Source organism: Misgurnus anguillicaudatus, chromosome 6 (genome assembly GCF_027580225.2).
Source record: "Misgurnus anguillicaudatus chromosome 6, ASM2758022v2, whole genome shotgun sequence".
Lineage (NCBI taxonomy): Eukaryota > Metazoa > Chordata > Actinopteri > Cypriniformes > Cobitidae > Misgurnus > Misgurnus anguillicaudatus.
In genome coordinates, this window is record NC_073342.2 from 16,404,502 (window position 1) to 16,546,825 (window position 142,324).

Genomic DNA, 142,324 nt, shown 5'->3' on the forward strand with positions numbered 1-142,324 from the left:
GAATTAAAACACGCAACAAATCTGTTTCTGTTCGGATGATAGGAAACAAAGCTGAAAAGATCTTTATGTGTCCTGAATGCTGGAACTCTTTCAGAGATATCTTCTATTTCACGACAGTGAGGACTTTTTCCTTCATATTAAAGGACTAGAGCTTGATGAACTTTTTTTCAGTATGGTCAAAGAGTTTTGTGTGCTTCTATCTATCTGTAATTAAACCAATGGAAAGTTTTCATCAGGGTGGAAATGTGACACAGCAATTTGTTTGTTTATTTATTCATCTGTTTCTTTGCTTCCGAGTGGGACTGGGGGCCGAAGGTTCCCTCTGTTTAAGAATAAGTGTGATGGAAACTAGCTAACGGTGTGCATTACCGTGCTGAAATTAAATCTACTACACAGCTTAAATGTGTCAACATTGTGAAGCTAATGAGTTCATATTTATCTTAATTGAGCAACGTTTCAATAATAAAACAGTTGTTATCTAAAGTATTGACTTGTAGGTAACAATGTAGGTAACTTGTGCAAAGGTTTTGAGAGCGCTTCAAATTTATTGCAGGTCTATAGGCTGTTTTATCTTTACTAAGCCTTGTGCAGATCATAACCGATAACAAAAGTCAATTAAAAAAAACAAACAAAGGGACCACAGATACTGTTTCCAAAAACAAACAATGTGTTAAATATAGCACTTCATAAACAGGGAATCAAACAGGGCCTATAAACTTTTTTAACATGATAAGTGAAAGGGATAGCTCACCCAAAAATGAAATGAAGAAACCATACATTTCTCTCTGTTGCTGAACACAAAGACATTTTGATAAATGTTTGTAACAAAGCAGATCTGGGGCACCATTGTCTTTCAAAGTAGGAAAAATAATATTATAAATAATCTCTGTCTCGGATGATGTCACGCCAACATCTGATGCATTGCGGCACACTTAACTGGAAACACTTCAGCAGATTCAAAGTTGTCCTATGATTGGTTGAATTATACAGGATTTCCGGGAGACGCGTGTGTGTGGCGTTCTTTAACCCTTATAGGTTGTTGGGGACGATTTCATTCATTAAGGGGGTTTTTTTAAAGTCTGAAAATCTGACTTTTTCCATGTTTATGTGCTATATTTAGGTCCCCAGTGCTTCTATCAACCTAAAAAATGTGAAAAAGATCTACCAGAAACGTAGTTTTGGTAAACCATCCTAAGCAGGCATGTGAAAATAATACGTAATTGAAATTTGGCTCCCCTTGTGATGTCAGAAGGGGATAATACCGCCCCTTAGTCTGCACTATCCAACCACGACAATGCTATTTAGTGCAGAGATTAACTCATTTGCATTTAAAAGGACACACCCAAAAACGGCACATTTTTGCTCACACCTACAAAGTGGCCATTTTAACAAGCTATAATAAATTATCTATATGATATTTTGAGCTAAAACGTCACGTATACGTACTTTGGGGACACCAAAGACTTATTTGACATCTTAAAAAGTCTTTTGAAATGTCCCCTTTAATTTGGCCACACCTTTCTCTGTGTTTCAGCAAATGGAATGATTTTTTGTGATAAATCTTATATTGACTCATATTTTGAGAAAATGCTTTGAAACTTTTCAAAAACCTCAACAATAAACCGTGGGCTAATTTACTACCCTTTCGAGTTGTTCGTAGATGGAAACATCCACCAAATTAAACTGCTGTAAAAATGTATCGGATGAATATTTAATTTTTTTTTGCATAAATCTGTTAATCATCCCCAGTACTGATGAAAACTACCAATTTTTTACAAAAATTCTAGGATTTTAATTCTTTAATTGCAAAGTTCATAAGTAATGTCACTGATTTCTGGGTAAAAACACACATTTTTTTTGTTTTTTTTTACCCTTATCACAGTCTTGGGCATGTCAAAGATTGGTTAAAACATTTGCTTAGTTTTTGTGCAGCATCAGATTTTTTGTCAATTAAAGAGTTAAAGGAACAGTATGTAAGAAATGTATATCAATTAATCATAAAATGGCCCTGATATGTCACATTAAGAAATCATTTTCATTTCAAAAACGTATATCACTCACAACAGTGGTCTGGCCAGGATATTGTCATTTAAAAAGTGGAGTTGCAGCCCTCAACTGCTGTTCATGTTGTCATTTTGTGTATTGGCCACCAGTTTTGTGATTGCAGTACCAGTTTTGACCACAATCCTACATACTGTTCCTTTAAAATCGTGGAATTTTTGTAAACATTTGGTAGTTTTGATCAGTACTGTGGTTGATTAACAGATTTATGCAGAAAAAAAATGCATCCGATAAAGTTTTACGGCGTTTAATTTGGTGGATGTTTAGTGAATTTGAACAATGCCCAAGGTTAAAGGTCCACTTGGAGGCAACACAAAGCCGCCTGATCGAAGAAAAAGTTGTCATGTTTACATCGGTCACAATGCTTCGTCATGATCGAAAATGTTCATGCGAGTTTCATGGCATCAAGTCTTTGAAAGACGTCCAAGAGTTTTCAGTCTGAATTCGTACATATTTTACGAGTTGGCTACGAAGTTAATCGTGCAAAAACTTACGATTATAAAAAAAAAAAAATAACGAAACCGCACCCCTAATCTCAGCATTACGGGGCAAAGGCAAGTCGTACAAAAAATTACGAAAGTGGTCGTACGCATTAATACAAATTAGCCATCTCGTAAAAAACGTACGAATTGCCATAAGATAGCGTTTGAGTTTTACTTGAAGCAATTTGTGGAATCTATAAATAGATATTTTAACGTGTTTGCCATTGTTGTTGTAAACCTTATAGACGTTTATGAATGATGGTTGAACTATATTGTAGAGACATTACCACACCTCGGCTCGAAACATGACGCGGCACAATGACAAACATGAACATTTCTTTATGTGTCAGTCATATGGCAATTAAAATCGATCATGGTTCCCAGACCTTCAGTAAGGTTAAAGAGTTCAAATGAAATATGTGAGCTGTTTTACTATCTAACAAGATAGAATCATCTGTAAAAAAAAAAAAATAAAGGACACCAATTTGGCTTTTTGAGCACAATTTCATGATTAGTATAATAATACCATACAATAATGACTTTTAACAAGTTATCATAGAAAAAAAGAATAAAATACTTGGATGTGGATGGAAGGAAGGAGTAGAATGAATGAAACATACAATAAAAGTGCTCTTCAAAAACATCAGGTGGTTTGATCCGATATCACTTCTCTTGTGGACTTGCAATTAATTGACAAAGGGCTGTAATCACTGTATGACCAAATAGTGCTGAAATTTTTATTGGGGATGATGTTTTGTGAGCGTGAGCTGCCCCAGAGCCATGTTGTTAAATAGGAAACCAGAGATCAGGTGTCCTCTTGGGCAGGAAGTTTATCTTGAAATCACACCTGATCGTACTCGCGTATCTGACTGACACTATAAATAGCACTCAAGCACAATAAGTCATCTCGTAAGAATGCGGCCACAATGTGGTGTGTTTGGGCAACTGAATGAGAACTCCCACCTCAGATGATGTGTCATCATCTGCTTTACAAAAATGACTTCATTTATCAAATGACTTCAACAAACCACATGAGGTTTGTTTGCAGTCACACATCAGAAACTGTCCAGGAAATGAACTCAGCATTTACAAGCCACTTTACAACTGAAACTAAATGTCATGCAAAAAGCCTCGTTTTCAACTCAAACAAAAATGCTATAGGGTATCCGTGCTATTAGAGGAATAATTGCCTCCGTTCCTTTGAATTACGGTTGGGTGTGCATTACTTTTAAATAATTAAACGGCCCGTGGTCGATAGAACACGCAATGACACAACTAATAAATCAAAACCGGTTTGACTATCCCAAATCCAGGCCTATTGCATTTTTTCCTACAGTTTCTTCAAAAGCAAATTCCACACATCATGTATCAGTGAAATAGTAAAATATGTTGGCATACAGCATTTTGAGAGACTGTGGTGGTGATGACGTCACCCGCTAATTAGCATATATTTGACATCATCATGTCGTGTTTGCGTTTGATCTAGTGTTGGCACCTGAAATATGTTTCACTTCTACTCTTTGATCTGTATCTGTATTTGATCTGTATTATATATCAAATTATATTTTAAGCTGTTTTAAATAGTGAAATAAAAATGTAAATGGGAATCATGAAAATTCTATTTGTGGGGGCCAGCGTTGATTCTGTGGTGGGCCACCACAAATAAATCAATGTATGGGAAACACTGTATATGGATATTATAATGAACACTTTCAATTCATTATGCCATATGGAAATTAATTTTTAACTGAATAAATTCAATAAAACATTTTGAAGCAACACAACACTGTTGACTCGTGACCCTATGGGGGCTATTTTTTAACTAAGAATTTTTTGGATTCGAACACTGTTGAAAGTATTTGGGATCACGTAAGTACATTGGTGAAAAATATATAACACTGTGCTAGTAATTTTAATGCAAAATCTTACACTCTGAAAAATGCTGGGTTATTTTTACACCAGTGTTGGGTCAAAAAGCGACATACCTATCCTACTAGGTTGTAGTTTAACCTATGTTGGGTTGTTTTAACCCATTGTTGGGTCAAAAATAAACTTTTTGTGGGTTTATTTAAACCAGCAATTGAGTTTGTCCATTTTTGACCTAACGCTGGGTTGAAAGTAACCCAGCATGTTTTACAGGGCGTACATAGTGACCCGGAGATCGACTGAATGGATTTCAAAACGGTAAAAATACTCTAGGAGAGCTGGAAAATGAGCATATTTTCAAAAAAAAGTGGAGTGTCCCTTTAATCAAAAATGCTAATCTCTTCCCCTCCTCAAAACAATCACTTCTGGTCACAAGGAACGGCAAGAGAGCAGGGCCTAGAAAAAGATTGCAGCGTTTAGCGATTAGCAACATGACCCAACTTCCAACGATCCAATCAATTCTCGATAGACAAATTCAAATCCTGCCCTACCATTTTTTTTCTCATTCAGAAGCCGTTTCACTCAGATATACGTCACGACAGAAAAAATAAGACAATCGCTATTTCTGTTTCATTGTGACTTTAAGGCCCTGTCCACACGTACACCGGTATTTTCAAAGCCGTACCTTTTTATATGCGGTTTGGCCGTTTGTCTAGGTGTCTGAAATCAAACATTTATAAAAAAAGATTTTTAGAAACTCCGGTTGCAGCGTTGTCGTGTAGCCGGTGAAATTAACGTGCTGAGGGGAAGTGCAATGGCTTCTGATTGGCCAACAGTACAGTTAGGGCTAAATCGGCATCTGTTGGTTTGGCATGCTCTTGGCAGCGCTTATACCAGGTTTTTGCATGGACGCAAATTGTTTTTAACGGAGGGAAAGATGCTCATTTCCATAATTTTAGGATATATATGGGTCAATGACATGACATTAATTATTTTGTGTCCGTATTGATGAATTAAATGTAAAACGGTTACAATTTCAAAATAAATTTCCAGATTTCTTGCATACATTCTCTTTTTTGAGGACCAAGTCTAAAATTTCTGGTTTTATTTCATTTTGAAAGAATATCTAATTGCAAAATGTTAATGTGGTGTAACCGTGTCAACTGGTGTAACTAGCATTTTTTTTTAGTTAAAATATATATATATTCATAAAAAAATGTGGAATAAAATATAATCATCTTTACATAAATTTTTACATCATTTGTAAAAGATTATTTAGAAAACAGAGCTGTTTTCAGCATATGTCAGGACAAATATTATAAAAATGCATTAAAATTTACATTTAGAAATAACTAATAAAATTATATTTTAAAATGTTTTTCTGTTTTTTGATGATTACACTTACATACCATCAAGGTGGATGAAATATTTTTTATTCTTTTGTGCAATTGGCGGTTACACCATTTGACATTTTCAGGTCCACTCAGTCTTAACTTTCATAAAAATGGTGCAAATGTAATTTTTTATTGCATAAAATTAACATAAATACACTGTGCATTGAAATAAACCTGATGCATGCCTTAAAAAGTTTTTCTTAAAAAAAAAATTCTCATCTTGCCAAACCGTTTTTGTCACTGACCCATATATTATTTGACTTAAAATAACATTAAATATTCATACAATAAATAAATATTTATTAAAGGTCACTAACAGGAAGATGTTGAGCAGAGAATCAAAGCCTCTGTAGGCAAAAGTAAGCAAACAAGCCTCGGACATGAATAATGATGAGTGTCTGTTTAACACTGTAATTGAGAACAGGTTAAAAAAAAAGAAGTAAACACAGGTGAACAATGACCTGTGGTGGTAGACCGGACCTATGCGGACCGCTGAGAGCAAGGAGGTTGTGGAGAAATCGCGTCATCCCTTAATCCTACATTAGACATCTGAGACGTGAGTGGCACAAAGGGCCGTTATTGAGTCTCCACTTGCAACGCTATAGGTTTTGTAGGGGTACTCACGTGGCCCAGAGCAAAAACAATCACATAAAAACCTTGCCTGGTAAATAAGATGCTCTTCTTCAATGTTTTGGTAACTTATGTTGTATGATTTAATAACACAAATGCTCTATTATAGTAAAAGGGGTATTTGTTATTTGTTAAGTAAATGCATTAGCTTACATGAACTAACAATCCCAATATAGTTTATTAGCATGATTTATTCATATTTGTTATAATATTAGTTAATGCCAATACAAGTAAACTAAAGTTAACAGTTAAAACTTAAAATGTTACAAATGTGAAAGTAAATCCTAAAATGAACATGAATTAGGATTAATAAATGTTAAAAAACTATTGTTAGTTCATGTTAGCTAATGCATTAACTAATGGTAAACCCTATTGTAAAGTGTGACAAAGAGCAGTGGAAACGTGCCAGGGCAAATTAATTAACCTGGAAATGCTGGATATCACGTAGCCAAAATATTGCAAATCATCAGCGATGAATGAGCGATCAAGTTTCTCACAACATAAGCACGCCAACCTGTTGTCACGTATGCCAATCCAACAATGAAGCGAAGGCGGTGCACCCTCAAAAATGTCAGGGTGTTGCTATGCCACTGCAAAGGTGTTCATTCTTATATTACTTATTGGTCTATCTTTATCAAACCAAAACGATCCTCATATCTCTCTATCAATGTAAATCTCTGGGATTATTTTCAAATCCCTAACCTAAGTGATGAGCAACAACAATAGAGACGTTCACCCTTGGCAGGCACTGTTAATGAGCACCCGTGTGATTTTCTAAACCCCAAATCACCAGACGACAACAAGGCACGTAGATCTAAATAAAAATCATTTATTTCATTAATATAGTAATCAATCTACCTAGAGCAAAGAAATAAAGGTCCACCATGCCACTTTAAAACTACAGTATGTGGAGGCTGCGCCAAGGTCTGAATACTGGACAGACAGACACACAGACCAATGAGGAGAGAGGGGCGGGGTTCATTCTGTTCTTCATTCTCCATGCCTAGCTTATAGTGGGAGGGGCCAGTGTACTCAGGGGTGGAGTCGAGGATATAGTCCCTTCATCTACAACTGGGACGAACAACTTTGACATCATCTAGGCCTGTTTTTGAGGGGCAGACCGAACCTTAATAAAACACGGAAAGTTTTGTGTGGTTGTGAGTGTATGAAGGTGTGTGTGTGTCTGAGATACAGAGGTGACAGGTGCTGCTTAGATCCAACTTTCACTGTACACTTCAAGAGGTTTCAGACACGAGGGATAAAAAATTGAGGTAACAAACATCTTCCTTTTTCTTTCACTGCCTGAAAGACAAAGCAGAAAAATGGCACGATTCAATTTTAGAAATGTATTTCGCACTTCAACACAAAAATACTTAAATGTGTGTTACCTGCTCTCATCGGGGTGTATTGGTTCCACTTGACACTATATTGCCATCTGAATTACTGTGAGACTGCTCCTTTACCACTGGATCTGAGCGCGCAACACAAAATTGTCGAGGGTTATTATGGGGTGCTTGTTGTCTTTAGTAGTACTTAAAGGATTAGTCAATTTTCTTTTAAAAAATCCAGATAATTTACTCACCAGCATGTCATCCAAAACCAAAATGTTGGTGTCTTTCTTTGTGCGGTCGAGAAGAATTTGTGTTTTTTGGGGAAAACATTCCAGGAATTTTTTTTTATTTTAATGGACTTTAATGGACCCCAACACTTGACAGTTTCAATGCAGTTTAAAATTGCAGTTTCAAAGGATTGTAAACGATCCCAAACGAGGCGTAAGGGTCTTATCTAGTGAAGCGATTGTCATTTTTGGCAAGATAAATAAAAAATATGCACTTTTAAACCACAACTTCTCAACTTCCTGCGGTCGTGTGACGCGCAAGCGCGACCTCACGTAATAAGTCATCACGTAAAGAGGTCACAGATGACGTATGCGAAAGTACGCCCCAGTGTTTACAAGTGTGAAGAAAGAGGACCGTTCCGACGTTGTTGTATGTCGAATGTTACTAATTAATGTCTTTGTGTCAGTGTATTGTTTAAAATGGTCCGCAAATGTGCGTTTCATATATGTAACATGTGACCTTTCGACGTCATTACGCAATTACGTGAGGTCGCGCTGTCTCGTCACAGAGAAGTTGTGGATTAAAAGTGCATTTTTTTCTTGCCAAAAATGACAATCGTTTTGCTATCGTTTGGGATCATTCAGAGTCCCTTGAAACTGCAATTTTAAACTGCACCAAAACTGCTACGCGTTGGGGTCCACTAAAGCCCATCAAAACGAGAAAAATCCTGGAATGTTCCCCCCAAAAAACACAATTTCTTCTCGACTGAACAAAGAAAGACATCAACATTTTGGATGACATGGTGGTGAGTAAATTATCTGGATTTTTTTAAGAAAATTGACTAATCCTTTAAGTAGTAATGTAATGTAAGTAATGTAAGCTACTCACAGAAATATGGGTGCTCCATAGCTTCAGTCGCTGTCAGTCTTTGCTGATGGTCATAGCGTAGCAGCTTGTCAAGAAGGTCCACAGCTTCTGGACTCACCAGATGCTGGTTCTCCGTCTGCACAAACTGTTCCCAGCGTTTACGTGTTTGTCTGTGGGATTGAAGTGGGATATTTTTACTAACCGGGACAAAGTCTGTATTAAAGGGATAGTTCACCCAAAAATGACAATTGGGTCATCATTTACTCACTTTTAAGTTGTTACAAGCCTGTATTAATTTCTTTTTTCTGCTGAACACAAAGGAAAATGTTTCGAGCAATGTTTGTAACCAGACAGGTTTGGAGCACCATTTTTTTGTCCTACTATGGAAGTCAAGGGTGCTCCTGTTTTCTGCTCGATTACAAATGTCTTCCTATGTGTTCAGCCAAAGACAAAAAATAACTTGAGGTTGAGTAAATGATGACAGACGTTTAATTTTTGGGTGAACTATCCCTTTAAAAATCACCCAACCAATCAATTTTGATAAATCTGTATTCATACTTCATTTGTTGTAATAAAGTTATATGTTATATCAAAAAATAAAGTGTTAAGAATTTTCAACGTAATAACATAATAGTGTATGCAAAGCTAACCCATATGAGCTAAAAACCTGAAAACATTTATGTCATCTCATGGGGTCTCTAGCTGCATCCCAGTTCACCTACTTATACTCTGCCCTATTAGTAGGTACCGTTTTTGTGTTTGGAAAGTACATACTGTTGAGCGTAGAGCAACACAGTAGTACGCAAACACTGGGACATACTAACACGAAACAAAAGTGACGCCTGTTTGCTGGACGACGTTGTGATCCAAACATCAGAATACTCTTCATTTATTCTTTTTCATGTGATGTTTACTCTGTAGTTTAATTTATTGATTCAGTGTCGCATCATTTATTTAATTTGTTAATTTTGTGTAGCACAACTATACCCGCCCTTTCGCGGTGAGATGTAATATGGTAATTTTGACTATCCATTGATCTACACTTTGCATTTTTTTAAACAGTAGACCATCCGGGAACTTTATGGATACATACTATGATTTGGGACATACTTATTCTAATTTCAAATACTACTCAGGATTGATAGTATGCAGATTGGGACGCAGGGTCTCAATGCTTGTGATGAAAAACTAAAATGCCTCCATGGTGACCTCTGTTGGTACTTACTGGCCCAGCAAGTCTTTGAATCGTGGATCCAGTTCAATGTGGTATTTGCGCAGGTAGCCGAACAGCTCATCTGTTCCGAGAACTTTGGCGATCCGCACCAACTAGATCCATAGGGAATGACAAAAATCTTCCTTAACCACATATTTAGCATCATCTACCTAATAAACTTTAGCTGCACTAGTATTTTAAAGATTATTTTATCAAGATATTACAAAAAACTAGAGCTGGGCATAAATTAATCTAGATTAATTTCATACAAAATAAAAGTAATTTTTTGAATAACATATGAGTTTGTGCTGTGTGTAATTATTATGTATATATAAATACACACACATTCATGTATGTATTTAAAAAACATTTACATGTGTATATATATATTTATTTATATATTCCAAATTATATACAAATAAAAAAACAATATTTAAAGGAATATTCCATTTTCTTAAAAGAAAAATCCAGATAATTTACTCACCACCATGTCATCCAAAATGTTGATGTCTTTCTTTGTTCAGTCGAGAAGAAATTAAGTTTTTTGAGGAAAACATTGCAGGATTTTTCTCATTTTAATGGACTTTAATGGACACCAACACTTAACACTTAACAGTTTTTTTCAACTGAGTTTCAAAGGACTATAAACGATCCCAAACGAGGCATTAGGGTCTTATCTAGCAAAACGTTTGTCATTTTTGACAAGAAAAATAAAAAATATGCTCTTTTAAACCACAACTTTTCGTCTAGGTCCGGTCCAGCGTGACCTAACGTAAATGCGTAGTGATGAGGGAGGTCACGTGTTACAAATATAAAACGCACATTTGCGGACCATTGTAAACAATAAATTGACACAAAGACATTAATTAGTATCAGTTAACATACAACAACGTAGAGTCCTCTTTCAACACATTTGTAAACACTGGGGCGGAGTTTCGCATTCGTCCTCTGTGACCTTTTGACGTCATGACGTATTGCGTGGGGTCACGCTGGCGCATCACGACCGGATCTAGACGAGAAGTTGTGGTTCAAAAGTGCATATTTTTTATTTTTCTTGTCAAAAATGACAATCGCTTCGCCAGACAAGACCCCCACGCCTCGCCCGGGACCGTCCATAGTCCCTCGAAACTCCGTTGAAAAAAACTGTTAAGTGTTGAGTATTAAATGTTGGGCTCTATTAAAGGCCATTAAAATGAGAAAAATCCTGCAATGTTCTCCTCAAAAAACACAATTTCTTCTCGACCGAAAAAAGAAAGACATCAACATTTTGGATGACATGGTGGCGAGCAAATTATCTGGATTTTTCTTTTAAGAAAATAGAATATTCCTTTAAATAAAACATTTCTTAAATGTATATATATGTATGTGAGTGTGTTTAAATATACATAATATTTACACACATCACAAACTCATATATTATGCAAAAAATTACTTTTATTTTGTATGAGATTAATCTAGATTAATTTATGCTCAGCCCTACCAAAACACATAAATTAGGCAAAGCTGATAAACAGATAAAAGCAGATATAGGCAATATAATACAGTTCACCCAAAAATGAAAATTCTGTCATCATTTCCACAAGCTCATGTTTTTACAAACTGGATACATTTCTTTGTTCTGCTAAGCATAAAGAAAAAATATTTGTAATCAAACAGGAAACAGAAGCACCATTGACTTCTATAGTAGGGAAAATATCTCTATGGAAGTCAATGGTGCCCAAAAATGGTTTGGTTAAAAACATTGTTCAAAATATCTTTCTTTATGTTCAGCAGAACAAATGTTTTTAACAACATGAGGGTGAGTAAATAATGACAGAATTTTTGGGTGTACTATCCCTTTAAGACATTATTTATTATTTCCTTAATACCTGATCATAGTTGTCTTGGCCATGAAAGAATGGCTCTTTCTGAAAAATCATACTAGCCAGCATGCAGCCGAGACTCCACATGTCCAAACTGTAATCATACATCTGTCCACACAATACAACATACATGTCAAACCCAACAAATATAGCCACATAGTGGCTCATAAATGAATAGTTCACCCAAATATGAACATTTTCACCCATCCCAGATACATATGACTTATCCTCTTCAGTTGAAAACACACACAAATGTATAATAATTTTATATTTAAATGTCGTCATGTTATTTTCTTATCTAAACAACACCAAAAAACATAAATCAATAAAGTAATCCAAATGACTACAAGGGGTTAATATACACCATGTCACTATGTTTGAATTGCCACGTGTGGCTTGTCATTTCAAAATATCTGTTTATTGCATCATTTGAACCATGTGCATCATGCGACTTGTCAAAATAAGTGCCTGCTGCGCACACATCAAAAGGTTTTTGTTTACATCATATATGTGTGTGTACTGTGTATAATAACTTTGTATAGTTAAATGCACACACATGCATGTATATATTTAACCAATGTTTACATGTGTATATACATTTGTATATTTATGTATAATTTATATTATATATAAATATAAATACTTAATATATAAATTATTTTTTTCTTAAAATCATGTGTGCATATTTATATATACATAATTATTATACACAGTTCACACACATATATGATGTAAACAAAAACTTTTATTCTGCTATAGATTAATCGCGATTAATTGATATGCATCCCTAATCAAAATTGTATTGTATTTACCATAATTTAATGCATTTGAAAATTAGAGATGGGTTCTGTTTTAATGTACCCAAGTGTACCTAATATAAAAAAGTGTAATATACAGGTTGGTGGCTCTTAATTTCTTTTTATTAATAACCCACTTGTAAACTTATGTTCACTTTTTTTTAATAAATACAGTATTTGTATTAATTCTATATCCATTGAGTTAAATTGAGAATAAAAATTGGTCCGAGAATCAGAATTGAATCGATAGCTTATGAATCGAAATCGAATCGATCCAGAACATCTGAATCGATACCCAGCCCTATTCTTTTTGCAATCGATTAATCCAGCACTTGAACGATCGATTAATCGAATACATTTTTTGTGTGCGTTTTTAAACAACCAATACAAATGATGCATAACGAAAATGATGTGGCTGTAAAATGATCATCAAGCATTTGGCTTTTATTTCTAAACATTTGTCTCCAAAACTTAGCCTATTTATTGCAAACTTTAGACATTCTCTGCGTTTATGGACATCTTTACTCTCCACCATCGCACCAAATAAATTTAAAATGTATCACGTGATATGGTGTGCTTCCTGAACATTGAACAACGGTCCGTGTGAACCTGATCCCTGCGCGTCATAGGAATTTAACGAGGCTTCGAGGCAAAATTTTTGCATCGAGGAATTTTGAATCGTTTCAGCCTTAATGCTTTCGAGGATAACATACTGTGTAGAGGATAACATGACAAACATTTTAATATAAAATTACTTGTGTTCAACTAAAGAATAGTAGTCACATGCATCTGGAATGGCATGATAAGGGTGAAGTATTTTTTTTATAAATATGTATTCTTGCAATTTTTCAATTCAAGTAGGGCTGCATAACGATTAATCGCGACAAATCGTTTGCAGAATAATTTTTTTTATTTACATTATATAAATGTGTGTACTGTGTATATTAATTATGTATATATAATACACACACATGCATGTATATATTTAAGAAATATTTACATGTGTATATATATTTTTATATTTATATATAATTCATATTAAATACCTAACATATAAATATTTTTTTAAAGTTATACATAAATGTGTGTGTATTTTTATATACATAATTATTATACACAGTACACACACGTATATAATGTAAACAAAAACTGTTATTCTGCAAACGATTAGTCGCGATTAATCGTTATGCAGCCCTAAATTCAAGTAAAAAGCATTAATGAACTATTAACACACAAAAAATATTCAAACATATTCATGAATGCTATAATGTTTATGCCAAAAGTTTTGTACTGTTGTTGTTTACATTACACTAATAAGATCAATAATGACATCTGATACTAACTATCAGATATGCGTTTTACATCTGTTTTAATGAAAAGGACATCTTTAAGACGTCTGATTTAAAGATAAGATAATAAGGTCAGAGGCTTGACACATATAAAGTCTTGTCAGAGGATTTGGATGACAGATAGAACTTGTTAAACTAGTTATTGACAAAGAAAAGTGTCAGCGCCTAATACAACCACAGGAATGTTGAATAATTATACAAGAGAGCGTGACTGGCTTCCAAAACCCGACTTTAAAAGTAACTCAATGATTTTTTGTTTAATGTAAAACCACCTTAGCATTTTTACCTGGTAGTCCACAAGCAGTTCTGGACCCTTGAAATACCGTGACGCCACTCTGACGTTGTACTCTTGGGCGGGGTGATAAAACTCAGCGAGACCCCAGTCTATCAACCTCAGCTACAAACACACACACAAAGCACACAACAAAAAAAATCTGTATTTGTATAACAATGCCTGCAACACTGCCGCCATCTGCTGGTGACATGACACACTTAATTATCTTTACCTTTCTTAACTGGTGGTCAATCATGACATTGTGAGGTTTGACATCACGGTGCATGATACCCATACTGTGGCAGTAGTCCAGAGCCTGTGGCAAACACGAAAACATTAAAATAACACATTATCTACTTGGAGGACCTCTAGATGTGCCACTTTGTTTCTTAAACTTACCTTTAGTAGTTCATACATGTAAAAACGTATATCATAATCTGTTAACTTTTGATACAGCTCCTTAACAAAAGAAAAAACAGAGCTATTAGATTTAAAGCAATGTATGAGGTACTGATCCCAACTAAAGTACATTAGGCTTTAGAATACTCGATTCTGATTGGTCAGTTGTAGCAATCTGACATTTGTTTTTAATAATGATGGTTAACTGTTAACTAACTTTACATGACATAATTAAAAATATTATTTACTAACACTTAGCCAAGCTTAATTAAAAAATTCACCCAGTTATTTATTTATTTATATTTCACTGTGCTAAGAATAATAAATTATTTCAATGATACTACAACAAAATAAACACATGCAGAATAATAACAGACCGGCATACTGTACATTTTAATGACCACCAATTAAACATTCATTCTCATGCCACAGACGTCATATCACATCAAACATGAACCTTATTCAGAATATACCTTAAAATCTGTGTTATTGATGCATTCAAAGACAAGCGCAGGTGTTCGAGACTGAAAAGAAATTGGGGGGAAGCAAGAGAAAGAGATGAACATGACAATCAAAAACAAAGCAAGTGCTTAAATCATCAATGCTACGCATTAATAGATCGGGCGTTCTCATTGAGATCACAATCAGGAGTAACGCATGAGGTGCAGGGAGCACAATAGCATCGTTGTGAACGACTGCGCAAGCATTATTCAGACTTAAAATCTAATTTGAGCACATCATCACTCTCTCAGTCATTCACATATGCAGGGCTCCAGACTAACTTTTTTCACTAGGAGCACAACTGAAAATTTTAGGGGCGTAACCAGAAAATTTAGGGGCACACACCGTAAATCAACATCCTAACCAAATATTCACATTTCTACTAATTTCCACTTTATTACTAATAAACACTTTAATGATAGATGCAGAAAGTACAATGTGCTGTTTTGAGATTCAGTGTCACATCACAAAAAAAGGTCAAATTTACTGGTCACACATGTGCGACTGGATGTAAAATTCAGTGGCACACTCTCAAATTTTGGTGGCAGTCTGGAGCCCTGATATGATCTCATAATCTCCCGAAATCATTTTCCACAGCTTACTTGCGGGTGTGTGTGAGCGACAGGGATGGATTTAATAGGGCAGAAGCATCTCTCATTGTTGAAAATTGTATGTTAGTGGATATTGAAGTATGTTATTGCTGATGTTTTGCTTAGTGGACGCGATTATTGGTTGCAGAAATTAAAAATTAATTATTTTAAAATTACATATTATTAATATTACAATGAATGTTATATTAATGTTTCAATCACTGATTGATTTCAATCTTCGACATGACGTTACTGAGTCAATATTAAAGATATCAAGAATATACGTTCTTTACATTATGTAGGAGGATTTTATAAAAAAAAAAACGATAAATACCAAAGAAATGACTTTACCCCTGTTTTCACAGACTGGGTCACACATTATATAATTAACTTAATCAGTCCATTTCAATTAATTTAATTTTTCTTATTACAATAACTGATGACATAAGGAACAAATTTATATTGAAAAATATAATCTCAACGGGCCGATGTGTGTTTTGTTATCATTTACATACAGTTTTGACTTGAAAATGACCATACCTCAAAATATCTGACATCACTTAAAACGTTTGACATTTTTGTGCACCGCCTAATCGATAATCATTTGTGAGATGCAACCACAATGAACTGGTTTCGGCGTAAAACAAATCGTCTGCACCTGTGAGCTCGAAAAAGCAATTTGTCTCAAACCCTGTCCACCCACTCCACAGATGAGAGAGAAAATCCAAGTTCTCCTGGGAAAAATTGCGTGCCCTGATAGGACAAGCATCTCCGACAACAGCAAATAGCAAAGGGGGGTGTGGCTAGTGGGAGGGGATATGGAGAACATACCACGGGATCCTTTACTGTGTCCATTAGCTGAATGATGTTGGTTCCTCCACGTAGGTTCTCCAAAATTTTGATCTCTCTCTTGATCTTTTTCTTCTTGACAGGCTATTTAAAAGAGCAACGATATAATAATCTCACAATATTTACATTTACAAATTTATATGAAATAATCTACAGTAAAAATGTACTCCTACCTTGAGGATTTTGACCACAACCTTCTCGTTGCTGTTGACGCTGATGGCTTCAAAAACCTCGCTGTATTTTCCTCTTCCGAGCTTCCGCACCAGCTGGTAATCCTCTTGGTTGCTCCAGGTGGTACATGGTCAAAAAGAGAATAACATACATCAGTAATCGACATCTCCCATCCAGCACACAAACACGCGCCTTCTGTGAGCACACAGATGGGGGCTGAAACACAGTCGATCATCTGGGAAAATGACCAAGCCCATCATTTTCCCTGTCAGCTGAAGGATGACTGACATCTCAATCGAGGGACGGATTCGACATTTTAAACATTAGTCTGCGGTCTTGAAATTGCTTTAACTATAGTAATAAGGAAAATGCCACTACTGTGATAGAGACTTGATCATTCAGGACCAGAAAGTGTGAAGTATCAGACTTTTTTTTTCATTTTTAATTAAACAGAAAGCTTGAATTTATTTAATGGAATATAAACTAGGAATGCAAAATTCTGTGCCGATACAGATATTCAGTAAGCGGTGCAGAGCATTATTACTGCAATTTTGTCACCAAATAATATTTTTTTAACACATGAAGTTCTGACCCATTTTTGGACACTTCTAATCGCTGTATATAATCGGCTTTGATCAATGGCTGTTTTTAAACAATCCATCTATGTCTGATAGTGGGATAACTGCTTTTATTTGCCAATACCGATTAGTGATAGACCGATATATCAGCCGGCCGATATATCGGGCCGATATTTGCGAGTTTTATGTGTATCGGCATCAGCCGATACATGGCTGCTGTGTTCGCCGATTTTTTTTCCGCCATTATTTACAGACAGAGTACTGGAAGCCGCAAGTGATTGCAGGTCATGTTACTAAAAACAACCAACCTTTTCATGTCAACATCGAACACTCAGCCTAACAGCTGGACAAAGCGGGTTTTTATTTCTCATCTTGATGTATATTTGTAGTCGTAAAGTGCTAGAAATCTATATCCTTTGCTGATAGTTCCTCGTCATTGTGGAGGGTGCTTCTCACGGTTCCATAGCACCCTCACCTGTTTTTACTATTTGTTAAATATAGTTTTTTAAGTTCAATAAATGTTACTTTTTTAAATTGAGACTTGTAACATTTGACATCATCGTGTCATTTTTATGATGTAAATTGAGTGAGCAAAAGCAGTATCTGCTTCAAATATTGGCTCAAGAAAATCGTCAGCCTGTATCGGTCATCGGCTAAGGCTGATGAAACAAAAATCGGTTTCGGCATCGCCACAAAAAAACCTCCATATCGGTCGATCGCTAATACTGATTATAAACCGATACATTGGTGCATGCCTAATATAAACACATTAAAATACGCAATAAACAATTTTTATACAGACATGAAAGAGTATTTAAGGTGTAATATATATTTACAAATTAATTAATATGTTTTGCTCATTTGAGGATTCTTTTACATTTCTTTCATTAAAAAACAACAACATATGTACCGATATATCGGCCAATAACCGAGGACCAAATTACAATTACCTATTTTTTCACATGCTTGCAGAGAATGGCTTACCAAAACTAAGTTACTGGGTTGTTCTTTTTCACATTTTCTAGGTTGATAGAAGCACTGGGGACCCAATTATAACACTTAAACATTGAAAAAGTCAGATTTTCATGATATGTCCCCTTTAATGCAAGTTAAACTATCGGTATCGGCAGATATGAATCTGAATAATCGGCTAACGGTGGAAAATGTAATATCAGGGCATTTCTACTATAAACCACATTAACTTCCCTTTAGGAATCTAACAATTAAAACCATGAAATGCTTTATGAGTGCATTAATATAAAATAGTAATGGGCATTGTACATTAGCATATCAATCTGTGGATGCTTTAGTACATGAGGATAATCACTGTGATCACACACACACACACTTTTCATGTTAAGCTCACATCATCAGATTTCAAACAGGGCCTGCTCAATCACGTACTGATGACTTTCCCAGCAGGGATCGATACCCACCCTACAATGTGAACCACTGCGTAAAGACCCAGAAAAGACCCAGAAACATGTCTCAACACAACATATGCATTTTAAATATCAGTGTGCACGCTTAGTTAACTGGTATTTTGGTAATCACAACAGCATTCCTAACATTTGGGAATCACTACAGCATTGCCATAGGCAAAGGTGCCTGTGGTGCCCAAAATGTTGTGAAGGTAGACAACTCACTGAGACACATAACAATCACAGCATCATCGCACATTTCCAACATTACGGTATAATTTCCCAAACCCTAGTAAGACAGCATTTTAGGACATTTCCAATTTATAAAGGTTCCCATGGTGCCCCAAATGCTATAAAGGTGGGCAACATGCTGAGATCTTACATGCAAAAGAATCATCAGCAACATTGCACACCTTCAACACAATGATTGTATCTCAAACAACACTGAGATACCTTGATAGCATTTTGGGCATCATAACAGCAATCAAAGATTCCTATGCTGTCAATGAAGGCAGCACACTGAGATTCGAGACGCAAACATGGTGATGACGATGGGCTTGGAATTTGATGGAGCATTTCTCACCTCCAGGTGGGCACATGGGCTTCATAGTCCCAGTATTCCCTGCTCTTCAATGTGTTGACATCGGCATAAACCCGAGATTTACTACCGGCCACTGGGCCGGGCATGGCGAGTGACGGAGCTCAGGGTGCGGGAGAAATCCGATCGCTAAATCCAAACAAGACCACACGCGCGGGCGAGGACCTAATGGTGTCCGATTCGGGTGCGTATGATATGGCTCCAAAGATGTTGCGACCGCCGAGCAGCCCTCGTCCTCCGCCTTGTCAGCTCGGTTTAAATCGCTTGAAGACTCGAGGTTGAAAATGAATGGTCGTGAGATGGTCTTCCGCTGCCGAGGTTGCATGCAAAGCTAAAGAAGGATAAAAATGGGGGTATAGGTCATCTATTTTGGACGTTTTAGTCCAAAGCGGAGGAGGGGGTGTTTAAATCTAATTATTGTGTGGTAAACCCCCCCACCAGCACCCCAGAGGGGCCTCAAATACCAAGATCCAAAACATAGACATCCGAGCAGAAAACGCCAGGATGGGCGTCTTCTCTGTTTGGAAGATGCAGCAAGTTAGAAAATAAAGTAACTAGCAGAAAATAACTAACCAGCCTCTTAGGATATTGACTAGTATAGCCGGTTAGAGAGTGGGGGCGGTGAGGCACAGATCGATATTACTCGCAAACTCTACCCGACCCCCGGGGAAAAACCGCGTCACTGTTATGCCTCTCGGATACAGTCGATACGCAGAAAACAAAATAAAAATAGTAAATATCCTAATGCAATAGTTTTAATATTACGGTTCGGTTTTAATCCCACCACCGGTCCGGACTTTCGTACTGTAGGAAAAACGGACTGCAACGATTTAACCCGGAAGTGCTAGATAGCGTTTATCAATTAGCATTGAAGAGCCGGAAGAAGATGTTGTCATGGCCACTGGGCATGTCCTGTCCGTTGCTATGCGACAATTTAAAAAATATATATTTAAAATATATTTGACATTTGTGACAAACATTTTGATTAAATAAATACTGTTTTTATTTAATGTATTCAAATAAAGAAGTTTAAGTGCACAAGCATTTAACAACACCAAAATAACTACAAATAAAAAAGAGGCCAATGAGCAAGAACTTAAAAAACCAAGGATAATTTTTGAGACTTGTAAACTGTAACTACGACTTTTCACACACTCACACAGAAATAGATTTAAAGAGGAAGTCTTACCATTGTATATATAGTAACATTATTAGTCACAATGTGTCTCATTAAAAAGTTTATTTACTTAACAATTTACTTTATGCTACTCGTGTCATTTTGATTTTATATTATAAAATGCTAATTTAAAAATATCAGAGTCATAAATAATACATTTATAAACATATATCACAATTTAAGGACAAAATCGAGCTCATAGCAACGTTTACCATAGCAACCATGGCGGAGACGCGAGAGGACCGTAAAACCAATGCGGAACTTGTGGAGGATTTAAAGTAAGGCACAAATACTTTATATACTATAGAAATAGACCCAGCTTATATCAAAAAGTACCTCTATTAATAGTTCGTGTATTTCTATTTTTAAAATGTTGAAGTTTATTTGACTAGCCATGGGCCACGTCAGTCATACATTTAAACCCACAGCAGTCAGTTCGTCTCGTATAAAATTACATTTACATAAATTAATATTTATTTCCTAATATTAGACGCCGTAATGCTGTCCTACAAGCAGAGATCGATATGTGTGAACGATACACTAGCTGGATGGAGGCTGAATCAGAGATGGCATCACAGATGGAAACGGTACTCATTTTTATACGTCATACCTTAAACACGTCTAACCTGTGTGTTTAACATAAACCTTATTTTGTGCTTAGTTTAACGAGGTTATGCTTATTATGGAATGATACGTTATCATACATTTTATTTATAAATAAAAGTATTTTCTTATTGCATATCTATCAAATTTAAGGTAAAATACTATCTGTACATGCACATTTGTAAAAAATTTTTCAATAAATTTTCATGGGTTGTACGTTATTCATTTTATTTCAGAGTGTAAGAAAAAAGACAAGAGCACCTACTCCAGAAAGTCGATTGCTCACAATGGAGCAGCAATGTGAGGTCGCCCAGAGTGTACATAAACAAATAAGTGAAGATCTGAAGAGACTTAAAAGCGATACAGAGAGATCACTGGACAATTACAAGGTTATTATGCAACAGTAAGAACCAACTCATTTGGCCCTGTTACAAACATCTCACAAGCATACTATACATACTTTTCTCCTAAGGCAACTCTTGAAGAAGCTGATATCCACTTGGCGGAGGTTAAAAAGGAAAGTGGCCAGTTTGATCGTGACATTGGTAAAGCACTGCGGGATAAAAAGAGTGTGACGATGAACGTTGAGAAGGTTATCAGATACATTGAGGATAGAAAGAAAGCCAAGGTAAAATAACATTTCCGTTCAGATTTCTGTTGTGAATATCTGTTCAGAATCTAATCAGATGCCCAAACCGTTTTTAGGACAACCTGATTGAGAAGTTGCATCAGCAGAATGCAGCCCTCCTAGCCCACAAACGAAAACTGCAGATCCAAATAAAACAGCAGGAAAAGATGGTTCAGGGCCTGACGGCGCTGGACTTTGAAAAGCTCAAGATTGATAACATCAAATCTCAGACGCAACTGGATAACCAAAACCACAAGCATCTAGAGCTCAAACTTCTCGCATGCAACACCTTGAAGGCTTTGAACTCTACCAAGGTGAGATGTTCAACAGACCATCAAAATAAAAATATTGGTGCAAATATTTTCAATGCAGCACTGTGCACCCAGTATTTGCAAAGCTATACACTACAATTTCAGGATAATTTTAAGCCTTGCAACACAGATATCCAGTCCTAAGGTTATTCTTAGTGACCTTAAAATACGACTTAAGCCACTGCCAGATTTGCACAGATATGCACATTCCCATAGCAACTGTTGGCCTGTACTACAGGTATGGTGGATGGATGTACCTGCAAAATTGCATTAATATCCGTGTCTTACAGGAAAAGCTTCAGACCTTGACACAAGAGTCAGACGCGCTAAGCAGTGACATTGCTTCACGTAGGAGATTAATGGTTAAGATGGAGGAGGAGACCAAGCAAGCAGAAGAGGTCTGGATGTCTTAACAACATTGATTTTACTAGTCACTAGCAGAAAGATCAGCATAGATTTAAAGGGATAGTTTACCCAAAAATGAAAATTCTGTCCCTATCTACTCGGCCTCATGCTGTACTAAACCTGCATGAATTTCTTTCTCTAACGAACCCAAAAGAAATTTGATAGATGATAAGCACACAGCTGGTAGAAACCATTGACTCCCATAGTAGGAAAACAAATCCTTTGGATGTCATTGGGAACAATCAACTGTGCGCTTACCATCATTTATCAAAATATGTTCATTTATCACAATACTTCCATAGTATTTGTTTATCCTACTATGGAAGTCAATGGTTTCACCAGCTGTGTGCTTATCATTATTTATCAGAAAATAGAAATATATACAGGTGTTAAACAACATGAGGGTGATTAAATAATGACAGAATTTAGATTTTTGGGTGAACTATCCCTTTAATGTTTAATGCCACTCTTCTAAAGATTTTAGTATCTAAACTAACCAGGATGGCACTGAATAACCACTGAGCTACTTTATAGAGACAATACTCTTGTAAAAAAAATAAAAAATTTCATGCTGCCAAAAGGTTTAAGTGTTATACTTCATTAGGCACACATCTTAACACGGATCCTTTTTCCTTACAGGAGCGGAGCAAAGCGGAGGCCCTGAACCGGAAGCTGAGGGGCCAGTTGGCCGACTTTCAAGTACCGCATGTTCTAGAATATATCAAAGTTGAAGACTCCCACAGCCAGTTGGTGAAGAGCGTCAAAGCCTGGGAACGCAAGGTGGAGATAGCAGAGGTAAGGATTTTTTTCCAGAGAAGAATTCCAGAGTTTATCTTCACGTGATCTGATGATTATAACATTTTCAGATGGCATTAAAAACATACACTAAAGCGTGGGACAAGCTTCGGATCTCTGCTGGAGTTGGATCGTCATGTCCATGAGGAACCACCGTAGATGCAGAACTGTGTGGGCTTTAAATAAACTTACTTTAAGTCAAAATCTTTTTTGCTCAAATGTAGCTCAATACCATGCGTTAACAAATGACACATACCTATACGTTATTAATGAAAAGGTTTATTAGTTAGTGCTGTGTATATTAAATGCTACATACAGATGTCACATCAACCGCCACATGAAGTTTTTCTTACTAGCTCATCCACAGTCTACAATTCGAAAAAAGCTAAAAAGTATGAGCGCGCAAAAGCGCAAATACTTGGAACGGGATACAGGAACTAACACAGCAGGCATGCACGGTGGAGAGGTCTCAAAACCATAGAGGAAGGTTAATCGCGTCCATACAAATGACAGACAGAGATCAAACTCCTTTAACCTTTCACTGTGGTCGTGACACTTCTGCCGAGAATAGATATTTATATAGATTTTAAATGATATTATTAATAAAAAAATTAATATACAAACATGAGAACAACAACAAAAACAACATGCTTTGTATTCAAATCCCAACTGCTCTTTGATACTTAATGCCCCTTGGTATTAATAAACAATGGAAAGATAGATATTATAAAGAGGATGTGAGAGGAATTCAGAGGCAAATGGGTCTGTAAAGCACCTAGATGCCCCAGGTTAAGGCTAAAGTGTTATTTTCACCCCTTTTACCCCACTGTGCAGGATTTGACAAAGAAAACTTGGAAGGAGATGTTTAAAGGCCGGCACCTTCGGTTATCACACATAATACTGCACAAGATGATGGGACATTGTGTTTTGGGTTAAGGGGGTAAAGAAAATTTTGATTTAAATGACTTTTTATCACTATGAGTGGATTCCTATTAAACAGTACTCTGTATCGAGAAGAATATGTACTGTAACTGTAGTAAGTGTAAATAAAAGGTTTACCAAAAACAGCTTATTTGTTATCTGATCCAACAAAGTCGTACAAGCCAAAACGAATACTTGGATCTTGGGTAACCAAAAATCCAAATTTCTTTGATCTTGCATTTCATATAAAAGAATAATAAAAAAAGCCCTTATGATAATGCACGGAGGGCAAATGACTGCTGGCAAGACACGATGTTGGCAGGTTAAGAGATAAAAAAAAGAATAAATCTGTACATAATGGAAGAAAATGACACTTTTCTTTAGGTAAGAGATGATCGTACTAGAGAAAAGCATACGGCAAAATAAAAAAACACAAGGGGCTAAAACTTTTGTATAAAACTTTCACACAACCTTCAACACACCAACTACAATCCAAACTACATCTACAAAGAGGCTGAGATTAATTTAAAAAAGGCAAATGGGAAACAAAACGTAAGAACGTGTGAATCAGAATGCACATAATGTAAAGCTACTTATAAAATAGTTTGCGGTTTAGGAAAGACAATGTAATATCTAATGACAGGACTAGTAAACAAGTTGCATACATACTAACTATGTACATACAGTAATACAGCCTTTTGAGGGTTGTAGGCAATTCAGGACAGTTGTACTGTAGTGACGCGAATCGTGAATTGTTCGTATACATGAGTGAAGTTTACATTTCTATATAGATTCTATATATTTATGTATAATTGTTGGGACCTTCGGAGGTCCTTAAACTTCTGCTGGTTAACAATCTGTCCCGTTAAGAGGTGCGGTACAGTACGTTGATGGTTTTTGGTACATACCATTAGTTACCACCACAAAGGGAACGCTCATATACATACAGCTCAAAGAGTTCATAACAGCACAATTTGTCCCCTTTGATATTCACATTTTCGGTTAGATGTGGGGCGAACTAAATGCAGGAGAATGATTTTCGATTATATGTACAATTGGTTTTTAAACTTTTTGCAATGTTGCGAGTGTAATACACTCGTTCTGGAGCATAGCTACAAATCAGAGTATAGTTTCTAATGTCTAGTTGTAAAAAAAATTTAAATGAGAGGCAACCTGAACAAGTGAAAGTGTAGCTGAATTATTTAATTTGTCAATGTAAGAGAAGAAATGGGGTGGTTTGTACTTGGATGCATCGAATGTTCGGCAACCGAAAATATTCGTCCAAAAACATTTTCATACATTTCGAATAAACGAATAGACCAAAACTGTTTACGTTTTTAACTTTTTAATGACGCAAACATATAGCAGCTAGCGTAGTGTAGTAAACATTTCGGCAGTATGGTACAATTTTATTTGCTATTGTCGGCCGAATAGTTTCGGATGCCGATCATTCGTGCATCACTACCACTTAGAAGTAAGCAAATGCCCTATAGGAGTGGAAAACCATTGCTTTTAGGAAAAATATTTGTTTTCCCTACAAGATCCAAATTTAAACACATTGTTCTTTAAAGGATTAGGGATTTTTTTTTAAAAAAATTCAGAATTTACTCAGCACCATGTCATCCAAAATGTTGATGTCGTTCCTTGTTCATTCGAGAAGAAATTATGTTTTTTGAGGAAAACATTCCAGGATCTCTCTAACTCTAATGGACCCCAATGGACACCAACACGCAACAGTTTTAATGGTCACGTGTTACATATATGAAACGCACATTTGCTGACAATTTTAAACAATAAACTGACACAAAGACATTAATTGGTATCATTCGGCATACAACAACGTCGGAACGGTCCTCTTTCTACACACTGGGGCGTAGTTTCGCATTCGTCATCAGTGACCTCTTGACATGATGATGTATTGCATGAGGTCGCGCTGGCACTTCACATGATCGGAGATAGACGAGAAGTTGTGGTTTAAAAGTGCATATTTTTTATATCTCTTGTAAAAAATGACAATCGTTTCACTAGACAAGACCCCCACGCCTCATCCGGGATCGTCCAGAGTCCTCCGAAACTGCGATTTTAAACTGCATCAAAACTGTTACGTGTTGGGGTCCACCAAAGTCCATCAAAATGAGAAAAATCCTGGAATGTTTTCTCCAAAAAACATAATTTCTTTCTCGACTGAACAAAGAAAGACACCAACACCCTGGATGACATGGTGGTAAGCAAATTATCTGGATTTTTTTTAAGAAAATGGACTAATCCTTTAACTGTTTACCTATTAACTATGTTGATTTTTCGCAACATGTTGTCTCTCTAAAAACCACAGCAAATCAAATTTAATAATTCAGTAATTATGGGAATAAAAAGGGCATAACTACTTGAATATATGAAACAGGTATGCATCAAAGAAAACAAGGTATAATTTACATGGAAAATTTTGACCGGGGAATACGTTTTGATGCTTTCTATAACCTTTACGATTGGGGAACAGATTACTGAATAAGAGAGGACACAGGGTAGCCTCCACTTTCGGCCGTGTGCTGAACCGTATGCTCCTGAAGAGCTCCCAAATCCGCGAAACGTTCTCCACACCACACACACTTAAACTGGGCATCTCTGGCATGCACGCTTTGATGCTTGGCCAGGTGCTCACGTTGCTTGAAGCCCTTGTCGCAGCTAGCACACTTATAAGGCTTCTCCCCGGTGTGGACGCGTCTATGCCTCTGCATCTCTGAGGAGTACTTGAAGCGTTTTTCGCAGTCGGGACACTTCAAAGGTTTTTCCCTCGACGGGTCGCATCGGTGCTGCACGAACTCCGAGGAGGACAGGAAGCGACGGTCACACAGCGAGCATTTGAGAGGCTTCTCGGTGCAGTGGGAATTCTGATGCCTCTGCAGCGTGGTTGCCTTTTTGTAAGCCTTTCCGCACACGTCGCACTTGTAGGGCTTGTCTGGATTCGTGGGCGTCGATGAGGCCTCGCCACATTTGTGACGCAGAAGCTCACCGGACTGACTGAAGCCCTTGCCGCAGGAGGCGCACTTGAAGAGGTTATCCATGCCGTGAACGTGCTGATGGTACAACAGGTGGGACGGCTGCAGGAAGCCCTTGTCGCACAGGTTGCATTTGAAGGGGCGGTCGGCGGAGGCCTTGTGCGTGCGCCGATGCCGCACCAGGGCGTACTGCTGTTTAAAGCTCATCTGGCAATCTTCGCAATGAAACGGGCGTTCTTCGGAGTGCGTACGCTCGTGCTGCCTCAGGTCGGACGGACGCTTGAAGCCCTTCCCGCACGTGGCGCAGCGAAACGGTCGGGCGCCCTGCGGCTGACACTGGTGGTGCAGAAGCTCGGAAGACTCTTTGAAATGCAACTCGCAGAGGTTGCACTTGAACAGGTGCTCGCCCGAGTGGGCGTACATGTGCCGCACGAGGTGAGAGCGATGCTTGAAGCTCTTCTCGCACACTGCGCACTTAAACGGCCGTTCGGAGCTGTGCGTGCGCTGATGGTGGGCCAGGTGAGAGGATTGGCTAAAGCTTTTGTCACACGTTTCACATTTAAACGGCTTCTCGCCTGTGTGGACGCGCTCGTGACGGGTCAGCTCGGACAAATGACGAAATCCTTTGGAACACACAGAACACTTGTAGGGCTTCTCAGGCTGTGAAGGTTCGAAAGTAGGTTGGCCGGACGTCCCAACGGCAGCGCTGCCGCTGGACGACGCTTCATCGTTCGCCGGCTGCCCTGCATTGCTGGTGGACGAAGTGGGCGTGGCATTTCCAGAGGAACCTGGTCGATAGGTTTTTTCACATATGGAGCACTTCATAGGGTTAGTGCTGTTATGGGCATTGTGGTGCTGTGCTAAAGAGGTCAGCAGGGAGAATCCCATCTTGCACACTCCACACACAAAAGGTTTCTGCTCCACCTGCACGCACTGGTGTTCCAACAAATCAGTGGCTTGGTGGAAGATCTTAAGGCACTGCGTGCACTGGAAAGACCGATCTTGGCTAACCATGCACTGGTGCTCGTGCGGATTAGCCAGATGAGAGATGTCATGGCCACACGCGCCACACTTGTGCCCGCCCTCGTTGCCTACGTGAAGCGAGGGCTGCTGCGCTTGCGCCGGATGCTGCTGTTGGTTGTGCTGCTGCTGACCATGATGCTGCTGTGGTTGTTGTTGCTGCTGCTGGGACTGTTGCTGTTGGAGGGCCGTGTCAAGGACGATGCCATAGACGGCGCATCCCAGAGCGTCCGCCCCTGGAGGTATGGTGTGCACCACTGGAGGCGGGGCAACAGAGTGCTGCTGCCACGCCTCCGTCATACGGGCTCTGGTGTACGGATTCAGCTTTGTGCCGTAGTTGGACCTCTTACCGTGTGAATCCAGGGGGAAGGGATTATTGGACTGCCCACGATGGGAGACGTGGGGAGGCAGAGAGGAACTTATTTTGACAGTTCTTGTGAAAACGACAGCTGAAGAAAAATCGAATTGTTCCTTCGGGAAAGCTCTTTGGTGCACAGGGATGCGAGTATCCGCCCAAGGTGCGTTTGTGTAGGATAGTGGACTTGGTTGACTTGGTGAAGAAGATTAACCTTTAGTTATCATCATCTGATTTAGCCCTATAAGGAACAAACAAGGACATGGTTAGGACGGGATGAAAAATTACAATGCAATGCTCCAAACATCTAGGGCACAGAGCGAATGCCCCTTAATCCACAATATTTAAATGTCCCTCTCACTGAATAAATGAGTGCTTTCCCAAATCATACATGGGTTATACATGAAATAACACACAAGGATGCATTTGTTTACACAAAACTTACCTATAATATATGCTATGTGCATATACCAATGACAGTTTTTAACATAGACCAGCTCAACATTAAATTATCCAAAATGTATGTGAAACATATATTAAACAGGCATGTTTTCAAACCACCGGAAAAACACACAGCTTCGCAAAATGGCTAACGAATACCGGCTAACATGCTAACTTTAGCTTTAGCACATTTTTATCCTGACATACACGTCTTATTCCATTATAATCACAAATGCATTTACCTTCTTTAGTACCGGGTACCATGCATGTTTATTCCCAAGAATAAAATAAGCACATAATCGTCTGTAAGGCCGCGAATGCTCCTCAGGTCCGCGGTGTCTCCTAGGCCGCACCCCCCGCTCCGTGCCTACAAAAACACGCGAAACCCCGCCAACTCTCCAGTCGCTCGGTAAAAACAAAAATTTCCAGGTTTTTCGGCGTTTGCATTGCATTTAATGGAGCAGGTTATTGGGGAGAGCCCAATACATAGTGTGTGTTTTATTTCGGTCTGAGCCCGCTGACCACCAAAACCCCGACAGCTGCACGGGAGCCTGTATAACACATAATTGGGCATCCTAACAAACCATACCGGAACTTCATTTATTTTACTCAAAAACGCATTTGGATGTACAGGTTCAAACCTCGAACAACATAAATACGCATTAAAGTGTGACTATTACTAGTTTAAAGAAATGTCCAGTTGATATTTTATTATAAATATCATTTTGGAGAATTTATCAAAGTTGATGGTTTCGGTAAGCATACATCTGCATTTGTAAATGCAGGCTCTTTATATTTGTCCCTCAATGTATTTTAAACATGCAAGGTTAGTTTATATATTTAACATTTGTGCACACAAGAACATTTGCTTTATAACATGTTAAGTGTTGTAGGATTGTGTTAGAGAGACGGAATCTTAAACAGGCGGAACCATTCAAATGTGCGCTTGTTGTAGTAGGGAACCATGATAAAGAAGCATCGTTTGTTTTCAACGGAAGCATTGTCATCACAGATTTGAGAGGGTCGTTTGCTAAAAATAGGTTTTGCTCGTTTGCTCTGGATTTTATGTTGTAGTATGATCGTCGGTTACAGCAGCAGCTCCGAAGATGAAACTGAAAATTCCTCCAAAGATGACGGCTCGCCTCCTCAAAAAAGAGCAAAACCTGACTCTGAAACCAGGTTTGGTGCGTTTCATCGTGTGTGTACTGTTTCAATCCACGCTTTATTTGCTAGCCCAGTCCATCAGATTAACAGATCTTATTTAGTACAGTAAAACCACAGTGACCAGAAGTTCATCATTGCCTCACTACAATAAGAATAATTCAACCATGATATTTGTAAATGGCCATCAATCTGCCAAAAACACGCTTACTTCACACATAATAAAATAGTTCATTTTGTAAGGGAGGAACCTTTGGATGGTGTATCTGATAAGAGGAAAGCCATCATGACACCTCGTCTGCCCCTGCCTGAGTCTGTTAAGGAGATGTTTAAGGAATCAGAAGAGCAGTGGATTGACAACAGTAAAGATCATGGAGGAAGACTGCGCTCCTTCCAGCACCAGCGGGGCAACTGGGCCACATATGTGTACTTGCCATGTAAGCACTTTGTCAGGGTGTATTATTGCCTACCATCCTAACATGAAAACACACAGAAAATTTCATTTAATGGTTATAATGAGAGTTGTATTAGTTTTAAATAGGAAATCTGACATTTTTCATGTTTAAGTGCTCTAATTGGGTCCCCAGTTCTTGTATCAACCTAGAATTTTGAAATTTGGCTCCCCCTGTGATGTCAGAAGGGGATAATACCACCCCTTAATCTGCACTATCCAACTATGGCACTGCAATTTAGTGCAGAAATCAGCTCATTTACATTTAAAAGGACACACCCAAAACAACACATTTTTGCTCACATTTACAAAGTAGAAATTTTGAGCTAGAACTTCACTTATGTACTCTGGGCACACCAAAGATTTCTTTGACATCTTAAAATGCCCCCTTTAATGACAACTAGAATAGTCTCTGTTTGTCAATACTTGTAATGTGTTGGATTCTGTTGGTGGGACACCAATAGACACCATCAAATCCTACTGGAATAAGACACAAAACACACTACATAAAGGAATCTTGTAATGGTTTTTATGGTAAACAGCTGACCTTTGACTTTTTTTTCAGATGACCCAGTAGAGGGGTTTGTGGAGCTCCTCGACAAAATAATAGAGGCTGCAGGTTCTCACAGCATATCTCTGACCTCGTGTGAAGAGTTTCACGTCAGCATCTCAAAGACGGTGGTTTTACGACATCACTGGATCCAGCCATTCATCCAGTCCATTCGGACCAGCTTGACGCAGTTTCGAAGGTCTGTTATCTTGTCGCTTTTTTTAATTATGCCCAAGCCATTTTTATATATGTGTGTGTTTGTGACCAAGATTGTTTCCCTAGGTTTTTCTGCTTGGCTGATACACTTAGGGTGTATTGTAATGCCGAGAAGACGAGGTATTTCATTACTGTTAATAACTAGTTTATCTTCATTTCTAGTAAACGGGCAGTGCAATGTTTTAATAACATGTTTGGAATGTCATTTAGGACTTTCCTTGGTATGGAAATCTCGACTGGGAAGCCTCAGTTGCTCGAGCTCATTAAAATTGTGGATCAAACCATGAATGAATTCAACCTCAGCACCTTTTATAAGGTTAATACTGTGAATTGTAACTGTAAACAAAGATTCAGTAAAATGTGTGTATAAAGACTCATGGCCACTCTTTCTTCACAGGATCCATCTTTCCATGTAAGTCTTGCATGGTGTGTGGGTGATCAAACAGAAAGACTGAAAAGGGAATGTTTATCAGAATTGCAGGTATCAATACCAACTCAAATTTGCATCATAGATTAAACAGGGACAAGACCGTTTTTTTTTTTTGTAGTATTGATTGAAAGCAAAGGTCATGGTGTGAGGGTTTAACCTATAGTAACCTATGCTTTACTCTTAACAGGGTCTTGTTGATAGGCATGAGGATGGTCCGTTTCACATCCCACTAAACTGCAAGGAGGTCCGTTGCAAATCAGGAAATAAAGTCTTTCTGTTTCCTCTCCAGTAAACGTACATTCTTGATTGTTCCAAAAATGTACATTGTTTTTAAAAATTGTATGTGTTAAATTTTCATATATTTATGCGAAATGTAATATTTTTTACAATGAAATACCTTGATATGAAAAAGATCTCATGTTTCACAATGTTTGTGATGATTTTGTTATACAGAGAACTGCATTGTGGTGAATCCATAGTATGTACTTGTTCCTTGTTTCAGCAAACCGTAAAGCACCTGACTGGTTTGCATTCCTCTTACGGGGTATCTGTTACGTCCAACCTGTCTGTTTGCAATTCACCACATCCTAAAAAGTGTAAAGATTTAGTTCCACTTTTCATTTTTCAGTAATGTTGCATCATAGAATACCAACAGAAATCAGGCCCCACTTTAAAGGGACACTCCCCTTTTCTGAAAATATGCTAATTTTTCAGCTCCCCTAGAGTTAAACATTTGATTCTTACCGTTTTGAAATCCATTCAGCCAATCTCAGGGTCTGGCGGTACCACTTTTAGCATAGCTTAGCATAATTCATTGAATCTGATTAGACCATTAGCATCGTGCTAAAAAAATACCAGTTTTGATATTTTCCTATTTTAAAATTTGAATCTTCTGTAGTGACATCGTGTACTAAGACTGACGGAAAATTAAAAGTTGCCATTTTCTGGGCATATATAGCTAGGAACTACACTCTCATTCTGGTGTAATAATTGAGGACTTTGCTGCTGTAACATGGCTACAGGAGGCGCAATGATATTACGCAGCGCCTGAAAATAGTCCCCTTGGAAACTTTCAATAGCAGGGGACTATTTCAGGCACTGCGTAATGTCATTGCGCTTCCTACAGTCATCGGTCATAGTACACGATAGAACTACAGAAGAGTCAAGTTTTAAATAGGAAAAATATTGAAACTCTTTATTTTTAGCGCAATGCTAATGGTCTAATCAGATTCCATGGATTGTGCTAAGATATGCTACAAGTGGTACCGCCAGACCCGGAGATCGGCTGAATGGATTTCAAAACGGTAAAACTCAAGTTTAACTCTAGGGGAGCTGGAAAATGAGCATATTGTCAAAAAAAGTGGAGTGTCCCTTTAATCATCTAGTACAGTGGTTCCCAACCTGGGGTCCGGTCCCCCAAGTATACAGGGGGAGTATACATGGGTTTACGATCTGATATGCTTAAAATGCATAAAATGTTCCACAATTTTTTTATCATCATTTGCTAACAATGCCATATTTAAAATACTCTCGTGTAATGGTTTAAATTTTGATTGCTCGATCTTAAAATGCTTGTCAACGTAACAGCAAATTCAAAGGGCCAGACAGATGTTGCGGGTTTGGGGCTCAGATTGTCATTCATGTACTTACATAGAAAAATGTTGGGAACCACTGATTTTGTACACATGGGCTTGGAAACCGAAAGTTGCCACTTCGAGTCTCTCAGCCAGCAGGTTGCCTCTGAGAAAGGCACGTTTGCCTCAATTGCTCCCCGGGTGCTCCAGTGATGGCTTCCCAATGTGTATGTGTGTTCATAGTTGATAATCATTTCTCGTTTACTTTAAAGGGGACATACCATGAAAATTTAACTTTTTCCATGTTTAAATGCCCTAATTGTGTACCCAGTGCTTTTACCAACCTAGAAAATGTAAATAAGATCAACCCAGTAACTTAGTTTTGGTAAACCATTCTCCACAAGCATGTAAAAAAATAGGTCATTGAAATTTGGCTCCCCTTGTGATGTCAGAAGGGAGTAATACCGCCCCTTAATCTGCGCTATCCAACCACGCACTGCCATTTAGTGCAGAGATCAGCTCATTTGCATTTTAAAAGACACACCCAAAACAGCACATTTTTGCTCACACCTACATTTTAACATGCTGTATTAAATAATCTTTATGGTATTTTGAGCTAAAACTTCACATACGTACTCTGGGGACACCAAAGATTTATTTGACATCTTAAAAAAAAAGTCTTGTGAAATGTCCCCTATAAACCCCCCCCCATTTGGTAACTCTTACAACAAGTGGAAGTTAATGGAATAACACAATGGAACTTGAACAATACAGCATTTATTAATCTATAGGTTCATTTCTGAATCTACAAAAACAAATGCAGATTTTGCAATGTATAAATTAACATTAGTTAATGCATCATTCATGCAAATTAACACTGAAAAGTAAATTTAAAAGTACCACAGATTAATAAAAATTCTGTAAAATTGCTAGTTTGATACACTATGATGCATTTACTATTGTTACCAAATACAACCGTATTGTAAAGTGTTACAGTTTACAATACTCTTTAAAAAGTAGAAATCGCTTGTCACATAATTGATCATATTTAAGAAGTCACGAAATAAAAATAAAACCGAGTGCACAATAGTGGTCACAGACGTTAGGCTGTGTTAAATTGAGCAATATAATGAGATGCCCATCGATGTTGAACATTCAAAACGGCAATGATAAAAATTTATAAATCAATACTAGTCAGACAGTCAACTGCACAAAAATACTGAAGTGTCAGTACAATTTGAATATAAAGGCCTTTGGAAAGATATTAAAAAAGCAATAGATTAAATCTGTAAATTTTACAAAAACTACAAAGATTAAAAATTTAGGTGACATTAAATGGCACGGTAAAGCTATTTTGCTTAAACAAATGGCAATTCATTTTTTTTAACATGTGCTTTAAAATCTATACAATAATTTCTATAAAACAATGATTGCACTGAACCACAGAAAGCGAATATATCCTGATGTCCTGATAAAACCGAATTCCACAACAAGGGAAGTGATCAACCAAAATGATTCACATCCATCCTAAAAGCAGAACCGTATCCCGTCTCTTTGGCAAACCAGAATCACCAGTTCAAAGTTAAGGGCTTAATGTTATCACGGTGAGAAGAGCACTGATTTAATGTAAGAAACTGTGGTCACATTTAACAGCATTGCAACATGCTCATTCCCAGGCAGCTCAATCATACTGACAGGATGCTTTTGCTGACCTATCCAACGCTTGCACACTGTCGCGCTCAAAAAATTAACCGTCCCGTCTCCTTCTCCATTGATGACGGTGGGCTCTCCATCTGGAAAATTTGTGTAATTGTAAGCCTGAGCTGTAGGGATGCCAGTCCCATACAGGCAGTGAACGGGAACCCCCGGAGGCTCCAACGCGTTGACCAAGGGTTCGGTGTCCTCCCTCATGGCCCAGCCATCTTCATAGTCAATGTCTTTAAAGAAGCGTTGATAGTCTTTGACGGTGTACGTGGTGTTAGGCGTAGTCACCAGGGCCATGTCTGAGGGCCAGGAGTGGGCATACGGGAAGAGCCAAGCGGTGGAGACGGCTGTTCGCTGCTGGGTCCGAATCTTCAATGGACTGATGACAGGAATGCGGTCGTTGTCACCTGCGATGGGACCACAATGTTCAAATTAGACATGCATACAGTACAACCAATGAGTAAACAATTAATCTGAGTCTCACCTGTTGCCATAACTCTAAGAGTTTTGGCCACTCCAGCCCACGGGGGTCCGAGACACACAAAAGCCTTAATGTACCGATCCTTCCACGCCTGCGGTTGGTGGTTAAGGAAATACAGGGTATACAGATTTCCCATACTGTGTGCGATCAGGACCACGGGACCTCCAGCCTTTTCAGCCATTTCCTCAATCATATGCTGCAGTTCCAAGAAGTACTCCTTGTTTTCATCTAAAAAGTACAATCCAGAAGAGAAACGAGTGTCAAATCGTACATCATCAGTGCAGTTAAATAGTACAGACACTTACTTGGGGCTTTACGCCAGTCGTAGGGGGCTCCTCGTACATCATCGTCCCTGGTATACCCCCAATCAACCAATGCCTGTACTATGGTGAAAAAGTACATTCCTGAAAGAAACAAGGTACTTGTCAAACAATGGAGGTACCAAGTAGACATTTACATTATGACAGAAATGCACCACTCACCCACACTTCGTTTGCTTGGATCCAGGAATTCTACACTAAATGTTTTGCCAAATCCAGGTACCCTAACTTCCACCCCTGGCGGAGACTCGGTGAGGTGAGTGGTCCGATTGTACAGCAACCTGGTACACAAAAATATGTACATTAAATTTATCCAGGTGATTGGTAAACAAGCTCTTAAATGTCAAGGCAGGCTGTCCCATTACTATTGGGTCATATATGTCGAGACATTTTTATGCATTTTGCTGTTTTATGTATGAGTTTATACATTAATTTTTCTCTGTGATGATAGCCAGTTTGTGAAGACTATTGGGGCATGTTGTCACAGAACTCAACAGGTGTCCAATCTTATTTACTTGGCAAAAATGTTGGATGTTTTCTTTAATTGTTGTTTTCAACCATAGAGACAGAACGCAGTTATGCAAATTTGAAAAACACGCCCACCGGGGGAAAACAATCTAACAGTCTCCATTGACTTTGTATTGCGAGAGGCGGCCTCCTTGTCATCTCCGGCTCAAAACAAAAACCAGAACAATGCCCAAAAGCCGCTGTGTGACAATATGCACAGCCAACAAGCCAAAGAACCCAGAAATAAGCCTTCACAAGCCGTCGAGCCGTAAAACCCAGCCCTTGAGGAGAAAAAAGTGGATCGCCGACTAGGTTTCCCTATAGTGGACGCAGTTCTACTAATATGAGTACTATGAAAAGTTGCCCGTTTCCACTTTTGTGTCTTTAAACGCTTGTTTTTTTAGCTCGACAGCTTATAAAAACTTATGTCTGTTTTTTTTTTAACTTGTTAGCTGTACACCTTGTCACACAGCAGCTTTTAGGTATTATTCTGTTTTTAAGTTTAATCTGTAAATAAGTTTTTATAAGCTGTCGACCTCAAAATACGAGCGTTTAAAGACACAAAAGTGGAAACAGGCAACTTTTCATAGTACTACCATTAACGAAACTGCGTCCACTAGGGGAAACGTAGTCGGCGATCCACTTTTTTCTCCTCAAAGGCTGAGTTTTACGGCTCGACAGCTTATAAAAACTTATTTCTGGGTTCTTTGGCTTGTTAGCTGTACATATTGTCACACAGCAGCTTTTAGGCATTATTCAGTTTTTTGTTATAAGCCAGAAATGACAAGGAGGCAGCCTCTCGCAATACAAAGTCAATGGAGACGGTTGGATTGTTTTCCCCCCGGTGGGCATTGTTTTCAGGTTATGACGTGCTGCGCTCTGTCTCTATGAGTGTAAGGTATGTGGTTATAAATGACTGAGCTTCTCAAAATGCAGTTTTGGTTTCAATACCTGTATTTCAAATAGCATAATGTACAAAACGCAGAGTAAGGTATAGTATTTTAGTGAAGTATTTTAACTCACTAAAACTACAGATACTTGAAAATGTAACTCCGCTACATTTCATATAATATTTCATTACATAAAAAATTAAGGAATTCTATCTTGAACTTGCTAACATCTCCGTTCACAATATGTAAAACACTGAATAAGTAGGGTATCCACGGCAGGAAACTACGAGGGAAGCCACTGCTTACCAAAAATAAGATTGCTGCACGCCTAAAGTTTGCAAAAAAGCACATGGACACTCCACAGCGGTATTGGCCAAATGTTTTGTAGACTAATATAATAAAATGTTACTATTTGTAAAAAACACACCGCTACATCTGCCGTAGAAAGGGCACGGCATATCATCATGAAAACATCATCTCAACTGTAAAGTATGGTGGAGGAAACAAAATGATTTGGGCCTGCTTTGCTGCATCAGGGCCTGGCCAGCTTGCAATCATCAAGGAAAAGATGAATTCCCAAGTATATCGGAAATTCTTCAGGATAACGCGAGAATGTCTGTACGTCAGCTGAAACTGTGTAGAAGGTGGGTGATGCAACAGGACCCAAGTTTAAGCGAACCAAAACACAGAAGCAAGTCCACAACAGAATGGCTTCAGAAAAACAAAATCCACCTTTTGGAGTGGCCAAGTCTGAGCTCAGACCTCAACCCAATAAAGATGCAACGGATTTACTTGATGCGGGCCATACATAAATATGACGGAGCTAACGCAGCCCTGCCAGGAAGAAGGGCCTTAAAGCCTCCTCAACGTGGTGCCGGTCTGAGCCACAGATACAGGAAACGACTGGTTGAGGTTATTGTTCAACCAGTTATTAATTCTAAGGGTTCACTTACTTTTTCCACTGCCATTTTTAATGTTGAATGAGTATGTTCAATAAAGACATGAAAGATCAGATTTTTTATGTAATAATTTTTAGACACATGTTTGTCAACACCCTTGACTATCTTAACGCTATCCTATAGCAATTTGTATGTATTTTACCAGGTGGCTATTTCGTATTAATCTGTACAACATTTGTACATTTTTGTATGACTTGCCTTGTCCCCTGTGATGTTAGGATTAGGGGTGGGTTTTCGTTGTTGTCGTTTTTTGATAATCATGTGTTTTTGCACAATTAACTTCGTCTAAATTCGTACAAATTAGCCAACTCGTAAAATATGTACGGATTTTCTTGAGATCATGCTGGAAATTTAGTGGAGTAAAAAGTACAATATTACACTTTCAGACAATTCTAGGTCACATCACATGATCCACGACATCACCCTCACACCATCAGCTTTACCTCATGTTATCAATCCAGCAGTCAATGGCCACCGGTACCAGCAGCTCCAAGTTAAGCCATAATGTAAAGTAATCGGTCTTCTTGTAGCAGATGTAGTGCACCACACTGGGCTTGTCAAGTTTAGCTTCCAGCTGATTCCCAAGGTCTCCTGGAACTACAGAGGAAAATATAATCAATGCCAATCAAACAACAGCACATTTAAACTAAAATGTTTTATAACTTATTAATAATAAAAATGAATAACACGAAAGTAATTCATCAAATATTAATCAGTTGTCACAAGAAGCTCAATATGCATCACTTTAGTTATAAAATATTCTTGATTAAAAAGCTTTGACACGATCAAAAGAAATACCCTAGTTAACACCTCATGATTAACCATCCAACACATCAATCATCTCTAGCAGTTTATTCTGGTTTGAACCATTTTAACACCCTCAAATATCACTAAATGTGGTTTCCTGCCAAGTCTTATGGGTTTTTTATATATCAGCCAGCACGGCTAGAATACGTTTCCAAATATTTAATAGCAAAACCTCAACATATCTTAAAACCACACTTGTAACAAAGTAAAAAATGGATTAAAATGTTCCTATCAGCTGACATGCAAACATTGGTTTGTTGAACACTATAAGTGTACTTGAGATAACACTTTTTTTGTTTAAACAATCTGTTTAAGATATCTATGTATTCATTTTAACAACATTAATACAATGGTTTGACATGCATGCACTACATATTGTTTTATAAACATATTATGGTAGCACCACAGTATCATTTGAAGTGCTGTCAAGTAGGCTACCATGTACTGTAGATACCACGTCAATGATATGATTTCTAATGAATTCAATGGTTTTAGTGGGAATTGTATTGGTTTTAATGAAAACTATAATCTGGTCTCTGTTTGTATTGTTACTTATCTGGTATTGTTTCATTGGTGGGATGTTATCTGGCCGTTTAGTTTGACACAAAAGGCTATGAAATTATTAGGTGAGTCACGAATTTTGCAATCGAGCAAAATCATGTTTTGGTCTCACTAAAACTGCTTGCGCACAGTCACAAAAATAAGGAGTCACGTTTTATTTATGTCATATGACCGTGTCATGAGAAACCGCCTGAGAGGAAAATAAGCAAACCGTCTTCGGCTCCACGTAGTGCTGCCAGGAACTATCTGCGCATGACATCAAAGTACCGCGAGAACAATTGGAAGGAAAGAAGTTTTTTAATCGCTCTCGCGGTACTTTGATGCAAGTCTGCGCAAATTAAGTCAAACAAACTGACACACTAATGGCCGAAAACAAGACAGGCAATTCAACTACAATCTAATGGATTCATGTCATTTTATAGATTTCGTACAGTTATTTACAGTTTCTTACAACGGATTTCAGTTGCTTCGAATGATCTCTTAATGAATAACCTGTTAGCCCTCATTCCATTTTCCGAACCCCCCCACAAAAACTGTCATTGCCAAACTAAAATAGATACAGTTTATGAAGTCTTTGCACTAAAAGCATAAGTTTGGTCTCATTTGAAAGCAGACACTTGGAAGTTTATTAAGAGGTGAACATTAGTTACTGTCATAATGAAAAAAGTTGTTATAGAGAGCTTAAATTATTCTTTTTTATAAACTCCACCAAACATGTATGAAATATTGTTATGAAAATCTCAATGAAATTGGCCTTGGAGCAATCTAGAAATGCTCTGTAGTTAAAGCCACAGGTCTGACCATGTTCTGTTTTAAATCTGAAGATGATACCTCTAAAACTCTGTATTTTATGAAATGTTTTTTAGACCCATGTCATGTAAATTTATTTAGAGAAAACAGCAAAAATGCTAAGCTAATGTTTGTTTATTTATATCTCACAACATCCTTTCAGTTTATTGTCCTATTGCTCCGTGTTTTAAACAGACTCATTAAATAAGCATCCGGATGAGTCATTAACAACTTTTAATCCTGGATATGGCTGTCTAAATGTTTATTTTATTATTATTATTATTATTATTAATAATTGCTCATAATTTCTATTTAGTGTTTTATTTCCTCCTTTTGTCTCAATTCACTTTCTTTTTATTAAAGTCCTTTCTTACAAAAAGAAACTTACCTTAAAGAAGCTTTACCAGTCAAAATTATTCCTAAAAACACATATCTCATATCTCCAGACAGCAGATGTTTACAGAACAGCTAGTACGTTAGATTAGCATACCATCAAAACACTACAAATAAAAGCATTTATAATAAAACTCATATTATAACATCAAAAGTCGAGTGCTTAAACAATCATGCGTGATCTGATGTGGCTTTGGATCATAAAATAAGACCGAAAATAAACAATTTTATGTTATTTATGCTGTTAGCTTAGCATAGCATTATAATATACAGTACTGTTATGAAAATAACAGACATAGCGTTAAAAATACAGACAAACCATATATAATCTTAATCGTGTTTATTGTCTCCATGGTTTTAAAACATCAAAACATCTTTATTTGCATGTTATTATAAAAACAGCGATCGCTCGTTGCAGGTGACAGTCACTGTTCAAGTTCACGTCTGACTGACAGCTGCTGCTGAGCTCTGACGTCTTATTTTTTTTTCCTGAAAGTTTCATATTGAGACTTTAGCGCCCTCCGGCTTCACGTATGAATGAAACAAACTGAGTGTAAATGACTGCAGACTCAAACTTGCTCATATCGCCATATTTCGAATAAAAATGGGTGAAATATTACCCCCACTGCAGAAATTTGAAGTAAACATATAAAATTGAAGTAATATTTCTCCAAATATGCATACTTTGAATTAAAAGCCCCGATAGATGTTGTTTTATCGAGTGCTTTCATGACGATCACGGAGGAGTATTTTTATCAATGAGTGCGGCTGAGGGTTATATTTCAAATTAAAGGTATGTACCGTTTTTCATTTTCATAACGCCTGACAAAAATGAAGAAATTACTGTTACTAGGATTCTCAGATTAAAATAAAGGTCAAAAACTAAATCTTAAATCAAAACACTTTTTAATGATGTATAGTTGTTTAATGTAAGTACATTTAAACTAACATTAATTTAAATTATGTAAATAAATAGCTCTTCAGTACATCCACGTCCTCGCGCAGGTTATCAAGATAAATAGGCTCAGCTGTCTGGTCACATGCATTACATTATGTTATAAACCTTTGATTAAAACACATCAGACCTGAATCAGATCCTATGAATGCGTTTAAATAAATGACAAAATACAAAAATAAAATGTTTGAATATCTGGCTTATCAAGACTACAGTACAGTGTAAACAGTAACAATTTCTAAACAGAGCGCATCCTGAGAGACGAGTAAACAACTGTGACTAGGAAGAACAGAAAAACCAAAGGAAATTACAACATTGAGAATAAGCTGCAATAACAGCAGCACTTACTGAGAACCACAGGCGGTCGATCCGAGCACGTTTTCCCCTGAGAACATTTCTTTAAACTTCTGCTGTCAACGAATGACAACAACAAGCACAGCTGGAGCGAGGCGATGATCACGCGACGGCAGCAAAGCATGTCTTTCAACGGCTCACAACCTCTGCTGTCTGACAAAATCAGTGATGCTTTTGTTTTTATCTGTCCATCTTGAGGTTTAGGAGTGACCCGAGAAGTGTCTGGACTGGATCTGAGCGACAGTGACAGCACGATGAACACAAATGTGGCGATCAAGTGATAGGTGTTTTTAAAGAGGCTAGACTCGTTAAACAATGACCGAAGTCATCGAGTTGATGGGCGGGGTCGTGAGTTGGTGGGCGGGGCCGGGAGATAACGCTGAAATGGCTAATTTGCTGTAATTTATGAATTACTGAGTTTTTATTTTAATAGATTTTCCGAATAATATTAACTACTAGACATAGCCACTCATTTTTTATTATTATTAATATTTTAAATAACTATTAAGTCAATGATAACATTGATCATGCAATATGCTGTGTCCCACGGTCCCACTACTGTGCCTTTTATTTTTTTTTTACAAATGCATGTACTTTATGTTGTGTGGTCTGTTTTTTAATAGCTTTTCAAATTATGCACCATTTTATTCATATCCATTTGGATATTCATAAACTCATTTGTGTAAATGTTTTTGTTGTAAACAAATTCATATATAAATAGGCACGGTTTGTGTCTGTTTACAAAACTACTTGCAATGTTTTAAGCATAAGTTCTTAGATGTTGAAACTTGTAAAATTTCCAAACGTCAATATTTCACCATCTGGTGTAAGAATGATGTTCAAAGCTCAAAAAGGTTTCTTAAGGAAAAAGAGATAATAAAGAAAATATTTTGAAAGTTTTACTGTCAAAATATCAATTTTTTATAAACAGCAAAGCATCTTTATGACATTTCTCCTGTCTTTTTTTGTTTTTGTGTGCACCAAGTTTAATCTATTCAAATTCGTTTGCCTATATACTGCTGCACACTTTGAACTCTTAAACTGGTTAAAAGGTCACAGAAATCAAAACAGTTTTGCTCTGTATTGTCTATAGACAAGTGTAACCATAAATGTGTACACCCCTATAATGGATGACATTTAGTAAATCTTTACTAAATCAAAACAATTGAACAATAAATTGTGAACTACGAAATGTTTTCCTTTTGTTATATTGGAAATATACAATTATCTTATTTCTGTATACACAAATCATGCTCTCTAATACATATACAAAACATAATTCTAATACATTTTATACTTTAGGAGCTATAGTATCTATCATTTTTAATGTACAGAATAAATACAATTTGATGAATTCTGTATAATACAAAACTATAACAAAGACAAAAAATAATATTTATGTTTTGACTTTTGTAAACTTATGTAATAGCAGTACAGTTCTGCATTGCTATATACAAACATCTACGAGGTAAAGTTTTAATTCAGGTTATCAGTACTGATGTTTTCATCCGCTGGGAATTTTCCTTCCAGAATTCTCTGGATGACTGTGAGCACCTTGTGATTAAAGATCATGTCCAGATGAGCAAATCCCCTGAGCTCCTTTACATGCACAGCCTGTTCCTGTTTCCCTATCCATCGCTTACAAAGACTCAAACTGCGACTGTCAACGGTGTCATCACCATCATCGTAAATAATATCTACAGGATCTGCGTTTGGAAACTGCTCGTCGTACACATACGACACAGGGGTCGGGAGTCCGATCCCGTATATGCAGTAGACCTCGACTCCAGGTGGGGGCAGACCGGCCGTGAGGTTTCTGGTATCTTCCCACATGTACAAGCCGTCCTCAAAGTCGATATCTTTGAAAAACTGACGGTAGTCCTGGTTGGTATAATTGAAATAAGGGGTGGAGATGAAGGCATGGTCTTTGGGCCAAACCTCTTCAGAAGGGATCATCCAGGGATTTGTGGTTGTCATTCGTTGCTCTTCACGAATCTTGATATTGGACACGAAGGGTATACCATCATTTTCACCTAAAATGGTATAACATATAGATAATAGCGCTGTAAAAAAAAATGTAACTGGAGGATAAAAGTATTTTAAGCACATGATCATCAATGTGAACCTTTTTGATGTTCACATGTACCTGATGCTAAGACTCTGAGAGGCTTAACAGCGCCACCCCAAGGTGCTCCAAGAGAGATGAAGCCCTTTACGTAGTGGTCCTTCCAGTCCTGAGTCTGCTGGTTGAGGAAGTACAAGATGTAATTGTTGCCCATGCTGTGGCCCAGAAGATAAACTGGTTGTTTGTACTCGTCATACATCTCCTCCACCAAACTTTTTAAACGTGAAAAATACTCCTCCTGTTCATCTATGAGGTGCAAAAAATAAATAAGTTTGCTCGGGTCACAAAACACAAAACTATTTGAATTTCTAAAAAATAGGAATGGTCCAAAACTAAGTGATGTGGGTTGCTATGCAGTTGGTATTGGCATTGGTAGGTGGTTGCTAGGGTTTTCTGGGTGATTGTTTAGGTGTTTCAAGTTGTTTGCTAGGGTCTAAGGGTTGCTAGGGTGTTCTGGTTGGTTACTTGGGCGTTGCTAGGGTTTTCTGGGTGATTGATTGGGCGTTGCTAGGTGGTTGCTAGGGTATTCTGAGAGAATACTTAAGTGTTGCTAGGATTTTCTTGGTGATTGTTTGGATGTTGCTAGAATGTTTTAGTTGGTTGCTTGGGCATTGCTAGGTGGGTACTGGGCTAGGGTTTTCTGGGTGATTGTTTTGGTGTTGCTAGGTGGTTGCTAGCGTTTTCTGGTTGCTTGCTTGGGCATTGGTGGGTCCTAGGCTAGGGTTTTCTTAGTGATTGTTTGGGTGTTGCTAGAATGTTTTAGTTGGTTGCTTGGGTATTGCTAGGTGGTTGCTAGGGTTTTCTAGGTGATTGTTTGTGTGTTGCTATGGTGTTCTGGTTGGTTGCTTGGGCTTTGCTAGGTTTTTCTGTGTGATTGTTTGGGTGTTGCTAGGGTATGGGTGTTGTTAAGGTGTTCTGGTTGGTTGCTTGGGTATTGCTAGGTGGTTGCTAGGGTTTTCTAGGTGAGTGTTTGGGTGTGCTATGGTGTTCTGGTTGGTTGCTTGGGCTTTGCTAGGGTTTTTCTGTGTGATTGTTTGGGTGTTGCTAGGTGGTAGCTAAGGTATAGGTGTTGCTAAGGTGTTCTGGTTGGTTGCTAGGGCATTGCTAGGTGGTTGTTAGGGTTTTCTAGGTGATTGTTTGGGTCTGCTATGGTGTTCTGGTTGGTTGTTTGGGTGTTGCTAGGGTTTTCTTCGCTATTGTTTGGGTGTTTCTAGGTGATTGCTAGGGTCTGAGCATTGGTAGGGTTTTCTGGTTGCTTGCTTGTGCATTGCTAGGTGGGTCCTAGGCTAGGGTTTTCTTGGTGATTGTTTGGATGTTCCTAGGTGGTTGCTATGGTATGGGTGTTGCTAAGGTGTTCTGGTTGGTTGCTAGGGCATTTCTAAGTGGTTGCTAGGGTTTCCTAGGTGATTGTTTGGGTCTGCTATGGTGTTCTGGTTGGTTGTTTGGGTGTTGCTAGGGTTTTCTGTGTGATTGTTGGGGTGTTTCTAGGTGATTGCTAGGGTCTGGGCGTTGCTCAGGTTTTCTGGTTGCTTGCTTGGGCATTGCTAGGTGGGTCCTAGGCTAATGTTTTCTGGGTGATTGTTTGGGTGTTGCTGGATGGTTGCTAGGGTATGGGTGTTGCTAGGGTATTCTGGTTGCTTGCTTGTGCATTGCTCGGTGGGTCCTAGGCTAGGGTTTTCTTTATGATTGTTTGGATGTTGCTAGGTGGTTGCTAGGGTATGGGTGTTGCTAAGGTGTTCTGATTGATTGATTGGGCATTGCTAGGTGGTTGCTAGGGTTTTCCAGGTGATTGTTTGTGTGTTGCTATGGTGTTCTGGGTGATTGTTTGGGTGTTGCTAGGTGGTTGCTAGGGTATGGGTGTTGCAAGGGGTTTCTGGTTGCTTGCTTAGGCATTGCTAGGTAGGTCCTAGGCTATCGTTTTCTGGGTGATTGTTTGGGTGTTGCTAGGTGGTTGCTAGGGTATGGGTGTTGCTAAGGTGTTCTGGTTGGTTGCTTGGGCATTGCTAGGTGGTTGCTAGGGTTTTCTAGGTGATTGTTTGGGTGTTGCCAGGGTGGTCTCGTTGGTTGCTTGGGCATTGCTAAGTGGTTGTTAGGGTTTCTGGGTGATTGTTTGGGTGCTGCCAGGGTCTGGGTGTTGCTAGGGTTTTCTGGGTGATTGTTTGGGTGTGCTATGGTGTTCTGGTTGGTTGCTTGGGGGTTGCTAGGGTTTTCTGTGTGATTGTTTGGGTGTTGCTAGGGTGTTCTGTTAGTTGCTTGGGAATTGCTAAGTGGTTGTTAGGGTTTCTGGGTGATTGTTTGGGTGTTGCCAGGGTCTGGGTGTTGCTAGGGTTTTCTGGGTGATTGTTTGGGGCTCAACCCGATTTTGCCAAGTAAAAGATGTCCTCTGGGCAACATATTGTGTTGACCCAAGGACAACATTTTTTTTAAATAAAACCTAAACCCACCCAAAACCCCAACCCTAACCATAACTAAACTCTAAAATAAGAGGGAAATGAAAAGTGAAAAACAATGGTCCAGAAGCACCTAATCCTGGTTGTAAGCTTAAACTTGAAACAAACAGTTAACTTCTGAAATCTGATTGGTTGATTGAAATGTTGTCCCAGGGTCAACAAAATGTTGCCCTGAGGACATCAACCACTTGGCAAAATCAGGAGAGCCTTGTTGCTCGGGCGTTACTAGTAACTTGCTAATGTTATCTGAGTGATTGCTTCTGTGTTGTTAGGTGGTTGCTAGGGCATTGCCATGATTGATTGAAACGGGTGTAATTTTGTTTGATCAAATTAACGTTTAATTCAACTTACTTGGAGCGATTCTCCAATCATATGGAGCGCCACGGACTGTCGCATTTCGAACATATCCAATGTTAACCAAATGTTCAACCATGGTATGAAAGTAACCTAAAAAAAGAGATTGGTAATGACAAAAAAATTTTATATTTTAAAGTACTGTAAACTGTTCATTACCGGTTGTGAGATGCCTACCTGTTAGCTTGTTTAAGTCAAGAAACTCCAAAGGATGGGTCTGTCCAAATCCAGGTACCCTGACCTCCACACCTGGTGCATTAGATGTCTTGCGAGTTGTTCTGTTGTAAACAATTCTACAGACCATAAAAGATACAGAAAGTATAACAGTTATATTAAAAATTATGTACTTAATGTATTTTTTTTCATCTGACTGCTCACTACACATATTTATTTAAAATCTTGCATGCTTTCTAGGGGACACAAGGAAAGTTTTAGGCTGGCTCTGTCATCAGAGTTGGATAATTCTCCAAACACAAGGGACAAAAGGTCAATGACCTGAAATAGAGGGGCAGACACAGAAAAGATCAGCTGAGGTTGATTAGGAAACACAAGTCAATAAATCAGAGCTTCATTATCTAGAAGGGGTATAGCTCTGCCGATTTGCTTACAGTACACATCTTGAAAAACAAGTGAGTTTAGATAGATGGATAGATAGATGGATAGATGGATAGATGGATAGATGGATAGATAGATAGATAGATAGATAGATAGATAGATTTTACCTTATATTATCAATCCAGCAGTCAATTCCAATTGGCACAAACATGTTTAAGTCAATCCACAGTGGGAACCAGTGTTCAGTTTTCTTGTAACACATCCAGTGCACAAGTGTAGGCTTGTCTAGTTTGGCCTCCAGGCGATTACCCAAGTTTCCAGGTACTGGGGTCAAAAATGCACAATTTGGGTTTTGTTATCAGGTACATATTTTGTTATCAAACTTGGACCTTGCAACAAGCCGTGCAGAAAATATGGATTTTTTTCTTTAGAAATCTTATATATCTGGTTTCAAAATGTCTAAAAGAAAGTGTATGCGAGTCCCATTTCATGATACCTGTCACCTGGTATTAGCTTATGTAATTGTTTAGCTAGCTTTATTAATTCACCATTAAACGATAAAATAAAACGTAATAAAATGAATAACAAAGCTTAAACAAACTACTTTGAATGTTTGTAACTTTAATATGTAACCTTATTGGATAGCCAAGCTAGCTATATATAAAACGATTGCTTACCTATGATAAGAGGTGGAGTGCTGTTAGTTACAAGTTGTTGTTTGGCTGTCGGTGGAAAGATAACGTTTAATAACCAGAATCCAGAGGTTTGGTGAAGTACAATGAGAAGAAAGGCAATGGATCTTAACAAGCGAGAATAATCCATAGTGTCTTCAGTGTGTGTGTCGGGCTCTGACTCTTCAGTACTGCTGATGTTTTAATGTGGCATCGCGAGGGGGCGGTCAGTGTTTATTGTGAGGTCAGCGGACAGTAAACATTGCAGCTATAAACATGCGAAAGGAGACTATTTTATCAATCCAGATTGATAAAAAGAGTGCAATTCTGAACAGTTTTGCAAGCTTGTAAACAGTTGTAATGCAATTAACGAATTTAATTAAATTAATGAAATTGATGGAAGCTCATCTCAATGTAAACATGATGTGATTAGATTAAAAAGATATTATCGGACCTTATTATTTAACAAAAAGATTGTTGATGTTGTTCATCATTTCCTCTCATTCATTAGTAAGTTCGAGTACTGCTGGCGTCCCGCCCCCCGCGCTGTGTCGTCAGCGCGCTCTGATGTTGCTACGGTAACGAGGTTGCGTGCTATAAACACTTTCATAAAAAAAATTCACGCTGCCTCCGTTATACAAAATTTCAATATTGAAAACTAAGTAGAGATTCGCTTTTTTGAAATGTTTCCTATCATTCATTAATAAGTTTCATCTTTTGAGTACATCTGGCGTCCCGCCCCCCGCGCTGTGTCGTCACTCAGCGCGCCCTGCTGTTGCTACGGTAACCAGGTTGCGTGACACTTTCATAAACACATTTTCACGCTGCGTCCGTTATACAAAAATATAATATTGAAAACTAAGGGAGATATTCGCTTTCTTGAAACGTAAGTTTAAAAATGTAGTTGCTATTAAAACAATATACGTAACGTTAATTTAAATGGTTTAATCGGCTAAGTTAGTTGCGTTCACTGACAGCTCTTAATGGTCTCGTGTTCATAGTTACTTTACGTTGAAATGCACAATCTTTGTTTATTAATGCATATAATAATATTGAATATGGTTAAATTTAGTCATTTGCAGACCAAACACGTGTCTTTTGTTTTTATGACCTCAGTCTGCATAAGTTTCATAGTCACACAAGCTTCTCTTGTCTACCCTCATGGCCGTTTTTAGATGGATGTTTTACCAGAGATGGAGGAAAGTATTCTGAGTGGTGATGAAGATGACGAAAGAGTTGAGGATGAAGATGTGGAAGCTGTTCGGGAATTAGAGAGCAGTCTGTCTAAAACACAGTTACGCCCCACTGGACACATGTAAGGCTACTAAAGTTCATTGACATGGGGTACACTCCTGTTACAGCATTTCATCGTAGTAGTTTCAGTCACATGGTGAATGTTTACAGTGACCATAATCATTAGCCAAAAATGTGGTGGTGTATCAGGTCATGCACCTTGTGCCTTATGGGGTAACAAATTCAAGGTAAGCACTTTTATCTATTTAATGTAAATACCCATACAGCAAAAAACAAACAAACAAAAAAAAACAACATGTAAAATATGAAAAAAAATTGGCACAAAATATATTTGCTTAAACATTTTTTGGAATATGTTTACAACAATATATTTTTCACTGATATATTTTTTGGCAATTTTTGTATATTTTGAAGTATATTTTAAAAGTAAATAAATTTTAAAGCATTAAAAAATATATTTAGCCCTCCATATATTTCAATCCAAGCAAATTTTCAATATTTACGTCATATTGGAAGAAAAACTTTTATATGTTCGAACCTGTAAACATAACAGTTTTAAAAAAGTTAAAATTAAATATATTTTCAACTTTTAGCAACTTATTTAGCATTTAAAATATATTCATTCAAAAAATACATTTTTGCCATATGGGATGTAAAATAAGAAATGTATTTGCTTTCCCTTGAAATACATTTTGAAATATATGTTGATATATGAAGGTTAAAATTCAAAAATGTATTCAATTGAGCATTACTTTTTACAAAATGTATTTAGCATATATTTTAAATATATTTTTGGCCAGGGAAATGTATTTTTTTTGCCATATGGTAATAAAAATGTAAATAGTAAGCAATGTCTGAATGTCCTAAAACCACTAAATTCTATAAATCTTACAAATCCTATTGAGAACATGTTAATACTAATAGCCCATAAATAAATAAATAAATAAAGTTTTAAATTAAAAGGAATAATGCATCAAATGTATTTTTTGATAAATAAATGTAAAATCAAAATTCATTAATTAATTCCAAATTATTTATATATATTTATATATATTATAAAATAATAAAATATATATTCTTGTATTATCATTTAACAGTCAATCAGTGGCGGCCAGTGACTTCTCTTCTGAGGGGCGCAAATTCAAAATATGTGTTCGGAGTGTCATGTCAAAATGTGTCCGTCATGTGAACCATGCATTATGCGTCATGTCATGACGCGCATAAGTTTACATGACGTGCCAAACACCTATTTTGACATGACGAGCAACACACGACAGGCTAAATACATGTTGTGATGACCTTCGCATCATGCACCCTAGAAAAAGAAGTCACTGGCCACCAATGCATTTAATATTCAACACAGTTTTTAATATACATTCACCTTCATGTTGCATTAGTTTAAAGCCAAGACCTCCATTGGACCTTTCCAAATGTCCATCCTCATACACTCAGAACTCACCAAAGGAGAAACTCATGCTTGCAATGGCCGAAAACTTTCGACAGCAGTACGCTCTTCTGTACCCCGATCGGAAACCACTACTGCTGTGTCCTGTCAATGAATGTGGAGTTCAGGTAAGCACAGAAAGCAACATTACAACAAATATATTTCATTTATTTTCTATGATACTCCTACACAATTGTGTCTAATAATCCATGATATCAACAGAAATTTGTCAGCACAACCCTGAGGCGCACCTTGCTACAATATCCTATTCTGTATAGCTGGGATGGATGTGCCAGTTTTGTGTCAGATTACCTCTCCTTGGAGTTACTGGACCCAGCATTTAAAATAGTGAGATTTTAATTTGATTGATGCCATAATTGTTCTCACCCGTGCCTATATGTTAAAGGGGACATTTTACAAGACTTTTTAAAGATGTAAAATAAATCTGTAGTGTCCCCAGAGTACGTATGTGAAGTTTTAGCTCAAAATACCATATCGATACTTTATTATAACATGTTAAAATTGGCACTTTTATAGGTGTGGGCAAAAATTTGACATTTTGGGTGTTTTTTAAATGCAAATGAGCTGATCTCTACACTAAATAGCAGTGCCGTGGTTGGATAGTGCAGATTAAGGAGCAGTATTATCCCCTTCTGACATCACAAGGGAGCCAAATTTCAATGACCTTTTTTCACATGCTTTCAGAAAATGGTTTACCACAACTAGTTTACTGGGTTGATATTTTTCACATTTTCTAGGTTGATACAATAACTAGGGACCCAATTATAGCACTTAAACATGAAAAAAATTGAATCTGAATTTCATGATATGTCCCCTTTAACACTTAGTCATTGTATACCTTGATGGACTTTGATACCAGTTAGAAGTTGTTTTGCATTTCATCCTGTATTATCTAGCCAAAGCAGTTGTCTTCCCCCACCTCGGTTCTGCAAACACAAAGGGGTACCTGTTTTGAGTTCTCCTGCCTGCTGTGTAGTCTCCTATTGGGCGCGGGATACGATGCTTACTGCGTCAGTGGGTACGCCAGTAAAGAGATGTGTCTTCTCGATCAGTCACGCCAAGAGTGTCCACGCCAAGAGTGGCACATCATGCCCACGCCACATCTGCAGCCTCAAATCCAAGTAAAAGACACGTTTTTTATTTGTGACCCTGTCTGTGAAATCCAGGCCAATGTCTCATAATCTAAATATGAGATTAGGAGCATCAATCATTGATTTTAAAGGTGGGGTGCATGAATTTGAAAAACACTTTGGAAAAGGGAGTCGGGCCGAGTACACTTGTAGCCAATCAGCAGTAAGGGGCGTGAAGAAGATCCAGATTCTATTGGGTAGGGGCGTGTGTGTTAAGGTTTTTTTAAATGTCAATATTGGCTTTCAGAGATCATGCACCCCGCCTTTAATAATGACCTTACTCAGTCAGATATCAAGGTTATTTTTCACACAATGTTCTTTATATTATGAAGCATGATTTTATGTCAAAAACAAAAAATGACTCTAGCTGGGTTTTCATAGACTTGGTCACATAGTTGTGCATTTTTAAAGCATTTTATTAAAATAAAATGTTATGATTTTTGTGGGATCTGCTCAGGGTAATGAAGAAAATCAGAAGAAGAAAATGAAGAAATACTCTGTTAAACCCCCACCTGATCTGACGAGCAAATTCGAGAAGCATCAGGAGGAGAAGCGAATTGCAGAGGCCAAAGCAACTGCCCTGAAGAAACAGAAAGAAGCGGAGAAACTTCAGGAGGTAAAACATTTGGATCAGGAACAGAGACTTACCTGATATTCAATTGACATAATTAAGACTTAGAAATTTAGTATAGACCAGTAATTCTTAAAGTGTGGTCCGTGGACCACTAGTGGTCCGCCAAACCCCCCAGTGGTCCGCCAAAAGATGACCTAAACTAGGTGTTTATAAAATCGTCACTTATTTAAGTAGATTTTTATAAATAAACTTGAAATATAAATAAACTTGAATTTTTCATATTAAGCTGCAACTCATTTCACATTTACCTTTTCAAATGAAATAAAAATCATATAACAATTTCTGAACATAACATTGCATTTGTGTTTAAAAAATTAGTTATTAGTGCATATTAAACTTAAATTTAGCTTATCCTTCATATTTTGTTGTTTTTTGGGGGTGTATTAGTGTGGGATTCTGTTAGGTGGTCCTTAGAAAACTTACATAGGGGGTCAAGGGCCCCTTGGGGGTCCATGCTGGTATAGCAGGTGGTCGTCCAAATATTTTTAAATTAACGTTTAAATTAAATTAGGCACAAAAAAATAATTATTTTCATAATTTGGTAACATAACCATCACAAAAAGTATATAAATCCAGTCCTAATTTGATACTTGTACTGGGGGTGACTGCACCTCCTTTCTATTCATTAAGTGGTCCTTTCCCTAAAAAAGTTTGAAGACCTCATGGTATAGAGAGCAGCAAATTACTTAATCTTTAAATAATTTTGAAAGAATGAATTTACCGAATTTAAATGCATGCATTTTTATTGGTCTGTCATTAACAGGAACAAGAACGTCCACCCCCAGACCCTCTTTTGGGCCTGAGGGTTCACAGTTGGGTTCTAGTGCTCCCGGGGAACCGGGAAGTCACCAAGGAGTTCTTTATTGACCCTCTGACTGGAAAGAGCTACTCCACAATCGATGAAAACTTCCTGGGCATAGAGAGCATTTGGAACCACCAAAACTATTGGGTCAACATGCAGGATTGCCGTTTCGGTTGTGCTGTCAGTATTAAAAATCGTCCCTCAAGGTCTACGAAATAAGCATTACGAGCATTGGGAAGTTTACATGGTCTGTTTGTGTCTTTAGGAGATGACCTTTGACTTGAGTGATCTATCAAAGTGGGAGTACATGCTGTGCGGACCTTCTAGCCAATCACTATCCATTGTTTCTGACCCAAAGTCACTTCAAGATCTAGAATATGAGGAAGAAGTAGAGCAAGAGCTTTCCTTTATTCTTAATTGAACAATTTAAAAATATTAATGTTGTGATTTGACTGCGACAGGGCATTTTATTGTTGTTTGGTTTTTGCTTAGAATTAACCACTTATTTCTTTTGAAGGATGAAACTGAAGAACAGAAGCAATTTGAGATGCCTCCATCTTGGGTAGCTGAAATAGACATTTCGCCACAAGGTGAACTTCTCACCGTCAAATCTTACTATTTCCTAATAAATGTTTTTGTAATTCTTTACGCTCTTATCGGTATCATCACAGATATGGAAATGCGTTACCCAGGAGGCATAAAAGTTATCCAGTACAGGAAAGCCAAGCTGGAAAAGTTTGCACCTTCTCTTCGAAAAGATGGTCTGCTGACCAGGCTTACCACTTACACAGATCTCGAGTGTAAGAACCGTTCTGTCTTTAATTTTTGGGGTATCAGGAATGATGTAAAGTTAACCTTGTGACTGTTTGGCTTCCTAAAGGCACAAAGCCCAACACAGTTAAGGAGTGGTTTAAACATCGCAGCGATTGTCTTGAGGAGAGAGAGGTACAAATAGACACCAACCTGACAACCGAACGTTTCAGGCCTGGAAGGAGCGATTTTCTTAAATGTAATCTAACACACACACACGCACGCACACACGCACACACACACACACACACACACACACACACACACACACACACACACACACACACACACACACACACACACACACACACACGCAGGGATGAAACCAATAACCTTTGTGCTGCTAATGCAATGCTCTATCAATTGAGCTACAAGTACACATCCCAGCAAGCAATGTTGCATTTGACAGAATTAAAGGGACACTCCACTGTTTTTGTAAGTAGGCTCATTTTCCAGCTTCCCTAGAGTAAAACATTTGATATTTAATGTTTTGGAATCCATTCAACTGATGTCAGGGTCTGGGGCTACCACTTTTAGCATAGCTTAGCATAATCCATTGAATCTGATTAGACCATTAGCATCGTGCTAAAAAATAACTAAAGAGTTTGGATATTTTTTGCTATTTAAACTCGACTCTGACTAGAAAATTGCAACTTTTAATTTCCTGTTGGTCTTAGTACACGATGTAACTACAGAAGAGTCAAGTTTTAAATAGGAAAAATTTCCAAACTCTTTTGTTATTTTTTAGCGCAATGCTAATGGTCTAATCAGATTCAATGGATTATGCTAATATATGCTAAAAGTGGTATGCCAGACCCGGAGATCGACTGAATGGATTCCAAAACGGTAAAAATCAAATGTTTAACCCTAAGCGAGTTGGAAAATTAGCATATTTTCAGTGTTCCTTTAAATAAAATAATTAAATAAATAAAAACCAAACACCTGTTATTTGCTTACGTGATGGAATATCATACATTTTTTGCAGGTTATTTTGGCAAAACCGAAAAGTTCATTTTGGCTTGAGAAGTGGGTTACTCATAGCCGTACTATATCGGGTCTATAGTTAAAGGTGCAGTGTGTAACTTTTAAAAGGATCTTTTGACAGAAATGCAAAATAATCGACATAACTATATTATCAGTGGTGTATAAAGACATTAAATAATGAACTGTATTGCTTATATTACCTTAGAATGAGGCGTTTTTATCTACATACACCGCGGGTCCCCTTACATATAAGTCCCCATCATGTTTCTAAATAGTAGCCCTAAATGGACTCTAAAAAACGTAGAGTTTCGTCTCTACGTTGTCTTAAGGGGGGTCGCACACCGGACATGAAGCGCCGCGTCTAGGACAACTCGGAGGTATCATAAACACGGGAAGTGCACATTAAATAGCGTGAGCTTAGTCAGATAGCGTTTACTTCAAAATGCGTAATATACGTTAGCAGCCAATGTTAAATATAAAGAAATATGATGTTTTTAATGTTAAACTATGTGAGTGGCGCAACAGGAATTTGAGCAGTGTACCTTTAACCCAGACAGTGAAATGACAGCTATTGCTTGCTGGGATAAGTCTGTATCCAAAAAGTGCTTTAAAAAGGCTTGGTGTATTAAATCTCACTTTGTTTAGGCCACAGATACACCACTTCGGTCACCGAAACTGAACGTCAAATGGACTTTTATAGTTGCGCTCACAACGACAATCTAGCCGGAAGATTCGAGAAGCCATCCGAAATGACAGAAACCTTTGAAGACCGAACAGACTTTCTCTTTCATCGACGTGTTGTTTATGGAAAGAGGGTCAAAGTGTCTCAGTCTGCAGGAGCTCTCAAACAGCGGCCTATACAGGTAAAACTCTCTCTTGACAAACAGCCTTTAACCTTTAAACCACTAAAACGCTCAACCTAATATTATCTTAGAGGTATAATATTAACCAACAATATACTAAAGCAACATCTAATGTAGCATCGGGTGGCCTTGCTTACAGTAAATATCCAAATGTCAACTGACTAAAACTGGGTCGATGAAACTTTGTTTGGGTTTCCAGATGGTGAAGGAGATGTTCCACAGAGATCATTCTAGACCGGCCGGTAAACAAGTGGCTGAACGAAGTTTTATGATGTCGGAGGGCCAGATCCACGTGACCTTTCATCTAGAGGAAGACAGAATATTCAGATCTTGGCTGAATTTCACCAAACCCAAAGAAGCAGGAGGGTTGTGGACTCGAGACATGGTTTCCGGCTTTCAGGTCTGTTGCAACGTTATATATATATATATATATATATATATATAAAAAAAATTATTTATTGTATTTGTATTACTTAGTGGTAAAGGTGTATACGATTCTGCTTTAAATAGCTGTCAAATGCTTGATTGGCCATCACTGTGTTTCCCGCAGGTGGATCCTTTTGCTAAACCTTACAAGAACTTGGAATTGTACCAAATGCTTGTGGATCTGATGAGAGTTGAGGAAAATGTTTTGCTTAAAATTAAAGATTCAGAGAAAGAGGTAGTTTGAGAAAGAAAACCAACATTTTGAAGTTCACAAACCTGCATGTTTGTGTTGACCATGTATGTGTTTCAGGTTAAAGTAATTCTTTCTGCGAGAGAACAAGAGGAGAGTAATACAGAGCTTCAGATATCAATTTATGACATCTTAAGAAATGACACAGCAAATCTTCAGATGAAAGAGATGGTAATTTGAGGCTTTTAATAAATAATTTATATTTTCATTGAATTCATAATGCCTCCTCCCAACATCTCTTTATCTTTCAGGAGCGCATAGCTCAAGAAAAACCGCAGCGTCAGAAAGAAAAGAAACGGGACCCTTTGGTGTCCTTCCTAGTCGAGTTGGGACTCTCAGGACCCCTTACATACCAGGACGCTCTTCGGTTGAAGAACGACTGCCTGGCTGAGTTTAAAGAGGGACTTGAATACAAAGAGAAACTTATTCAGAAACGACTGGAAAAGGTACGATAGTCAAGAATGATTTTTATCAATTTAATATGCAAAACAAGAAAATTGAATTTAGCAATGTAGCATTGATATCTGATAGCACAAGCACGCCCATGGATTTCACGTTTGTGGCTAGAAGGGATACAGCTACCCCCAAACCTAAACCTAAATTCTCCTGAGATTTGGTCGTATAGCTGTAACCCCTCTATATACACTCACCTAAAGGATTATTAGGAACATCTGTTCAATTTCTCAGTAATGCAATTATCTAATCAACCAATCACATGGCAGTTGCTTCAATGCATTTAGGGGTGTGTTCCTGGTCAAGACAATCTCCTGAACTCCAAACTGCATGTCAGAATGGGAAAGAAATGTGATTTAAGCAATTTTGAGCGTGGTATAGTTGTTGGTGCCAGACGGGCCGGTCTGAGTATTTCACAATCTGCTCAGTTACTGGGATTTTCACGCACAACCATTTCTAGGGTTTAAAAAGAATGGTGTGAAAAGGGAAAAACATTCAGTATGCAGCAGTCCTGTGGGAAAAAAATGCTTTGTTGATGCTAGAGGTCAGAGGAGAATGGGCCGACTGATTCAAGCTGATAGAAGAGCAACTTTGACTGAAGTAACCACTCGTTACAACCGAGGTATGCAGCAAAGCATTTGTGAAGCCACAACACGCACAACCTTGAGGCAGATGGGTTACAACAGCAGAAGATCCCACCAGACACCACTCCTCTCCACTACAAATAGGAAAAAGAGGCTACAATTTGCACAAGCTCACCAAAATTGGACAGTTGAAGACTGGAAAAATGTTGCCTGGTCTGATGAGTCTCGATTTCTGTTGAGACATTCAGATGGTAGAGTCAGAATTTGGCGTAAACAGAATTAGACATCATGTCTTGTTGCCACTGTGCAGGCTGGTGGTGGTGATGTAATGGTGTGTGGGATGTTTTCTTGGCACACTTTAGACCCCTTAGTGCCAATTGGGCATCGTTTAAATGCCGCAGCCTACCTGAGCATTGTTTCTGACCATGTCCATCCCTTTATGACCACCATGTACCCATCCTCTGCCTCCAGCAAGATAATGCACCATGTCACAAAGCTCAAATAATTTCAAATTGGTTTCTTGAACATGACAATGAGTTCACTGTACTAAAATGGCCCCCACAGTCACCAGATCTCAACCCAATAGAGCATCTTTGGGATGTGGTGGAACGGGAGCTTTGTGCCCTGGATGTGCATCCCACAAATCTCCATCAACTGTAAGATGCTATCCTATCAATATGGGCCAACATTTCTAAAGAATGCTTTCAGCACCTTGTTGAATCAATGCCACGTAGATTTCAGGCAGTTCTGAAGGTGAAAGGGGATCAAACACAGTATTAGTATGGTGTTCCTAATAATCCTTTAGGTGAGTGTACAGCTTACATACCAATCAGTTGCATCTTTTTTAAATGGGGAGTGAGCCAAAAAAGCATCAAAGTTCATCAAACTTTATGTGGGTTGTCTAGTTCTCATAAACAAGTGGTTATGCATTAAGTCATTTGCTTTATCTTTACCGTTTTATTTTTTCTAGGAGACCGAGGGGTTGCAGAAGAAACAGTTGTGGTACCAAACGAACCAACACACCATGACCACGAAGGAGAAAGACGATTACCTCAATTACTGCTCTGATGCAGAGATCAGGATCAAGGTCGCCAAAATGATGCACAGGCGGTACGCGATCTCAAATCAGTATTAAATATGTTTTGAAGGTGCACAACTATAATTTTGCTTCATAAAGATCTGAAACTGTGAACGTGTATGTTGTTTTTGCAGTCACAAGGAGAATGCCCCTCAAAAGTTACTAGCACTGAAGGAAGAGCTAAAGAAGGATCCAAGGTTGGCCCATCATAATCTATCAATGGACTAAAAGAAAGATTCACAGAATTTAACCGCAGTTTTTCTTTTAAATACATTTTAAAGGATAAATATCACAGTATTGCAGTACTTTGTTTAGGAAAGCACATCTACAAATGTTGTAAGAGCAAAACGTGAACGTATGGACTTTAGTCAACGTAGAAAAATAGTCTGAGCAGCAAATCTGCATTATCCAATAAACAACATATTTTGCTTCAGACTTTTAAAGTGATAGTTCACCCAAAGTTAATCATTACTTACTTGCATATCATTTGGACCCATTTCTTTCTTCAAAACCTGAACGCAGATTTTTTAATGGTATTATTTGGGGTTTTCTGGTTACTCATCTGGACCACCTCGGTCACCATCCACTCTCAGCAACTAGAAATTCCTTCAAGCTTCAAAATGACCCAAAAGTTTTAAACAACTCCACTCTAAGTGTCCTGAAGACATTTACACCACTACTTTCTATATGCTTTCAATTGTTAGATATGATTTGACACTTAACATTTTAAAGGGGGGGTGCATGATCTCTGAAAGCCAATGTTGACATTTGAAATCACCTTAACAAACCTGCCCCACACATATGCAACCCAGGCTACGATGTTGGTTAATAGACATACCCCTTACTGCTGATTGGCTACAACATATGCAACCCAGGCTACGATGTTGGTTAATAGACATACCCCTTACTGCTGATTGGCTACAAGTGTGTTTTGGTACCTGGCCCAACTCTTCTAAAGCGTTTTTTTTAAATGCACCCCGCCTTTAAAGGGATAGTTCACCCAAAAATGAAAATTGTGTCTTAATTTTCTCACCCTCATGTTGTTACAAACCTGTATACATTTCTGTGTTCTGATGAACACAAAAGAAGATATTTTGTGGAATGTTTGAAACAAAACCGACCATGAGCCCCATTCACTTCCATAGTATTCTTTATTCGTACTATGGAAGTCAATGGGGCAAAATATCATCCATCAAAATATTTCTTTGTGGTCATCAGAACAAAGAATTATCTCTCTTAAACAGTGGTTTTCAAACTGGGGGCCGCGAGATGCCATTTTACATATGACTTTTTATAAAATACATTCATTTATCATTAATTCTGTGTAATTAAACCTAAAAAATAATAAGCTAACTAACCAACAGCACTACTAGTTATAATTTTATATGTTTTGTTTAATAAAATATTACATTTTAAAACTGTTTTTGTCATAAATTTTCCTTCGGGGGGCCGCGAAAAAATGCACTGTACACAAGGGGGGCCGCAAGCTGAAAAGGTTTGGGAACCACTGCTCTAAAACAACAATTCAGACAAAGTGCACTGAAAGAGGCGACAATTTTTTTTTAAAGGTGCCAAAGAATACATTGAGTGTTAAATTTTTCTCTAATATCTACATTTTAATGTATGCAAGTTTATTAAGTGCAAAAATACCCAGAAACAGTCTTTTCATGTCCATTTTCAACCCTAGGATTTATTTTTATTTTGAAAAGGGTTGTTATTACCCAATTTGGAAGGGTCATGAATAATAAGGCTGTTTTTCAGCACGACTCATGTATTTTTTGTGTGAACTGTCCCTTTAAGCAGTTAAACACCACACAAACAACAACGTTGTAGTTGTTAAATTATAAAAAAAACCTTTATTGCCATTTTCACTATAGATTATACACTGAAACTTGATAGCAACACTTCAACACTAAATCCAGGTTGGATAATACAAAACAATGCATCATTACCAACATTCTGCTACGGAGTGCAACATGTTGGTTATATTATTATTAAACGAAAAACTAAAATAACAGCTTTTAGTGATGCAACCTTTATTTACATAAAAAGATTCAGTACTTCATGCCATGCTCCTTAAAGTATTCATTCCTTCAAATTTATGAAAGCTTCAAAGATGGACTGAAGAGAGAGAGAAAAGCCAGAAAGAAAACAGCAAAAATGGCAAACGTATAGAAGATGACAGACTGAAAAGCGACATTTTAAACGTAGAGTCCTCTAAAATGTCAAGTTAAAAAAGAAAACTGCTTCAGCTACACATATTACAGCATTCTGCACAAAGAAACTGTACACGGAAAATCCTATATGACACAAACGCCTGGTGTGGTTAGCCACTGTATGTACAAAAAACAATTGTGCACAATACTAACATACATACAGAGAAAATTAGCTTACTTAATATTATACAATGTAGACAGATTCAAGTTATTTTGTCCTATTCGCATAACCGTAACCTATGCACGCGTTTACCCTGAAAACACTGGGGTTTGTCAAGTTTGGGGAGAGAAAGCCTAGAAATGTGGGCGTTGCTGTGGTAGCATATTAAGGTGGAGCTTTTATCTACTGGCGGTTGCTCTTTATCCTCTCCAGCCTCTTTTTGAGGTCATCAAGGTTTGAAGCAGGGGAGGAGCGGGTGGGGCTGTGGGAGTGTGACTGCTCCTGCTGGAAGTGCTCGCGGGACTCTTTTAGCTGGGAGAGTTTGCTGTGGAGCATGTCTGTGGACGAGGCTACCGAAGGTCTCAGGGAGCTGAGGGGAGGTCGCTCTTCCTCTGGCTGCAAGAAAATACAACGCATTAAATTTGACGTAACATTAAAGTCTCAATAAATGGAAACATGGGCTATTAAAGGGATAGTTCACCCAAAAATGAAATTTCTGTCATCATTTACTCACTTTCATTATGTTACAAACCTGTATAATTTTCTTTGTTCTGATGTGAACACAATGATATTTTGAAAAATGTTAATCAAACAGATCTGGGGCACCATTCACTTCAATAGTATTATTTTTTCCTACCATCAGTCAATGGTGCCCCAGATGTACTTGGTTAAAAACATACTTAAAAATGTCTTCCTCTGTATTAAACAAAAAACAAAGAAATGAATAAAAATTTAGAACAACATTGGGGTGCGTAAATGAAGAAATGTTTTTTTTTTGTGAACCATCCCTTTAAAAAGTATGTTTGCACACATCTATGACAGCTACCAAACCTGCAGCTAAACAGTATAACTAGATAACTAAAACATCTAGTAAGAGACAAACCCCTGAGTTCTCCAGGCCGCGTCTTTGCCGTAAGATCTTTAGTCTTTCGTAGTATGCGGCAGCATTCAAATCGTCTCCATTACTGCTGAGGGACACGGAGCTGGAGCTCGGCACATACGAGTCTGTAGTATGCTGGGGGATTACTAAAAAAATAAATAAAATCAAGATATGAAACTTTAACTTTTTAACCCGAGTGTCTTGTTTTCAATGAGCCCCTGGTTCAGGGTTTCCACACCTCAATTAACTTCAAATTCAAGGACCTTTCAAGGACTTTCCAGGTCCAATACCCTCAAATTCAAGGACTAAATGTGGGGACACATTTCAAGTGACAGCAAGGTTACATCGTGTTGCATTTTAAGATACATTGTTACAGTTCCCTTTCGAGGGAACTTACGCTGCGTCACTGGGGTGACACTTTGGGGACGACTTCAGGGGTAAGTGCGTCTGAATGTGTATATCAAATTCAACCAATGATGAGGCTTAATGACAGACAGAGTGACGCAGGAGCCAGGAAGTATATCTGAAATATTGCCAAAGATGGCATTACATGGACGCAGGAAGTATGGCAAGGGAGACGCAGCGTCTCGTTCCCTTCTCAGGGAACAACAGTTACATACGTAACCAGAGATGTTTTCATGTGTCAAACACAACTATGCAAAAAAAGATTTTGGTATGAATCAACATTCGCATACAGAAGATATAAGCATTTAAAGCAAACAGTTTAGCACGTGTGCTTAAAAAGTCTAGAATTTTTATACATCAGCAGATAATATAAATTTTTTCCCCAGAAAACTTCTTGCATAAAATAAATTCAAGCACTTTCAATGACCTGTATCTATATATGTATATTTTCAAAAACTTCCCAGGGGCTTGAATTTTCCCCCCAGAGTCACAAACTTTCAAGGATTTCAAGGACCCGTGGGAACCCTGCTGGTTTATAGAAAATGAATACACTTCCAAGTTAACTAAACATTTAAAATATCCACGCAAGCTCAGCGGTATCCGTATAATTAAGCAAACAGTTTGTGGACGTTTTACTGTAGACGTCTGGATTCTGCCTTTGCCCTCACGCTCGGATTCAATCATGCGAAGTCCTCGCTCTACGTAGCTCTGAAAGAACTGTGAGGTGTTCATCAGGAAGGGTTCGAGGTCGGCGGCAGAATACTTCTGCTTGTACTCGTACAGCTCCGTCAAACCCTGAGAAAGAACATGATCCGGTTGACCGACCCATCAAGATTATCAGGTGAAAAGAAAGTCATGAAGACGAGGCTATATTCCTACCTCTTTAGTGTTCTCCTTGGAGCCGATCTTTTTAAAGATCTCTGATAGGATGTCACTCACTTTGGCCTTGATCACTTTATCATCCTATTTAAATTGAGAAGATACAGTGAGATTAATACATACAGTTCTCTGGAAAAGAATCGGGAACATTCTTTGAACTACTTGATACCCCAATGACAAGTTAAAGGCAAAACTTTCAGTAGGATATCAGGTAGAAATTCCAGATATTGGGTCTCATTCACTAACAACTGCATACGTTTTTCGCATTTATACGCACACTTGTACTTCTCACAAAAACTTTCCGCCTAAATCACAACACGTGCGCGTGCACACACACACACACGAGTTTGTTCTTATGGTTGATCTTACATTAGTGAATTTGGAGTGTCCTACATCAGGGGTTTTCAAACTGGGGGGCCGCAAGATGGTGCCAGGGGGCCCCAGATTTATGACATTTTATAAAATACATTAATTTATCATGAATTCTGTGTAATTAAACAAAAAATAAGGCTACTAACCAAAAGCACTACTTTTTTGTATAATTTAATATGTGTTTTAGAAAAATGTTGAGTTTAGAACAGTTTTTTGTCACAAATTTTCTTTGGGGGGCCACGAAGGAATGCACCATACACAAGGGGGACCGCACGCTGAAAAAGTTTGGGAACCACTGTTCTAAATGAGCGGCTGAGTTCACAAGGTTTGTAATTTGCATAAAACACGTCCAACCATCTCCATATAAGAGCTTTCTGCAGCACGCCGCTGGTCCACAGAAAATTTTAAGGCAGTTTGTCATAAAAGCAGAAGAGCTCGAAAAGAAATTGGTAAAATTTTGTTTTGCTTTGCATTTTTTATTCGGGAGGTTTTGCCGTCACTGGAGGAAGCCAGTGCTGTTCACCGACCGGAGTAACATTAAAGAAGTATTGGACGCGTTAACAAATATGACATTTAATTAATATGACAGACGCGCATCTGTATCTAAAATAAAACAGACAGAAGATCAAGTCATTGACGTTTAGACTTCATTACATTTACATGGCGTTTACATTAGTCATTAAGCAGACGCTTTCATATAGAGATTTAAAAAAGATTTAAAAACTACGTTTACACGTGGGCGTCTATTTTCATAAATTACATTTTAACCTCTCCGGTTTCAATCAGAAACGAATTACTTCCTGTCCCTCTTTTAAACAAGGTCACACTTTTGGTGTAGGTGCGAGCTTTGGCGCATACTTCGACAAACGGATGTTAAGCCAGCCAACGTCACAGTTTACATAATGCAACAGTGTAACTGAAGATTTTTAAAATCTCCACTCTGGATTCTTTTATTTTAGAGAGAATCAGATTCAGAGGCAAGTTCTCCGTTTGCGTGTAGACAAAGGGCGCAAATGAAGGGAAATGTCTCCGTTTTTCAAAATAACCATGTACGTGTAAACAGGGCCCAATTGAACTTTGGAATATTGAACTTCTCCAGATACATACCGATCTAAGGGCACCTTTCTCCGTGCTCTTGTCAGACTTGTTTCCAGAAAGATTTGCTGAATGTTTGACCACCCTCCTCAGATGTGCCTCCAGCTCAGACTCGTTGCGGTTCTCGATCATGGACAAGTGATCCAATATCTACGCGACAAAGACGTTGGCAAATCACTTTCAGAAAAAATTTGAAAATATCTTAAAGGGATAGTTCACCCGAATAGTAGGAAAAATCCTAATATGGAAGTCAATGGTGCTCAAAACTGGTTTGGTTACAAACATTGCTCAAAATATCTTCCATTGTGTTCAACAGAACAAAAATTAATACAGGTTTGTAACAACACAAGGATGAGTACATGACAATCATGCCATATTTCGGGTGAACTCTCCCTTTAAACGAGTTCAGTCTCAAGTGTACCTTGGCGCCAGTGAGTCTGCAGAGCGTATGCAACAGTGTCTTCAGAGTCCGGTGAGGAACGTCGCTCTTGAGCTGTTTGAGTTTTTCTTTAGGAAAGACCTTCATGAAGTTGTGCACGTCGAGCAGGATGCGATCCAGATTGATGCTGTTGATGGTCTGAGGCAGGAAACGGATCATTCTCCATAGACACTGGTGATGCACAAGCAAAAATATATGTTTATATTTACCCCAATTCCGATTGTGATGGGACTACGAAGACTGATCCTTAGATTAAATAAACATGTGCATAAAATGTACATTTGTACCTTCATGACAAGTTCAGAAAACATGGAGGATCCGGCAGTGTTGGTAAGACTGTCCTGCAGAAGCACCAGCAAAGCACTGGAGAAAAAAAATCAGAATGACCTTTAACCTCCAGTGTATGCTATATTTGGCTAATGAAAGCAAAGGAGGCCCATAGCCTATTAAAAAGTTACTCTGCTAACCTCAGGATGTTAGTCTGGTCTGATTTCTCCAACACTCGAACCATGAGCAGGTTGACTGAGCGAATGAGCTGCTGTCCGTCCTCTATGTCCTCCACCCGGGAGTCCAACATCAGTGTGATCAGACCGTGCATCAGGTCCTTCAGGACGCCCATGGAGGCCTCTCGCGCCAGGCTCTCCATCGAGAACAACTGAAAACAGACGCGTAATGACTCGACACGCTGAACACTGTAGATTGTTTGTTTTGCAGATCCATATTCATGGTAGTTTTACAAAAGATGCTTGTTTCTGAAGATACAATACCAGATGTGTTTGGCCAATAAACACCCCATGCAGAAACTTGTAAATGCAGGTTTAATACAAACTTTGAAGGATATTCGGAGTGACACTCACAGACAGCATGTTGCCCAAGATGCAGCTGTAGAGTTTGAAGATGTCCTTCTTGTCCAGGCGATCGTCGGCCATGTGCGTGTTGTAAATGAGCCGCAGCTGCATAAAGGTGGCGATGAGGAACTGGTCGATGTGTCCAGACATGGCTTCCGCTTTGTCTGCCTGCCTCAATACCTCATCAATCTGCAAGAGGGGATTGAAGCAAATAAAATACATAATGCATTAGCTCTAAACTATGTCCCAAACAGCTATGATAACTATCAAGAAAACTCAATGTTGGTTACATGATTTCCATTTGCTATCACATTACCACTTTGCTGCATTGGACATTAAACTAAAATTTTGATTGGTTCAGATGCCAATCTGTGCCAAGGCCTGGATACTGGTGTTAATGTCTCCACTGGCCACTTGAGAAATGACGAAGTTGATGGTCGAGGCTGTGCTATTGTGAATGTCGTCAAAGTGAGGAGAGACCGAACGCATCCTGTAAACAAATCGCTGCGTTAAAACTTTGTCATTAAAGTAACCGTGCTGAAACACTTCAGCATCATTACAGGGACTAATGAATTGAGTAATAAACTTACTTGCGCTCGGGAATCATGACTGGCTCCAGAACTTCATCCAGTTTGTGCTGCACCAGGTCGGGAATGTCGCTGGCGCAAGTGTGGTTGTTCTCGAACACGTCCAGGTCCAGTTGAAACTCTTTCGGGATGGATGGAGCCGACTGCTCCAGGTGAGCGTTCTGTGCCCGAGCTTGACTGTTAAAAATAGAGGACGGGGTCAATTTTACAAAACACATACATATGAACATTATCGTCTTTAAAGAACCAGTATGTAAGAAATTGATATCAATTAATCATAAATTTGCCCAGATATGTCACTAGACATTAAGAAATCATTTTCATTTCAAATACTTCATTTCACAACAGTGGTCTGGCCAAGATATTGTCATTTAAAAAGTGGAGTTGCAGCCCTCAACTGATGTTTATGTTGTCATTTTGTGTATTGGCCACCAGTAGTGTGATTGCAATACCAGTTTTGGCCACAATCCTACATACTGTTCCTTTAAATCTTTGTTTTGGTAGCATGTACTTTTCAATACGGTCTGGAAATACTTTATAACCACTTCATTTTTTATTCAGATGCACCCAGTGGCAACAAAATTCGAGACCAAATATAACAAATTTATTGGTAGTTATACAATTACAGGTACATCTGGTGTCCAAAGTCTTTTTTTTACTTTTATCAAATGGTTATTTTTCATTTTAAAGCAACACTAGAGTTTTTGCTCTTTGCTCCCCCTACAGGTTGGAAGCGGAATTGTCCATTACCACTGTTGTAAATAATTTAGCCTACTGCCTCAAAGCTGGCTCTGATTGGATTGTAGGTCTGTCGCAAAGCAAGTTTTTGTAGTTTTCACTCGAACTACAGGACCGCGACCCGACGGTTGGAAACTTCTTTAGTGCGGTTTTGGCCGATGGAGGGCAGCAAAGCGAATGTGAAAGTGCCGTTCACCCTGTTTTGAGTGGATGAACAACTGAAACGTTTTTGGAAATGTTATTTTAAGGTAAAAAACTCTTTAGTGTTGCTTTAATAATTCGGTACTCATTGTTATAGATCGCAATATGTTACAGGCAATAACAACATAATATTTCCCCCCCAAAATGTGTCTTGCATAGATAAAAATGACTTGACACCTAATGTAAATGCAATTATATAATCACGCATTTAAGACCAACCCTACTTGCAGAGTGTGTTAAGAATCACTGCGAATATTTTGCTAATTTCAGTGCCTTTAACTCTTTCCCCGCCATTGGCGAGTTAACTCATTAAGAGAAAACGCTTTCCTGCCAATGACGAGTTTTTCTGGCAATCCGTATTTCTGCTATTATCCACCAGATGGCACCTTTTACCAAACTTATAAAACTCGGAAGCAACCATTAACATCAAACAGTTTAAACTCTATGTTTTGCATCGTTTTCTATCAGATGTCTTTTACAAAAACGCAATTATCTCAGCTTTTTGCTCAAAATTTGGTATTTTTGAAAAAACATACACCTATTTGAGAGGTGATTAGAGAACAAATGAAGGTAGGATGAAACTTTTGTTGTATGAAAGCAGAGGGTCTGTTCTTGCATTTGATATATTGTATGTTTATATATTTAAAGAATAACATTTTCTGGAAGGCATTAAACTTCTGTGAAAAAAATGCGGGTGCTGGCTGGCTAACTTAAAAAATGCTGGTGGGGAAAGAGTTAAGGAAAAGGACCAAATACAATCTAGATATACTACAAGCGTGATATCTCCAACTATACGTTTTATTAAACAAGTTTTTTTGATGGTAGTGTCTAGAGTTTCAGGATGGAAGGTGCCATGCGAGCAGAGGCTACAGCGGTACGGCAGTACTTACATCCTGTAAGTTCGATACATTATTCTGTCCATGGAGGGCAGCAAAAAAAAAAGAATTATAAAAGGAGAAGAGAAACCCTCAGAATTAAGAAACAACATGCAATGACAAAAGAGGATAGGAGGATGAGAAAGAACAGTGAGAAGAACATGAGCTACTACAGTCACTGTGAAAGATATACGAAACTTTGACATTCTTGAAGGTTCTAGATGCTTACATTTGTCAAAAACATCATAGAGCCATTACAAAGCAAGTAAACGCATACCTGAGTTTGTTGGGCACCTCCTCCTGAGCGGGCTTGCGGAGAAAGGTCGCGTTGGGATTGGTGGGATTTTCTTTCGGGGCTCGCTCTTGTTTGGCTGGGGCGGCGGGGGTCTTCTTAGCGGAGCGTTTGATTCGCTCTTCGAGCATACTCATCTCTTTCTCTGATAGCTTGAGGTGAAATAAAACTGAATTTTAGCATTGGATAAACCTCAGGTTAGTTTTCATTTTTACCAAACAAAAACGTTAGCAAAAAAGATAAGATTGACTCAAAACAAAAATGAAAAAGGTTTAAAGGAACAGTATATAAGAAATGTATATCAATTAATCATAAAATGGCCCTGATATGTCACTAGACATTAAGAAATCATTTTCATTTCAAATACTTATATCACTGACAACAGTGGTCTGGCCAGGATATTGTCATTTAAAAAGTGGAGTTGCAGCCCTCAACGGATGTTTATGTTGTCATTTTGTGTATTGGCCACCAGTTGTGTGATTGTAGTACCAGTTTTAGCCACAATCCTACATACTGTTCCTTTAAATATCCAACATACATAATAAATTCCACATGGCAAAAAGTTGATAAACTTAGAGATACTACAACCAAAATCAAAATTTACCCCATGATTTACCCCCCCTCAAGCAATCTGAGACACGTCAATCATCTTTCAGCCAATCTATACAGCTCCAATGGGCTATATGCCCAGCTGCACTACTTCCTGAACTTCAGCCAGCCCCTTGTTTCCTGTCTGCCATTATTGGACAAACTGATTAATCCAGGTGCACCTGTCCTCAGTAGTCACAACAACCAGACACACCTGGATTAATCAGTTTGTCCAATAATGGCAGACAGGAAACAAGGAGCTGGCTGAAGTTCAGGAAGTAGTGCAGCTAGGCTTAAAGCCTATTGGTTAATAAAGGTCTTATGCGGGTAACCGATGCAATTTTGTAAGGAAATCATGAGTTTTATTGTAATGAGCGCTTGTTACCATGGATACATTGCACAGCGATCCCCGTGAATCGCTTGATGGCATCGTTACAAGAAGCTAGTTATTATACTTTAAGTTTAAAATATGGATATTTTTCTCAAAAAAAAAAAAAAAAAAAAAAAAATGCATCGATTAAAAAAAAGACCTTTATTAAACCCTTGGAGCCGTGTAGATTACTTTTGAAGGACGGATGCACTTTTTTGGATTTTAAAGTCAGAAGTTGTTCCCTGATCCCTGTTTTCTACCATTATAAAGCTTGGAAGGGCAAGGACATTTACTAAAATAACTCAATATTTGTTCGTATGAAAGTTGATGGACATATGCATGTCGGATTGCTTGTGGGTGAGAAAAATCATGGTGTAATTTTGATATTTGGCTGGAGTATTGCTTTAAACACTGAAGACTTTTATATTTATGACTTACATTCCCAATAAGTTTGAAAACTTGATCCCCACAGGTGTTGTAAGCAGCCAAAACAGTATTGAGCGCAGCATTGCGGACTGTAGTATCACGATCGCCGATGTGAACTGCAATTTCTTTGAGGGCCTTGGCTGGAGTCGGCTGACACACATTCATGCCGAAGTTTTCTATCAGGCACCCGAGCTCCTCAAGGCATTCTGAAGAATACATCAAAAGATCAGAAACTCAATAGAAACACGTTCCTTATACTTTACACGGTCTGTTGTAATGAATGATTAGACACATAAACGGCTTGTATGGACTAAACGCAACTTCTGGTTGACTTTCACATAAAAATCAAACCAAAATATTTTATTTTCACCAAGGTATGCGTTTCAGATATCAAGTTTAGCCACTAGCCAGACCGATAAATAAATACACACCAGAAGTTCCCTTCGGTTCAGGAACGTAATGGTGACAAAGCACGTGCGTCTGACAAAATAGAAATGATAAAAAAAAGTGCATCATGCTAAGTATTTCTGTTGTTTTAAAGGTGGGGTGCATAATCTCTGAAAGCTAATGTTGACATTTTAAATCACCCAAACAAACACGCCCCTACCCCGAACCTTCTTTTGATAGACCCGCCCCACACATACACAACCCAGGCAACAATATCAGTTAGTAGACATGCCCCTTACTGCTTACTACAAGTGGGTTTTTGTACTCGGCCGACTCCCTTTTCCAAAAACCATGCACCCCGCCTTTAAGTTCTCATGCTTATCAGTTACCTGATCTCTGCTTGGAGTTCTTTGATTTGGTCCCGTCCATAAGGAAGGGGAAGATTTTACTGGCTGGATAAACTTGACAAAACATCCCCAAAATACCACGGACATCTTTGCGCACCACATCTTTTGACTCTCCAACCTACCCAGAGGCAAAAACAAACAAGGGCCATGTCAGACTGCATTTTCAAACTAAATTAAAGGGAAGTAAACATCAAACAACAAATGTGAGTCACTAAACATCCTTGTTTTCGGAAGACTGCAGTTTAGACTCACCTTAAGTATCAAGTAGGGAATAAAAGACGAGGCCTCGTAGTCGCTAAGCTGGTAGTTCTTCCTGCTTAGCATGGTGAAGAGCAGCTTTAGGAATTCCAGAGCCTTCATCAAAACACTGGTGTTGGTATCAAAGAAGCGCAGGGTGAACCACTTCAACACCAGGTCCAGACAGCCAATCACAGCTTCACATTCTGGTTCCATGTGCTAAAAAATCATTTACAAAAAGCCTCAAATCAGACACTTCAGAAGTGTTTTAAGATAAATCATATGACAATCTCCCTGAACTGCGTCTTACATAAAAAACAAGAAACAAAATGACATCAAACTATACCGAAAACAACAAGTCTGACGTTACTCACCTCAATCATGGCTCCGATAGCTTTAACATGACGTTGAAAGTCAAAGTGAAAAAGTTCGTCCTGGAGCCACTTGGCCAGACTCGTCGACATTTGAGTTTTCAGCTGCTCCACGTACTCGTCCCGAGGAGTGATAAAGTTCCACTTTAGAATCTAAAGAGACATTTAAGAATCAGTAACCAAACACTGCAATGATTGGTGGTACTGAACAACTGACAAACTATATCAAAAAGTTTCAAGCAAGTAGGGTTGCATAACGATTAATCGCGATTAATCTATTGCAGAATAAAAGTTTTTGTTTAAATTGTGTGTGTACTGTGTATATACATGCATGTGTGTGTATTTATTCATTTATACAAAGTTATTATACACTCACCTAAAGGATTATTAGGAACACCATACTAATACTGTGTTTGACCCCCTTTCACATTCAGAACTGCCTTAATTCTACATGGCATTGATTCAACAAGGTGCTGAAAGCATTCTTTAAAAATGTTGGCCCACATTGATAGGATAACATCTTGCAGTAGATGGAGATTTGTGGGATGCACATCCAGGGCACGAAGCTCCTGTTCCACCACATCCCAAAGATGCTTTATTGGGTTGAAATCTGGTGACTGTGGGGACCATTTTAGTACAGTGAACTCATTGTCATGTTAAAAAAAAACAATTTGAAATGATTCAAGCTTTGTGACATGGTGCATTATCCTGCTGGAAGTAGCCATCAGAGGATGGGTTCATGGTGGTCATAAAGGTATGGACATGGTCAGAAACAATGCTCAGGTAGGCCGTGGCATTTAAACACACTAAGGGGCCTAAAGTGTGCCAAGAAAACATCCCCCATCGTGTTTTTCCCTTTTCACACCATTCTTTGTAAACCCTAGAAATGGTTGTGCGTGAAAATCCCAGTAACTGAGCAGATTATGAAATACTCAGACCGGCCCGTCTGGCACCAACAACCATCCCATGCTCAAAATTGCTTAAATCCCCTTTCTTTCCCATTCTGACATTCAGTTTGGAGTTCAGGAGATTGTCTTGACCAGGACTACACCCCTAAATGCATTGAAGCAACTGCCATGTGATTGGTTGATTAGATAATTGCATTGGAACAGGTGTTCCTAATAATTCTGTAGGTGAGTATTTAAGAAATGTTTACATGTGTATATAGACATTTGTATATTTATATATAATTTAAACAATAACTTTTATTCTGCAATAGATTAATCAAGATTGTTATGCAACCCTACAAGCAAGCATGTGGTTTTTTGCATTAGACGGACTGGGAGATGCTTACCTTCAAAGCTCTCTCTTCCTTCATCCTCTGCTCTTTGCCGTTGGGAACGAGGATGAAGATGGGTCCAGATTTATCCTCCTCTTCCTTTGCACCAGCCTTGACTGGAGGCTTCTTACCCACAACGCCCTGAGTTGGCGGCAAAACAGTAAATTTTTAAAGACTGAACTGATGATGTCGTCTTTGCTACAAACAAGTCAACAGCTGCTTTATAGTAACATTAGTTTTTCATGAATATTAAACAGCTTGTGTTACTTAACTTGCCACACTGCCTAATTAATATTCATGAGCCAAAGAGTCATAGTAATCAACATTTGATTAGGAGCACTATTAGGCTCAATTTAAAGATATATCAGTAAGCACACCTAAGGTTTCAAGACCCCATCTGATTAAGTCAAGTCTACAGGTACATTTCATAGCCCCCGACATCTGTAATTTTGTCACCGTGATCCTACGCTGAATAACGTACATGCAGTGCTTACACATTAATCACCTCACACCGGCCCCACTGGTGCCCTTTGTGCAGAGATTGTCATATACCTGCTGGCTGCTAGGTGTCCCTTTCGAGAGCCGGTTTTGTTTACTTGCATTATCTTTATTATCACCCTTCACCTTGAGCTCCATACTTTCTCTCTAGTCAATGCAACAAATAAATGCTTGAGAAAAATCACTTGACAGCCCAAAGAAATCTCTTTTAACGAATAAATAACATTGTCTTCCCATAAAATGACCCTCGTTGTTTATCGCAGACCTCATATATTCCAAGGCACAGACAGTTTTACATCCAGTTATAGGCAACTCAAAACCTCAAACATTTAGGCGTGAACTTTGAAGTGTGCCACACCTTTTTAGCAGCAGGACCTGCTGGTTTAGCTTTCTTTGTGTCTGGTTTAGGTTCAGGATCACTGAAGTCTTCGCTTGGAGTCTGGTTCCTGGCCGGAGCTGTAAAATAAAAAGGCATAATTCATTTAAATTGGGCTGTTAACACCTAAAAAGACCATATTACAAATCTGAGTTTTAAAGCTTTGACTGCTGTAAGGACACCTATATGCTAGTGTACCTAAACACTGGCACCAAAAAAAACCCTGTTAGAAGGCAGACACACTAAAAATCTGTCCAATCACATGCTTTCCTCAGTGAGAATGCCAACCAACCAATCAGGGTTGGCGTGATCTAAAGTAAAAGTGTGTCCAACTTGTGGCACCACAAGAACAGACAAGCGGATAAGAGCGACTCGAAAGCAGACGGTGATCTCAAATCACTCTCATGGTACTTTGATGTCATCCGCCTGTCATTCTTACAGTGCCACATGAACTCAAACCTTAAAGTCTCATCTGCTGCCAGCAGTGGTGTCACATGACCTGTGGTTAAATAAAAAGATAATGAACCTGAGGCGGGTTTGGAAGCAGGGGCACTGGATGCAGGTTTAGTAGCTGCAGCTTTGGCAGGAGCTACAGGTTTGGCTGGCATCAAGGCCCTAGCCTTTTCCAGCATGCCGACCACCTGGTCCTTTGAGGCCGGCTGCAGAAAACAAGAAAGTGACGTCACATGGCTGCTTCTGATCAAAAGCTGAATGAATCAATTATAAACCATTTGTTCGTTACATTAAGGAAGTAAAACCCTTTTAAATACAAGCCCAGATCTATGACCAGAACACCCAGTCTTCTACTTGCCTTGAGTTTACCGGTAGCTTTGCACATCTTCTCGTAGCCCAGGTGCATCATGAAGGTGGGGAGGGCGTCCTGAGCTTTCTTTCGCACGTCACCGCTGCGGTCCTCTAGGCAGGCGTACAGGTGAGGAACACATAACATGAGGTCTGCGGGCACGGTGCGCATAGTGGGCAATTTCTCAGCCAGCCAGCCCAGCAGCTATAAGGGACAAACATATCGGAACATAAAGTTTAGATATATACACACAATCAAAGTTTACGATCTCTTATATGTTTCAAAAGAAAATAGAAAACAAAACTGGAATCTTGTTTCTGTTTAAAAGTATGATTGTTTCAGCATATTTAATAAGATGTGCTATACCTCCTGCCTGAGGAAAGGGTTTTCCTTCTTCAGCTCCTCTGATAGGTCCTCTCCTTCAAGCCACTCCTTCATCCCCGTCTGCTCCACCCAAGCGTTCAGCGTCGCCATGGCAGTCGCACGGACGTTGGCCTGAAAAAAAGTCAAATTTCAGGCAAATTAAAAGAGATTCATGGTGTTAACATCATAAGATGCTATACAAGTAAAGTGTAACAAACATGAAATCCAGAGTAAATTCAGTGTGCGTTTCATACTTTGCTATCTCCGAGTACGGTGATGACTGGAATTCCCAGGTTTCTGATGTGCTGTTTAAGAGATGGACCCATTGCAGTTGCAATCTGCTGCAAAATGTTCAAGGTCTGCTGGACCTACAGACACAAACACATTTGGACATTATTGTTTGGACTGACATTTGTAACCTCTTTGGTCCAAATCACAGACTTCATTTTGGCACTGCAAAATAGTGCAGCACACCAAATAAAACATGCTTCCTGGATGTAGCAGTGTAAACATGACGTTAACAGGAAGTTAACAAACCACAATTGAATAAAACAACATGGTCAAATTATTTAAATACAGTGTCAGCTTTACCAGTAGTTTGTTCGAGTCATTAAGGCGGCCCTTCAGTGCCATGGGCAGCTCGCCGATGCTAGCCTGGATGAATTTAGCCTCAGAAATGACAGCGGCAACCTCATCAAGGCCTTCCTTCCTGATCTTCCAGTTCTTGTCTCCGATTTTCGACACCATGTCTGATGTGATTTTATCACTGTAAACAATAAGGCACAAAATATGAACTCTGCACTTCAACTGATCACCCCTATTAACTCTTTCTTCGCCATTGACAAGTCATATCGTCAATAAGAGTAAACGCTTTCCTGCCAAAGATGAGTTTTTACGGCAAATACTCCGTTTTGATCATCGTTCTGAATCTGATCTCTTATAAAAGTCCTATACAAAAAATACAATCATCTCAGCTTTTTTTAAATCAAAATTTGGTATTTTAAAGGCGGGGTGCATTATCTCTGAAAGCCAATGTTGACATTTGAAATCACCTAAACAAACACGCCCCTAAACCAATACAACCTGGACCTTCTTTTGATAGACCCACTCAACACATATGCAACCCAGGCAACGATGTCGGTTAGCAGACACGCCCCTTACTGCTGATTGGCTACAAGTGTGTTTTGGATACTCGGCCCGACTCCCTTTTCCAAAGTGTTTTTTAAAAACCATGCACCCTGCCTTTAAATGAAACCTACCCATATTTGAGATGTGAAAAAGGGATAGGATGTGACAAAAAAAACAAACTTTTTTGTTTTTAAAGCAGAGACTCTGTTCTTTCATTGATATATATGCATGTTTAAACTTGTGAAATTCATAAAAAAGCTGGCGGAGAAAGAGTTAAAGACTATGCTTAATTTTTGGTGGCACCAAAAAGCAACTATTTAATAACCTGATATCCGTTCTGGGTAGCAAATCCATGATGTCTCCAGCTCCACCACCATCAACTTCCTCTTCATCAGCATCCTCACCATCCTCCTCAGCTCCTGCTTTTTTGGCTCCACGGGTGGGAGCAGGAGGAGACTGACCCTGCATCTATGAATAAAAAGGTTAAAGGTCATACATACTTTGTATTTCCATTCAAAACACACACAAATGCAACTATAAACAAATTCACCAATGGGCAGATTGGGGAAGGGCAGATTAAAACAATCAATGGGCGTGGCTTAGTAAATATTTACACAAAGCAGGTTTTAAGGAGAGTTAAAACCACTGATGGTTAAAGAAAATATTTGAACTCTATTGTATTGCCGAGTATCATAAGGGAGTGTTTTACCTTTTCAAACTCAGCATTTATTTGTGTCAACAGGGCTGGTTTTTCATCTTCAAAGAACATGCGGAGCGGAGCTCCCATATACAGGTACATGACTCCTAACAGAGTAATCGCTGAAGTCCTCACAGCCTAAAATTAACATGAAAGCTTATTACACACCATTACAAGTGAGGTCTGACAAATTGATCAAAGTAACCATCCAGGACATTGTCCTCTAGAAAAAGAGGTACAATTAAAAATCATTGCAACTAGCAATACTAGCAGAACTGCTTACCGGATTTGTGGCACCCAGAGCCGTTTTAACATTGTTGATGAATGCTTTCACATTTATTCTGAAATATGAGGAACAAGATTTAAGAGTTACAAGTTATAAGAAATAAACAGGAATAAAAAAAGTAGTACAGGTGTGAATTGCTCACCCTGCAAATCCAAACTCCTTCATGGCATTGGCCAACCAGTTGAGAGTCTCGGCTTGGTTTTTAGGATTCTTCTGTGCAAAAGCCAGAGACACCACCTGCAAAATAAGAAAACGAAATTAATATAAAATTGACTCCACAACCTATGGAGAAGTTCTAGGTCTAATACCTTGTTCACACAGTCAACCCAAATCTGATTTTTGTGCATATAAGTTTCCAAGTCATCTAGATGTTTTAAAATCAGTTTGCTCCTGGGCTTAAAACTTAATGAGTCCCAAAAACATTACTAGGGCTAGAGGCCTAACAAATCCATTCTTTAAACCGGCGGAACCAGTTTAATATGCTTACCCGTTCATATACCCCGATAGTATTTTTATATAAATGTATTATGTATCTCTCTCAGGGGTTTTTCTCCTCCTAGGAGTTTCCCCTCTGGACTAGTCAGGAGGGTTTTTCTCCTAGGGGGTTTGTCATCCCTGGAGAGTCCGCCACCTTTGGCTTAACTTACTACTTTACTGTATACGTTACATTATTACTACGCTCGCTTTTACTACATCTTTTAATGTAAAGCTGCTTTGAAACAATTAACAATTTTGAAAAGCGCTATATAAATAAAGTGGAATTGAATTCACAGAGAACCAACCTGTTCTGCGGTCCAGGGTAGAGAACAAGCCTCGCCAATTGCAGTCAGACCTTCTTTGGCCTTGCCTCCACACTTGACATCTCCAATCTTATCAACCAGACCATCCAGAACCACCAGAGCGGACGTCTTCGAGAACGAGCCCTTTTGCGCGATCAGACCCACAATGTGCAACTTCATTTGCATTACCTGGAAAGAGCGAAATATCAGAATCTAGCACCTGACACAGGCTAAATATTTGAGATCTGTAGGCATTTAAAGATGACTACCTGGAAGTTGGTCTCTTTCCATCCTGGTTTCTTAGCCAGCATTTTGACCAGAGCCTGGCATGGCATTTCAGATTTATCCATCTGCTCCACGGCCTGAGGAGAAAATGGTCAAATTCGTTGTAGATCAAGTTTCACTCAGCTTAAATTACATTAGGACAGAGCTGAAAACAACAGCGAGAGATGACGTAATACCATCCATTAACTTACTCTCTGAAACTCTTCCATGCTAGCGAGTCTTTCTTTCCAGTTGGCGCTGTCCAGCAGTTGCATACAGGAGGCTGGGAGCACGGCGGCTGCCCTCTCCTCGCAAACTTCAGGCTGATGTGAAACAAAACAAAACCCAGCTATGTGACAATGAACATTATTGGTCACAATCAAGATCGTTTAGCATTCTTAAACATACACTAAATATACCAATGAGAAAAGGCTTACAGATAGCTCGGTCTCTATGATTTCCTTTGTGTCTGGAGCTTTCTTAGACTTTCCACTGGGGGCAGAAGCAGGTTTGCCCTTCTTGGGTGGCCCAGCAGCCTGGTGAATTCAACAAAACATTGAGTCAAACTGCTTTGCGTCTCTGAAACAAAGACGACAGTTGGCAGATGACTTTACCTTTGCTGGAGGAGCTTTCTTAGGAGGGCCGGTTGGTTTGGCAGGGGCTTCAACCGGGGGAGGAGCTTTTGCAGCTGGTTTTTCTTTTTTCTCTGCTGCTCCACTCCCACCACCTTTCTTTCCTCCAATAAGTTCAACTTTATCTGCACACTCTTTTATCTGTTTACGCATGAAACAAAGTCAAACAAACACTTAATGCACATAATTCATCTTTAAATTGCAATAAGTTCACCATGATTACAAATTTTAACATCAAAAGTGTATGTATAGATGCAAAATGTTTCTACCTTGTCCAATTTAAGTTTGTCAACATCCGCCAGGAACGGGTTGACTGCTTTCTCCCCGATCACCTTCATGGCTGTCCCCAAAGCCTCAAAAGCAGCATCTCTGACCTCCGGTGCAGAATCGTTCACTTGCTGCACAAAGAGGTGAACTTTTTAATACACAGAGAAGTCCCAAAAGAAAGTCAGTTTCTTCAGATAAATCCTGAAAGCCGTACCTTGAGGAATGCTGCACAGAAAGGCTTCAGGACGCTTTTTGGCAACGTACTCGGGGTGCAGTGACGGAAACTTCTGGCGAGGAAAAGCGAAGCCTGTTGCTTGATAGATGGGTTCTTATTGTCCATCACTCCTAAAACATCTTCACTTATATTTTGCAGGGTTGTCTACAAAACACACCATAACAACATATTAACCTCAATCATACATAATAAAAAAGTCCTTTCGATTTAAATCCATAAAATTAACTGGCCAATCGTCTGGCAGACAAAAATCATTTGTTTTGACTGCTTTAAAATAATAGCTTGCCACAAACATCATGCTTTAATGTTTCATTCATGTTGGTAGTTAAATGCCAGCTTAACTTACATTTTTGCATCAAGAGTACAACAGTAACAGTTGCGTTTACGAAGGATTTGTTTAGTAAACTCACAGTTAGGAAGACTGCATCAATGGCCTCCTGTAAGGCCTGGACAACCTGAGGTTTCTTCTCCTTAAACTTCTCCAAGATGGTTGGCACCACCTGAAAGATTCAGGGTGTTAGAGGCAAGCCAAACTGAACCCATAAAAAGACTAATTGTGATCAAACATGGCCTTGGTTTTTGCGTGGCAAGCACTTACATGACCCGCATATGTTCCAAACTTCTTCCTCAGGCCTGCTGCCAGTCCAGCCAGACATTTAGCTGCCATGGTCACCAGCATAACATTGGCATCTTTCCCAATGACCTATAAGTAATAAACAAATACATTTTCTATGGTTGTTTAAAAACAAACTAATTATCCACAGTTTTACTTTGAACAAGTCTATTACCTTTTTAAGGGCTCGAACCAGGTCCCCATAGTCTCCATTTTCTAGTTTTGGGTTTTTAGTCAAGGCTTCCACTGCCTCCAATGCTTCCTTCCTCTCCTGCCATTTCTTAGCTTCCTGAAATGTCACAAAACAAATAATAATGAATACACAAACAAAATGACAAACTGACAAAAAAAGAAACACAGATATGGTTTGTGTTGTTCTGACTTCAATCTTTTCGTAGAAGTCTTTAGGCAGCTTTGAAAGGATATCGACCGCTTCCAATAGCTCATAAGGATCCACCTGAACTTCGGTCTCCTCCTCAACATCTCCTGTATGGTCAGAAAAACAATCTCTTCAAGATTTATTTTGACATCTTAGATAGGCAAAGTCCAATAGCTATGATGCTCCCACAGTGTTGATGCATCAGACTTTAATGTTTTGTTTAGTAAAAAGCAAAACAATTAATTTGATGGATTAACATAAGCAACACTGTATATCCCATCTAATTGTTAACTGGGATAAACTGGAGTAAGTTATATTTACTCTATAATATTTAACAAACAGCATCATTTGGTGGTTTTAAAGGGGACCTCATGAAAATCTGACTATCTATGTTTAAAGCAACACTATGTAGATTTTTTACCTTTAAATAATGTCTCTAAAATTATTTCAGTGATAGAACAACTTTTAACTGGACAAATTGTACTGTTGCTGCAACCTGAGCAGCCTCCTAGCTGCTACCAGCACACTCTGAAAGTGGCGGTGGAGGGTAGGAAACACAGCCCCGCCCCTCCCCCTGCCTGCAGAAGAGTTCAACCACTTGGGGGAGCTGTAAGTCATTTTTACATGGAAACTACATAGTGTTGCTTTAAGTGCTATAATTGGGTCCCCAGTGCTTCTATCAATTTAAAAATGTGAAAAAGATCAATCCAGTAACTTAGTTTTGGTAAACCATTCTCTGAAAGCATGTTAAAAATAGGTAAATTTGACCCCCCCCCTGTGATGTCAGAAGGGGATAATACCGCCCCTTAATCTACACTAAACACACCACTGCCATTTACTGCAGAGATCAGCTCATTTGCATCTAAAAGGACACACCCAAAAACAGCACATTTTTGCTCACACATACAAATAAAGTAGCCATGTTTGCTTACATGGCGACTTTAACCTGTATGAGTTGCTTTACTCTTTTGAATTTGTTTTTCCTACTATAAAAGTCAATGGGTACTGTCAAATGTTACCTCTACTTTGCTCTCTTATTGAACTTTTTTATAAACAGAGCATTCTTAAAATGACATTCAACTACATTAAACAGTGATTGAATGAAAGAACTGAAGTATATGAGCCAAGTCAACATTTCCTTCTTTCAATACACTTGAGATGTAGAACAGTCTCCTGGCATAATGCCGACACCCAAAATATTACTATGGCAACTGGTGTAGACATAATGGATATTGAATACACAGTCTGAACTGAACAAACAGATCTGATTTCATTACTTCCATACGGAGTCGGTTCTAAAGATCAGATATAAAAAGCACATCAAAAATGAGTTTCCTCTATTACGCCAGTTACAATAGCATCCCGTGGCTTGTCTCTCAAACACTACTTAAAACACCACTATAGGGAAAATCAGGTTTTTATTCTTGTTTATATGTCTATGTGGTAGTTTTAATGTGCTTTATGCCAAGCCACCTTTAAATTCATCACTCAACATAAAATTGGAGACCGTCTTATTCCTGCATCACAACGTCACAAACATGTAATCAATCACATCACAGTTCAACACATGGATCAGAAGTTCGAATAATAGATATTATGTTTGGATGCCACATAGATTTAGTGCTGCAAACGCGCAGTTCACACATGCATTGTGAAACCGAACTTAGCAGTTGTATGTCTGAAACTGGCGAATCTAGCATCTATTTACATATATATATCTATGGTCCAAGGTTGTGCGAAAGAGTAATTTGCATATTCATAGATCCACATATAATAAATGAGGCAAGGGTGTAGAGTTAAAAATCAAGCTGTTTAAAAGCATGAGGAAATTACTGTGACATAAAACTTTAATATATGGCATTATGATGCTCAAAGATGTGTATTGCAATTTATTATTTGTGCAAATGCCTGGTGCACCGTTCTCACCATCTGCTTCGTCTCCTCCAGCAGCTTGATGCTGTTCAAACTTGGCCTTTAGATCCTGCTGAGAACGCAGGAACCTGGTCTGCTTAGGAGCTGTGGTTGGCAGTTTCACCCATTCTTCCTCCAAGTCTTTTAACTTGATGAAACGGATCAAATACATTATATATCATGGGCCATATTGTAAGACGGTCACCACAAACTCATGCCAAAAGAACAAAAAGCATAAATAGTTTAGCATCTCACCTGTACAGAGTTAATATTCTGGAGGGGAGGTCGCAGAGCATCCCTGATCCACCTGTATATTTCCACAGCGAGTAATTTGGCCTCATCTCGAACCGCCTTTTCTCGAGACTCGAACTGTTTTGGCAATATTTTCACTACAGGCTTTAGGGTTATAATTTTTGATCCAAATTCACTGCGGATGAGAAAAACAAAACCTGTTAGTGATTCAAAGAGCAAGCCTTTGCATTATCAAGCAACAATCTGACTTCTGCGTTTCGTACAACACTATGGTTAACACGGCTCAGAAAATTCAAATGTATACAAAACAATGCCAACTCACCAAAGTGCTTTCCTTAGCGTTTCAATGCAAGCAACAACAATTTTGGGGTTTTTGTTATCCAGTCCTTTTATCAACTCATCTTGGACGACTTCCGCCTTCTCAATCTCTATGTACATGAGGCAGATGTCGCTCCCCAGCTCTTTTGCTCGAGCTTTGGGCTGATTGAAGACTTTCCCGACCACTCCAGAAACCACTTCCCCTGTTGTTTTGCGAGACAAGATTCACTGCCATTAGAATCCATTAAGAGACTATGGATAATGGGCCAACAGAACAACACTGAAAGGGTTATGTTGCGTTTCAACATGCTTGTCTGCTCAGTTAAAGGTGCCATACAATAAAAACTGTATTTTCCTAGGCATAGGTGAATAATAAGAGCTCTGTACATAGTAATGACATACGAGCCTCAAACGACATTGATGTCACAGTCAAGATGTACACACCCAAAATTAAATTACAAAGTTGTTAAAATGTTTACTAACGTGAGCTACTGACATGAGCCGCAGAGCAATCAGAGCAGAGCTCAATATTATTATTCATGAACCCTACAAATAGAACATTTCACCCAAAAGGACAATCCTAGGGGTGCAAATGAACATGTACAATGTTTCTGAATAATTTTTGCACTTAAAGTTACATACCTTCTATGTAAATATCAAAAAACTATTTAACATCATTTCAATGCATTCTTTGGCACCTTTAAGCCCGGAGTATAGTCTGTTTTTTATGTGTACGTGACTGTACAGCACAGTCCAACGCACAACCTTGCAAAGCATAGTTTATTTGACTCATACGTGCACTCTTTTGATGACATACTGCATAACTCGCACTGTACGTGGACCCTTGTGTACACATTAAAAATTGACCATACTTTGGCCTTTAGAGAGGATGAGTGAAGTATTTCGTGGGTTGGTGCAAATTTCCCCCCAAAACAACTCTAACCTCATGCAATGTTCCCTATTGTTTTAAGCATTCATTTGTGCAAATTAAACCTCTGAGGCTGTTTACACTTGGCATTAACATGCATTTTCGTCGATCGGATCACAAGTGGACGACGTTAATGCCAGGTGTAAACTGTGTTCAAAACGTTTTGAGCTTGTCCACTTTCGACCACATCCAGAGGTAGTCGAAACCACATTCGATCGGATCGCTTTGGAGTTGTGGAATGCACATGTGGTTGAATGTGTTCGAACAGCCACACGCGACCGCCTTCCCTCTGCCCATTTATTTAATTTGAGGTACTGAACACAAGTTTTACGTCTTTTCTGACTTCTGGCTTGAAGATACGGTGAACAGCGCTATTTTTAGCCTTTCATTGATAAAACAAAAGCAGCTGATCTCCGTAGTTTAGTTTTGAAAGCGTGTGAAAGTTGCGCGATCTTATTTCATGAACTGCGCTGAAAATTCAGAGAAAGCTCTAACATATACACGAACAAAACACTGTGCAGCATGTTTACTTGCTAGACATACACGCGGACTCCGACATAATATTAGTTTGCGTCCATATAAACTCATAATTACTCCCGCTCGCGTTTGAATGACAGCAGAGAGACTCGCCCACCGTCTGAACGACCACCCCCTCACAGTATTCAGGACAGAAGCGGTCGAAAGTGGACAAAAGCGACTTATTTAAATACCAGGTGTAAACGTAATGTGTCTCTCTCGTCCACTTGTGATCCGATCGATGAAAACACATCTTAAGACCAATTGTAAACAGCCTCTCTGATGTAATCGGGTAAATACTTGTCATATTTCTCATGGAAAATTAAAACAAATCAATACTAGAATGACTAACTGACTTTTATTTGGCTATATTTAGTCCAACACACAGACACTACTCAATAATAGAAAGCAGTCCAGAGACCAGTAGACAAGCAAAATGACCTTTAACTAATGCACTTTAATCCGTTATGGGAATTGCTGCAGTACAATTAGTTGGGGCTTATGTGAATCGAAATTTGCACCAACTTGTCTTCAACCCATTCAGAAAACTCATTCCAATTTGTTCAGCAAGACACCCAACTTTGCCCCATGGACATGGTGACCTATTCATCTTAAAATATATCATATAAACAAGAATAACATTTTAGCTGTGTTTAGTTGTAAACATAGCATTTGTTATTTTTGAAACTGGACAGCACCCATCCCCATTTTACTGTCATTGTCTATGCTAATCTTTTCTCCATCAATATCTACATGTGTGATCCACCAGATGAAAGTGCTACATGAGTTTACATGACTGCATATATAAGTTACTTACTTGCCAGCCACATGTGCGTTCTCAATAAATGCAAGTGCTGCCTCTAAACCTTTAAGTTGGGCTACGGCATTGGAATCTGTTACGAATTTTTTGATAAGTCCCAGGTATTTGCCCCATTCAGGGCTCTTCTCATCCTCTATCCTCTGGAAAAGCTTCAGTGCTTCCTCGTATCCATTTAATCTGGCTTTCCAAATCTTAAAAGAGACCAAAACATAATGAATCAAAATGAAGGAGGCTGTGACAACAAAATTATTCACTACTATACACAAACACATTAAATATTACTACAATACTAATATACATATTTGTGTGTTTTGGTACTAGTGCATTGTGATATTTTAAAAGAGAAATGCATCTTTGATTTCGCTACTGTAATTGCATTTAAAACTCATTGCTGCTTGCCTTTATGAAAAATATGCATTTTCTCAGGCTGAAAGCAGCACTCATGGTCATTTACTTGCTGATCTAGAGACAGTTTGGTTAAACCACTAAATGGTGTCATTTCTTTAAGGTACGTAGGTAGGCGATTTTTAAGGGCACATATATTAATAAAACTGTTTTTTTGGATCACTCACCTTGTGTTCACATTTCTGGTCGATGGGTAACTTCATCCATTCACTGTCATCCCCCATGGCTGTTTTTTGTTTTATCTATTCAACTAAACAGAAAAGGGAAACTCTGGTTGTTCGCATGCCTTAACTTCATCATTTGAATAGTAAAGGTCACACATGTGCAAAGCAATACACCACTACAAACAAACAAACTCAAACACGGTTACCAAGCTGCACAAAAATGGTAATTTAAACCAAAGCATTACATTTTGTAATATCCTGGTGGTTGTTTGATATCATCTGATATAAAATTACTTTGAAATTAAATCTTGAACATGTTTAATCCAATGACACATGCAGCAAGCATCCCAATTATCTTTATGAAGAACAAACTATTAAATGGAAGAATAGATGAGAAACTCGTCAGACTTAAAGCTTGTCAAATGGGAAACAACGTGTTTAATGATGATATCACTTGCATATCAACAACAACCACCTTAACTTTACCAATAACTTGAACTACACAACATGTGATCATCCAGATCTACAGCCATAACAGAGTAGAGCAACATCCACTAATGCATCTCCCTCCAGTTTCATATTACATATCGATCCAACACGCACTATAAATCCTTAAACACAAAGACTTAAATGCTTTAAAGGCGAAAATGTTAAAAAGCCAAACCAAAGGCCCATGTTGAAACTAGAAAGATAATAAATGCACAAGTACCGCCAATAAACCCGCCCAAACCAAACACAAAAAGCAAACAAATATCGTTGAACGCAAAATTAGAGGTCAGAATGTATAGAAAACATAAAAAGCGTCAAATTAAATCGTTAACGTGCATAAAAATGCGTTAAAGTGGTTAGCAGGGCATCACATGGGAAATATTATCGGGGTGCAGCAGAGCCGTTAGTGACCCGCAGCTACTGTCTCTCAGCTTGACGCGTTTAGCAGGATAAATCGTTCAGATGTGAATTTATACAAAACACAACACCACAAATTTAATCCTCAAGGCTTCCTTATACAACCACACAGTATAGTTCGTTTAGTTTTAGTGTGTAAATGTGTCTAAATTTAAATTTACCGGTTAGCTGTTAGCACATTCGCGGGCCTGACTGACTGTGAGCTCTACTGCAACAGCTTGAACCATCAGAAGATTCAAACAAATATCGCCATTTTTACACCTTGTTCCAACAAACCCTTCATGTCAAACGCAAGCTTTATCGTTTTAAAAATATGCGACCCGGTATGAACTGATAAAATGTAATAACCGACTCACATTATTGTTTGTGCACTGATATTAAAGCAGTCTGGTATTATCCAGTCCGTCACAGTCAACCGGAGGCCTTTAAATAAAACGCAATAACGTCTAACGAAGCGGAAAAGGCTTAAAATGATTAGAATTTAAAAATCTCTGATCGTTCCTAAACACAAACATATAGAGGTGTATCGGTTACCTGCTTTTAGTGAGGGGAGATAGGACGATCTTCATCAGCTGGGACCGATATTGGTCATTACTCTTCAGGCTTTGAAACGCCTCTGAGGGCGGGGAGAGAGAGAGGCGGAGGCAGGAGACGCCTAGCATTCATTCAAACCACTAATATATTTATGTAACTTAGTTTATTTTGATGGTGTTGTTTTTAATTAGTTTATAACTATAAGTTCGCAGATTATCTGAAGTACTGATTGTTATAAATTGCTTATTGTCCATGCTTTGGTTAATAAATATACATTTTATTGCATTGTCTTTGTGTTCATATAATATACTTTATTCCTTTTTCTTTTATTGTGCATATAAATATTTGTAGATGTGAAGGGTAAATCTAAATATTTAAACCCTCTGGTTTATCCGGAATTCCGTCTGCATGAATGCCTGTAAGTTAAGTAGTTTTAGGACTGATGTGAATGTGCACCAAAATTGTTTGCAAATATATTCATGATATGCATATAATATTTAAATGCCAGGGCCACAGTCGCGTCAACAAAGATGACGAAACACACCCGTGCATTTTTCAAAAATGATGACGAGACTCCACCCAGCGCTCACGTCTGTGTGTTGTGTCACGTGATGTTCAATCGCGTCATTCATTTGTTGCTTTATATTCCCCATTGAATCTAACAAAACACCCCTATAGTTACCTTTCCAAACAAGCTGCTCAAACAGATTTTTTTTGAGAATGTACCTATTTTGTGCTCCATTTGTAGTTCAAAAGACAAAGCAGTTTAACACTTGTTTTAAATCAATTTTATTTAAAAGTTTTAAACTTTTAAGATGTTCATTCAAATTATGTAAATGCTGTCATAATGTTGCTTTGTTACAAGATAAATTTGTTTGCCAACAATACCAGTGTTATAAATATCAAGCCTAACTTACGAAAAAGCCACGATTTATCTACAGTAACCATAGTTTAACTATAGTATTTCTAATCTCCCACTGTCTTACCATAGTAACAGTTAACAATGAAATTATTAGTAAAATTATATTAATACAATTGGTAATCAATCAGCAAGAAAACATGGCTATTACACCATAATAAACAACTATTTTTGTATTGGTGGATCCAAAATATATTCTTAAGACAATGCTTCCGATTTCTTTATCGTTAATTATAATATTACGTAAAGTATTTTTTCGATGGTGTCCGCAAGTATTTCCATTGTTGTATGTTGTGACAGTTTTTGTTTGGCTAAAAAATACATTTTATGCTCACAAGCACTCGTTTCCGGGATCTGCTGTCACGTGACTTGTTGTAGCACTGCAGGAAAACAGCAGCTGTGTTCGACTTCATGCTATGCTGTGCAGACCGAGCGGCGTATGACATCTTGTATCGCGAGATCAGTTGAAAAGTTACAGCTTTTGAATCGCTCTCGCGATACCTGACGTAATCCAACTGCGCAGAGCGGCATAAAGTTGAAAACGCCTTGCGTCTCCTTGACAATGACCAATAAAGCCGCTCCATTCCGAATGTGTTACCCGCAGAGTCATGCTCTGCACCTGCACACCAGCTTCTAAGAAAATAACATCATATGAAAATGAATACGGATCGTTTCAGCCTCACAGTTGACGAGTATTTAGGTATGTGATTTGGTCTTTTTTTGTTGTGCAGATATCACCGTCATTCGTATTCAAGATGCCTGCCTTCAGAATGATTGACAGATGGGTTTTAAAAAGTATGAACATGCCATTGTTTTTCTTGCATTTTCCAGCTGACACGAATGTCCTGTTGTATCTCAATGATGCAGTCACACAACTACTTGAACATAAAGAGGAATACACCCAATTTGGTGTGGTCAGATATTTTGCAGAATAGTAAGTTATCCATTATAAACATACAGTATACATTATGCAGTTTGATATATGATTAAAAAATGAATGTCACACCATAATAATAATAATAGTAACAATTATAATAATACCAGATAGTGGTAAATAATTACAAAATATGATCTTGCCATGGCACTTTTTTTGTACGGTAAATGGCTTTTCTTTCCTCTTTGAATGTCTGTTCGATCTATGTGTGGTTCTTTGCAACTTTTCATAATATTTTGTAATCCTGTAGTTTTACCAGTGTGAAGAATGGAAATCATGTGCTCTTTAGGGAGTTCAATTACATCAAGGCAACACCTCATAACAGAGTGTCCTTCATTCACATCTTCTGGAAATGCTTCAGACAGATTGGAAAAAATGGAGGTAGGAAGAGGCGTATGGGATGACAATATCAGTTGCTTACACATGTTTTTATATAGTAAACAAATGCACAATCTGTTTAATTGCAGATTTATTATCAATGTCCGAGTACAGTTCACTCTTACAGCTGTTATGCCCAGACTTTCCTATTGAGATGGTACAAAACACAGCCAGGTAATTTCCTATTTTTTGATGATTCTGTACCCATCGCCACCTTCTTCATGTCACTGAACACGTTATGATATTTTCTTGTCATGATCATCTTTGACAGGATTGTCCTGATGGATGATGCCATGGACTGTCTAATGTCATTTTCAGATTTTATCTATTCATTCCAAATCCAGTTCTATTATGAAGGTAATTACTTCACATTTAAATACATTTTTAACTTCAAATGTTGCACAAGATAAACATGAAACATTCCTATTGTGCGATGTAAAGGTCTTGTCTACACAGACATTGTGTCCTTGAGACCTTTGCAGCAGTGTGAGATCATCACATGGGTATAAAAGGGTTTCTATGGTTACTGTTGTCTCCGCCTTTCGTATACACCGGTCACTTTCACAGAGTTTGTGGAGAGCGTATCCATGATATACCAAGACCTGCTCTCTGGGAAGAATCCAAACACTGTTATAGTCCCAACTTCTACATCAGTGGAGCAATTGTCCAGCACAGCCAATGAGAAGCCAGATCCTCAGGAAGGTGTAGACTCCTCCATCTTATGTGAATGCATAGAAGCACTTTGCGAGAGGTTCAAACACAAGTAGGTACAACTGTGATTTTACTTTTTATAAAATATAAAGCTCAACTATGACTTAAGTCCATTACTGTATACAATTATGATGAATTACCATTTGAATGACACATTTTATCCAAAGTGAAAAAATGTATATCTAGTAAATCAAACCCGAACTTTTTTTGTTTGTATTAGTGATGTATTAGTTAAAGTGTTTTGCCTTCATAGGACAGTAATCTCTACTTATATGTGATATTGTTATCTTTTCCCAGACATCCCTCAACAGCTGCTATTAAAGAAATACTAGAGAGCAGTCAGCAGGTGTCTTTCTATGGCTTTCTTATGGCCTTAGCCAAACACGAGGCAATAAACCAAGAAATCGGTAAGTCTAACATAATACAAACGCATCCCATATTCAGTGTTAAAGCTTATGTAATGCATTAACAAATGCATTACATAATTATTTTCTTTTGTCTTATCTACACCAGATGCTCTTCCAAATAAATCAGACCTGCTGATTGATCCAGAGATGGACCAGGAGTTGGAGAGACTGTAAGAGGGACACAATTGATTAAAGTTATATTTGCGTGACAGCTTTATTTCTACATTATATTCACCCAATACTGTACCATGTTTCAGCATAGCTCAAGTGGCCATCAGCCCCACGTCTAACAGCAGCAGCAGTGCCATAGGACAGAAGGACTCGGCCAAAAAAGCCTCGCCCCGCAAATCCCTGCACCAACGCAAGAGGATTGAAATGGAGAGCGATGGTTCAACGGAGGAGACAGACTCCTCTGAGAATTAACCCATGTGGATTGTTATTACTTCTTTTATGATACAACAGTTAGTTCTGGTTGACCAATTTGATTAGGCCAGTGGTGCTGATATCTTGCATGCATTGGGATGTTAGGCAATGGGATGTATTTATTGTTTGTGTCACTTCACATTGTATCACTATACTTTTCCTATTGTAGTTTCAAATAAATTAAACAAAATAACTGGTCTAAAATGTCAGTAACTCTATAATGATGACTTGTATAGTATACAGAACTAGTACATAAAATCATAAATTTGCCTTAAAAAACCCTTTGTAAATACATTTATATTACTTAATGGTGCATTTTGATAATAATATATAATTTTTGGTGGAGTTTGAGGACAATATTTTTAAAAAGTCTTGAAAACCTTTAAATTTATAGTCGTGCGTAGGTTCTACGCCGTAGCTACGTAGCCTGACGCGCACCTCGCAAAAATTTTAACAGCGCGTCAGATCTACGCGGACCGCAAGCACTGTGATTGGTCCACCAGATCCCCTCAGGCAGAGCCATAGAGAAACAGAGGCTGAATCCGAAATCGCATACTGGCATACTATATAGTAGGCAAAAAGCAGTAGGCGAACGAATAGTATGTCCGAAACCTCAGTATACGTAAAAGGGTAGGCGAGAATTAGCGGGATTTGGGACTATTTCTCGCGAGATTCAGAGGCACGTGTACTTAAGTATTGTCCGAAACCGCCTACTTACTGAAAATGTAGTAGGGGAAACAGCACGTGAACAGAGTAGTACGTCCGAATCCTCAGTATCCATAAAATCAGTAGGCGAGAAATCCCCGGATGCCGTACTGAGTCCGCCCCTATTCTGAAGCGTGCATCGGATGGACACTTCTATCCCAGCTTTCCCATGATGCCACGGGAAAACAAAGCAATCGACCGGAGACTAACCAATCGGGTGATTTTGATACGTTTATAGCACCCTGACTTCACGCACAGACCGGCCAGGATATACCACAATTAAAGTGCTCAGCTGATTCATGAAAATAAAGCTGTAGAATTGTCACAGCTGTGTTGAGCTGACAGTAAATATGTGATGGTTTGTTAGAAAAATACATTTGAATAAACTTTTGTTTCATATGGGAAAGTTTATTGTGATAGTTTTATTCATTCATTTTTTATTCATGTTTCCTGTCGTTTTAAGTAAATACAAGAGATTGCTTCACTAAAATGTATATAATCACATTGGCTGCATTGTCTAGTTTGTATTCAAGCACAGCTGTCATCTGACAATACATATTAAATTACAATCTGCTTGTTTTACTTATTTTGTCCCCTACAAAATAATGTGTAATATATCTGTAACACTGTTACAGACCAAGTTACTGATGCAATCAGGTGTTAGTGCACCTGTCCCTCATACACACGCATACGTTTTCATGTCTGTTATTAGGTTTGTTCGAGTTTATGCACCGCTGTAAGAACCAACAGCTGGATGACACCAAAGCACCGCGAGAGCGATTCCAGAAATCACACGGAGAACTCTGATTTCGAGTTGCTCTCGCGGCACCGCGACGTCAACCCCCCGTCGGTTCCTGCGGTTCCGCATGGACTCGAACAAGTCTACTACGTCATATGTCACATGATAACGTCAACATGGCGAATGCTGTACATACTTAACGCGAACGTACATACTGCCTTAGCGCACGTTAAGTAGGTACCCAATGAAATTCAGTACCTACACAGTAAGTATGCGATTTCGGATTCAGCCAGAGTTGTGCCAACGGAAGTCCAGAAGCTCGGCCGTCACGTGATTCGCGGAGACTTCAGTTAGTTCCTAGAAGCCCATAGTGAGCCATTGAAATACATTGAGTTAGAGGCAAAGAGCTGTGATTTTTCTTAATTTATAGTCAAGAAACGCATTTTTTTTACAATATTGCTATATCACATCAAAATGTGAATGTAGTATTGTTATGTAGTTATATAAACAATTTTTTTTGACAAATTAAATCCACCAATATAGGAACATTTGTATGGTCATCTGCTGGTATGTGGCTTGTTAACATGTTTTACGCTGCCTTTAGCCACTTTAAAATGCATCACACTGTACTAATGTAAGTTTATAATGTTATGCTTGTTTATAATGTACAAAGTGAATGTGCTGTGAATGTAACTCATACTGGTTTAATTTATAAATATACAAAGCACAACATTAAAAAAGACTTTAATATTAATTTATTTTAATTTATTATAAATTATAATAATATTTCTGGCTTAGTGTAGTTTTCTTTTTGTTGTTAATATAAACATCTGATGGGACATAACATCATCATCACTTTAAATAATTACTAATCTCTTAACTATGTAAGTATACATTTGACAAGTTATTAATAAATAAATGTATTTTATTTTATTTATTAACCAGCAAAACCACAGTGTTAAAAACATTCCACCCATACGTTGATGCATAAATATGCACTTTATACCACCATCACTTTATTTTGCCTCTCTAATTACACAATATTTACAATAATGGATGAATCTGCATTAAGAAAACGAAATTTACCAATACAAGGCTGTTAGTGGTTTGTTGTGTGTTGCTAAAGTTATCCACAGCTTGTCCTAGCCTGACCCGTTTTCTACTAACACCCCCTAAATGTACTAATTAAATGAGAAATAATGCACTACAAACACACTGATGCATAAAGTCATTCGATTTACATGTATTGCTAACATACAATCTTATTTGTCAAGCGTATTAAGTCTTAAAACTTGTATTAAGTTCAACACATTCAATCTTTCTAATGCAACTCTATGGAGCTTACTGTGACTTCCGGGAACTTTGGAGAGACTCCGTGGTCCGCCATTGCTGTAAAAAAAACCGTTCCATTGGAGTGAACGGACTTGACGTAACTCTATCCTTCTATGGCTCTGCCCTCAGGTAAAAAAACTGCGTCATAGGTATTTCCGTTTGTGACAGTGAAAACAAAGATGAGCCAAGTTGAGGAGTGATTTAACTCAAACTGCATCAGAAGTCGTTGTTTATTTACTTCCATCCATCATTGCTGGTCTTCTAAAATTATACACAACAAGTTGCTGTTTCTTCTTCATTTGTGGGTTAACTTGCTAAGCTTCTTCTTCTCTGACGGTCGCGCTGCTACTGTGGTTACATGCGTGATTACTGCCTACCAGCGGTCTGCGCGTGTGTTTGCACGTCAACGCGAACGAAAACGCAAAAGTATAAATGAAAACCGACGCAGAACCTACGCTGTAGTACCTACGCACAACTATAACAAGCCCTTAAGAGGTACAAACCCCAAAGTAAACAATGACGCAAGTTATCGTTTCCAATGTAAATCTCTTTTCTTGGACTACAACAAACATATGGATTTTATCATAATTCCGCCCGCTTCGGACTCAGCCTATAAATTAGCTTCTGTTAGCATTGAATGGTGCGGATATCTTTCAAACATGGTAAGGAGCGTCACATTTCTGGCTGACGTCAGAGGTATTCAGGCCAATCACAACGTACAGATTAGCTGGCCAATCAGGGAAACAACGCTTTTCAAAACAATGAGTTTTATACAAAATCAGTGCGTTTCAGGAAGACAGGGATATCTGGAGCTACAAAAATGTATGGTATGTGGAAAATAATGTGTTTTTTAAATAAAAAAAACACACGAACACATTGTATTACATCAAATACTCAAAATAACGTTGTTTTTTTTAGCAATGAAATAGGTGCCCTTCACTGTGGTGAAAATCAAGTGGTGTTTTAATATGCTTTAGGACAAACCATGTGCAAATTCATCATTCAAGACCATTGCTGAATATTTTATCCATAATATTTGAGTTTCCAAAGACATCTCATTCCCGCTTGAAATCGCCTTGATTTGCTACGTCACAAACACGTAACCAATCACATCATCACATTTCAACTCATGTGCAGTGCATAATGGACTATCCTGGCCTAAAAACAGTTATTGTTGCAAACGAGCAGTTCACATGCATATGAATCTATTTATGCGTAAGAAACAATGGTAGAGGCGGGGATTAAATTTGCATATGCATAGATCGGCATATACTAAATGAGAAAATTACATTTAAGTATGTAAAAGCATGTAGAAATTACTCTCACAGGATAAACGTTTTCAAATGCTATTATGATGCTCAAAGATGAGTTTTAAATGATAAAATTATCAGCTAAAGGGAGACTAAATATGATAAAATGACAGTATTGTGCACCATGCCACCATTAGATTTGTTTTGAAATGGTAGGTGACCTATATAATTATTTCTCTTTATTAGAATACAACCAGTAAATACTGAAATTCTGAAAAAAAAAGAAAAACAAATGAGGTCTGATTCATTGTGTACATATTTCATGTATTTTCTGTTTGTATCTTAATAGATATGGATGGTTATTAAAACTTTGCTGGTGGTGACCTTAGACTTACAGTACTGTATATAAATGCAAACATCACTGGTCATTTTTAGTTGCTCTCTGCGCAAATATACACAAGGACAATACATTTACAAATAGGATTTAATTTCATGGGTCCCACAGAACAGTTATGATCATTCAAAAAAAGTACAGTGATAAATTAAAAAGAAATAGGCACAACTTGTGATTTTGCAAGGTCAGTTTTTTGCAGACACAAATGGTACTAATAACTTGATATTACCTTTCAAAATGGCCGTCTCTACTGAAACATCTTTACAAACAGTAAAAGGCTGTTTTACAGAATACCATTACTGTAGGTCTGTCTATTCAGTTGACGAGATTTTGCTCAAATTGTGAATATTGCATTAAGTTACTTCGAAGCGCATGCTGTGAGATTGTACCATTTTGAAAGGATTAGTGGAGACGGATCTACTGTGGGTCTTGAATCTGTAACATTCATTTCTTGAAACATCAGAGGACAAAACAAAACGACAAAACTTTTCATAACCAAGCCGCCATGTTCTTCAGCACCATTTATATGTCTGTCATTATGACAGCAGCTCTGCAGTATTGTTGTATATCATTCTCCGTATATATGTTTTTTAGGTGCCAAAATAATATATTTTAAGATTTATTTCCATTATAAATAAGATATCTGATATAATATGTTGAAAAGTAAATAAAATTATTTGGTTTTCACAGCTACATACTTCAGGGGTACTTCGATTGAACCAAAATCAATAGGCCCAGACTACGCTCTGTTTAACAGAGCAAAATTATTTGTACACATAAATGTTGAATACATAAAAGAAACGCATTCACAGAGGAAAGCATGGATGTCATATTATATTTGTGATGCCTAAATAGACGTATAGTGTGCATCTGACCAAAGATAAACTGTGTGAATGACATTATTTTAAGTATAACAGAATGGGGCTTTTCACACCTAAAACTGTTAAACATGGGCGATTTTCGTAATGTACCCAGGACAAGTAATTCCCACTGTATACCTTTGGCACCTCAGTTCTCAGGGGCAGTGCTTTATAACCCAGGTTAAATGTGGTACTACTAACCCTTACATTAGTTAACCCAAAGATGTTAACCCATGACAGGGAGACCTTTCACACCAGACTGGGTACTTTGAGCTGAATTTCATGACAAACTGTCCCAGAAAGTATGTCCAGTTTAGCTTTGGTTTCAGCTTTGAAAACCAAATCCTTGATTTTGGATCCAGCTGTAAAATCTCCTTTGTGTTGTTTTAAATGCCTTAAACATTGTGCTTTGAACAATTTCAAAACCAAGCTTTGCACAAATTAACCAATAACATCTTTTACAGATCACATTGAACGTATTTAAGGCTTTACACCAGTCAGTAATACTCAAGTAATAAGAGGCGAACGTAGTTGCGTTGTAGCCAATATCTGTTTCGTAAACACACTGGGTGTTTTTCTGATTTTAGCATTTGTCTTAAATAGACATCAAAATTATATCATTAACATGACACGTTACAAAGAGGCTTGAAACCACCATCATGCGACACCTCATATAGTATGTGATAATGCGGAAAGACGAAGAGCTGGAAGGTCATTCGAGAAAAATATCTTCTGTCGGACAGGAATATTCCATGTGTTGTTTGGAGAATTGCTGAAAAGCTTTCCTGTTTAAAAAAACACAAGCATTAAGGCATATATGCATATTTAAGTCATATTTAATATTTTGACACTTTAGGGTTCATGAGGTTTTTAAAGACACAGATCTAGAATCAACATTATTTATACTTATATATCAGGCTTGTGCACAATTCAGAATTTCAGAATTGGCCTCCATTCAATTCATGAATTGGAATTTGAATTGAACATTAATTTCTGGGGGAAAACATTTTCTGTTAATGTAATCTGTACAAGTAGTTCAAACTAATATAATTGATAGAATATGTAATGCAATCATATCTGAAATATACTGAAAGCTTCATTTTTAACACTTTACTTACTGTATAATATGTATATGAATTTCTTTGAATTGCAATTCTGCTTCCTTTAATTCAAATTCGAATTGTAATTCTAGATCCTGTTTTTGACATCAATTCAAATTCAAGAATTTAATTGGAATTTAGGAGTCATTCTCAATTCAATTCTGAATTGTGCACAAGCCTGTTATTTACACTATTCTACATGGCAGAATTCTATTACACTTTACAAAATGACTTTCTTAGTATTTTTGTGTTGTTTTCAGTCGAAATATCTACAAATTCTGAAATCAAGATGTACTTTCTCGATGAACAAAATCACCTAAGAAAATAAGTCTAGTTTTTAGACAAAAAATATCAAATTTTGCTTGAATTAAGTGTTTAAGAAAAAAGTAGACTTATTTTAAGATTTTTTTTCTTACCCCATTGGCAGATATTTTTGGTTTGGCTTGCATTTTAGATTTCTTCCAGCTATTTGTGGTTAAGTAGAACCAATAAATATAATAACCAAATATTGTTCTTTGAACATGAAGCAGTGAATGTGTCCATGTTTGTGTACAACAGGTTCCAGTTACACAGAATTAAGCATTATGGGGCAAACAACAAAAAATGTGATGTCCACGTGGTTATAATACTAAAACAGTGCAATAACCTGTTCTGCAACTACACACTTTAATTTAACAAAGGTTTTAAATGTTTATCTAAAAAAAGGAAAAAGAACGACACATTTTGAGCAGTCTTCGAATTGGGACAGCCTTACTAGCCTCTGCCAGCGCACGGCTGTGACGCAATCAGTCTTGGAATGCAATTTTGACTTTTTGACCAATAAGCTACAAGATTCTGACTTTCTGACCAATAATCTACAAGATTCTGAATTTTGGACCAATAAGCAGAACGATTCTGACTTTTTGACCAATCAGCAAAAAGATTCTGACTTTTTGTCGAATAAGCTAAAAGATTCTGAATTTTGGGCCAATAAGCAGAAAGATTCTGACTTTTTGACCAATAAGCTAAAAGATTCAGCCTTTTTGACCAATCAGCAGAAAGATTCTGACTTTTTGACCAATCAGCAAAAATATTATGACTTTTAGACCAATAAATATGATCATAAAGCATGTGTAGGTGAATCAGTGGGTTCTTAATGTTCACTTCTCAAAACTTCTCAAAATATGACCCCTCACAAAGCTTGCTGAGGCCCCTTTTGGGCCGGGTGGCACTTGTTGGGAACCGATGCAGTAATGGACAACTTACCCTACAGATGTGGCCAGCTTTGTGGTGGTATCTTCGGAAAAGAAAACGTGACAGGCAAACCTCTGGCATGCTGGATGTTTTGTTATTAGTCCAAAATACCTAAAGGACAGATATGGAGCAGATTAATATTTATTTTATAATCCTGCCATTTTATTTCTTTCTGCCCAGGAGAAGGCATGCTAAAACACATTCGCTAGTGTTTCTGTTCATACTCACTTGTTGTTCTTCGGATGACATCCACAAAATGAGATGTTTTTTAACTGAAAATAGTGGAAACACTTTTCACCCTGTGATAAAAAAGATAAGGTTGGTTTAATCAAAAGCACTAAATCACAGGACTAAAACATGTAAGCCGCAAGAACATGATGCCAATGCAGTGTGACATTGTCACAATCTGTGCACAGGGGATTAGAAATCATGGTTACGGATTACCTTTCAGACGAATCATTGCATAACAGCAGAAACAAAAATGTTGCTTCACTGAACGCATAAGAGTAGAAATGTTTGTTTGTGGCAAAATATAGACTTGTTATAAAGATCTCTCAAAGGAAACAGTCAACTGATCTTGAATACTTTTTCATTTATCTATATCTATATATTTCACTCCTGGGACCCATGAGATTTACATTTATGCATCTGGCAGACAATTTTATTTAAAATGTGACAGATATTGTGAGAGGATCACTTGGGTATAAACTCACAATTCACAATTGTTTTAACTTTTAAAGATTTTTTTGTTGAAATTTGTTTTAAAAGGCACATATTATGGCCATTTTTACAAGATGTAATATAAGTCTCAGGTGTGCCTAGAAATTTCAGCTCACAATACCCCACAGATCAATTTCTATAGCATGTCTAAAATGCCCCTATTTGGGTGGGAGCAAAAAATCACTATATTCATGTCTGTACCTCTAAGTGCAAATGAGCTACAGCTTCTTACTCCCTTTCCAACAGACAGTGAGCGTTTTTAATAAAAATAGATACAATTCCTGTAAATACAGACTGGAACAATCATATCTTTAGCCACATTTGTGCTACAATGTGCTAACAAGCACATTTAGAAAAGCTTAGGGGTAAAACGAACCAGTCAGTTACTGGCCGCGGGCAGGGCTTTGTCAGTGTGATGTCACATTAACAAGACCATGAGCATTATCAAAACAGCATGTATAATGAGACTGCATGTATAAGAGAGGGTGGATTTCTTTCATTGTAGGGTTATTGTGTTAAAGGCGGGGTGCATGATTTTTGAAAAACACTTTGGAAAAGGGAGGCAGGCCGAGTACCAAAACACACTTGTAGCCAATCAGCAGTAAGGGGTGTGTCTACTAACCAACATCATTGCCTGGGTTGCGTATATGTGGGGCGGGTCTATCAAAAGAAGGTCCAGATTCTATTGGGTATAGGGGCATGTTTGTTTAGGTGATTTCAAATGTCAACATTGGCTTTCAGAGATCATGCACCCCCCCTTTAACACACATTTATGTCTAAACACCTTGTAAAAGTGGGTATTGCATAATATGTGCCATTAAAAAAAATCATATTATTTACAATACAGATGTTTTTTTTTCACCAGGTTCAAAAGGTACTTATACAGGAATAACGCATGCACATGATGGTAATGTTTAGGAAATTTATTCTGAAATATACAAACCCTTCCAGAAGTCCGACAGTCATCCTGAACAATGATTTTAACTCCTCTTGTATTAATTTCCAGAATGCAAGGAGAGGGGGGGCTAAACTGCATTGTTCTTCTGTTTGATGCAATCTGTTTACATAATTGGATTACATATGAACACATGTCAGCGTAATTACTATGCAAATCTATGTAAATTAAGGCCAGTATTCATAGATAAAGGGTTTGCATACCTTGTGCATAGCGGCACAAAGCACATCATTCCCTTTGTGAAACGGCACTTGAACAGAACCGAGGAACTTCACCCAGAATTTATCCAACCATTCACCTTTATCCTCTGAATAAAGAACGGGAGACAATATTCCTCAAGATAACCACAAAAACTCAAAATTTTAAAAACGCAATCTGTAACTTTTTGGGTTTAAAATAATCAAAAATCAGATACTGAGCAAATACATAAAAAAATCAGTGTTCATGACATAACATTTACATTTAAATACTTGGCAGACACTTTTATCCAAAGCGACTTACAGTGCAATACAAGGTATACATTTTTTATATACATGTGTGGGTTCGACCCATGGCCTTAATTTGCGCAATGCTTTATCACTGAGCCAAGGTAAGAAACTATCCTTACCTTAGCCCGATTCAAAAGGGCAAGCAAATAATCAGTTCAACATCTGACTTTAACCCATATAAGATAAGTATGTAAAGTAACCTGCAATTTTATGTTCCAAACAGAGATGGCGATATAGAGGCCAAAGTTACTAATGTAAAGGAATACTTTACCTTTAGCGTTTTCGTCTTTTGTAACCTTGACGGCGTAAAATGCAGGGAAGACGCCTCTGGATCCAGTGCGCATGTTGTAGGCCTCACACCATAGATCCTCAGCCTGAAACTCTATCAGTAAGGGGTCGTCCGTCTCCAACTCCAACTCATCATCATGGCGAGGAATAAACCTTTAAACAAATTATATATGCATAATTTATAATGTATGTATACACTCACCTAAAGGATTATTAGGAACACTATACTAATACTGTGTTTGACCCCCTTTCGCCCTCAGAACTGCCTTAATTCTACGTGGCATTGATTCAACAAGGTGCTGAAAGCATTCTTTAGAAATGTTGGCCCATATTGATAGGATAGCATCTTGCAGTTGATGGAGATTTGTGGGATGCACATACAGGGCACGAAGCTCTCGTTCCACCACATCCCAAAGATGCTCTATTGGGTTGAGATCTGGTGACTGTGGGGGCCATTTTAGTACAGAACTGATTGTCATGTTCAAGAAACCAATTTTGAAATAATTCGAGTTTTGTGATATGGTGCATTATCCTGCTGGAAGGAGCCATCAGAGTATGGGTACGTGGTGGTCATAAAGGGATGGACATGGTCAGAAACAATGCTCAGGTAGGCCGTGCCATTTAAACAATCCCCAATTGGCACTAAGAGCCTAAAGTGTGCCAAGAAAACATCCCCCACACCATTAAACCACCAGCCTGCACAGTGGTAACAAGGCGTGATGGATTCATGTTCTCATTCTGTTTACACCAAATTCTGACTCTACCATCTGAATGTCTCAACAGAAATCGAGACTCATCAGACCAGGCAACATTTTTCCAGTCTTCAACTGTACAATTTTGGTGAGCTCGGGCAAATTGTAGTCTCTTTTTTCTATTTGTAGTGGAGATGATTGGTACCTGATGGGGTCTTCTGCTGTTGTAGCCCATCCGCCTCAAGGTTGTGCGTGTTGTGGCTTCACAAATGCTTTGCTGCATACCTCGTTGTAATGAGTGGTTATTTTAGTCAAAGTTGCTCTTCTATCAGCTTGAATCAGTCGGCTCATTCTCCTCTGATCTCTAACATCAACAAGGCATTTTCGCCCACATGACTCCCACATACTGGATGTCTTTCCCTTTTCACACCATTCTTTGTAAACCCTAGTAATGGTTGTGCGTGAAAATCCCAGTAACTGAGCAGATTGTGAAATACCCAGACTGGCCCATCTGGCACCAACAACCATGCCACACTCAAAATTGCTTAATTCACCTTTCTTTCTGACATTCAGTCTGGAGTTCAGTAAATTGTCTTGACCAGGACCACACCCCTAAATGCATTGAAGCAACTGCCATGTGATTGGTTGATTAGATCATTGCATTAATGAGAAATTAAACAGGTGTTCCTAATAATACTTTAGGTGAGTGTAGGGAACCACAAATAGATTCATGTCTTACCGAAAGACTGCCCTGTGGCTTTGTTCTCTTTCCTCTCCATTAATAACACATGAAAAGTGTCCGAACTCAGCACCTAAGAATGGAAACATACATTCACTAACCAGATCACCAAAGTAAAAGTGACATTTTATTTGAAACTGACAGTTAGATTTCATCATTTTGATCCTAGGTGGAAGAAACCGAGCCAGTATTTACATCCACCACTTACCAGAAAATCGCGACCGTCCATTCCCAAAGACATTCATGAATTTGCGGGACCGTGGCATATCTGAGGTGGTGTCTGTGGTGGTGTCTGTCAAGCACGAAGTGTCTCTCCTCATGCTCCTCGCTCCCGACCCTTCATCTTCATCTACCTCCTGATCCTCCTCATCCTCATCGATGGCAGACTCGTAGACGGTATTGTCGCTGTCGCTTTCGTATCCTTTGTAGCAGTCTTTGATACTCACTAGCTCAAGTTTAGCATGCTCGTCCACCACCAAGGTGTACTTAACAGAGTCGTACGTCAGTCCGGAGGCGTCCGTGCTGACCGCTGAGGTCTTTGAAGTCCCTGTGTCCTCTTTTGCCGCTTTGGACTTGTGAGACTGAGTCCACTGACTATTGTCACCCGGGTCACTGAGACTTACAGTCCTGCAAGGGGGAGTAGGTGGGTATACCTCATCCTCCTCACTAATAGATGGGTTTGCACAACCTGCTAATGGATAATAGTGAAGGGGAGGTAACTCCGTGTCCGAACTGATGGACATACGATTGCTGTCGCTGCTCTGGGACAGAAAAGGTCGCTCCTGGTCGCCGTTGACGGGCGTGAGGTGGATCTCCTCCGTGGCATTTCCTTCTGATATTTGATAGTCCTTGTTTTTGTCAACAGATGGGTCACATGGACCCCCATTCTCAACAGGATACTGCACTTGTTCCCGATAGCCATTCACAGTGTGATAATGGGCTTTTTCCTTGCAAACGGTTCCAGAGTCAACGATGCCCTCTATCACCTGCCCGGATTTTTCCCTCATAACCGCCTGTGTGTTGGGCGCCACTGTGGTGGGGTTGTTCAAAGACTCTTTGTCATGTTGCTTGGCTCCAGCTCTCTTCGTGGTGGAGGCGGGGCCTCGTGGTTTGGCATCAGCCCTGCCTTGAACTTTGTCTCCATCGGTCAGGCCGACCTTCTCAGGTTTGGCCGCCACATCCCCTGTTACACACATTTAGACAATTAGGTAACTTAATGGAGAAAAACACTAAATTAGGATTATTGAAAAAATGTCAACTAATACTCTGGGAAATGCTTACGTTACATTTCACTCAGCATAGGAAGCAGTGCAAAGTGGTTTTTAATGAGTATAGTCAGGAAATGTCAGGATCCTGTCGGCCATGTATGTGTTTAGTCTTGTTTCTAGGGTCTTGTGTCTGTGTGTTGAATCAAGTGGCCTGTGTTTTGTGTACCTTGTGCTTTCCTGTCTCTTGACCCCTCCCTCTTGTTCCCTTGTTAATTATTTATGATCAGTTAACGCCCTTCACCTGTGTGTCCTTGTTCCCTTATTTAGTTCTCCCCTATTTAATGCCCTTGCGTCTGCTGTCTTGTGCTGGATCATTGTGTGTCCTGTGCGACACCGTCAGAAGTTCTGTGTCTTGTTTTGCCCTGTCTTGTTCTGTGTTATTATTTGTATTCTTGCCTTGTTTACCCCCTTGAGGGTGTTTTTGTTACTTAATAAAAGTCTTTGTTAAGTGTTGAGTCTGCAATTGGGTTTTGTCTCTTCCATTAATTTCTGACAGGAAATATAAGGATCATTTGTTTATTTGGTCAATTTAACGCTTTCTTAAGTTACTATTTTTAATTTTTAAATCTCAGCTTAAAACTCATTTTTATGTTAGCTTTTAATTGATTGATTGCTTTTTATCTTTGTTTTACAGTGTCTAATGTCTCTTGAATGTGAATCTTTATTGTGTGCGGTATCTTGTTGTTTTAATAGTTTTTGTACAGCGCTTTGAGATGTACACTTTAAAGGCTTTTTATTATTATTATTATATAACTCTGGCATTTTTTGGTCTAGAAGCCTAATCTTGATCATGTTTTAAAGATGACAATATAAGGTTTTCCCTGAAGTGTCTGGAGGTGAAAATATTAGACTGAAAATGTTTATAGCATTTTAAATTAATTGTAATAAATAAAAATAATGCAATAACATATTAATTTTATAAATAAATCAGATTTTTTTCAGAAAAGAAATGCTGTAAACATGAAACCATAAGTCTCACGTAGTTATGATCCAAATTTCAACTTAAAATCACAAAAAAATTAAGTTTGTGTCACTTTTGTGGTTTTACCAACAAAGGCCACTAGGTGTCATTGGTTTGCTGCATACTCTTGTCACAAACTAATAAATTACTGTCACTGCATTATTATTACTGCTAAAAGGTTTTGAAATATGAAAACTACATTCTTAGAGCTTTCCTATGATATATAGTTTGTCAACATTTTTGAAGAATTATAATAGGATATGGTTATGAATAAATAATAATTAATATGCATTCCTATGGGGGGGGGGTCATGTAACATAAAACTGTCACTACATTATTTCTATCATCAGATGACCTTGAAATATGAAAACTACCTTCTGAGAGCTTTCCAATGTTACATAGTTTGTCAAAGTTTTAGGGTTTTAGTTTTATAAATATGTATAAGCTAATTGGGCCCACCTATGGGCCCATGACCTTTTACCAATGACTCTCACAACGTAATTTTATTCCCGAAATGGTGATGAAATATGAAAATAAGACTCTTTGAGCTTTTCAGTGATATATAGTTTGTCAATGTTTTTTAGGTCAAGAACAGGGTATTAGTGTCTTAAATATGTAATAACTAGTGCTGGGCAAAGATTAATCGCGATTAATCGCATACAAAATAAAAGTGATTATTGGTATGATAAATGAGTGTGTGCTGTGTCTAATTATTATGTATAAATATATACACACACATTCATGTATGTATTTAAGAAACATTTACATGTTTATATATATTTATTTATATTTTTATATAATCTATATTAAATAAAAAAAAAATGATATATAAATAAAACAATTCTGAAATGAATATATGAATGTGTGTGTGGTTAAATATACATAATAATTAGACACAGTAGACACACATATATTATGCAAAAAATCACTTTTATTTTGTATGCGATTAATCGCGATTAATCTTTGCCCAGCACTAGTAATAACAAAATTGGGCCCATCTGTGTCCCATGCTGACTCTCACTACGTCATAATTTTCCAAAAATAATTATGAAATATGAAAACTATACTCTTAGAGCTTTCCAACGATATATAGTTTGTCATGATTAGATAAGAATTAATTTGCAAAACACTGAAGTTATTGTAGGTGTCCCTAGGCCTAGGCGTTGTAGGCGTGTCCAAACACGTTAATGTAAAAATATGACTTTATTTAAATCATTTTGACTTTATTTTTGAAATATTATTACTTTATTCTTGCAATGTGAAGTTTTTATTACGATATTACTATTTTATTGTCGTTATTTTGGCTTTATTCTTAAAATATTTTATTTATTTTTTATTCTTAAAAAAATTGCAAGTTAAATTTTAAATTATGATGACTTTAATATTGAGATTTCGAGACTTTGTCCTAATACTCTTGCGTATAATACAGAACTGCACGTTATAATAAGGTTGTATTTGTTAACATTAGTAAATGCATGAACTAACATTAAACAATATAGTTGTTCAGCATTTATTAATATTACATTTACACTTATTTATTCAGCAGTCGCTTTTATCCAGAGCGACTTACAAATGAGAGAGCATTTGATAAAATGCAGTTTACAAAGCCATACACTTAACCATACACTTGCTCATGTTAGTTCACTGTGCATTAACTAATGCTAACAGTTACAACTTTTTTAAAATATATTAGTAAATGCTAAAATGAACACGAACTAAGATGAATAATTGCTATAGAAGTATTGCTCATTGTTAGCTAATGCATTTACTAATGTTAACATTAAATGTTAACAAATACAACCTTAATGTAAAGTGCGACCACTATTTCTATACAGGCTTCCCAAACACAATACTGAGACAGACATCAGACAAACTCTTGTGTGTAAGCAGATTTAAACTAAAATCCCATTAACGTAATTCAAGCACGTAAACACGTTTTCATTTCGTAGAACTGAATACTACAAAAACAACGTCAGCTTGATCATTATTTATAAATCTTTTCTTTATGATCAGTGTGTAAACATTAAACACAATTACTGAGTTGACTAACAGCTGTTTGTTTGATTTATGAAACCATTTGTTAGTGTAGTTAAATGTTAGTTTCTCTATATTGCATAGAAGCGAGTTTGAAATATGACTTGTTTTATACAGTCTCAGCATCTCAGACAGGATTATTTGTGTTGAGTGCGTGGTCATCATGACTCACCCTTAATGTGTGGTGATGAAGAATGAGTTTTCTTCTCTTTCCTCCGGTCTTTATCACCAAATGAATTGTTATTTATTGTATCCTGCGATTAAAGCGGAGAACAATTATAAAATACATTATAGTGAAGGCATTGTATTCTTTAAATAACTCTCTTAATATGTAAATAACAAAGTGTATATCATTGTATAACCTTGTGGTGCACAGAAAATGTGTAAATGGGTGATTCTCACGAAACCATTGAAACACCACGGCACAGCTTTAAAATGTGTAATATAGTAACATTAAAAAGCATCAGAATTAACACAATACTGTGTTCTACCTTGCACAATGTGTGATTTCAACATAATAATTTATAATTGTAAATTTTATCTCATTTTCTGCTGAAATTCTCATTACCGCAATGTGTCCGGCTGTGTTTGAACATGCGTTATGTTGTAATTTAATCAAAATAACACAAAAATATTAAGAAAAAAAAAATAAATGGATGTTTTGCTAGACTACTTTAGATGAGAGAAAAAATATTTACTGAATATTCATGTATAATAATAATGAAGAAAAATTAGGAAAATGATGTGTCCATGCCTGATGTTTTCATCCTCCGCAACACTTTTTGAGAACAGTTTAAGCACACATACAGAATTTTAATAAAGTTTGATTTTGAGTGACCAAGCACATGGACCAGTTACTTCAAGATGGCTACCAGGTAAGATCATTTTTTTCACAGTTAATTTGAAATATTGTCTTGTCAGAATGCTTACACGACATTTTGATTATCATTACCGCAACAGATGCTTATTAAACGTTAATTTAATTAATAGAAGCATAATACTTTGATTTCAAATGTATGTGCAGAATCTACAAATTATGTTCTTTCAGGTTTGTCATGTCATTTTGAAAATATGTCAGTGTTGATGTTTTCTGACTGTTGCGGTAATGAGATTTTTTAGGACACATTTTTTAAATTATGTTACAAAAAGTGTTAAATGATAAGTAAAAGTTTTTAAATTAATGTTCCCATTTACTCCAGACTTTGTTTTTCAATGTCTGGTGGGAAAAAAGTAAATTTAAGCAATTTTTACATTTTCATGCTTGACAAGTTTTCGTGAGAATCACCCAAATGTAGATACAATTATTTATTTTAATAACAGATAGCACAAGGAAAATAATATTAGGTTTCAAATAAAAAAATTACAATAATGGCCAAAAGTGATGACATCTTTGTCCAAATATTTTATTAAAAATGCATTAAAAAAGTATGCATGTTGCACTGGGGTGTCTGGCGTATAACCTGAAGCTCAGCTTTGGAAAAATTTAAGGAGGCTTGGCCAAAAAAAATACACAAAATACATAAAAAATACACAAAATACATAAAAAAGTTTATAAAAACAAACCCTGATCAATGGCTACACAAAAGATGATCAACAAATTGTAAAATTGTATTCAATGTATGCTTTATTACCCATCTGCTATTTGTGTATCTATGCATTTGATGTGTATTCAAATAAAACACAGGTTTCCTAATATGTTGTATTTTGCAAAATTATTTTGTCAAATGAATACCTTAAAAGTTGAGTATTGTGTCCATTTTGTACCATACACCTCATATTTTGATGTTTTTTTAACCTGAGGGGTAATAGAAGCAAATTTTATACAATATTTCGCCCTGGATGTCACATTTGGCCAGTACTATATGTACTGTTTTAAAATAATACATCTTTGTGAAGATTTAAGGTTTATATCATAAGCTCTATGGTTGTCTAACTTACAACAGACAGACTTTTATTTGAAGTCAGATGCAAAAGCTGCTAAACGCCACTTCCGTCAAAAATTAGATAATGATATTAACCGAATGCTCTCATCACATATTATACCGGCTTCATCAAATATTTTTCACTTCAAATCCACTTAAACCCGGCATCAGGCCATTCAGAAATAGCACAGAAATAGGCAAAAGTCTGATAAAAAAATGCTTATTTACAAGAAAACATTTCAGACGCACTTAGAGGGTTTTGCGTCTGAGCTCTTTATATGAAGTACAGGATTTATTTCTAAGGTAAGACATTTTTAACATTTAAATAGACACATAGATTTGCTTCTTTCCTCCATTTTGGATCAATTGTGAGATTTTGTTAACATTCTTGGCAACCACACACACACACATTTACAGGAAAAGCAATCTGATACCTTTTACTAGGCCTACTATATAACCGACTCACGATCGACCACTCTGCTATGATGCACTGCTATGACACTCCTATATATTGCCATAGAAACGCACCCATTGATGATGCAGGAATTGGCATGCGTGTGCTAGTGTCACTGTATGCGTAAGTGTGGGGGTAGATGGGAATACACAGTGCTGTTTGTAATAGAGGCAGACACAGATGGTGATATGATGCTTCTAAAAATGGTAGCAGAAAAAGAAACAGATGGAAGAAACTCGATCCCAACCGTTCCCCGTGATGTACAGTAGATCAATAATCCAGTTTGGAGAAAAAGAGGCTTTCTCTGTCTATTACTGTTGGTTTAAATAATAAAATAATAATAATAAAATCAGACTGGTGGTGATTGAAAATCAGATTAGTGATTGGAAATGGCAGCCTCAATATGGCGGCGCGGCACATATCTGATACTTTTCTTATAATCTTTCATCATTTCACGCTAGGTTTCAAGAGATTTGTTGTTTATACAGCCGCAGGAAGTGTCAATGAAATGAAAAATAAACTCAAAAGGGACTTTAAAGGTAAAGTTCACCAAAAAACTTAATACTTTGTTGTTATTTATTTAATACTCTAGGGTCATTTAAGGGTTTTCTGGTTACTATGATAGTGGATGGTGACTGAGGTGGTCACCATCCACTCCCATAGTAAAAAAAACGTTGATGTGTTTGGTCACTTCTAACTTTATCTCTAAATGGTACCATTGAATGAATGGGGCTAAGCTAAATGCTATCGAAGCGTTGCAGCGCGCTCCAGCGCTTACGTGCACGCACACAGATGATAGAGGGATGTATCAACAATTCTTAGTTAAGGTAATAACATATTTTAATATTGAAAATGAGTAGACTATTCCTTTAAATGACCCTAGAGTATTAAATAAATAACAACAAAGTATTAAGTTTTTTGGTGAACTTTGAATAAAAAAATAGCTTACTACATGCTGAGGTGCTCACTATTTTTACAATAATATTTTCAATATTTTGTGTCAACGTTAAATTAAAGGAACAGTTCGTCCAAAAATGAATTTTTTTTCATCATTTACTTACTCTCATGTTGTTACAAACCTGTATAAATATCTTAGTTCTGCCGAACACAAATGAAGTATTTGAAATGAAACAGGAAACAGAAGCACCATTGACTTCCAAAGTAGGAAAAAATACTACGATGGAAGTCAATGGTGCTCAAAAACAGTTTGGTTACAAACATTGTTTAAAATATCTTCCATTGTGTTCAGTAGAACAAAGAAAGTATTATAGGTTTGTAACAATATGAGGGTGAGTAAATAATGACAGAATTTTCATTTTTAGGTGAACTATCCATTTAAAATGTCTTAATGCGCTGTCATCTGTGCATGTTATCGCATATAAAAAACTTTCCTTTTTACTGAAAATGACATCACAAATCCTCCAACCACTTGAATTTTTATTTGGGTAATGCGCCATTTTGGATTCCTAGTGCATAAAATCAGTACTTTTCTTTTATTTCTTTTAGTTTTAAATATCCTCATATTATGGAATTAAAGGAAAAAACACAGTTTTTCAATATTTTACTATGTTCTTAACTCAATCTAGATGAATTAATACATACCTATCTTTTTTCAATGCGTGCCCTTAATCTTTGTACAGCGCCTTGTGAATGTGTTAGCATTTAGCCTAGCACCATTCATTCCTATGGCTCCAAACAAAGATGAATTTGAAGCCACCAAACACTACCATGTTTTTACCTATTTAAAGACTGTTACATGAGTAGATACACGAGTAAGTATGGTGGCACAAAATAAAACTTGTTTGGAGCCATAGGAATGAAGAGGCTAGGCTAAATGCTAACACATTCAAGAAGCGCTGTACAAAGATTAAAAGTGCATGCATTGAAAAAAGAACGGTATGTATTAAGTCATCTAAGTTGAGGTAAGAACATAGTAAAATATTGAAAAACGGTGGTGTTTTTCTTTAAAATGGGTATTAGAATGCTGTTGACCTGTTCGCCCTGACTTTGATGGTAAAAATATTTTCTCCTCAATATATAGAAATCTCTCGAGAATACTTTCCATTGTTTTGTTCTCTATCCCTGTTCACTTTCCTTGTAAAAGCTCTTTGCTAATTCCTCAAATGCTCTCTGATCCCACGGGATGCGCCAATATCGCAGACGTAGAGCAATCTGACAGGCCAAGATTACAAGATTAAAGAGAGAGAAGCACATTTACAGTCATCCACCACCATCTTCTATAGTTGTCAGACACTTTGTTGACATGAATGTGATGACATTCAAATAATCAACCATCAAATTGTACACTGAAAAAAATGATTCATTGAATCCAATCAATTTTCCCAAGGCAAGCGGTTGCAACCAATCCACTTAAGCTACATCCAAACAAAAAAGATTAGTAAAGTAAAATAAAATATAAAACTTTTGTTTAAATGTAGCTTAAATAAATTGATTTTTTTCAGTGTATGCACTTTATTAAAACACATATTCTACAAATACTATGTGACCTTGTCTGTAAAATCCAGTCTAAAATCCCATAATCTAATAATGAGATTAGGAGCATTAAAGTTTTGATTTATATATTATATTGATTTAAATCTTTGACATGACCTTAAATAGTTAATATTAAAGATATCAAGGTTATATTTTCACCGAATGTGGTTTATGTAATGTAGAATGATTTTTAGTAAACAGTAAATCACAAAAAAATACTTTAGCTGGGTTTTAACAGACTGGATCACAAATATCTTGCTACAGGAGAACAAAGTCATTAAAATTAGGTTCTAAGGGTGCATAAGTACAAGAAATGTCATTTTTGGACGAACTGTTCCTTTAAATTTTTTTAAAATACATATTTAGTGCTCTATGTTAAACATGATTGAAGTGACAGCTCGTTTTAAATCACACGAATCCATTTTTGTCAAGGGTCTTAATAATCAGAAATGCCATTTTAAAGTGCATTGTAAAAAATCTACAGGGTTCCCACACCTTAGTTAACTTCAAATTCAAGGACCTTTCAAGGACTTTCCAGGTCCAATACCATCAAATTGAAGGACTAAATGTGGGGACACATTTCAAGTGAGAGCAAGGTTACATCGTGTTACCTTTTAAGATACATTGTTACAATTTCCTTTTGAGGGAACTCGCACTGCATCACTGCGTTGACACTTTGTGGATGCCTCCAGGGGTAAGTGTGTTTGAATGTGTATATCAAATTCAACCAATGGTGAGGCTTAACGACAAAGACAGGGTGATGCGGGAGCCAGGTAGTATATCGCTATCGAAATATTGCAAAAGACGGCGTTACAAGGACGCAGGAAGTATGGCAAGGGAGACACAGCGTCTCGTTCCCTTCTCAGGGAACAACAGTTACATACGTAACCCGAGAAGTTTTCATGTGTCAAAAAAGCATTTTAGTATGAATCAACATTCAATATCCTACACTACACAGGGAATAATATGGATTTTTTCCAGAAAACTTCTTGCATAAAATAAGCACTTTCAATGGCCTGTATCTATGTATGTATATTTTCAAAAACTTCCCAGGGTCTTGAATTCCCCTTCCCAGATTCACAAACTTTCAAGGATTTCAAGGACCCGTGTGAACCCTGAATCTGATATGACAGCAAGCAGCATAACAAAACATTATTTCAGATCATCCTGAGTTCAGTAAAGTCTAAGTTGGAAGTCTTTTCAGGACACGACACAGTGACGGGCAATTACTTAAAACATTCAGTTCCCCCTCTAGTAGAACAGCGGCCTCATTACCCAGAATGCTCTGCAAAACAGAGAGCTAGAAGGCCTGGATACCGATGATCTACTACAACCTCCCCATATAAAAATCACTGCAAAGATGAGTATTATCTGCAGAGGTCAGCATACATATGTTTCATTTATGAGGTCTGTGATGTCTTCAGATGTCATCTAATATTAATCTAATATTAAGGATGTCCACATTTTGAGGGAACTAAAACAGTACATTTGTGAACCCAGCCAAAATTATTTTTTTGTGATTAAAGGGATAGTTCACCAAAACATAAAAATCATTTTCTCATCCTCGTGTTGTTGTAAATCTATATGAATTTCTTTTTTCTGAAGAACACAAAAGAAGATATTTTAATAAATGATGGTAAGCACACAGCAGATTGTAACCATTGACTTCCATAGTAGGAAAACAAATATTATAAAAGTATTGTGAAAAATAATGAAAAGAAGATATTTTGATAAATGATGTAAGCACACAGTCGATGGTACCCATTGAATTCCATTGCATTTGTTTTCCTACTATGGAAGTCTATGGTTACAATCAGCTGTGTGCTTACCATCATTTATCAAAATATCTTCGTTTGCGTTCATCAGAAAAAAGAAATTCATACAGATTCGTAACAACATGACATCATTTTCATTTTTGGGTGAACTATCCCTTTAACTGTTTTCTACATAAAATCATCCTAAATAATGTAAATATGCATTCTGTGAAAATATAACCTTGATATAGTAAGGTCACGACAAAGATTAAAATCAAACTGATAGGCATTTTTAACATTGACCATGTTAACTGCTTCATACAAAAAGTCGATTTCCTAACTAAACACATACGAGGCATTATTACTATAGTATTACATATGTGTACCCCACTGTATAAAACACAGATCAACAAGTTTAATTAAATAATCCTAGCCACCATATAACCTCCATCTGTCTACTTCGACTACTGTAGGTCACTCCGCAAGAAATCCAACAAGAGCAAGGGGGTTAAACTCCCATTTTGTTGTTTAGTATTGTACGGTTCGGCCCATTAAAATGCCGCCCCCTGCTGTTTGACCCCATACAGGTCAACAATAACGATCCACTGTCTCTACCTCTTGTCAGATTGCATTACACATGGAGGGCGGCCAGCGGTGATTCATAGCAGGTGGGCCGAGCGAGCGCTCGCAAACGGGAAACGTCAGCGTAAGCATCACCGGCTGGGAGTATCAAAGAAAACCGACGCTACATGCCAAAGATTAGCATATGGATCTTAAAAATGTCCCTTTAAAGGAGCATGAAGGCATCATCGGCTAAAATCTGATTTTCGGTCGGACGCATACCAAGAAGGTAGATTCCTGTTTGTGTGGAGTATGGAAATCATCACCTCATTTTACTATACAAGAATTTAATTTTGCATAAAGGTCACCACCTGCCTCGAATACACAATAACAATTCTCTTACCAACAAACAAAACCGTCATCTCACCTGAGTCCTTGGCACTTGGGGGAAAAGATTCAGGGTGGTGGGTCTCTTGGGCCGATAGGTATCCATGGCGACAGGAGGGATGAAATCCTTCAGCTTCGGCTGGATGACAGGCAGCCCAGCTCCCTGTTCCTCTCTGTGGTTGTCATCCACGGCATCGACGAGCTCTAGCCGCCTGTCGTTCTCCTCTTCCTCCCCTTCTTCCTGGATTCCTCCCTCTGCATCAATTAGGTCCAAGTGGAGCATCTCCGTCTGCAGTTCCACCACCCCCCTCCTCCGGCCGCTCCTCGGCGCCCCATTGGCCGGCTGAGTCACGTGATCCTGGGAAGAGCAGGCAGTAGAGCTTTAGAGGCAAGAGAGAAGGAGCTGCAGTCAGAGGCAGCCAGCCAATCAGAGGAGACGGGTGACATCAGCCTGTGGCTGCTGTAAGGAAAGCTAATTCAATCGGAGAACAATGAGGCGTGTCACACGATAAACACAGCCAGAAATAACATTTCGACAACATTAAGGGAGTGATGGGCGTCCAGTAACAAATTAATAGCAGCATAGCAAAGGTGTTTGTGCAAAGAAGACGAAAAAGGATATAGATGATAGTGATTTTATTTGTTTAGGATACAGGGATTAGTTGGGATTAATCGGATGTGATTGGATTTGACTTCTCCCATTTGCTTTAACATCCAATGACAAAGCCGCTAATCGACTTTGGCCGCAAACACAACAGTCAAACCCACTCACACGCATTCATTCAAATACTGCTTGCTAAATGAAAACAATTCAGGATTGGTTTTCTACAGAAAAATGCTGATGGGGTTTTTGACCTAGAAAGCTATTTTTGCTGTGGGGTAAACAGAAGGCCAAAAAGATTTTTCATCATACGACCGAGTGTATCACACAATGCTGAGTAGATGTTTGGTTACAGGGTGGGGAGGGAAAATTCAATGACTAGGGCACATACACAGGCACATACACGTCACTTGTTGTTATAGTAGGGAACTCCCTTAATCATATAAAAAAGATATATAAAGTAGAGAAAATCCTAATTTTTTAAGTACAGGAGCATTTTTTCTGAGATACATTTTTTATCCTGGTCCCTTTACATTAGAGTTGCATGCGAAATCGTACTGAATGAGATTAAGTGACAGCTTTATCATTTAAACAGTATGTGTGGGCCCTGAATGAATGCATTTTGGACAAACTGCATCCCCATGTTTTCACGTCATGTGATCCATAGATTACATCATAAGTCAAAGAACATAAGTAACTGCTACCATAATATGCATTGTTTAACAATCACGAGGAATACATCACTAAAGGTGAAAATATGTACCCCAGCTGTCACTGGGGCAGTACCCTTCAAAAAAGTCCTAATATGTATCATTACGTACAGATATGTATACATTTGGTACCTTTGAGATGCTAATATGTCCCTTTAAGGTACTAATATGCACTATTTTGTACCAATATGTACCTCTGAGGTGCTACAAAGAACTCTTTATATTAAAGCTCTAATATTAATAGTAGTAATTCATTGAATGCACAGATTTTGGTCATCCGGGTACATTCTGAATCTAATCTTTAACAAAATTCCTTCACAAAAATGCCATTATTTCAGCTTTTTGCTAAAAAAAAATATTTTTTAAAGAAAAATACCCATACTTAAAAGAGTCTATAAGCAGAGAAAAAATAGGATGAAAAGTTTTTTCCCCGTTTTGTTTGTTTGTTTAAAAGCAGAGGGTCTGTTCTTTCATTTGATTTATTTGTATGTTTATATATTTTTAGAGGAAAATTTTCCTGGAAGGCATTTTGTGAAACTTCTCAAATCACAAAAAATGCTGGCGGGCAGCTTTTCAAAAAAATGATTGCGGGGAATGAGTTAATGTCAGTTTGGAAACATTTGTTCCAAAGTTAAAGCATAACATCACATCCCAAACCTATTCAAAGGTGTAAAAACAGAATAAATTGTACCTTATTTTAAACACAATTCAACTTCATTTTAAAGTAAGATCATATAAATGTATTACACATTACATTAGTAAGACAGAAACATTAAGGGGTGACTAAAATGCTTGTGTGAGGTGCCTTAATTCAAAAACGTCTTGCATATCTTAACATATATTGTTGCCATTATTATGTCTCAAGATGCACACCACTAGTATTGTTTTTTGTAAGGTATGTTTGTAAAAACTACTTTAATGTCCTGACAGAAAAATGTAAACATTTTGAAACATTTCAGCAGTGACGCCTGATGCGAAGGGGGTGCTCGATGCGAAGTGCGTCACAACATGTATGTAGCCCGTCATGTGTGTGGTTCGTAATTTCAAAATGTGTGTTCTGTGCGTCGAGTGATCTTATGTGCATTACGTGTCTTGTCAAAATAAGTGCCTGCTGCAGACGCGTGTAAAGGGTTTATGATAAAAGAGACGCTCGTGTTTGCCAGATACTCGTATAATCTCATGCGTAATCAGAGTTAACTGTTAAGTGAGTGTCTTGTGTGTATTTTGTGAACGTGAGCGTCTCTTTTATCATAAATGGTTTTGACGCGTGTGCAACAGGCACTTATTTTGACAAAACACATGACTGCACATGGTTCACATGACACAACAAACACATATTTTGAAAACACCAGCAACACACGACACTACGAACACTTAATTTGAATTTGCGCCCCTCGGATGAGCAGTCACGAGCCACCACTGCATTTCAGTAGTTTATAAAAAGACCTCACTCATAAATAAATGAATAAATGTGACCCTAGAGCACAAAACCATAACCAATCATAAGGGTCAATTATTTTTTATTGGATAATTTTACATAATCTGAAAGCTGAATAAAAACGCTTTCCGGTTTGTTAGGATATGACAATATTTGGTAAAAAAACGATTTGAAAATCTGGAATCTATGGGTGCAAAAAATATATTGAAGAAAAATCACTTTCAAAATTACCCAAATTAAGTCTTAAGTACCGACTCCGAGCCCCTAAGGTGACATGGAGCAAAAATTAAATAAAGTTTAGTTTCATGTGCCCACGTGAAACTTTCATGTGCTTACGCAAAACCTTCATGTGCAGAATTTTTTTTTTTAAAGTTTAGTTTCATGTGCTCGCGTGAAACTAAACTTTAAAAAAAATTCTCCACATGAAGGTTTTGCGTGAACACATGAAAGTTTCACGTGAGCACATGAAACTAAACTTTTTAATTTTTGCTCCATGTCACCTTAGGGGCTCGGTACCTTAGCAACACATATTACTAATGATAAATACATATTTTTTATATATATTTATGGTGGGAAATTTACAAAATATCTTCACGGAACATGATCTTTACTTAATATACGAATGATTTTTGGCATAAACATCGATAATTTTGATCCAAACAATGTATTGTTGGTTATTGCTACAATTTTATGCGACTTATAACTTTGTGGTCCAGGGTCACATATTAAAGTAAAATATAAATGTATACACATATTTAAATATACATTTATAATGTACCTTAAAATCATGTTTTTTCCATAATAATATATAACTGATGTTAAAATTTAAAAATGACATGACTCTTTAAGCTAAAATAAAAACAAAAATTAAAAAGTAAATATTTTACATACATTTATAAAAATAGAAATAACAAACAAACATTAGCATAAGCTAAATAAAATTTATTTTAATAAGAAAATTGCTATGCATTTATATTATGCATTCACAATCATTATGAATGAAACATATATTCGGTAGACCAGTATGTCACAGATTCAAACAGTGTGTAGTGTGTTTAATAGACTTACTTTAAAGTCTAGATCAAAGTGGTCGAGCGTGCTTCCATTCTCATCAGTGATTTCTGTCACTTCTGATAGGTCATCATCGTCATATTCATTCAGACTGATGTCACGAGTTAACCTGCAGAGCCAAACGCAGATATTAAAACACATATACGTAACACACATCCACGAGACCAGCATCAGACAATCTTAGAGGAACGTACTATCTGATAACTGCTGCAACGATAAAACCTTCTGGTTTAATTATAGGTGGTCTTTACATGTAATTAATTATAATATAAAGGTTATATAAGCAAACACAAACACAATTCAGCTATTTTTCATTTTTTAAATTTCTACTTCAAGATATTTTTGTTCTTTTTATTTTCTTGACATGAGCCTTTGATTTTGGGTGCAGTCAAACTAGTGGCTTTTTAGCTGTTTAAGTTATTAAGTTTTAAAAGGTTTAAAAGCACTCAAATCTGCTGAAATCCCAGTAAGTCCTGCTTATATACGTGCGATCATGCAGCCACACAGGTTTTAACAAGGTAACAAGATAAACATGACAATTTAGTGATTAAAATCAAAACATTAAAGAAAAGATGTAACTTTAAGTTAAACCAAGTTACTTTTTCTTTTGCACAAGATTTTGTTCTGCACAAGAAGTTTTACCTTTTCGTTACTTTTACAATTTCGTAACATGGACGGCTAGCACTCAACATAATAAGTATATCTAATATTAGACCAAAACTAACATCCGTACATATGAAATTACAAAAACCTCCATCTCGCACTCGGTCGCGCCCATAGTCGCATTTCCTTTTTGATCCATCTAAGTAACATTTTAGCTCATAGTATCCCACATTTACGTCACACAAGCTGATCCAAGGTCGGTTAAGTACAGCTCGAAAGGCCGAAATGGGGACACAGCTGTATTTGGCTACTGTACCATTTCTCCCACTGTTCTTCCATCCAGCTGTCCCCATCCTCTCTGGAGTCCATGGCCAGGCTGAGCACCATCTGCGGGGCAGGGCGGGGTGGCGTTGGACCCTTCTGGGGGGATCGATGAGGCTGGCAATTATGGCACTTTATCCTCAAGTACCAACCCGGCGTACTGGTTCCTTGCAGAAATGTCCTCCAAAAGGTCCTCGGGGGGGTTACATCAGCCACAGGAAGCCGTGGATGTCCTCACTTCCCATGGAAAATGTACTACTGTGCAACCCTGACACTCCTTGGACTGGCTGCTCCGCGTGCGTCCTTCAATGAAGCCATTAAAGTCAGCGGTGGATGACTGTGAAGGAGAGAGAGAGAGAGAGAGAGAGAGAGAGAGAGAGAGAGAGAGAGAGAGAGAGAGGCGTAGTCCCTCTAAAAGGGGTGCCTGGTGATTGATGGTCCAGATCAATGCAGCTCAAGTTGCCACCTCCACAGAGAAGCAGGCCAGCAGTAGTGCAGATGATGTCGGTTTGGATCGATGTCATTGATAACAAATGAAAAACATCTGCAAGGCCGCCTGTGATGAACACTGTATAATTACAATTCATTACTGTACAGTTAATCACTGCCACCACTTTGTGTGTTTTATTAACGTTTTAAATGGCACTTTTGTGTTTCACATCTGAAGGCAATGTCAAGATCTTATTTTACAATGTGATGTGGGCCAAACTCAAACAATGCATTGACTTCTAATATTCATTGATGGACTCAGCAGAAGGTGCTTACAAGCAAACAGAAAAATGGTCAAAGAGAGAGGGGGAGAGATGGATAAGAGACAGTTGGAGTCTTTCTATGGTCATTATGCCGTATAAGAGCAGACATTAGCTGACCTGGGCAAGAACTGAGAGCTCTTCCCTCATTAGTGCCGGTCCCACAGGACCTTATTCACATCAGCTCTGTTATTGTAGTAATGCAATAGAGATACTGCAGACAGTCTGAGATGTACATCATACCAATGCTGTAAGGTGTACAGTTCGCTCAGCTATACACTGAAGCAACATTGTGTATGTTAAACATAACAAAAAACATTGACATGCCACTATTTACTCATTAGGAATAGAGCTAGCTGCATTATCAAACAGCTGATAATACAAATGTGACTTGAGGCCAATGTCAATGTTAAATGCAGATTACAAAATAATAATTCTGTTATTAATACAAATGTGACTTGAGGCCAATGTCAATGTTAAATGCAGATTACAAACTAAAAATTCTGTTAATAATAGAAATGTAACTTTAGGCCAATGTCAATGTTAAATGCAGATTATAAAATAATAATTCTGTTATTAATAGAAATGTAACTTTAGGCCAATGTCAATGTTAAATGCAGATTACAAAATAATAATTCTGTTAATAATAGAAATGTGACTTTAGGCCAATGTCAATGTTAAATGCAGATTACAAAATAATAATTCTGTTAATAATAGAAATGTGACTTTAGGCCAATGTCAATGTTAAATGCAGATTACAAAATAATAATTCTGTTATTAATAGAAATGTAACTTTAGGCCAATGTCAATGTTAAATGCAGATTACAAAATAATAATTCTGTTAATAATAGAAATGTGACTTTAGGCCAATGTCAATGTTAAATACAGATTACAAAATAATAATTCTGTTAATAATAGAAATGTGACTTTAGGCCAATGTCAATGTTAAATGCAGATTACAAAATAATAATTCTGTTAATAATAGAAATGTGACTTTAGGCCAATGTCAATGTTAAATGCAGATTACAAAATAATAATTCTGTTAATAATAGAAATGTGACTTTAGGCCAATGTCAATGTTAAATGCAGATTACAAAACAATAATTCTGTTAATAATAGAAATGTGACTTTAGGCCAATGTCAATGTTAAATGCAGATTACAAAATAATAATTCTGTTAATAATAGAAATGTGACTTTAGGCCAATGTCAATGTTAAATACAGATTACAAAATAATAATTCTGTTAATAATAGAAATGTGACTTTAGGCCAATGTCAATTTTAAATGCAGATTACAAAATAATAATTCTCTTATTAATACAAATGTGACTTGAGGCCAATGTCAATGTTAAATGCAGATTATAAAATAATAATTCTGTTAATAATACAAATGTGACTTTAGGCCAATGTCAATGTTAAATGCAGATTACAAAATAATAATTCTGTTAATAATAGAAATGTGACTTTAGGCCAGTGTCAACCTTAAATACAGATTACAAAATAATAATTCTGTTAATAATACAAATGTGACTTTAGGCCAATGTCAATTTTAAATGCAGATTACAAAATAATAATTCTGTTATTAATACAAATGTGACTTAAGGGCCAATGTCAATGTTAAATGCAGATTATAAAATAATAATTGTTAATAATACAAATGTGACTTGAGGCCAATGTCAATGTTAAATGCAGATTATAAAATAATAATTCTGTTAATAATAGAAATGTGACTTGAGGCCAATGTCAATGTTAAATGCAGATTATAAAATAATAATTCTGTTAATAATACAAATGTGACTTGAGGCCAATGTCAATGTTAAATGCAGATTATAAAATAATAATTTTGTTAATAATAGAAATGTGACTTGAGGCCAATATCAATGTTAAATGCAGATTATAAAATAATAATTCTGTTAATAATACAAATGTGACTTGAGGCCAATGTCAATGTTAAATGCAGATTATAAAATAATAATTCTGTTAATAATAGAAATGTGACTTTAGGCCAATGTCAATGTTAAATGCAGATTGCAAAATAATAATTGTTAATAATACAAATGTGACTTTAGGCAAATGTCAATATTAAATACAGATTATAAAATAATAATTCTGTTAATAATAGAAATGTGACTTTAGGCCAATGTCAATGTTAAATGCAGATGACAAAATATTAATTCTGTTCATCTCTTGTTGGGACACAAACCCAACTAGAAGAGTCCCATTTTGATTTAAATCTATAAATATTTATATATAAACAGATTTATGACTATAAATGTAAAATGCCAATCTATTTCAAACACTTAAAGGGATAGTTCATCCAAAAATTTACATTCTGTCATCATTTACTGACCCTGAATGTTGTAACCTTCGAGTTTCTTTATTTTGTTGAACACAAATGAAGATATTTTGATAAATTAAGCACACAGGTGATGGTACCCATAGTATTTGTTTTTCTTACTTTGGAACTCAATGGGAACCGTCAACTGTGTGGTTATCATCATTTATTCAAATCTTCTTTGTGTTGAACAGAAACTAATACAAGTTAAGAACAACATAAAGGTGGATAAATCATGGTAGGATTTACAGTTTTGGGTGAACTATATTTTAATGTAAATAAGCAAGCATTGGCAATTATTGTTAACTAAAATTAACTAAAACTATTAAAATCATGTCTGTTAATTGGAATCAAATGAAATATAGGCCTAAATTGTACTTGAAAAACTTTTTCAGAAATGTTGCCTTAGCAAAAAACGGAAATACGTTTGAGGCACCAAAATTATTAACCGAAACAAAATGAAAACTAAACTAAAACTGAAATAAATATTACATTTAACTCACAGTTTGAATACAAATTATTAAAAGCTCAAACTTTTTAAAAAATTAACATGAAAACATAAAAATTCAAGTTAATTCAAAATATGAATAAAACTAAAATAAAACTAATATTAAAACTAAACTAACAAAAATGGTTACATTACATTCTCGAGTGATGACTAGAGTCATGCAGGTGGCTGATAGGATGTTGCTACACTGTAAAACGTGAAAGTTGGATTAACTTAAGTTACTTCAGTTGGTAACACTTAAAATTTTAGCTTTATCAATTTACATTTTTCACTTAAAATTATACAATTTTAGTTGAAAAAAATCTATTTTTAAGGTGTTAGCAACTGAAGTTTTTTTTTTTAGGTTAATTCAACTTTCACTTTTTACAGTGTAGGGGGTTAAGGCTAAATGCCAGATGACCGAACCTAAGCCAACGTTTACATTAATGCGTTTACTTTTTAAAACGCATTACCTTTGCCACGTTTACCCCTTTCATCCAGACTACTCCAGAGTTTTCGACCTTCACGAATGGAGTCGTTCGTAAAGTTTTTTTTAATGTGAAGGTGATTTTATTCAATTAAATTGAGGTTTGCAAAGGTTTTGCCAAAAATAGTAAACACTATTATAAACACTATTTCAGATTGTTTTCAACATGTACCCTAACAGAAAACATGTCTGTTTTATATTTGTTTGGGTATTGTTGTGTTTGAAACAAAACATAAACAACATTACAACAATATTTGATTTAATCAGCTTATTACGAAATACAGACTGTATTTTTAAACATCATATATAGGGCGTAGTAATGGATTAGACGGAAGAAATAAAGTAGGTCAGTCATAATTTGACCACTTTCATCTGATCACTCAGAAAAAGTAAAAACAAGCTTCTCAGTTGAGGGTATCATACATGTCCATAGGTTTTCTGTATTAGAAAGTGACCAATGATGCTTACAGTACCTTAGCAAGCACATCTAGTAAGCACATAAAAACAGTAGAAAACAAACCCAAAAATGTTTCACATAGGTTTAAGAAATTTATTTTCATACATTGGTTTTCTACAGCAAAATATTGTAGATGCAATATACCGCAGAAACATTTCGTTTGTTGCTGACAGATGCATGCGGTGAAAAGGCTTCAATAAATTAGTCACTACGAACAGAACAGCTTAAACAATCCCATCCGTCTTTTAAAGAAAATAAACTCTATTATACAATACAAAAACGAAAAAGGGACAAAAATAAATAAAGCTGTTCCACATCGCTACAAATAAATCATTTGTTAATATTATTGCGAATTAACATGTAGTGGAATGTAGAATTTCAAATTATTATTATTTGGTAAATAAATCACGCTGAATATGATAGAATTTGAAAACGTAAGAGCAGCCAGAGCCAACGAAATGTTTGCGCTATGTTTACAAAGAATACATTTATAGGGAGTAACTACTAAACCAGAAACCAAAGGAATTACATTTTTCATTGCTTGTGAGAACTAGTTGGTTGTGGTTTGCAAGCCATTATAATCACGACTACCAATACACGTGGTAAGACCACGTCAGGCCATATTACACTCAATAATTCACCACGTATTTATGATGTTTTTATACCAATATGCTATATAAATATTGATATACCAATATTTATACCAATGCATAATATTTGGCTAGATTTCATGAATACTGTCAGTAAAATGCTCAGTAATCTAAATGTTCAATAGCAAGTGCAATAACCATTAGTTTTCTTACTTATGCTAGGTAGTGTTATACAATGGCATTTATAGATGTATAATAGCAATCACTGATTCTTATCTAACTTTCTTCCATGAACTACAATTTTTTCCCCCCGAAAAGTAAGCTACTGATAGTTTTTTCCATGCAGTTACAGTGAATGCTGATTTAACAAGTTTGTTCCTCAAAAAAAAGTCATATTGCGATGATAATTTTACATCCATTTATTATACTTTTACTTCCTTCCTAAAAGCTCCAGTCCATTTATTGTAACTGTATAGAAATAAGCAACCAGTAGACATTTCACATTGTGTGCTTTCCATGTGGAAAACATGAGATGAGTCTGAATGTCAATTTTTATATACACACAACCGGCGCAACGTCATATAATGTCTCTGAACAGGTTCACGCCCACTTTTGGGGAAAAATAAACCAGACCTTCCATTGACCTCCATTCAAAATAGCGGAACAAAGCAACGCTCGTACACAGCCGGCAGGCGCAAACAACCCACGAAATCACTCAGACCAAACATGCCGAGCAACCATCCGTCCATCCTGCCCGCCACAGAGCACGAAAGATACACCAACACCCTATTTTGGTCAATATAAAAACATAGAGGGTCAAATTTGTGTAACAACGCTCCCTATTGGCCAGAGGTGTCTTACCCGGACATTTACTTGTACCTCATCGAGTCAACAGGGAAGCAAGTGAATGATTTTACTTCGTATTTGAAAGTTACTTCGTATTTATATATTATGTCTTTATATTTAGAGTACTGAGTGCACTTTTCCGTCCAGCCATACAACTAACCTTAGTGATTTTCTAGTTACACAAATTTGACGCTGGGAGAATGAAAGGAACATGCTTTTATATTGACCAAATCAAATGCGTCAATATATCTTTCGCGCTCCACGGCAGACAGGGTGGACAGACAACCACTCAACATGTCCAATCTGACTGACCTCACAAGTTAACCACGCCTGCCAGCTGTGTAAAAACGTTGCCCTGCTCCACCACCCCGAATGGAAGTCAACGGAAGGTCCGGTCCATTTCCCCCAAAAAGGGGCGGTGACGAAATTTACAGTCAAGTTCCCGGATGTGCCGGTAGTCCGTATCAGGGAGAACAATTTCTTTACAATCTGATTCAGATCTTTTTCTTGTTACAATCAGGGTTAATAAAAAAAAGGAAATATTCAAACCATCCTCTAAGAAAAGCTGAAGCCCTCTCTCCATGTATGACAAGTTGCAGCAGAAGTGCAGCTTTAGTTACATTATTTTATTATTGTGCAGTTTCTGTTCTACTGCAGAAGGTGGCGCCATTTTGCACTTTTCCTCGTTTCAGGATGATTCAGGGAGGGAGATTCCTCCAATTCCTTCTGGTATTTCACTGCCAAAGCAGTCCCAACCTGAATAGAGTAAACAGATCATTCATAAACATTATACAATACCATCAGCATGCTGATTTTGCTCTCTTTTGAAGTAATCTAATAATTGACTTTGGTTTAAGGGTCAGTGACAAAAACGGTTTGGCAAGATGAGAAATACATTTTTTTACTGGTTTTAAAAGTATGCATCAGGTTTATTTCAATGCACAGTGTATTTATGTTCATTTTAGGCAATAAAAAATACATTTGCACCATTCTTATGTAAGTTAAGGCTGAATGGGCCTGAAAATGTCAAATGGTATAACCGCCAATTGTGCCAAAGAATGAGAAATATTAAATATTTTATCCACCTTGATGGCATTTAAGCATAATCATAAATAAATAAATAAATAAATAAGTAAATAAGTATATATATATATATATATATATAAAATATTATTTTATTAGTTATTTCTAAATGTAAATTTTAATGCGTTTTTGTAATATTTGTCCTGACATATGCTGAAAACAGCTTTTTTTCTAAATAATCTTTAACAAATGATGTAAAAATGTATGTAAAAAAATCATATTACACTTAACTAGATGATTTTTTATATTCACATTTTATTAATTAATATATTTATATTTTAATTAAAAAAAAAATACTAGTTACACCAATTGACACAGACCAGTTACACCACATTGACATTTTTGCAATTATCCCCCAAATATTCTTTCAAAATGAAAACAAACCAGAAATTTTAGACTTGGTCCTCAAAAAAAAAAAGAATTTTTGCAAGAAATCTGCCATTTATTTTGACATTTGAACCCTTTTACATTTAACTTATCCATACGGACACAAAATAATTTACGTCACCCCATTGACCCATTAATGCTTTCAGGCCTGGTGTGGACTTTATAAAGCTTATACAACCTCTGAATAAATACAGAAATGAGCAGAGGTTGTTTATAAACCAATTTCTACAAAGCTCATTTTAATGAATCATAATAATGACCATGAACATTACGCATAATGACAAAAAAACATTGCACCAAACATGACTTATTTCGCAATATAGCACAGCCTCTCGTAGCTTATTGCGTTTCACAAAATCTACTGTTGTAGTTTCAGTTTTGTCACTGTGCCGTACCTGTGGTCACTGGATTTCCTCTGTCGTCATCTCTACTCCTTTGGTTTGGCTGGTGTGCTTGACTTTTGACTTCTGTTTGCCCGGGAGCTCAGAGGGTCGAACCCTTTTCCTCTGGGCATGGGGGGCGGAGGCCGCCGCTGTGGGACTCGAGGTCTCGGAATAAGGTGGGGACGATGGTGCCGGGGCGGGCTGGTGTGAGGAGGGGGTTGATGCTTGACCTGTAAAAACAAAACAAAAGCTAATTAGCATCGAAGTTTGATTTCAATCATTGATTTCACACAGATTTCCATGCTCATATTTAAGATATCAAGGTTATATTATCACACAATGTTCTTTATTATGTAGGATGATTTTATGTAGAATATAGCGAATCACAAAAATTACTTTAGCTGGATTTTCAGACGTCAGATGTATAAACACATCACTGTTGGTAGTTCAATCACAGATAAAACTAATTGACGCTTAAATGGACATTTTCCTTCATTGAAACAGGCGAGTAGATCTTGAGCTTAGTCAATATTGTTGATTAATTTTAAATGAAATAATAGACAGCGGAAAGTTAATTAGTGTGTTTATTTATACTGCGAGGCATCTTGACACAAATCCATTTTGAGTCCCATCTGTCCTCAATCTCTCGTAACAAACCAATAATTTACAATGACGCCTATTTAGACAGGAATTAAATAGACAGGAACTACTCTTTGTCTGGCCATATGGTGGGCAACAGTTGCAAAAAAAATACTAACATTTTATCAGTATGTGTGATCCTGCGTTCAAACCCACTACTGTTTGCATAGCTAATGCAATGCTTTACCACTGAGCTACAGGAGTCGATTTGTACTAAATATTTTTAAGTGAGTGTCTGTAGTGCAGAGCCACAGAGAGCTAAAGTGAAAGCTGTAATAGAAATCTACTAGTATGATGTTTCTTGACCCCCAGTGCTACTGCTGGCCTGAGAGTCATCAGACATTGGAGGCTCCGCCTCTTCCTGGATTGTCGGGACAGAGGCGAGCAAACCTGCAAAGTGAGTGAGATACAGACAGAAAGAGAGAGAGATTGTTAATGTTTATAAATCACAGTTAACAGCTATGCAACACCTTAAAAGGATGGTTCACCCAAATATGAATATTCAGAGGTATATGACTTTCTTCGATTAAAAACAAACAAAATTTTATATTAACATTAATAGTGATATTCGATATTAATAATGTTAATTTTCAATAAAAAAGCGTCACTCACTAAGGCCTCTGTAGTGTGAGAGCTGCTGGTAAACCTGCTTCATGCGTTCAATGTTTAGGCGGCTGCTCTCGGCGTGGTTGATCATGGGTTTGGGGTAGTCCACACCCACAACGCAGTTGGCCGCCTTCTGTACAGATTCGGGAGCGTTCCACGGCTCGTAAATGTAGCGGTTGGGAAAGTCTTTCAACTTTGGGATGTACCTCCTGGCCCAAGACAGAAAAGCACAGAGTAAGTTTTTTCTCTAGGTACAGCGTGTGTCTTCAATTCCATTTTTTTGAAAACTGTGCAATTGTCAATAACTTAAGGTCTGAACATCCAGTATGAGCAATTACAGTTAAATAGTGAAACCTTTGTGAAAATAGACCTATGTAAATAACTATGACGTTTCTAAACAACAAAAGATGAAAAACAGGAAGGAAGAAGAAAGAATAAATGAAAGAAAGAAACCCTGACGTCTATTATGACTACTTTGTGCACTAATGCAGCTTGAAATAACAAGATCGCTTCCCAATGTCTCCGTGTTTCTTTTGAATATGCACAGTGGAGAAGTCCAAACCTGCGGTGGTTTACATAAGCCTTTATGCAACATGAATGGATGATTTTCATAATATGTAACACCTGCCACTGATATAACATGTGCTGTGTCACTGTGTTCCAGGTGCGATTCGGGCTGATTTGCGTACCTGATGTAGTCACCGCTGGGATCCGTCCTGCGACCGAAGCCCACGGGACAGTAACAGTGAAAGAACTGCTGAAAGAACGCACTGCAGGACAACCACATCCAGCTGCCCGCGTTCACGCTCCAGTCTGCGTCCAGCAACAGCTCCTCGAATACCTGACACAGAGGAGGAAGAAGAATGGATGATGTAAGGAAGATAGAAGGAAAGAGAAAGAAAGAAATGAGAAAAGGAGGGGGAAGTGAGGAAGGAAAAGACACAACACAGAAAGTAGGGAAAGAAGGAAGAAAGGAAGGATTGGAACAAGAAAGAAAGAAAAAATGAAAAGAAAGAGAAAAGAAAAGAGTGAAAAAAGGAAGAATGAAAGAACGTAACAAAAGAAGCAGGGAAAGAAGGAAGAACAAATTAATAAATAAAAGGAACAAAGAAAAGAAGGAAATCAGAGGAAGAAAGAAAGAAGGAAGGGGAAAAAATTAATAAATTAACAAATGAAACAATGAATGAAGGAAAGGCAACAATGGAAGAAAGAAAAGAAACAAAGAAAGAAATGAAAGAATGAAGGCAGAGAAGAAACAGAAAGAAAGGAAGGAAGGAAGAAAGAAAGAAATAAACCAGAGAAAAGAAAGCAGAGAAAAAGAAAAATGAAAGAATGAAAGCAAAGACAGAAAAAAGAAAGAAAGAAAGAAAGAAAGAAAGAAAGAAAGAAAGAAAGAAAGAAAGAAAGGAAAGAGAAAGTAAACAATGAAAGCAGAGAATAAAAATAAAATGAAAGCAAAGAAAGGCAACAATGGAAGAAAGAAAAGAAACAAAGAAAGAAATGAAAGAATGAAGGCAGAGACAAACAGAAAGAAAGAAAGGAAGGAAGGAAGAAAGAAAGAAATAAACCAGAGAAAAGAAAGCAGAGAAAAAGAAAAATGAAAGAATGAAAGCAAAGACAGAAAATAAAAATAAATAAATAAAAGAAAGAAATGAAAAAATGAAAGCAGAGAAAAAGACAAAAAGAAAGAAATGAAAGAAAGCAGAGAGAAAAGAAAAATTAAAGAATGAAAGCAAAGACAGAAAGAAAGAAAGAAAGAAAGAAAGAAAGAAAGAAAGAAAGAAAGAAAGAAAGAAAGAAAGGAAAGAGAAAGTAAACAATGAAAGCAGAGAATAAAAATAAAATGAAAGCAAAGAAAGGCAACAATGGAAGAAAGAAAAGAAACAAAGAAAGAAATGAAAGAATGAAGGCAGAGACAAACAGAAAGAAAGAAAGGAAGGAAGGAAGAAAGAAAGAAATAAACCAGAGAAAAGAAAGCAGAGAAAAAGAAAAATGAAAGAATGAAAGCAAAGACAGAAAATAAAAATAAATAAATAAAAGAAAGAAATGAAAAAATGAAAGCAGAGAAAAAGACAAAAAGAAGGAAATGAAAGAAAGCAGATGAAAAAAAAGAAAAAAATTAAAGAATGAAAGCAAAGTCAGAAAGAAAGAATGAAAAAAAGAAAGAAAGTAAACAATGAAAGCAGAGAAAAAGAAAGAAATGAAAGAATGAAAGCAGAAACAGAAAAAAAGAAAGCAAAAAAGAAAGAAAGCAAAAAAGCAGAAAAAATAAAGAAAAAATAACAGAAGGAAAGCAGAGACAGAAAGAAATAAAGAAAGACAAATGAAAGAATGAAAGCAGAGACAGAAAAAAAGAACGAAAGAAAGAGAGTCAACAATGAAAGAAAGAAATGAAAAGTTATGAAAAGAGAAAGAAAGAAAAGAAATGAAAAATAAAAGCGGAGAAAAAGAAAGACAGAAATGAAAGCAGAGGCAGAAATAAAGAAAGACCACAATGGAAAAAAGAAAAGAAAGAATGAAATAAAAAGTAAAAGCAGAAACAGAAAGAAAGAAATGAAAGAATGAAATCAGAAAAAAGACAGAAAGAAAGATAATAAAAGCAGAGAAAAAGAAAGAAAGGCAGACAATGAAAGAAATAACAAATGAAAGAACAAAAAAGTAAGAAAGAATGAAATGAAAAGTGAAAGCAGAAACAGAAAGAAAGAAAGAAAGAAAGAAAGAAAGAAAGAAAGAAATGAAAGAATGAAGCAGAAAAAGACAGAAAGAAAGAAAGAAAGAAAGAAAATAAAAGCAGAGAAAAAGAAAGAAAGAAAGGCAGACAATGAAAGAAAAGACAATGAAAGAAAGAAAAAAAAGAAAGAAATGAAAAGTGAAAGCAGAGACAGAAAGAAAGAAAAAAAGATTAATAGAAAAAAGAAAATAAATGAAAGCAGAGAAAAGGAAAAAAAGAAAGAAAGAAAGAAAGAGAAAGTCAGAAACAATAATGAGAAAAGGAGGAATAGAACGAAAAAAGAACAAAGGAAAAGAAGAAAAAAGACAAGAGCGGGACAAAGACATGAAGGAGAAACAGAGAAAACAAACAAAGGAAAGGAAGACATAAGAACAAAAGAAAAAAGAAAGGAATGAGGGAGAGAAAGGATGAAGAAAGAAGATAAAAGGTAAAAAGTAGAGAAGGAAAGAAAGAAGAAAACGTTGAGTTCATCTTATATTAAACACAAGCATTGTTCTCTTTATGATGTCATCTCATTTACCTTCATTCCACTCTCCCAACTGATCCACAGATCTCCACGAGTGAGGAAACAAGCCACAGCGTGCCGAGCCAGGTGATGGATCCAGCCCTCCTGTCTGAGCTGGGTCATGATGGCATCGATCCACGGGAACCCCGTCCGACCCTCTGCCCACTTCGCCAGCGCCTCAGGGTTGTGATCCCACGGGATCTGCACGCAGATTGGGTTTCCCTCCATTCGGTCAAAGTTTGGGTTGTTGGTGGCCGCCGTGTAGAAAAACTCTCTCCATAGCAACTGACCGAAGAGCGAGAGAGGGGGACTGGAGCGTCTCCGTAGCTGCAAGAGATCATGACTTAATCAACATTAAGTCTACTTTAAATAAAACTCACGATTCTACCAAAACACAACGACACTCACCTTCATATAAAGTTCACGCAGATTGTAGTAAAACATGCGACAAGACAGACAGCCGAATCGTAGGTAAGGACTGAGGCCGGTCGGGCTGGCGAACAGTGACTGACCGCTTATTCTAGGCCTCTCGAAATTTGCTACCCAAGCCTGCATCCAAACAAAATACATTTCACTAGACTGCATTTGTTAAATAATGAATTAATTATCAGTCTTTATTGACTACATTTATTCATTTGGTCATTCAAGCGGCTCCACATCTGACCTTTCTGTCTAAGTGTTTATTGAGTCTCTCAAGGGCTTCAGTTTCACCTCCCTTCCACACATGCGGGCTGTCAGCTCCAGTCTTGAAACCTAATGGACGACAGGCAAAACAATTCAACATTTTGTTTACATTTTAGTGTAGATTTCTGTATTATTCAGTAAACACTTAATTGTAAATAATGCGAAAAAGGTAACCAAAGTTAAATCTTTAAAACTTTTTAAGGATAGTCGTACCCAGCTCTTCAAGGGACGGGACGCCATAGCGCTCATCGTGACTGTCGGAGATCTGCGTCCGGCACCTGGCCATCTGTTCTTGAGTGATGGTCGGGAGGGGCTTTCTGGGGAGTTCGAGTCTGTTTACGATGGCTTGAAATCTCTTGAAAGTGAGGGGAGGGCTGTGGTTGTTCATTTCTATGATCCTGAGAGAAAAACAAAAGCATTGCTAAGTTATATCATTGTCTCAATGTGGCTATTTTCTCTATTCATGAATATCAGCTGACATCACTCACATCTCAAACTTGTCTTCCGCCATTTTGAGTACCTGAAGTGGTCGCAAAAGAACTATAAGCTATGCCTTCAATATGTTGTGAGCATCAAAATCACTATTTTTACAACACTAAGAAGGCTCGACACAACATGATACTTTGCTCGAAGTATCACCTGTGTCTCTACACGTTAACTCGAGCATTGAGAACATTTGTGTACACAGAGTTTGTGTACATCGCCGCCATCTTGCAAGTCGAGATGTATCGATCTCTGAATACGACGTAAGGAGGGAGGAGAGTAAAGATGGATAGCTCCTAAAGCATAGTTTCATATAAATGCACAGATAATTCGTTGTTTTGTCGCAAGTGAAAAACAATATTGACCTTCTAGTTGAAAAAGTAGCCTCATATGAGATTCATTCGGAAATCGATGCTTTATGTCTGGCAAAGATGGCGAGCGGACACCATAACAGCCAAAGTCAGGTTTTCAAAACCTTTCTTTTTTAGTAAACTCTGTGTACACAAACAATGTTCTCAATGCTCGAGTTCATGTGTAGAGATCCAGGTGATACTTCGAGCAAAGTTTCATGTTGTGTCGCCTTCTTAGTGTTGCAAAAATAGTGGTAGTTTGGTAGCAGCAGACAGCTGGAAGAACGCATCAGGAATCGAGTAGGCATCACACCGTAACCAAGATATTTTTTTAAAGTAGCCTTTTTTTCATGACGTCGAGGTGCGAAATGTTGCCTTTCGTAGCCATTTCCCGTATCCGTAAGAATCATAGACAGTAAAAGATAAGAAATCCGTAAATCGTAGCAAGCTAGCCAATGCTTGTCAGTAGCATACTGGTACTCGGTAGGTCCTCAAGATGGTGGCAGGCAACTGGAATGACGTAAAAGGTCACATGACTGATATTCATCAATAGGATTGTAGGTCATTAAAGAACAAAAGCAAGAAAGCATTTTGCTTATGTTGACTCGTATGCATCTGGTTTCATTTACAGGACAATTCGATAAAGATCACAACAGTGCTGTTCGGTTTTTTATTTATCACTTTATAAAGTAAAAAAAAAACATACAAATTTAACATTTCGTTTTATGTGATGTACTAGCTGCACTGTAAGAAATTAAGGCACAAAAGCTGTCACTGGGACTACGGAAGCCGAGAGAGGCCGTGTACTATTATTATTTTTGCTTGCTTGTTTTCTCATGATCACGACTTAACTTTCTTGTGATCTCCAGATAACAAAAGTAGTTTTCTCTGGATCTCAACTTAATTTTCTCAATATCTCAGGATAACACAAGCTGTTTTCTCAATATCTTGACATTTGTTGTTCTTGTGATGCGATTAAAGCTTAAGTGTACGCGATAGAGCGTGAGCAAAAGCATATTCAGCGAAATTAGCATGGATGAGCAAATGAGATTTTACTTGGATCAGGGATTCGCTCAAGCTGAAACAGATTAGTCAGTAATGGAAACTTTGATAGTCATGAATTTAGGGACCGTCTTTAAAGTTACACGTTTCTACTTTTAACAGCATTTGAGTGAAATGACTTACAGTTAGGGATGTAACAATTAATCGTGTGTCCCATTTAAAATGCCTGTCTGAAATCGATTCTGAATCGCAAGGCTGCTATTCTTTGTTTCATGCACTGCTTGTGCGTGTACTACGGCATTTGGTCAGTAGGAAGTCCTTATCAATCTAAAATCATTATGAGGCGGAGTTGTTTATAACGTGCATTTAAAAAAGCAACACTCGTTAAACAAAATCATTCAAAATATTCTTTATTATTATGAAAATACCTGAAACAATTTGAAGAACAGCGATATAAATATTCCTGTAGACATTTCCTGGAATAGCGTTTGTAATGGTACTTCTTCTGTGCCACAATGGGTGTTTCTGCACGAGAGCGCCCCCTGGCTTTTGGATGTGCCGGGATTTCACCGTGATTCATTAAAATTCATTCATTGAGAAAACGCGCATTTGTACAGAACTGTACAGTGTTCATGTGGTTGTCAGCTATAAAGCACAATTATTAGATGTTTAATATTTATTAAAAATAAACTGTTATATGCTATATAAGATAGAAATGTGTACATTTTAATGTTAGAGATTGTCCCTAAGTTCAAGAACATCGACCATCTCACTTTATTTATTTATTTAGTCCATCATGGGCAATTATTAGCTACACTTGTGGTGATGGCGAAGACCCCAACTCGTATGCATCAGCATTCCCCTTAAAAATACACAAAATATTATGGAGAGGAAATTATGTCATGAAATTTATGTCAGGAAAACAAAAATCAACTGTTAAGATCACCAGAAAATTAAGTTGTCATGAGAAAACAACCAAGCAAAAATAATAATAATATATGGCCTCTCTTTGCTTCCGTACTGGGACAATACCATTTGAAAAGGTTCCAATAAGTACCATTTAGGTGTACCTTTAAAAAGGGCCCGGCCCAGTGAAAGTTTTGTACCTTTATTTCTGAGAGTGTGGTCTTATACAAAATGTTAAACGCTCTCTCATTTTTAAGTCACTTTGGATAAAAGCGTCTGCTAAATGAAAACATTTAAATGTTGAATTCTGTTCATTTAAATGCATCACCAAAAGTTTTGCAAAAAATAAATATTTGTGATAGCATCAGATCAAATAAAAAAAACAGTAAAGTCAGAAATCAATCTGTGAAAGTTTTATTCCGGTTAACTGTGCCAACTGTAAAATATTTAAATGGTAAGCACAAATATAAAATATATTAAATATATCATAATGTAGTTTTTGTGGTATGGTCAGTAAAAAATATATGCAGGGTAAACACAAATCTAAATAAGTTAATTTTTTTTCTATTTTATTATTTTAGCACAATCTAATTTGTATCCTTACTACATGGACAAATAAAGCTTGCATAACTGTATGAAACAGATTTTCCAGCACATTTCCCAGCCAACCTTTATGTGGCGCTACATTGAAGCCCAAAATGTATTCTCAAGAAAACATTCGTCTGGCATGTCCAGAGAAAACCCATTTCCCCAGATTCCTAAAACAAGCTTCGTATCCAGCACAAGGCCCTTTCAGGTGAGAAGCTTATATTCTCATTGACTTCTCTAAGACACTAACAACATCCTTGTCACATTACCAAACCCTTTCTTATTTATAGTTCTGATCTTATACAACTGTCTATATCAGTCCTGGGTGGATCTTCTGCCATTGGTTAGTTCTCTCAGCACGCTGTAGGATCAGAGGGCGCCCGCGTGTTTGCTGGGAGAAGTCTGGCGCACATGTTTGCAATGGTGACTTGCGTGCTGAGCTATTTTACCCTCCCACCCTCGCATCACATGTTTCACAGTGTGACCGTCAGCACCTCCATCCCGTCACTTGATGGCAGCATGGAGTCTTTTCATTCGACCTCAGCCTAGAAAAGCTTTGGACGTCACACGCACACCCGCACATGTGTTTATACAAGAGTATGATATGAGCTCATGCTATTCCCCCTGAATGAGACACAGACTCTGGGCGTATTACAAGCATCAATCTCATTTATGTAAGTTAAGCAAAGGCCACTTGTTTTTACACGTCATAAAAACAGTGAATACTGCACGGCACGCTGATCTGAAACGGACGGTTATTCTGTCCTGTTTGGTAAGTTTCTGAGGACGAAGGCAAGCTGAATGCAAACTAGACTGACTAAGTTAAAATTTCATTGCACATACTATACTTTAGTGCACCATATTCCACTCTTTATGTCATAGTAACATCTGTTTTTCTAAATAAAAAGAAAATATTAATTTTGAACACTTTTTTACAATATTTTAACAACATATTTTAACAACATATTTTAACAACATATTTTAACGCCTTTCCAGTAATTTTAAATTGTACGTGTAAAATTAAACTTCAATATGAAAAAAAAGAGTTGAGAATGTGGGTTTTATTTTTTGAATGGAAATTGTATTGTGACTTGAAATCGTACTTTTATTTTGAATTTTGTAGTAAAACGCAAATCTCCTCCCCTCAAAACGATCTCTGTTTACTTCCGGTCAAGAGGAATGGCTTGGGGGATCCCGGAAAAAGATGCAAAGGATTAGCAAATAGCAACATGACCCAACTTCCAACATTCCAATAAATTCTCAATGGATGAATTCAAGTCCCACCTTACTTTTACTCGCCATTTTACTCGAATTTTTACATCACGACAAAAAATAAATAAATAAGCCAATCGCTTCTTACATTTCATTGTGACCAAATACAAATACTAGGGATGCACGATATATCAGCTGACATATCATTATCGGCCGATAACTGCTTATTTTTAATATTATCGGTTATCGGCCTGATAGCAAAATTAGGCAGATAAATGAAAGCCGATAAATGATGGATTATTTTGGTTCGTTGAACCACTTCACTTGCTCATTGCTGGCCATGTGGAGTTTTGATTGGTGCTTTCTGTGACATAGCACGAAGATGACACGTGTTGCGGGCTTAAGAAGAGTATGCTAGTCTAGCGCAAAGACAAGATGTCTGCGGTCTGCAAGTTTCATTGTGAAAATAATATATTTATCGGCCTATAGATATCGGTTATCGGCCCCCAAATTTAAAGAGTTATCGGCCAAAATTTCCATATTGGTGCATCCCTAACAAATAAGTAAATATTAGGGCAGCATCATATTGCAAGGATAATGCGATAACTTTCTAAATAATGCGATGATTTGTAAATTCCATTTAAAGGAGCTGTATGTAGTTTTCAGCGGCCTCTAGCGGTGATGTTTCAGATTGCAACCAATACGTTTACAAGCGCGTGCTCGAACTCATGAGCGCCGGCCGGCCTGAGATGCAACACACCGGAGAAAGCACCGCACAACATGCTGGAAACTCAGGTAAACTCCCACTGCAACGTTAAATTGACTGCATTTAGCCTATGTTATGTGGTGTTAGGTACATTTACGGTAAGATAACGAAAACGGTTAGTGAACTACACTGAACAATTTCAGTATAACAGTAAAGCCCGGTATACACTGTGCTATTTTAAAGCAACACTATGTAATTTTTTAACCTTTAAATAATGTCTCTAAAATTAATTAAGTAATAGAACGACTTTTAACTGGACAAATTGTACTGTTGCTGCAACCTGAGCAGTCTCCTAGCTGCTACAAGCACACTCTGAAAGTGGCGGTAGAGGGTAGGAAACACAGCCCCGCCCCTCCCCCCTGCCTGCAGAAGAGTGTCTGATACCAGGCACTGTTGCGCTTTTCAACCACATGAGGGAGCTGTAAGTCATTTTTACATGGAAACTACATAGTGTTGCTTTAAATAGTCCTTTAGGATTGTTGCTTGCCACACTGTGCGATCAATATTGTAGTTAAGTCCATGTCACACTGTATAATCTCAGTTTCCATCAATGTCAGACTGTACGAGTTTAAAGGCTTTTAAAAAGCGGACGCATGCAAACAAACGCGTCCGTAGTTTTATGTCGTCGATCGACGACGGCTGGGCGAACACACGTTAAAGCGAAGGCTAGCAAACCGAAACAACATCTAAAAAACTAAAGCACATAATCGAAATATATTTTTTACATGCTTTGTAGTAATGTAAGCTTATCCGTCCAATAGGATGAAAGCCAACTCTAGATCCGTTTTTATACACAAAACAAAGCGGAGGTTTCTCCATAATTCAAATGCCCTGCCGATGTTCATTTGTGTTTTTGTACGAAGTTTTGTACGAAAGGCTCGGGAGCGTGCATGCAGGTGACGTCACTGGATTTCGCGCCAAATCTGGCCCGGTACTTTCACATAAAAATATAGATTTTTTCAGAGGTAATAGCAAAACCCGCAAAGTGGATAATTTTAATGTGAAATTACAACCCCTTCACACACCGGCAATTGAAAAGGGATTAGTTTAAGTAGAAACACTGCTTACAACTCCTTTTAACTATATAAAATAGATATAAAATCTATTTTAAAAACCGACATACCAACATAACGAACAGTGGCAGTTCGTGACTGCTCTTCCAAGGGGCTCTTATTCAAAATATGTGTTCGGAGTGTCATGCGTGTTGCTCGTGTTTTCAAAATATGTGCGTCATGTGAACCATGTGCATCACATGTTTTGTCAAAATAAGTGCCTGCTGCACACGCGTCAAAACCGTTTATGATAAAAGAAACGCTCACGTTCACAAAATACATGCAAGATACTCCCTTAACAGTAAACTTTGATTACGCATGAGATTATGTGAGTATCTGGCAGACGCTTATTTTGACAAGAAACGTGATGCACACAAGATCACTCGACACAATATTTTGAAAAAAGGAACCACACACATGATGGGTTACATACATGTTGTGACGAATTTCGCATCGAGCGCCCTTGAAAAAAGAAGTCACCGGCCGCCACTGATACCAAACAAACATTTGTGTGCCAGTCTCTCTGCTAACTTTCGTCTGTAGATAACTTTGAGTTATTGGAAAAACATCGCAATATGCATATATTGCAATGTTCGATCATTTAAATATGCTGTGCTGTCCTAGTAAATACATATTTTTCAGACCAGAGTGAGATTTTAGCACGGCGTGTCGTGAAAACACTTCTTTAAATGCTCCGAAACAGCATCTGTGACGCAACCGCACACACCATAGTCTGTCTCTTGGACGTTCTGCTTTTTAAGCTGTCTGTATGCATGTCAGTGCTTTCTGATGAAAGGCACAGTACGTAATGAGCACACTATCACCTACCTGTCGGGATTGTAGAGTGTGTGAATATTTCGTACCACGGTTTCCACTCCGTACTCGTGTGCCATTTTGATGATGGCTGCATCTCTTTCTTTCCCATAAGGCTCCGGGTCGTACTCAAACGTAAGACGTGTGACATTCCACTCCTGAGAGCCAAAGAGACAAATCAAATGTGAAATTATTCAATTAACTAAACAATATAGTTCCAATTCAAGTCTTATATTTTAGAGCTGGACAATTTAACACATTTTTTTTTCAATTAACTCGAATTAACGTTTTGGTGCATTTTTACTTTTATTTAAAAGTTTCGAGATTTTTTTTTATTTAAAAATTTCGCTTTTGTCCTGTGTAAGCTGTGGGGGAAGTAATAGCGCATAATCGAAACCTTACGTGGCAGTGTCTGCCGAATTTTAGCAGCATATGAAACATGTATGATGCGTTGTGTCTGCACAGAGAGGGCTCGTCTGAATAAAATGCAACTGTCCGAGCAAAAAATACAATAAGCGTATACAAAATGTTTGCAATGTCCTCGTTGGCAAGGTGAACAGGGTAACTAAAAATGTATGATTCACAAACAAATAATGACTTATTTGAACAGATTAATTTTAAAGAATGGTTAAAAAAAATCAATCATAGCATAAATTATTGACTAAATTATTTATGAAAAATATTATCAAATTTTAAAAAAAATCATGAATGAATGTTATGAATAGCTAAAAGAGGAATAATAGTTGAATTATTTTGTTTAAGCGTGTTACATCACATTAATCTTATGTAGGGATGCACCGATATGGAAATTTTGGCCGATACCGATAACCGATAACTCTTTGAATTTGGGGGCCGATAAATGATATCTATAGGCCGATAAATATTCATATTATTTTCACAATGAAAAACTCGCAGACCGCAGACATCTTGTCTTTGCGCTAGACTAGCATACTCTTCTTAAGCCCGCAACACGTGTCATCTTCGTGCTATGTCACAGAAAGCACCAATCAAAACTCCACATGGCCATGAGCAAGTGAAGTGGTTCAACAAACCAAAATAATCGATCATTTATCGGCTTTCATTTATCGGCCTAATTTTGCTATCAGACCGATAACCGATAATATTAAAAATAAGCAGTTATCGGCCGATAAGGATATGTCAGCCGATATATCGTGCATCCCTAATTTTATGTGATGTAAGATTATGACTGTGTGTACATCAATCTACAATCAATACAACAAAACATTATAAAAATCTCTGAACACAGGTTTTAGGTCTAGTTTTCACATTTAGGCTATTATATTTCTAAAGAATGCATCATTTCTGCATAGACATTAAAAAAAAAGTGAATTCATTTCATATTTATTAGGGGTGCACCGATCAATGGCGATATACACAAATAATACGTGGCCAATAACTATTCTGAATCGCGCAGCCGATATTATTCACAGCTATTTCACGTACTACGGCTTTTGATCAGTAAGTCCTTATCGATCTGATATTTAAAAATGCAACACACGTCAAACATAATTACATATTCTTTATTATCATGAAAATACCTGAAAAGGTTTGAAGAACAGCAATATAAATATGTCCTTAAGCTATTTCCTGGAGCTGCGTGTGTAATGGTTCTTTGTCTTCAGCGCATATTGAGATTCTGCACGAGAGCGCCCTCTGGTTTTTGGATGTAGCAGCATTTCACCGTAAATTGGTTAAATGTTGTAAAAAATTTTTTAATTTTGCCTGCTTTAAAGTAGGATAGCAGTGGCATTCAAAATAAATAAATCTAAACTTTGTATTCAACCAGCATCTCCTTTCGACAGCGAGTACTTTCAGTGGCCAATTTTACGCTTGGTCACCAATAAGAGGCCTGAAAAGGTGAATCATTTTCAGTCATGTCAAAATCCTTTTACAAGTCGCTAAGATAATTTTCACATCTAGTGCTCAGAAGATGCGTACTGTAGCTAATTCAGTATCTTTATGGTTATACAAGTGCACTTTGAAGTGCTGACGTTCTGGTGCTCTCACCCCCCTGCTCTGATAAAGGACCACCTTGCATAGATGACGCTATTAACCTGCCAAAGCAACCATAGAAACTCTTTTGCAAACCTGTAAATGCTGTGGATCAGCGGAAAAAATTGTTTCAGCAGTATGGCAGAAAGAAGTGGGCACTTTTAAAACAAAACCAACCTTCACACATAATAGGTAGCAGCTTGATACTTAAACTAGAGCTTCTAATGTAGGACATGTAATGAAAGGTGTGTTTAAGTGATGAAAACTATTAGAAACACCCAAGTGTCCAAGATAATCCCCGTGTACAAAATTGCTACTTCCATAGTGAATAAAAGGCGGTATGTGTACTGAATAATATGTATGAAAGCCAGTATGCAAAAAAGTACGTCAGAAATATCTAAATGGCCTTCGCAAAGACTTCCAAGTATGCATAGCATGAACATTTTATCCCACGAGGCCACGGGAGCTTAGGAGTCCCCAGACAACACTGAAAATTAACCGTCCCAGACCAATGTGTCCTTCAGAAATGTGTCTTCACGAAAAGCATAAATGATGTTATAATAATGCGTAACTGACAGGAGGGGTTCTAGTCCACCAATCACAGCACTTGCGGTCCCCGTAGAACGGATGCATTGTTAAAGTTTTGGCGAGGCGCGCGTCAGGCTACGCAGAGCTACGCATAACCTATGCAAGACATTTAAGTTTTCGTGACCAAATGCACACCAACGTGAAGTGAGCACGCAACCTCGATAAAGATGATAGTCTAAAATCTCTACAGGTTGACAAATTCTACCAGTTTAACTACCAGGTTATCCCCCACCCCTAAGGAGATGTTATTTAAATCTCACAGCAATGCAAAAACTTTTGCACCAAAAGCCAGTAAGCATCTTAAGGGCAATAAAGTGCACTTGATGACCAAGGCACAAAAAGCCGAGCTGACAAACACAACAAAATGAAGAAAGTTCATTAACCTCCATGCAGGCTGTCTCAGATGTTTACCTTAAGTCTTTATATAGCACAAAAAACAAGATGACGCTTCAAAGTAACACTGTTACAGTAACACTGCGGTACTGTCAGTACATCCTATGCACGCAGAAA

General features: G+C 37.5%; 11 protein-coding genes across 15 annotated transcripts in view; 4 read left to right on the top strand and 7 right to left on the bottom strand.

The window, feature by feature from the left end:
- Positions 1-7,242: 7,242 nt before the first annotated feature.
- Positions 7,243-20,331, bottom strand: csnk2a2b (casein kinase 2, alpha prime polypeptide b). The gene is made up of 13 exons (XM_055192446.2): positions 20,035-20,331; positions 19,447-19,792; positions 16,867-16,978; positions 16,676-16,777; positions 15,227-15,277; positions 14,754-14,813; positions 14,587-14,670; positions 14,367-14,477; positions 11,941-12,042; positions 10,085-10,185; positions 8,881-9,029; positions 7,822-7,904; positions 7,243-7,735 (listed from the first exon to the last, which is right to left on the bottom strand). The coding sequence occupies exons 2-12, from the start codon at positions 19,548-19,550 to the stop codon at positions 7,828-7,830; spliced, it is 1,053 nt and encodes a 350-aa protein (XP_055048421.1). The 5' UTR covers positions 19,551-19,792; positions 20,035-20,331; the 3' UTR covers positions 7,243-7,735; positions 7,822-7,827.
- Positions 20,332-20,676: 345 nt separating this feature from the next.
- cfap263 (cilia and flagella associated protein 263) lies at positions 20,677-24,552 on the top strand. Its single transcript, XM_055192447.2, has 8 exons — positions 20,677-20,916; positions 21,129-21,225; positions 21,478-21,630; positions 21,714-21,869; positions 21,947-22,183; positions 22,471-22,578; positions 23,225-23,380; positions 23,452-24,552. The coding sequence occupies exons 1-8, from the start codon at positions 20,861-20,863 to the stop codon at positions 23,524-23,526; spliced, it is 1,038 nt and encodes a 345-aa protein (XP_055048422.2). The 5' UTR covers positions 20,677-20,860; the 3' UTR covers positions 23,527-24,552.
- Positions 24,553-26,028: 1,476 nt separating this feature from the next.
- On the bottom strand, positions 26,029-29,677 carry znf319b (zinc finger protein 319b). The gene is made up of 2 exons (XM_055192733.2): positions 29,356-29,677; positions 26,029-28,913 (listed from the first exon to the last, which is right to left on the bottom strand). Exon 2 carries the CDS (start codon positions 28,615-28,617, stop codon positions 26,800-26,802), a length of 1,818 nt encoding a protein of 605 aa, XP_055048708.1. The 5' UTR covers positions 28,618-28,913; positions 29,356-29,677; the 3' UTR covers positions 26,029-26,799.
- A 51-nt stretch (positions 29,678-29,728) lies between these two features.
- On the top strand, positions 29,729-32,334 carry usb1 (U6 snRNA biogenesis 1). Of its 3 annotated transcripts, XM_055192735.2 has the most exons (8): positions 29,729-29,868; positions 30,188-30,292; positions 30,518-30,711; positions 31,291-31,474; positions 31,558-31,611; positions 31,702-31,807; positions 31,889-31,972; positions 32,109-32,334. In XM_055192735.2, the coding sequence occupies exons 2-8, from the start codon at positions 30,189-30,191 to the stop codon at positions 32,211-32,213; spliced, it is 831 nt and encodes a 276-aa protein (XP_055048710.2). In that variant the 5' UTR covers positions 29,729-29,868; position 30,188; the 3' UTR covers positions 32,214-32,334. The 3 variants fall into 3 exon arrangements, with proteins under 3 accessions (XP_055048710.2, XP_055048709.2, XP_055048711.2); XM_055192734.2 differs by lacking the exon at positions 29,729-29,868 and having other exon boundaries at positions 30,070-30,292; XM_055192736.2 differs by lacking the exon at positions 29,729-29,868 and having other exon boundaries at positions 30,149-30,297.
- A 1,922-nt stretch (positions 32,335-34,256) lies between these two features.
- pla2g15 (phospholipase A2, group XV) lies at positions 34,257-42,528 on the bottom strand. Its single transcript, XM_055193283.2, has 6 exons — positions 42,210-42,528; positions 38,800-38,953; positions 36,163-36,281; positions 35,986-36,084; positions 35,684-35,908; positions 34,257-35,606 (listed from the first exon to the last, which is right to left on the bottom strand). The coding sequence occupies exons 1-6, from the start codon at positions 42,337-42,339 to the stop codon at positions 35,095-35,097; spliced, it is 1,239 nt and encodes a 412-aa protein (XP_055049258.2). The 5' UTR covers positions 42,340-42,528; the 3' UTR covers positions 34,257-35,094.
- Positions 42,529-43,101: 573 nt separating this feature from the next.
- Positions 43,102-48,810, bottom strand: lcat (lecithin-cholesterol acyltransferase). The gene is made up of 6 exons (XM_055193282.2): positions 48,377-48,810; positions 47,867-48,023; positions 47,322-47,437; positions 47,142-47,237; positions 44,362-44,586; positions 43,102-44,248 (listed from the first exon to the last, which is right to left on the bottom strand). The coding sequence occupies exons 1-6, from the start codon at positions 48,519-48,521 to the stop codon at positions 43,692-43,694; spliced, it is 1,296 nt and encodes a 431-aa protein (XP_055049257.2). The 5' UTR covers positions 48,522-48,810; the 3' UTR covers positions 43,102-43,691.
- Positions 48,811-48,987: 177 nt separating this feature from the next.
- On the top strand, positions 48,988-59,538 carry ccdc135 (coiled-coil domain containing 135). Its single transcript, XM_055193280.2, has 18 exons — positions 48,988-49,256; positions 49,546-49,685; positions 51,022-51,196; positions 51,291-51,416; positions 51,986-52,210; positions 52,677-52,835; positions 53,617-53,835; positions 53,921-54,043; positions 54,173-54,245; positions 54,327-54,455; positions 54,536-54,664; positions 56,095-56,312; positions 56,512-56,712; positions 56,863-56,973; positions 57,049-57,159; positions 57,240-57,434; positions 58,996-59,135; positions 59,238-59,538. The coding sequence occupies exons 2-18, from the start codon at positions 49,546-49,548 to the stop codon at positions 59,329-59,331; spliced, it is 2,568 nt and encodes an 855-aa protein (XP_055049255.2). The 5' UTR covers positions 48,988-49,256; the 3' UTR covers positions 59,332-59,538.
- Positions 59,539-60,930: 1,392 nt separating this feature from the next.
- Positions 60,931-87,371, bottom strand: ckap5 (cytoskeleton associated protein 5). 3 transcript variants are annotated; one of them, XM_073868586.1, is made up of 46 exons: positions 87,229-87,371; positions 85,792-85,874; positions 85,217-85,410; positions 82,960-83,166; positions 82,641-82,812; positions 82,401-82,533; positions 80,477-80,581; positions 80,271-80,380; positions 80,081-80,185; positions 79,893-79,982; positions 79,462-79,626; positions 79,250-79,378; positions 78,963-79,121; positions 78,786-78,884; positions 78,561-78,671; positions 78,354-78,446; positions 78,088-78,273; positions 77,448-77,542; positions 77,303-77,360; positions 77,032-77,157; positions 76,648-76,790; positions 75,786-75,960; positions 75,449-75,562; positions 75,198-75,326; positions 74,841-75,035; positions 74,556-74,688; positions 74,012-74,109; positions 73,708-73,800; positions 73,171-73,296; positions 71,880-72,029; positions 71,521-71,724; positions 71,251-71,386; positions 70,487-70,680; positions 69,076-69,242; positions 68,814-68,837; positions 66,988-67,161; positions 66,763-66,887; positions 66,407-66,582; positions 66,017-66,204; positions 65,837-65,912; positions 65,532-65,720; positions 65,123-65,260; positions 63,644-63,727; positions 63,397-63,559; positions 62,363-62,502; positions 60,931-61,875 (listed from the first exon to the last, which is right to left on the bottom strand). In XM_073868586.1, exons 2-46 carry the CDS (start codon positions 85,846-85,848, stop codon positions 61,663-61,665), a joined length of 6,141 nt encoding a protein of 2,046 aa, XP_073724687.1. In that variant the 5' UTR covers positions 85,849-85,874; positions 87,229-87,371; the 3' UTR covers positions 60,931-61,662. The 3 variants fall into 3 exon arrangements, with proteins under 3 accessions (XP_073724687.1, XP_073724689.1, XP_073724688.1); XM_073868588.1 differs by lacking the exons at positions 68,814-68,837; positions 73,708-73,800 and having other exon boundaries at positions 66,407-66,590; positions 66,771-66,887; XM_073868587.1 differs by lacking the exons at positions 68,814-68,837; positions 73,708-73,800.
- Positions 87,372-88,584: 1,213 nt separating this feature from the next.
- cstpp1 (centriolar satellite-associated tubulin polyglutamylase complex regulator 1) lies at positions 88,585-91,193 on the top strand. Its single transcript, XM_055193284.2, has 9 exons — positions 88,585-88,847; positions 88,979-89,081; positions 89,332-89,462; positions 89,549-89,633; positions 89,731-89,816; positions 90,027-90,222; positions 90,468-90,577; positions 90,684-90,747; positions 90,835-91,193. The coding sequence occupies exons 1-9, from the start codon at positions 88,799-88,801 to the stop codon at positions 90,998-91,000; spliced, it is 990 nt and encodes a 329-aa protein (XP_055049259.2). The 5' UTR covers positions 88,585-88,798; the 3' UTR covers positions 91,001-91,193.
- Positions 91,194-95,496: 4,303 nt separating this feature from the next.
- On the bottom strand, positions 95,497-119,379 carry mapk8ip1a (mitogen-activated protein kinase 8 interacting protein 1a). Its single transcript, XM_055193281.2, has 12 exons — positions 119,069-119,379; positions 118,147-118,258; positions 114,370-114,687; positions 106,931-107,012; positions 102,704-103,678; positions 102,496-102,568; positions 101,048-101,217; positions 100,492-100,595; positions 100,277-100,390; positions 98,842-98,912; positions 98,626-98,724; positions 95,497-97,065 (listed from the first exon to the last, which is right to left on the bottom strand). Exons 1-12 carry the CDS (start codon positions 119,137-119,139, stop codon positions 96,993-96,995), a joined length of 2,262 nt encoding a protein of 753 aa, XP_055049256.1. The 5' UTR covers positions 119,140-119,379; the 3' UTR covers positions 95,497-96,992.
- Positions 119,380-125,628: 6,249 nt separating this feature from the next.
- The window catches only part of cry2 (cryptochrome circadian regulator 2), a 23,890-nt gene continuing 7,194 nt past the window's right edge, over positions 125,629-142,324 (bottom strand). Inside the window, exons 3-12 of the mRNA XM_055192538.2 lie at positions 139,229-139,371; positions 132,255-132,439; positions 132,022-132,110; positions 131,766-131,906; positions 131,373-131,684; positions 128,811-128,962; positions 128,128-128,330; positions 127,822-127,905; positions 126,889-127,106; positions 125,629-125,779 (exon numbers count right to left, since the gene is read on the bottom strand). Coding sequence (XP_055048513.2) covers positions 126,895-127,106; positions 127,822-127,905; positions 128,128-128,330; positions 128,811-128,962; positions 131,373-131,684; positions 131,766-131,906; positions 132,022-132,110; positions 132,255-132,439; positions 139,229-139,371 — 1,521 coding nt within the window. The 3' untranslated portion in view covers positions 125,629-125,779; positions 126,889-126,894. The remainder of the gene's footprint in view (positions 125,780-126,888; positions 127,107-127,821; positions 127,906-128,127; positions 128,331-128,810; positions 128,963-131,372; positions 131,685-131,765; positions 131,907-132,021; positions 132,111-132,254; positions 132,440-139,228; positions 139,372-142,324) is intronic.

Excerpts from the sequence above, each read along its gene's own strand:
- csnk2a2b (XM_055192446.2), bottom strand. The coding sequence starts at position 19,550 with ATGCCCGGCCCAGTGGCCGGTAGTAAATCTCGGGTTTATGCCGATGTC. Across the intron at positions 16,778-16,866 it reads TTGTGGTCAAAATCCTCAAG|CCTGTCAAGAAGAAAAAGAT; the intron begins GTAGGAGTACAT and ends TCTTTTAAATAG. Across the intron at positions 7,905-8,880 it reads TATGGAGCACCCATATTTCT|ATCCAGTGGTAAAGGAGCAG; the intron begins GTGAGTAGCTTA and ends TTGCGCGCTCAG.
- cfap263 (XM_055192447.2), top strand. The coding sequence starts at position 20,861 with ATGGCGGAGACGCGAGAGGACCGTAAAACCAATGCGGAACTTGTGGAG. Across the intron at positions 21,226-21,477 it reads TGGCATCACAGATGGAAACG|AGTGTAAGAAAAAAGACAAG; the intron begins GTACTCATTTTT and ends ATTTTATTTCAG. Across the intron at positions 23,381-23,451 it reads GCAAGGTGGAGATAGCAGAG|ATGGCATTAAAAACATACAC; the intron begins GTAAGGATTTTT and ends TAACATTTTCAG.
- znf319b (XM_055192733.2), bottom strand. The coding sequence starts at position 28,617 with ATGACGGAGGCGTGGCAGCAGCACTCTGTTGCCCCGCCTCCAGTGGTG.
- usb1 (XM_055192735.2), top strand. The coding sequence starts at position 30,189 with ATGATCGTCGGTTACAGCAGCAGCTCCGAAGATGAAACTGAAAATTCC. Across the intron at positions 30,293-30,517 it reads AAACCTGACTCTGAAACCAG|GGAGGAACCTTTGGATGGTG; the intron begins GTTTGGTGCGTT and ends TCATTTTGTAAG. Across the intron at positions 31,973-32,108 it reads AATGTTTATCAGAATTGCAG|GGTCTTGTTGATAGGCATGA; the intron begins GTATCAATACCA and ends TACTCTTAACAG.
- pla2g15 (XM_055193283.2), bottom strand. The coding sequence starts at position 42,339 with ATGCTTTGCTGCCGTCGCGTGATCATCGCCTCGCTCCAGCTGTGCTTG. Across the intron at positions 38,954-42,209 it reads TCGACCGCCTGTGGTTCTCA|TTCCAGGAGACCTTGGGAAT; the intron begins GTAAGTGCTGCT and ends TTTCCTCTGTAG. Across the intron at positions 35,607-35,683 it reads TCTTAGAGTTATGGCAACAG|GTGACAACGACCGCATTCCT; the intron begins GTGAGACTCAGA and ends GTCCCATCGCAG.
- lcat (XM_055193282.2), bottom strand. The coding sequence starts at position 48,521 with ATGGATTATTCTCGCTTGTTAAGATCCATTGCCTTTCTTCTCATTGTA. Across the intron at positions 48,024-48,376 it reads CACTCCACCTCTTATCATAG|TACCTGGAAACTTGGGTAAT; the intron begins GTAAGCAATCGT and ends TTTTGACCCCAG. Across the intron at positions 47,238-47,321 it reads TGACTTAAACAAGCTAACAG|GTTACTTTCATACCATGGTT; the intron begins GTAGGCATCTCA and ends CTCTTTTTTTAG.
- ccdc135 (XM_055193280.2), top strand. The coding sequence starts at position 49,546 with ATGGATGTTTTACCAGAGATGGAGGAAAGTATTCTGAGTGGTGATGAA. Across the intron at positions 54,044-54,172 it reads ATCTAGAATATGAGGAAGAA|GATGAAACTGAAGAACAGAA; the intron begins GTAGAGCAAGAG and ends TTTCTTTTGAAG. Across the intron at positions 59,136-59,237 it reads GCCAAAATGATGCACAGGCG|TCACAAGGAGAATGCCCCTC; the intron begins GTACGCGATCTC and ends TTGTTTTTGCAG.
- ckap5 (XM_073868586.1), bottom strand. The coding sequence starts at position 85,848 with ATGGGGGATGACAGTGAATGGATGAAGTTACCCATCGACCAGAAATGT. Across the intron at positions 85,411-85,791 it reads ACCAGAAATGTGAACACAAG|ATTTGGAAAGCCAGATTAAA; the intron begins GTGAGTGATCCA and ends GTCTCTTTTAAG. Across the intron at positions 80,381-80,476 it reads CTTCTACGAAAAGATTGAAG|CTAAGAAATGGCAGGAGAGG; the intron begins TCAGAACAACAC and ends CATTTCAGGAAG.
- cstpp1 (XM_055193284.2), top strand. The coding sequence starts at position 88,799 with ATGAAAATGAATACGGATCGTTTCAGCCTCACAGTTGACGAGTATTTA. Across the intron at positions 88,848-88,978 it reads CACAGTTGACGAGTATTTAG|CTGACACGAATGTCCTGTTG; the intron begins GTATGTGATTTG and ends TGCATTTTCCAG. Across the intron at positions 89,634-89,730 it reads ATGGTACAAAACACAGCCAG|GATTGTCCTGATGGATGATG; the intron begins GTAATTTCCTAT and ends CATCTTTGACAG.
- mapk8ip1a (XM_055193281.2), bottom strand. The coding sequence starts at position 119,139 with ATGGTGCTCAGCCTGGCCATGGACTCCAGAGAGGATGGGGACAGCTGG. Across the intron at positions 103,679-106,930 it reads TTCATCACCACACATTAAGG|GGGATGTGGCGGCCAAACCT; the intron begins GTGAGTCATGAT and ends TGTGTGTAACAG. Across the intron at positions 97,066-98,625 it reads AAGCTGGCCACATCTGTAGG|GAAAGCTTTTCAGCAATTCT; the intron begins GTAAGTTGTCCA and ends TTTTTTAAACAG.